Source organism: Haliotis asinina, chromosome 1, assembly GCF_037392515.1.
Source record: "Haliotis asinina isolate JCU_RB_2024 chromosome 1, JCU_Hal_asi_v2, whole genome shotgun sequence".
Lineage (NCBI taxonomy): Eukaryota > Metazoa > Mollusca > Gastropoda > Lepetellida > Haliotidae > Haliotis > Haliotis asinina.
In genome coordinates, this window is record NC_090280.1 from 66,025,291 (window position 1) to 66,138,731 (window position 113,441).

General features: G+C 40.5%; 5 protein-coding genes across 7 annotated transcripts; 3 read left to right on the forward strand and 2 right to left on the reverse strand.

Annotated features, from left to right (window-relative positions):
* The first annotated feature begins 2,836 nt into the window (after positions 1-2,836).
* LOC137296221 (coiled-coil-helix-coiled-coil-helix domain-containing protein 2-like) lies at positions 2,837-17,321 on the forward strand. The gene is made up of 4 exons (XM_067827963.1): positions 2,837-2,972; positions 8,588-8,738; positions 16,165-16,399; positions 16,744-17,321. Exons 1-4 carry the CDS (start codon positions 2,950-2,952, stop codon positions 16,752-16,754), a joined length of 420 nt encoding a protein of 139 aa, XP_067684064.1. The 5' UTR covers positions 2,837-2,949; the 3' UTR covers positions 16,755-17,321.
* A 3,468-nt stretch (positions 17,322-20,789) lies between these two features.
* On the reverse strand, positions 20,790-45,913 carry LOC137296170 (kinesin-like protein KIF22). Its single transcript, XM_067827880.1, has 16 exons — positions 45,772-45,913; positions 44,839-44,988; positions 43,871-43,998; positions 42,750-42,916; positions 38,136-38,281; positions 37,283-37,456; positions 35,624-35,699; positions 34,008-34,052; positions 33,044-33,194; positions 31,792-31,939; positions 30,120-30,397; positions 29,689-29,835; positions 29,213-29,308; positions 27,596-27,720; positions 22,807-22,866; positions 20,790-22,401 (listed from the first exon to the last, which is right to left on the reverse strand). The coding sequence occupies exons 2-16, from the start codon at positions 44,979-44,981 to the stop codon at positions 22,369-22,371; spliced, it is 1,917 nt and encodes a 638-aa protein (XP_067683981.1). The 5' UTR covers positions 44,982-44,988; positions 45,772-45,913; the 3' UTR covers positions 20,790-22,368.
* Positions 45,914-46,368: 455 nt separating this feature from the next.
* Positions 46,369-78,610, forward strand: LOC137296120 (ecdysteroid-phosphate phosphatase-like). 3 transcript variants are annotated; one of them, XM_067827816.1, is made up of 12 exons: positions 46,369-46,478; positions 49,309-49,362; positions 52,793-52,979; positions 53,649-53,841; positions 54,848-55,017; positions 62,180-62,388; positions 65,068-65,197; positions 66,504-66,639; positions 67,531-67,650; positions 67,786-67,878; positions 68,233-68,475; positions 69,384-78,610. In XM_067827816.1, the coding sequence occupies exons 1-12, from the start codon at positions 46,369-46,371 to the stop codon at positions 69,620-69,622; spliced, it is 1,884 nt and encodes a 627-aa protein (XP_067683917.1). In that variant the 3' UTR covers positions 69,623-78,610. The 3 variants fall into 3 exon arrangements, with proteins under 3 accessions (XP_067683917.1, XP_067683925.1, XP_067683933.1); XM_067827824.1 differs by lacking the exons at positions 46,369-46,478; positions 49,309-49,362; positions 52,793-52,979 and adding an exon at positions 53,090-53,294; XM_067827832.1 differs by lacking the exons at positions 46,369-46,478; positions 49,309-49,362; positions 52,793-52,979 and adding an exon at positions 53,090-53,249.
* Positions 78,611-88,536: 9,926 nt separating this feature from the next.
* Positions 88,537-90,549, reverse strand: LOC137282103 (ATP-sensitive inward rectifier potassium channel 11-like). Its single transcript, XM_067813836.1, has 2 exons — positions 89,214-90,549; positions 88,537-88,800 (listed from the first exon to the last, which is right to left on the reverse strand). The coding sequence occupies exons 1-2, from the start codon at positions 90,482-90,484 to the stop codon at positions 88,776-88,778; spliced, it is 1,296 nt and encodes a 431-aa protein (XP_067669937.1). The 5' UTR covers positions 90,485-90,549; the 3' UTR covers positions 88,537-88,775.
* Positions 90,550-96,099: 5,550 nt separating this feature from the next.
* Positions 96,100-98,581, forward strand: LOC137282112 (G protein-activated inward rectifier potassium channel 2-like). Its single transcript, XM_067813844.1, has 2 exons — positions 96,100-97,501; positions 98,247-98,581. The coding sequence occupies exon 1, from the start codon at positions 96,206-96,208 to the stop codon at positions 97,499-97,501; it is 1,296 nt and encodes a 431-aa protein (XP_067669945.1). The 5' UTR covers positions 96,100-96,205; the 3' UTR covers positions 98,247-98,581.
* Positions 98,582-113,441: the final 14,860 nt, after the last annotated feature.

Genomic DNA, 113,441 nt, shown 5'->3' on the forward strand with positions numbered 1-113,441 from the left:
AGCAACCCAGCTAGTTTAGGGTTGGCACACTCTGTGGTCCCAGTCTTTTCAGCATCCCCAGAAGACCCAATGCTTACTGCACTTGACTGGTAGATTTAGGTGGTAGTGTAGATAGGGCCCCCTTCGTGCATGCCCTGTACGATGCTATCTATAGATGGCGTAACTTAGTGTTAATCCACCATTCCATCCTTCAGTAGGTAGTTCGAGACAAAGCAAATCCCGGATGGTTACTTTGAGAGTCAATGTACTGGTCGACTGCGCGGCCACCTGCTGGTAAAGTATTTCAATACTTCTGTTTAATATTTAGATTAACGTTTGTTTTTCACGTCCCGACATATTTGTTTTGCATTTAAATCTATGGGGATCGTCGAATAACCGAATGGTTAAAGTGTTCGCTCATGACGCTCCAAAGAACCCTAATTCGATTTCCCATATCTGAAAGACGTGTGAAGCATATATTTGTTGTTTCTCACTGTGATATAGCTGGAATATTGCTGAAAGCGGTATAGAAACAACACTCATGCAGTCTTAATATGTGTGGGAAGTATAACTGATGTAGAATACTATTTATCTTTATTAGTAGACCCGTTGCACACGGAAGCAACTGTGTTTTTTTCAAACGATCTTTTAAAGAAAACATAAAATGGCTCCTTGTTTACAATGACATCTACTGCAGTCACAACTTGAGTTTCATGTTTTAGTTGATTTTGACAATGTGCCGGATTGGACAGATGCCGGTTTTGACAGCTTCCATTGTACATATATTCTTAAAGCAATGGATCGTCATGCTAAAGACCCGTGTACGATTTAAAGTACGAGTACAATGTGTGAAGCTCTTTTCTTGTGTCCCGTCGTCATATTGCTATTGCGGCGTAAAACCATTCTCATTCACTCTTTATAGGCTTGTACATTTCAAAAAGGGGGCGTGTTCGCTTGTGTGTGTGTTTTTTAATAATGACTTGATATTTTCATTGGTGAGTAATGTATTAACTGCGCCAGGTAGGTCGCAGCTAAATATATAATTTGATAAGGAACGTCACATACCGTGTATTCATGATGACAGAGACCATGTACCGGTCTCTGATAATGTATTTTCATGTATATTTCCTATGATCCAGGCCTACAGGTCTTTACTCTGGAAACCAGATTCTCCGATACCACATTCATTATATGAGTTATATCTGGGAGACTATATGCAGAGATGTTGTAGATTATCCCTGGCTGTATCAGGGAGACTATATATAGAGATGTTGTAGATTATCCCTGGCTTTATCAGGGAGACTATATATAGAGATGGTGTAGATTATCCCTGGCTATATCAGGGAGACTATATGCAGAGCTCTTGTAGATTATCCATGGCTATATCAGGGAGACTATATATAGAGATGTTGTAGATTATCCCTGGCTATATCAGGGAGACTATATGCAGAGATGTTGTACATTATCCCTGGCTATATCAGGGAGACTATATAGAGAGATGTTGTAGATTATCCTTGGCTATATCAGGAAGACTATATATAGAGATGTTGTAGATTATCCCTGGCTATATCTGGGAGACTATATGCAGAGATGTTGTAGATTATCCCTGGCTGTATCAGGGAGACTATATATAGAGATGGTGTAGATTATCCCTGGCTATATCAGGGAGACTATATGCAGAGATGTTGTAGATTATCCCTGGGTATATCAGGGAGACTATATGCAGAGCTCTTGTAGATTATCCCTGGCTATATCAGGGAGACTATATATAGAGATGTTGTAGATTATCCCTGGGTATATCAGGGAGACTATATATAGAGATGTTGTAGATTATCCCTGGCTATATCTGGGAGACTATATATAGAGATGGTGTAGATTATCCCTGGCTATATCAGGGAGACTATATATAGAGATGTTGTAGATTATCCCTGGCTATATCAGGGAGACTATATGCAGAGATGTTGTAGATTATCCCTGGGTATATCAGGGAGACTATATGCAGAGCTCTTGTAGATTATCCATGGCTCCATCAGGGAGACTATATGCAGAGCTCTTGTAGAATATCCCTGGTTATATCAGGGAGACTATATGCAGAGATGTTGTAGATTATCCTTGCATGGCTATATCAGGGAGACTATATGCAGAGCTCTTGTAGATTATCCATGGCTATATCAGGGAGACTATATGCAGAGATGTTGTAGATTATCCCTGGCTATATCTGGGAGACTATATGCAGAGATGTTGTAGATTATCCATGGCTATATCAGGGAGACTATATAGAGAGATGTTGTAGATTATCCCTGGTTATATCTGGGAGACTATATGCAGAGCTCTTGTAGATTATTCCTGGCTATATCAGGGAGACTATATATAGAAATGTTGTAGATTATCCCTGGCTATATCAGGGAGACTATATACAGAGATGTTGTAGATTATCCCTGGGTATATCAGGGAGACTATATGCTGAGCTCTTGTCGATTATCCCTGGCTATATAAGGGAGACTATATATACAGATGTTGTAGATTATCCCTGGCTATATCTGGGAGACTATATATACAGATGTTGTAGATTATCCCTGGTTATATCAGCCTTTCTATATTTTTCTGTTGAAACAATACGGTAAATCATCACTCAACCAGTTCATTGATGTTGAAGTTTTGAATGATGAAATGTCTTTATTGTAGACATTATGAGAAGCAACACTATGGTCAGGTTTGATGGGACTGTGTACTCGTCATGTTACATATTTACAGCACTGTTTCATAAGGTAGGCACGCTGCAGGTAATGTCAAGGTAAACGGCAATTGCGTTTTCACAGTACGAGTGCATGCGTACTTTGCGTAAGAGCACTCGACCAATCAGAAACTTGTAAAATCGTCAGCTCGGAGGTTTCGTTTATATAACGGAAGTACCGTGCGTTCTCGAGCCTGACCATTGCTTGACAGAGAGGTACAACTACAATCGCCAACATGCCACGCAGAGGACGAATGAGGTGAGTACGATTTGGAAGTGTATTTTGTGGTTGTTTTTTGTAATGCCAAACGACAAAGGTTCTATTGTAATTTGATAGTAAATTTCTCTTACAAGGTGACCTTTTCTTGAAGTTTCGTTATGAAACAGTTATCGGTCGTGTTGAGACGCAGATGTTTCATGTAACAGTGATTTTCGTTGATTTGCATCAAAATCGGCAGACTTGTGCCTAAAACTTAACCCTAACCCTAAACCTAAACCTAAACCTTACCCTTACCCTAACCAAACATAAACTTGCTTGCTTTCAAAGATGGCAGGTGTCCGGTATTCTGTAATCTCTCAATGCGTATGCAAGTCCACACCATTTTGAAATCAACGATTCAGATTTTTAAAACTATTTTTCCAGGGTTTGTTGATACATCAGCATTACAACAATCTTTACCTGACTAAATTCTCTCCATCTGTTCTTGATCAACAAGGTGATCAAGTCAACTACTGTCAACTCTGCAAAATGTCCACATTTCCATTTTTGTAAAAAAAACGTCACACATTTTTATTTCAAATACCAAACTATTTTAAGTAAATGTTGTTGAACCACAAATATATTAATAGTCTTTTCTATCAGCACAGTGCTTTACAGAGGTAAAATGTTTCATCTGGAATTATACATCTTCTTTGTACATCCTAGAACTTCGAATCAATGTATGTTTCAGGTCTGCAGACCTATAAGAAGAAAGAAACAGTTCATTAAACATCATGACTGATGTACAATGTGCAAAAAATACTTAATCTCTACTCAAATCTACATCATGTGTTTATGTAAGTGCTATGACATCCACAAATGAATAATGCTGAATTCTGCTTAAGTTAAAGATCAATAAAATATAGTCAGTTTTCAAATCTTAGCCACAATTTCGTGTACTATGGCTGTCACTTCTGGATACAGACAGAAAATACATGTAAATCTTGTTTATCATTGCTGAACTACCACAAAATGTTTTTACAGAAAATAACATACAAATTGCACAAGGTATTTGAAACATTAATAATGCTTTCCTACCTGTTTAATTATCAAAGTACACACATTTGAACACTTTAAAATATATTAAGCGTGTTAAATAAAATTACTCAATGAATGAGTTAATGACACGATCATTGTTAGCTGGATTCACACATGGAGTTGTCTGCCCCTGGCAATACACCCCTCCCTCACACAAATCTATCTGAAATGTGCATCCGTGGTTACATTAAGTTAAAATTTGTTTTATAATGGAGAGGACTGATGTGTGCTTTGGATAAAAATAATTTAAAGCGTGCCATCGATTGATAAAACAAATTTAATGTTCAGCAATACTTTAAAGGGTTGAAAAACTATGAAAGAACAAAGCAAACCAACCTTTTTCGCCAATGGCACCAACGCGGGAATAGCTTCTGAAGGAACCAGTCGTTGTTTTTCACTCAAATACATGGTGGAAAAAGCCAGAACACGTAAAACAAGGACCCCTCCTGTGACGAAAAATGGACCAGGTTTTCATGAGTACTACAGAGTTACGCCCCTTAGTAACTCACTTAGTGTGGACTTACTAATATTGTCAGTAAGTCCTTATTTACAGTGAAACCAAACACACTGAGGCTAGTGATCAGTGAAGTTAATGAGTTATCGTGAACACCTGGCTGTAGCACTTGCGCTGACAGCTTGGCTTGTAGTTCTGTCTTTGCAAGAAGGCGACTTTTTAGATTTAGTTATTTGCACGAAGGCGAAACACAGTACTCTTTAAGATTTAGTGTTGTTACAGTAATGTTATGTAAGGGCTTATAGGGATTCACAGGGGATGAACAGAAGGGTGGCAACTAAATTCATACATGAACAGTCAGGTCGTTAGGTCGTTCATGCTGACACCGATTTCATGAATAGTGTTTGCCAAACCTGTCCCTTACTCTGTGAAGGACAGAGGGAGACACTGATGGTGAACAACACTTGTAAACATGCAATGGCCCTGCTTCTGACGTGGGTGCTAAATCGTTTGCACTGTGGCATGTAGAAGAAATTGTGAGGCTTTAATACTGTCAGTAGACTTTTTTAAAGTACACGTTGACACAAGCTGCTTGTGAAGTCCGTCCTTCACATGCACCAGTCTCTTGTGTTTTGGCATTTGAATGTAAGATGCTGCTTGTGTGTTTCAGCACCCTTGTTTTTCACTGTTTTGACAAAGTTTCATTTCACTCAAACTCAACAAACATTGAATCAGTTGCTTCAATTAAAGCCCTAAGATGTTGATGAAAGTGGCCATTCAGCACACACAAAGTTGCATTCACCTTAGAAGTATAAATGACCAAACCAAGTCACCTTCCTGCGAGTGAACCGCTGTGGGAGTTAAGATCACAGTAAGTATTTTATATTGTAGATGTTACAAATATGAATTACCCTCCGAAGACTAAACCCAAACACGTCGCTGGATGTATGCAAGTGGGTTGACATGAAATTTCATCAATGATAAGAATGATGAAAATCATCCTGGCTGTGTTGTGAATCTATCACATTACAGCTCAGTCCATAAAAAGTGCAGGTTTTAATTTGTCTGAACATACCCTTAAAGATCACACATACTCTAGTAGGGTACAAATACAAAATCACTTGCTGACATCGCAATAAATGAAACCCTGCCATTAGAACTACTCATTTTGACCTTTAATTAACAAAAAATCGACCTTTTTGTCAACAGTGCACAATTCTCAGCTGAGAATTCTCAATCAGAGCAGCGCATCTCCGTGATGTAATTGTAGGTATAGAAATGAGGGTCTGTGCAGTATTCATCTACATTTCAGGGGGTAAATTATTTCGTTCGTTTGTACAAACCTGAAATCATGAAAGCTGTTGTGAAAAATGAAAGCTATATGTTCTCACAATCTATTATCATTTAGTTTTGTCTCCTGCTTTGCCTAGTTTTCGAGTTACAACCCTTGTTTTCATAGATCATTCTGTCAAAATCACTTGGTGTCGCTAGGTTGTAATCCATGTTAGGTGGTATAAACCTACACATTATTTGTCATCATTCACTTGATGCTCAGTTAATGAATTTGTAACAGGTACAGTTAGTGGTAACACCACTTAGATTACTCGACAAGGGTCCTCATTTGGCATTTCTTGTGTCTGGATCGATCAAAGGATTAAATGATAACATGTTGATTGATTAATTAGTTTTATGCAGATTTAAATTTGAGATTTGTCAAAAGGTAGTGTTTATGCATGTACATTTACTAATGTATACTGAATACACCCTGTTGTGTCTGTGTGAAAACAACACCCTTCTTTCAAAGGATTAACCGCCAATACATTGATTGATTGCTCATTATTGGCTAACTAAATAACTTTTTTAAAAGGATGACGCACATTATGCAATTAGTTGCCAGGTGTGCTATCTCGGGTGACCAGTGAAACTATACAGCAATGTGAAAAACCTGAAACGATATATCATGTTTTCGTATATTAGACTGTTAAAAGATACATCACTTGGGAAATCTGCAGATGAATAATATATCCCTCGTTTGTGGATATTGATGGATACATTCCTTGAACAAGGTAATAGCCTGATATTGCTCCTGTACCTTTAATTTTAATATTTGCATTTTTGTTTTTATTAAGTTGTCGTAGCTTTCAACAGAATCATTGTTTTTGTTGTGAAGTGTAATGATGTAGACGACATACACTATCCTGTGTGTGCGAATTATGATTCAATCATTCATATAGGCAAACTATAAAATGTCTACATACTACATTCCTGTTACACAATCGCAGATCGCTTCTTTTCATTAAGTTTCAAAATACATACAGGTATGATATTAAAGTAATTAGGATTACGAGACCAAGTATAAAGATGTATATTGACAAGTGTCTACATATTGGTGAGTGTACGTTACAATCCAAGTAAATTTAGCTAGTGAGGAAATTTATCACGCAGTATTTTCACTTCGACACCAACCTCGCTTAGGTTATGTTACAGGTTGTGTCATGCAAACTCCTTTTGGTCATGATTTAAGTACATATTTAACTACTAGTAGAAAGTGGTTTTGATTTTCTAACTTGATGAAAACAAACCATAATCTCATTAATTCAAATGGATTTGACTTTATGATTTTCAAAAATGGCAGCACCCTGTCTGACGATGAATGCTATTTAAGTTTGTTTTCACGGACTTACAAAATCAAAATTACTTTCCACTGGTAGTAAAATATTTATTTCATTGATGGACAATAGGATTTTGCATGACATTGCTTATAGCATTAAAAATTTCACTCTTGGAAGCGGTCAATATAAGGGGTCAATATATTACTTGCGATAATATTGTCACTTCGACCACAAGCTCGTTTCCGAGGAAGAAAGCGTTATATTCATCCAAAATCCTTTTGGTCAGCAGTGTGTAGTAAGCAGTCTTGATTTTATAAACTCGATGAAACTTGAACCCCATTTTCTATCCTGGAAGGGTGGTAGGGGGCGAACCATCTGATTTGATATATACCACAGGCTTCCACAATGCTCGCTTTGCACATACTAACAACCAATTTAAGCACAAACTATGGGGTCCGGTGGAAATCTAGGAATAGTGACATCATCACCCGACCCCAAGGAACAATTGACGGCAACACAACAATTCGGCATGTCTTTAGTGACGTCGAGAAATCAGCAAAATGACAGGCTTCCTACACATTTTCTATACAACTAACTGAAAATCGTTACTTCTGTGACGTCACTGTAGGGCTCTGGCAACAGAGTTACATAACCAGTCTGCGGCTTTGTTTGCGGGTGAGAGAGAAGCAGAAGACTAACCAGAAGTCTTTCATATGCAGTGATAAAAAGAGTACCAAAAAATTGAGTTTAGTGGTCCTTTAACAGCAACACTCAATGAGTCAATCACTCCACTCAACTTTGAGCTGCCCTAAAATTCCATCTCTGTTTTATGTACTCGACAAGTGCTATGCAGATGATACTGACAAAATCTAACTGTAAATTTTCACCTGTTACTTTACGTTTTTTCTTGAGAAAACAAGCATCACCAAAATCGCAAACAACTACTCAAAAAGTCAACATCGCTATATTCCTGCCAGCTTATAACAGCATCTATCAGCATTCACCATGAGAATGAGTTCTTTTTCGTTTTATTTCGCTATTTAAAACAATTCCAATTATGAAATATCTTCAACATATCAAGGTTTGAAGTGGCAAATTAATAGTGTTGTTACCAAATTTATGTCACCTTTGGTGAATAACATGAAAAATTAGCCAGTTACTTTTTGCTAAGATGAAGATGTGCTGGAGGAATGCACTTTTTTTGGGTATTGTGTCTTGTTTACAACTTGTGTGGCTATAGTTCCATAGCTTTGAACTGGTGCCAAAGAACATTTATTGATTTGGTAATGTAAGCATAGAATGCTGAAGTTTTAAATGTATGACTACTTACCATGCTTACAGTGTTTGTTTGTCAGAGGCTAAAATCACTTACGAATTGCTTCTGTGTCTGTCCGAGTGTCCCAAATGGAGTATTCATCTTGAATGATAGGATAGTTAAAATGAACTCAAGGAAATTGACTCAATGATAAACAGTGTCCAGCACTTCTTAATGTTTCCAGTATCTGTTGCAGCTCCCCAGCCCCACGGCGCCCAGTGTCGCAAGTTCCAGCTCAACACCATGCTCCCCCTCCACCTGCCCCACTCCAAGCTCAGCCCCGCCAGCCTGGTCTCATGGCACAGATGGCCTCCACTGCCGCTGGAGTTGCTGTTGGGTCTGCTGTGGTGAGATTCATTGTTAATCAGTTCTGTTTAGGATTCAGTTTTGATTTAATCAAACAGTTTTTGATTACCTGTGTTATATAAAGACAGAATGTACAGTTCACACACCTAGACTAGTGATGAGCACCTTGGACCTCTTACCTGTTATCATGGTCTAACATATAAAGACAGCATGTACAGTTCACACACCTAGACTAGTGATGAGCACCTTGGACCTCTTACCTGTTATCATGGTCTAACATATAAAGACAGCATGTACAGTTCACACACCTAGACTAGTGATGAGCACCTTGGACCTCTTACCTGTTATCATGGTCTAACATATAAAGACAGCATGTGCATACAAATCATGAACTAGGAAATATTAGTTGGTCTATTTCTTTGACTTTGAAGAAAGCGTTTCGAAACTTGAAATTATATACTAGAATCTCACAGGGGTCATAGACTCATACATACCACAACAAATCAAATGTGCATTCATTTACTGTCTGGTGACGAGTTATCGCCAACACCTGACTGTGGTACTTGTGTAGACAGTTTGACTTGTATTTCTGTTACATTTCACACATTGACACATCACAAAAGCGATAGACTATTGTCTAAAACAAAGTCACTGATATCATAATCATGAATATGAGAATTGTTAAAAACCAATGCATTAGGATGTTGAGAGTATTCTGTCCTCATGTCTCTTTTATGTAAGTACTAGTTTTGAATCTGATGTGTCACAGTACCTTTTTTGCTGGACATATCATTATGGAAGAAGCGACAAACCAAATGTCAGGCTGTGTGATGGCTGTGGGCAGATTGTGTTTCACAGTTCATCAGTATCAGTCACTGCATTATTTGGACTTAACCAATACTGTTAGTGTTACACAGAATCACACAGGAAAGCATGTATTTTTAACTTACCTTACCATAGGTCTTATGCATATTACCTCAAGCTTCGCTAGTAGAGATCAGACAGACGTTGATTCGCCATTCCCTGAATGGCTACCTCGTATAATCTACGGATGTAGTCACGGAAGTGACGTGATCTCCCTACTCGCGGGAAAGCGAGCCATCCCAAAATTCACTTTTACTTCTAGCGTTCGTCTGATCAGACGTGTTTGTTTCGCTCGGAGTTTTCTATTGTGTTGAATAAAGTTGTCGTTCAACAGGTAGGTATGTCTTGTTTCCCTAGGTGTGTGATTAGTTAAATTGAATTTAACTTCACTTACCTTGCTACCTCGTGTTGTAAATGTTTCTTTTTTTTTCTCACTTCGATGTGGGTTTTCCTGCGTCGTTTGTGAGGTGTCATGGCGGCCTTGGAGGTTCTTTATTCCGTCAGGAATACTTCCTCCATCTGTTCTGCTATTTTGTATGGTATTTCCTCCCGATTTTTGCCGTTTTTCATGTGTTTTTTGTCCCACGTGGCATGTTTCACAGGTAGCCATGTTGGTTGCTAGCCGTCGCTGTCGCGAGCTTACAGGCGTACCCACTTTAGGTTGGGGGTGCGCTTTTGCTGCATTTTTTATGTAGGGGTGTTTTTCGTTTCTACCTCTAGCGTTATTGTTTTATTTCACGCTTCGGGTATGTTTTTATCTGTTGCAGTTAACTGTGTATGACTCGGCAGTTTTGTACTGTCTGCAAGGGGCAGAAGTCAGCCAAGGATCCCCACCCCTGGTGTCCGGATTGTGCATCGCAGACCTGTTCCCTTGACAGCCGCTGTCAGCATTGTACTAGTCTTTCAGTGGCGGATTTCAAGACCTTTTTAGCTGTCCGTAGAAAGAGGTTTACTCAGCGGAAGAGGAGAATGTCTTCCCCAGCTTCTTCTTTAGGTTCTTTACAGGACGACCCGGAGCTGCCTACCTTTACAGCACCAAAGCCGACGTCTGGTTTGGAGCGCTCATCTACGACGCCGGTTCGATCGTCTCCGGAGCCACTTCGCTCGGACGCTTTTGTTGACTTATCCCGTCCGGACGCCTTAGCGCACCCAGAAGTTCAGAGGCTATTACGGTCTCTCCTGACGCCCAGCACTTCTACTAGAGAGCCAGCGCCGACCTCAGCTACTGTGCCAGCGCCCATGTCAGCGCCTGCCTTGATTCCCGAACTAATTTCAACGTCAATGCCTACGCCTATGCCAGCACCGACACCTACGTCAGCGCCTATGCCCACGTCAGCGTCTACAGCCTTGATGGGGACACCTTCACTGGTTCCAATACCAGCACCTATACCTACGCCAGCGCTTGTTCAGACGCCGGCTCCTGTGCCTCCGCCAGCGCCTTACCGGATCCCCAGGATTTCTCACACGCTATCTAGAGAAGAGGTGCTACAACGTCAGCTAGACGAGGAGCACGCTCGGCGCTTAGAAGCTGAGCGCTCGAGACGCAGATCATGGTCCAGATCTCCGAGGAATCGGCGCTCCCGTTCTCCTCACCGTAGTCGGCGCCGGCGCTCGCGCTCATGCTCACGCTCTCCTAGACGACGGCGCTTCCGTTCGCGATCCAGATCTCCTCGGCGCTCTTCCAGAACCCGGCGTTCACGTTCACCAGAGGCCTTGCGAGTTTCACTGAAGGATTCTTCTACTCGGACGCCTTCTACCTCTTCCACCCAGCGGCGGGAATCGACTTCAGTCTCTTGGGAAGATTTGGAGGAGCAACACTTCTGCCCTGACTATGAAGAAGAGGCAGGTGTAGGCGAGGATGATGGCACCTATCTACCACTATCGGCAGTGTTTGAGTGGATTGCTGACAGGCTACCTGACTGTCCTTCTCCGTCAGTCGATCCTAATAATCCGGCGTCCATCCGTTTGTCCCCGGAACTACTCATTCCACCTCATCCTATGGTGGCGGATGCAGTGTCTCTCCTGGACGAGGATTTTGCCAAGCTGTCTCTGAATCCTACGATCAAGGCGTCTAAGTCAAGGAAGTCTGATTACAAGATCCACAGCCTAGACTTCACAGATAATGGTGCAGCCCAGGACGACTCACTCAAGCGCTTGTCAAGTTCTTCACTCTCAGCTTATAAAGTGCAGGACTCCAAATTAGCAGCTATTGACACGGAACTCAAGCGTATGCTTAAACCCATTTCGGCGTTAGCCTCAGCTACTTCAGCGGCTGCAGCAGACCTATCAGAAGACAACGCCTCCAGGGTGGATCATCTCACGACGATCTTCCAGTGGCAGGGCAAAGTTCTTCATGACTTACTCGGTCACTTACGTGCAGCGTTGGCTATGACAACTTCGGTTCGCCGCTCCGGCTTCCTGGATACATGTAATTGGCAGGAGGAATTTAAGCGCCAATTACTTCGGGCTCCCTTCACTTCCAAGTTTCTGTTCGCCGACAAGATTCCAGATATTTACAAGTCGCACGCGGAATTAACGAACACTGAAGTCGCGCTGTCTACCTTTGAGGCGCTTGGTTCTGCCTTTCGTGGCAGAGCCAGAGGAAGTGGAAAGAAGCGCTATATTCCCAGGAGGGAATCCATCCGCTCCTCCTTTGGGAGGGGACGGGGCCGCACCAAGGATAATGACACTCAGCGGAAGCCCCAGGAGCGCAGCCGGGACACCCCCTCGACGCCAGGGCGAGGCTGAGGCAAGCGCCCCTACTCTGGTCGCTGAAGCCGTGGATGTCTCCGACTGGGACCTCCCACCCCCAGTCGTACCTGTCCATCCGACTCCAGTAGGTGGGAGACTAGGGATCTTCTGGCCCAACTGGTCATTCCTAGAGGATCCGTTTGTAAGCAAGATTCTGAAGTCCGGCTACAAACTACCATTGGTCGAGACTCCACCGCTGACATCTACTCCCCAGTCGCGGATATATCCTCAACACCAACTAGCTCTCCTAGAGTCCAATATCGACATTCTGTTATCCAAGAGAGCCATAGAGACAGTGCTGGAACCCCACCGCTCCCCGGGGTTCTACTCACCCATCTTCCTGGTGCCAAAGAAAGATTCCGACAAGATGCGCATGATTCACAACATGGCGGTCTTCAACAGACAGTATCTGGCCGACCCTCCTCATTTCCGAATGACGTCCCTAGAGCAGATTCGAGCCAAATTGTCTCCCGGGGCTTGGCTAGCCAGTCTGGACCTACAGGACGCTTACCTACATGTTCCCATACATCCGCGTCACAGGAAGTACCTGAGGTTCGTCTTCAACGGAATACATTACCAGTGGAGGGTGCTTCCGTTTGGCATTTCTACGGCCCCGTGGCTTTTCACACGCATCACGCTTCCGGTTACCAGGTTTCTTCATCTAAGGGGAGTGGACTTCGATCCATACATAGACGACTGCCTTCTCAACCACGGCAGTCCTCTACTGCTACACAAACAGTTGGACTTCTCCACCCGCCTGCTGCATCAACTGGGTTGGATGGTCAACACCAACAAGTCACATCTGGAACCAACTCAAGAACTGACCTTCATCGGGGGATTATTTTTAACAAAAGACAATCTTGTCAGGGTCCCTCCAGATCGATGGCTAAAGATTCTGGCGTTTGCGGATCGAGGTCTCTCTCAACCCATGACCCTCAGAGAGTGGCAGTCTCTGTTGGGTCTTTTGACATCGGCGCAGGATCTTACTCTCAGAGGGCGCCTTATGCTACGGCCCTTACAGAGGTTTCTGTCACCATTCATCCAGATGAATGACCTCAAGTCACGGGTTCTTCTACCTCCACATCTACATCAGTATCTCCGGTGGTGGATGGTAGAATCGAATGTCTGCGTCGGCGTCTGTTTGGAAGACTCCAGTCACGACCACGAGTTGTTCGTGGATGCGTCTCTACTAGGGTGGGGCGCCCATCTGGCGGGCCGAACGACCTCAGGGCTGTGGTCCGACGCCGAAAGGTTGTGGCACATCAACAACCTGGAATTGCAAGCCGTCATTCTAGCAGTTCGCCGCTGGCTACCGATTTTGTCCAACACCAAGCTCCTGGTGGCGTCGGACAACTCCACAGTCGTCTGGGTTATCCGGAATCAGGGCACGACCAGGTCCAAGCAACTTCTAGACCAGATGTTCGTGTTAGCAGATCTGCTAGACAGCAACGGGATCACAATCAGGGTTCGACACATACCCGGCTGCAAGAACATTCTGGCAGACGCGTTGTCGTGCCCAGGCAGACCTTCACCGACGGAATGGATACTTCATCCAGACGTGTTTCGTCAGATTTGCCTTCGCCACGGGAGACCCCTTGTGGACCTCTTCGCCACCAGCTTCAACCATCAGCTACCAGCTTACTTGTCTCCCGTACCGGATCCACAGGCTTGGGCAGTCGACGCTCTATCTCTGTCGTGGGAGGGTCTAGACGCGTACGCTTTTCCACCACCCGTTCTTCTCCCAGAAGTGATTGGCAAGATCAAGCAGACACAGAACCTGAGACTGCTTTTGGTCGCGCCCTGGTGGCCAGCCAGACCGTGGTTCCCCGATCTGCGACGCCTCGTCAGCGGAGATCCGGTTCAGCTTCCAGATTGGCCACACCTCCTTCGTCATCCGCACAGCCAACAACTCCATCCAGATCCGCTGAGATTCCATCTGCACGGCTGGACCATTTACAGAAGGCATTAAGGGCGAAAGGCTATTCCTTGCATGTGGCGAATGCCATAACCCGAGCTCATCGGACATCCACCAGATCCCTCTATGATGACAAGTGGCGCTCATTTGAAAGCTTTTGTGCTCAGAGATCACAGGATCCCATGACAGCTTCCCCACAGTTCGTGGCGAATTTTTTGATGTTTCTACGTAATTCCAAGCATCTCAAAGGGAGTACGTTGGGTACCTACTTGTCAGCGTTGAACTCCGTCTTGGCGGTCAAGACGGATCGTCAGATTTCTAAAGTTCCAGAACTGGTTGCCCTGCTGAAGGCGTTCAAGTTGGAGGACCAGAAGGTCAAGTTCCGCCCTCCAGCTTGGGATCTGAATGTTGTTTTGCAACACTTGAGAGGCTCCCCATATGAGCCCCTAGAGGATGCTTCCTTCGAGCTGTTGTCCAGGAAGACGGTCTTCTTACTTGCCCTAGCTACGGCAGCTAGAGTTAGTGAGATTCATGCCCTGGATGTCACACAAGTGCGTTTTGAACAAGCTAGGCATGGTCGAGTCCACTTGGGATTGCTGTGGGACTTCATTGCCAAGAATCAGCTTCCCGGGCAACCAGATAGACGATTCTCCATCCCGCCTTTATCGACCATCCTCGGACGACATGATACGGAGGAGGAGTTCCTGTGTCCAGTCAGGGCCCTTAGATATTACATCCAGAGGTCTGCCTTGAAGAGACATTCCCGAAAGAGACTGTTTATCCCTTTTTCTTCATCGTGCAAGGGGGAAGTTAATAGAAACACTATTGCTCTGTGGCTTCGTGCGACTATCCTGGCGGCGTACGATGCCAAGAAACTCCCCCATCCGACGGCGAACAACCCCCATGAAATTAGAGCCCTGGCGTCCACTATGGCCCTCCACAGGAACTGTACGGTGCCACAGATTATGGAGGGTTGTTTTTGGAAGTCGTCCACCGTTTTTGCCTCACACTACCTGAGGGACTTGGCTGTCGAGGACATGGAGGGGCTTCATTCTTTTGGCCCGTTGGTGGTTGCACAGCAACTCACCCAGCCTTCCGCCCATTAGGTAATTGTGTTGTTCTTACCTTTGGTCTTAAGATTAACCTCACCCTCTGGGTGCGTCAGTTTCTCTTTGGAGTTCCCTTGGGTTATCCTTTGTCCTGTTTCCAGGTTTGCCCTGTGACGTTGGCATTGGTCTCCCGGGTCTCCTGTGCATGTGCTTGGTCTGCTGAAGATGTGAAGGTCCTCCGGAGTCCACACCACCGTCCTCTCTGTCGAAGCCATATGCATAAGACCTATGGTAAGGTAAGTTAAAAATTTATTAAAATCTAAATATTTTAGATATTTAAATACTTACCTTACCATAGGGCGGTGACTCCCTCCCAACGCTGGATGCTCCTCCCCACTTTGGACTCATCGGACCTTTCTTTCCTGCTGCCAGTAAAAGTGAATTTTGGGATGGCTCGCTTTCCCGCGAGTAGGGAGATCACGTCACTTCCGTGACTACATCCGTAGATTATACGAGGTAGCCATTCAGGGAATGGCGAATCAACGTCTGTCTGATCTCTACTAGCGAAGCTTGAGGTAATATGCATAAGACCTATGGTAAGGTAAGTATTTAAATATCTAAAATATTTAGATTTTAATAATTTCCTGATCACTAATGAAAACTGATGTTGAATACTTATGGCAGTTGGTCTTAAGAACATTCTTATGGGCCAAATAAACTCTGTTAATTGTCTGTGTCCTAGAAATAGTAAATAGAAGTGATGATCATGTCAAGTGACAAGTGGTAATCTTAATCATGTACATCTTGTAATGTTGCGTCGATGTCATTCTTGAATACATGATACAGTGGTACTTAAGCCAGGATTTCTTCTGCTGTTTTGCTGAACAGGGTCACACAATTGGAGCCGCTATGACAGGAGGGATGGGAGGAGGCAGTGCCCCTGCCCCCCAGCAGGAGGCCCCTCAGCCTTTGTATCAGCAGCAGCAGCAGCAGCAGCAGCAGCAGCAGCCTGGACTGTGTCAGGTGGAACTCAAGCAGTTTCTGGACTGTGCCAATAACCAGTCTGACCTCTCTCTGTGTTTTGGATTCAATGAAGCACTAAAACAGTGCAAACTACAAAATGGTGAGATGAGAAATTTGTTTGCTATGATATTTAGGGTACATTTGTAGAAAAGTTGTGTTCAACAGTCACCATGACACATGTTACAGGGACTGGGTTTAGATAAACTTAATGTTTATTATGTTTACTGTCGAGGGGCAGCTTAAGCTGAGTTTAAAGGCATTTGTTTAGACATTAAAAGACTCAATATCCAAATAGTTTATGATTTAGGGCTCTCTGGATTCAAATACCAGACAAAAATCTCAAGAACTCACCATAATAAGTGAAACTTGTATGGGGGATTATAATCAGGTGTATGTGATAATGATGTACAACAGTTTTAGCCATGTTTCTTTTTTATCTTTCAGGAATGGCTTGATGTTGTGCATTTAGGGGATATGAAAGGTTTTACGTAGATGAATGGTTGTTACTGAATGGACTTGGAAGGACGGTTTCCTTTATTCAACCTTGTAATATAGAACCAATAACACACGCCTTATGGACCCAAGAATGTGCAGGTTGGCATCAGAACATCTAGTTGGATAATTTTTGTGCTTCTTCACTGCAAGTGGCAATCATCAATGAGATACTGATAGAACAGTAACCAGAGAAATTAATTTGTTTTTGTTTTCCTTTTACAATTTGAATGTGTTTTTATTAATATGGACAATGGGCATAACTATTCTGATGTGACAATATATAACCAACAGTGGATATTTCTGCAGCTTTGTGGTGTATCATGGACATGTAGCATGTCCTGCAGGGATGTGTGTCACACATGCATATTGATGCGCATAGCTGTAAATTACAAAACACTCTTTGAACTTGGTTTTGGACTTTCAAAATTCATTGTAAATTTCAGATAGCATATGTTAAGGAGGCAACCAAATTTAACTTGATAAAATAGTCTCTTTTGAAGGCAAGAATAAAACATGTTGGTGTAAAATAGTGTTCTGTTGTTAGTCATGACCTGAGGATTCAGGTTGAGAGGAGATGTCAGGTCCCCATTTAAAGGCACTATACTATTGACAAAAAATAGGGGAACTAAGAAATTGAATGCAGCAAACGTTGAGGTGAAATGGTGAGTAACTGTACCATGCACCTGCATTGCATTATCCAATGAAATTCCACGATGTATTATGAACGCGTGATGCATATGCACCAGAAGTTAATCTCAGTAAACATACATGAGAACTCACAATCATACTGTAAATGCCCCCACGGCAGTTTCTAAATGAACAAGCAATATGTAGAATTGTAGGGGTGATAGAGGGGAACATCATCAAGTTGCCTGAATGTTGGGTAAATCAAAGAGTGTAATTTCACGTCTGATGGACAAGTACTGTCAAACGTGGGGTTGCAGTGAGACCAGGGAGTGATAGACCAAAGTCAACGACAACACGATAGGGTCGTCTCATTACACTGATGGCCCTACACAAGAGGTTTGAATCAGCACTTGCCATCAATAGGGAGTTTCATACACTCAATTGGCTATGAATTTCACATTTTGACCATTAAAAAACGCTCTATCAAGCCATTCTGTTTTTGATATACGGAGCACCTGTGCTTTTTATTCGATATATGTGACAAGTATTCTTTGTTAAGATGCTGTTCACCTCAGAGTTTCCCTTATTGATTGAATGCAAGTCATTAGGGATAATAAGTCTTTCATTGCCTCAATCAAAAACTGAAATGAGTGCATGTGACCTAATACTTATACAGTACAGACCAAAAGATTTACAAATATGTGTTGTGCCTTAAGTCTTGCATAACTGTTAAGGCTGGTTTTCCCAAATAGGAAGAAAATATGCTTGTTCATCCTAATGTTCATAAAAAGGTTTTCTTACTGGTAAATTACAACTGATAATCACTTGTGAAATCCAATTAGGCAAACACCGACACCATTGCGTGCAAGTTTTTGTTATACGGAGCACCTGTTTTTTATTCTATATATATGACAAGTGTTCTTTGTTAAGACGCTGTTCACCTCAAAGTTTCCATTATTGATTTAATGCAAGTCTTTAGGGCTAGTAAGTCTTTTCTGACTACAAGTTGCAGGCTTTTAACCAGCTAAATGGCTCAGATCTGCTTCCGAAAGTCATCCCATTGTGTTGACATTTTGAACTTGATCATACAAGAGAAGAACCTGAATAGTTTGACTCAAGAATCCAGTTAACCCACACCCAATGCGACCTAAATACCACACTCCAGAAATGCCTTAGGTTGTATTATGATGCACTTGTAAACCTTATGCTGCAGTTCATGTGAAGGGGGTTTATGTCATGTTTCAGCCCATTTCAGTTATGTGTGTACCAGTTTCCCCTGATGCAGAAACCTGCGTATTTGACTCTCCAAACTTTTTATGCCAAGGGCAAACACAGATTAAAGTTGTCTCCCAAAAGCATTACTATGACTCCCACTCATGACACCTAGGAGTTATGATGACTGTTAAAACATTATGCTAAAGGGAAACACTGGTGTGTACTAGTTAAAACAAACCATCTTAACATTGTAAACCAAATGCTGCAGGTCATTTGAAAGGGTTTAATGAAAACAATACTGGAGTCACTGGAGGAACTGAGATTCAAATGCTGTAGTTGCAAGCTTTGCTGACAGAAACAATATATGGACATGGTGGAATAAAAAAACCCTCTCCGATTCCGTGCACTGTGAGAGGGCAAAACTTAAGCATCACCAATATGAAGACACATGTCAGATTCTAGCTTTCTGAGCAGTTGTTTGGATCCAATTTGAAGAAATTCTTTTTGTCTTCATTTAACATGAGAAAGTTAGATACCATCCACATTCTGATTTCCTGAATGCCCTGTTCCAGTTTTGAGATGTTGCATGAAAGTTCAGATGATTTGAAGCTGACAGAGTGGAGTGTCCTATGCATACAGGTGGTGAAGGAGTAAGCATTAACTCCGAAACGTTGTGTTCTCATATAAAGAAGTTGATATCCATAAAATCTTCATTCTTATGCATTTCACTTCTAAATGCCCTTCAAAGACTCAATTCAGTGCGGTCAGAGATCGGACTGAATCTACATGAGGGCAGTGCAAGTTATACCACTATGAGTCTCAAGTCTACGAAGAAGAGTTTTGTGGTCAATAGTGTCACTTGACGAATCCAGACTTTTTGTTGACCCATATATACCATAATGTCATTGTGAACTCTAACAATGGCTGTTTCTGTGCTATAGGATGTTTGTATGCTGCTTGGAAGGGCTCTCCTAACTGATTCATCTCCAAAAGGCGTTTGATCTGTGCAGGTACAACTTTCTCTAGACATTTAGAAACAAATGACAAGTTTGGCACAGGTCAAAAGATTGAAATTGGTTGGGATCAGATCCAATTTTCTTGAGTACAGGCATGACTATAGCATATGGGGAACATGACCAAGGGAGACTGTAACAACCTGGACTTTAACAACCAGGTGGGAACCAGGTGGGAACAGCATGAAGAGCCGATGATTTGGTACTGGCACTTTTTATGACTTTCAAAACGTCAAGGGGCATGGGACTGAATCCATGGATGGCTGTCCAGAGAAATTGTGGTCCTCAGCAACTAATTAACTGTGACAGGTGTGATTAACATGAAGGTTCTGTATCCTGTGTATCTGGTGGTTTAATGTCACGCTTCAGCCTATTTCACATACGTTGTACCATTGAAAGCAAATCCTCTTAACATTGTAAACCTGATGCTGCAGGTCATTTGAAGGGGTTTAATGTCACATTGTAAACCAAAAGTCACTGTGTTCTGTAATCTGATTGGTTGAAAAACATGATCAAATGGTATTAGATTCCCGGAAACTGGAAGACTATCCACTGCGTATTTACACGTAAACAATTGTTTTGTTGTGTCATCAACAGTGGTGACGTCATTCAAATCATATTGTGACATAAAGTTAGAATGACGTCACAAATGAGCAACTCCAGACGTTACCATGGGAACCAGCTGAAACGGCCAGCTGATGACACTTCACTGCTGTGTCCGTATTCGATGTAAACGAGTGCAGACACTAAAACCCCTTTGGTTTACTTTTGTGTTTACAATGTCGATAAACATTGACGCCGGAGGTTTCAAATGAAATATTCCCGTGCTTCAAATACTCAATAACACCCGGAAATTGGCCAACACATGATGTTTATCTCCTAATTTCAGTCTATTTCACTGATGTGTGTACCAGTCAAAGCTAGTCCTCTGCTTAACATGGATACGCTGTACTTCATGCTGACTAGTTCTTGTTTCATGACCGAAGTCTGAATGCAAGACAGGGTAACAAGTTTTATGGCATGACATGGTCAGGAATGGACATCACCAACTTTTCACTCTTTCCACATGGACGTTTTGTTTGATGAACTTGGCCTGGTATATAACATGCCCAGGAGGGAAAGAAATTTGAACACTTTAAGAAGATGAAATATGTTTATTTCATGAACTATTGCACCAGTGGAAGCAATGAATGATTTGATGTAACTGAGATACAAACTATCATGGAATGAACACTATATATAGAAGAACTATTTGCCATTTGTAGCTTTGGAAACATCAACCAGAGGTGCTGAAAATATGACATTTACTTGTCTATTATCATCCAATCTAAATATGTTGCTTTCTCATCAGTTGGATACAGGGGAATTTTGAATTTTATGTCTGAACAATCTACATGGGAGCCAATAACTGAAACATTTCATCAAATATTCTAAATGTGTTTTTACATTAACAAAAACATTTGAATGAATGAGCTGGCAGTAGCAACATTTTCATTTCAGAAACATCTTGCATGACAGCTATGGTTTTGACGTTTATTGTTCACTGTATGTTAGAACAATAAGTAGCTGCATCTGGTAATGTGTGCATTTCGTGTGCGTGTGTGCGTGCGGTTCAGTAAGCACATGGAATCATGGCACTGCAGAATGTTGACCACCATGTGAAGCTGAGATATCTTTGCTGGTCAGAAAAAACTATCAACAAGGAGTCCAGTGAGAAATAAGATTCCTCATGACTAATCAGCAGAAATACATACATTCCTCCACTATTAAGCAATTTTATGAACTATATATACAATTGTTCATTTTAAACAAATCCCCATTCATAGTTTGTGTAGTGTTTTTGTGGTTCACATACAAGATACTGTTGTACACTGCAACAGCCACTCGTATGACAAGTGCCATAATTAGACAAGGGCTGCCTAAAACAGACCAGTAGTACAAATCTACAGTCAAGTACAATCATAGTACATCAAGCAGTCTTATAGCACATTTTGAAAGTTATATATGAGGTAAATGAGATGGGTTTCATTATTTCATTTAAGGGAACACCTTGCCCTGACTCAGTTGTGATGTGACCTATATTTGAGGACCAGGGCCCACTTGCACAAAGCAATCTTAAGCTACAGTGATTGTAATTACCATTCTCTAATATAGGAGATAGTCGTAGCGCTAAGACTGCTTTGTGCAAGTAGGCCCAGGACATACTGGTGCATGAAGTTTTATGTATTTGGCACAATGTTACATACACATAGCAGTGTAAATGAACACCCCTGCATTGTAAGTACTGTACAGTTAACCAAGACACCGGTTATTTGCAGTTTCTTGATTTGTCAGCTTGGCAACAGTTTTGTTTGCAGTGTTCATCAGAATGTTTTGAATGAACTCTACAACATGCTAAAGTAAGATGTGTGATGCACTGCCTACAGCCACAGTGATCACAGCATATCAAGTATTTGTTGGTATGAGGTGAGCTGACAATTTCCTGGAGTTGTAGAAAGTCATTAACAGGTTGATGAATAGATCGTTGTGTATGCTACACATCACTTTGGCAACAATTGCAGGAACCAAGCATCACAAGATGTCACACAAACAGAGTCAGAAAGAGTCAGCATTCAAGATGTGAGCTAACACTGTTCAGTTGTGTCCATCCTGTTCCAGGTACAGCTGCTTCAACCAACAAACACGAGTAGACTGCTTTCACACACTTTCCTTGTGTGAATCACGTAAACACAGCCAGGTTCACCATGTTGCTCTGAAAAATGGGAATGCAAGTACATTAAAACACTAACACAAATTGACTGTAAAACAGGATTCAATTTAGTATTTAAGGTGCCCAGTTCTAATGATGCTATCAGTGACTTATTTTAAAACTAAGACACCCACTGGTGGTGACTAGTGCTATCATGCTCAGTTTTGACTGATATACAAATTTAGATAAGCAAACAAACTAACTGTGTTTTGCTAAATTACACATTGAGTTTTGTTTCCTTGTCTCCACTTCAACAACAATACCAGGGGAGGAAACTTTCAATGGAAGCACTCTCTATTCAAGTAGTTTCAGCATGTGAAGCAGTCGGACCAGGAAGAATCCTGCTACAACATGCTTGACCTGAAAACAGGAACTGAAACCAAAGTAAGATCTACTGTAAATACCTACATGCAACAGATTCTGCACATATTTCTCTGTGAAGCCAGGAATATTTCTTAAATCTTGAATCTGAAATGAAAGCAAGCTTAACAGTTGATTGAAAAGAATAATTTGTACTCTAAAAATACAATATTTCCTTGCCTAAATTGACATGAGCTAGAAGTGTTATCTCGTATTCTGTTATAACACCATTAGATACTTGATTCTAACTGGTTGGTCTATCATAATTAGGTGGATCTATACACGAACTTAGATAAGCAACCCCTTACATATCTCATGATTGAATGAGTTCTGATCATAACCATTTGGAGCATATTTGGGAGATGATTGGTTGTCTTGTCCACGAAAGTGAACCTACTCTTCACAACCTTGCCCAGTTGGAAGCTATTTTACATTAGGAATGGCGTAGACTGCCCTCTCTGAGGATCAGGAGGCTGACAGGGAATATGAGGAGCTGGCTGTCATACAGTTACATGGAGATTACACTCGTTATTGCCACTGAATTGTGTAAGACACGGAAAATGAATGTTCTTGAATGTTTACTTCCACCAACAAAATCATTTAAACAAACCTGTAGAGGTTATGAATTCTTTGAAGAATGTCCTCCTTGGGGTACATATATAGCATTAAAATGTCCCTTTTAAAATGCCTACGACAGTTGTAACAATATTTCAATAAATATTTTACAAAACAAAAACCTTGTTTTTGTCTTGTGAGACCACCCCTACAAGGCCCCTTCTTGCTCTCCCCTCTACCTTGTACCTCACTTTTCATGCTGAACTAGTCAGACAGAATGTGGGCAGGTGGGTGGCCGTACCCCATGGAGGACATTCTTCAAAGAATTCATAACCTCTACAGGTTTGTATAATTCTTTTTCAAAAGAAGTCCTCCTTGGGGTACATATATAGCATAAGACAGACTCCCAACGAGTCGGGAGAGGCATTCTGTCTGCTAACGTGCACCCTTCACACACTCTCATACACTGCCAGAAGCTGCCAGAGATAGAGAAATACACTTTCCCATTCACCGAGACCGCTGATGTGCATCAGGCGGGGGAGTGGCAAATGAGGGTAATAAGAGCCCACGCTCCATTCTCTACACTGAAAATTCACCAAACCAGTGAAACAGTGCCGGGAACAAAAAATAAATAATAGCATATATCGATGCTATAATGAAAACATTTTACCACCACCAGTAAATACCCATCACCAATAAGAATGATTCTGTGGAACCCACCACCAGGAAGAATTTATACAAGGTCATGAGATCGAAAGCTAATTCAGCTAGGGGGGAATGACGACCCTGCCCACTGGTGAGAACTGTTTGGCCAAACCGAGCACGCTCCTGTGAGTATTTGTCCAACTGGTAGTGTCGGATGAACGTGCTCGTCTGGCTCCAAACAGGAGCTGTGCAGATCTCCTCAATGGGCAGTGCTGTTGCATAAGCCTGTGATGTAGCCATTGCCCTAACTGAATGAGCTTTTAACCCATTAGGTATGGTTAACCCTTTATGAGTGTAAGCCATACAAATGAATGAGACAAGCCACCAAGAAATGGTTTGCTTGTTCGCCAGCAGACCAGCTCTCCCTCCGCCATAACAGCAGAACAACTGTTTATCCTTCTGGATATCATCAGTTCGTTTGATATAAGCTGTGACAGTTTTACGTGCATCTAAGATGTGAGCACGTCGAAGAGAGATACTGGACAGGGGCGGCTGTATGAGCGTAGGTAACTTGATAGGTGCTGTAACATGAAAAGTGCCTGCGAACTTAGGACGGTAAGAATCCGGCAGTCTAATACTGACCCTGTCTTTGTGAAAGACAGTCAGAGCAGGATGCGCTGACATTGCGTGAGTGTTGTCTACCCGCCTGCCAGATGTTACCGCCACAAGAAAGGCAGCCTTCCAAGTTAACAGCTGCAGAGAAAGAGACGACAGCTCGTGAAAAAGAGGACCGGACAGCCAGTCAAGAACGACTGACAAGCCCCACAGGGGACTAATCCAACAGACAGTCGGATGGATCCTATCCACACCTGCTCGAAAGTGCTGCACAAGAGGGTGCTGCCCCAAGAGAGCACAGTCGACAGGAATATGAAATGCTGAAATAGCTGTGGAATAGCCTTGGATAGTAGACGCGGTTGAACCAGTGTCTAACCAAGACTGTAAAAATTCCAAAACTTCAACTGAAGTTGAAGAAAAGAGATGAAGAATCCCCCTGTCGACACACCAGCACCAGCATAACAGACCCATCTATCCTCATACTGAATGTTTGTCAAATCCCTTTCCTTGGAAAAGGCTGCTGGGGCGCCGCAGCCTTGCCCTTGCCCCTACCTTTGCCTTTAAGTGCCTGCAATGGTTGCACCCATTTAGCAGCATCCTTGGCCAGAACCGAAGGGTATGAGCTGATGTTGCAATACCGAAGTATACGCCGCGTGGATTGTAACTTTTAAACATTGTGCAGCATTGTGGTATTGCTCTTCACGCTTGAAGTAAAGGGTGGCAACCTATGCCCTGTTTTGCCAAGGCCATGGAATTGCCTGAGGAACCCCCCAGGCCATGGAATTGCCTGAGGAACCCCCCAGGGCGACCGACGCATAAATGCAGTAGTCGACCACTCGGGGATTGTACAAGCTGAGGTCAGGTATCTCCAGTCCAGTTAGGGCAAATCGAAACGAGAAGGAGAACCGACAGAAGGGGATTAACCACTTCAGCGAGAATAGATGGAATGATATGGAGCCGGGTATCCACAACTTTCGCTAGAGCAAACTCCTTGCCTGGGAGCTGAAACTCAGTGGGGTCAGGCGCTGCCAAGGCAACGACAACCTGAGGCAGGACGGTAGCTATACGCTCCTATACCTGCCTCAGCGAAGCGCTGAGCGAGATGGAAAATTTGCTCGGCCCACCCCGACCATAGTTCCCTCGACACGATCCCCCAGCAGCGAAGTCTCTGAGTCAAACCCTTTTTCTTGCTTGAATCTTTTTTTGCTTTCTTAGATGGCGGCTCTTGAGCCCATATATCCTCCCCTTTTAGTTTTCAAGGCACAAGGCAAGAAAGCTTAGCATATGTTGCAACCTTGCTCATCGTGAGCTTCCTCTGCCAGGCATCTTAGGATAACAAATGCCTATCTTGTGGGGGCAGCACTTGTGGGGGCGCTACATGATGTGCATCCTTTGAACTGGAAAAAACAGAGCTGAGCTGGTAGCCAGGTCCGTTAATCCATAAAGTGCACATTAATATTCAACAGAAACAGTAGTACGCACAGATGCTATTTAACTGTTAAATAATTAAAGCTATTATACCTACAATTGATGAATAACCGACACATGTGCATAACTAGAGAAGCCACAAAGGATATGATATTTAAGTAACCAGCACATTACTCAACAACAATTGATAAACATCTCACTTTTTATATAATAAAGAGATAAACAGTAAGCATGTAACAGTGTTAAAATATAACCCCATAGTACTCTTTTCCCACACCTAAGGTCTTTGACAAGGCTGGAAAAAATAAAGAGGAACGTGCCTACAGCCTTCTTACCTGCCACATAGCTGGAAGCAACGGACACCATGCATTTCATGAATGAAAAAGAGTGATAGCGCAGGTAAATTCCTGACAGCGCCTGTGCATGAAAAAGGAACCATACATACAGATTTGGGGGCTTTCTCGCTCATTTTCAACTTGATTCGTAAGCTATGCTTCCTTTGTATAGAGCTTTGTGAATGGACGACTGTCCTCAACGACGACAGTATGAAAAGTGAGGTACGAGGTAGACAGCTAGAGTTACCTGCTCTTGGCTGTTGGGGGCCCAGGAAGGGGCTCTGTAGGGATGGTCTCACAAGACAAAAACAAGTTTTTTGTTGCGTCAAATATTTATTTAAATATTGTTACAACTGTCATAGGCATTTTTAATGCTATATATGTACCCCAAGGGGACTTCTTCTGAAAAAGAATAAACATTCCATGGCCATTCTTGTACACACACGGTTTTGTAAGAAAATTAGTTTTTGAGAAATTATCATAAAGTCTACATGGATTCCAAATCATACAGGTCTGGAAAAGTCATGTTTTCCATCATTGTCAGCAGGAAAAGTTTTATGTATGTGTTGAAAACCTATCATTGCAAAAGTACAGAGCATGCTCAACTAAGTTCTTTGTATATATTATTACTAAATATCTCTGATTAGCAGAGACCTAACTTGCCTGGTAAGAACATAATTTGTATTTAGTTTCAAACCTCAGATTTAAGTAAATCAATGTTGTGCATGAGTTAACTAATCAATTATGCAGTCTGCTTATCTTCAAACTGATTGTGCTGGCTACAGTTTGGGAGTGCATACCCTTCTGATTTTTACTAAGATGGTTCCATAACAAGGTTATTCTAATGGAGATGTAGTCAGTGACTGACACTGACAGCAAAACACTTCAAGAATCACTAAACAATCAGAAACAACACACCTGTATCTTTAATGCTTGGATAAAAAGACTGTTAGTGTGAAAGGTGTGAAAATCACATGAACATAAACATACATCAGTCATACATTAATGACAAGTATATGTCAAGTAGACGTGCTGTCATGTTAACTCCCCATTAGAATATTCATATGGCAAATATAAGCCCACAATCTAGAACCACAGCTATGCACAGTGAAGACTGGCACCAAAAATGACTGTCATCTTTGCTACCTTTCTTGAGTTGATAATCAAAACAATGGACATATAACTAAGCCTTTGCATAGGCAACACATGCACACAGGATCAGTCTCCTGTCTCAAAACCCTGGTCCTCTCATGCCTCACCTGGGAGAAGACACCATGCAACTCTCGCCATTCAAAGATGAGCCGTGCCCTCTTGTTGCCCACAGTGTGGAGTTGCTGGAGTTCCTTCACTGATGATGAGTTGAGAAGATGTAGGAAATCACCATCTGTAGAAACAAACATATAGTGGGGATACATACAGATATAGTACTACCAAGTAAAGGGGATACATTATAAGCTGTTCACTGGTCACGAGGGGGCCATGGGCTCATGTACCCTCAAGGTTTGTTTATGTTCCCCGAACCCTCCAGGGTACATGAGCCCATGGCACATGAGGGACAAGTGAACATCTGAATTTTAATTTTGAACTGTTTGAAACATTTCTGTTGAATTTTAGGTGATATAGAGTTATCTCCCTTTCATCGATTTTCAATAGCAAAACATCGGTAATTTCCGGCATTCGAGGCAAAGAAGTTCTACCATGAAGCACCAGAAGAGTTCGGAATTCCCAGCGATATACATTGAAAATAATACATCGTCTGTGAGCGGGGTACATTGAAAACTAAGAGAATAGCGCTTAGCCAATCAGAAAGTGACATTCATGTGTGAGATAAGATAATATAAGTTGTTCACTGGTCACAAGGGTGGTATGGGATGATGCACCCTTGATGTTTGTTTATGTTCCAGTCTAAGTAAACTTATCCTCAGTACTTTTCGTTACACTCCACTACTGAGTCTAACAAAACCATATGGGAGGTCGCGTCAGGTAACCTTTGAGATTGACCAACCAGAGCACAGCTTACCAAATTGTGAAAGTGCACATTCGCACATACCTTTGGCACGATTCCGAATGCTATTTAGCGTATGCTCCCTTCTGGGTGATGCACACGGCGTACATACAACCATGACAATGGCGAGTAAACAGTCGCTGAAAATAGTTTTTTTTGGCAATATTCAAGGATGTCATCTTGCAGAAATATTAGCTAATGGTAACCATGTCAACAGAATCCCCAAAGTGTATATACTGCAAGTCAAATAACTGTGTTATAGGCGGATTTTCGTTTGTGGAGAGATCTGTGTCAGTGACATGAATATTTTGAAAGTCCCTCCGATCCCTAAATAGTAGCCGTTGCCTGATTGGTTAAATCTATTTAACCGTCTCGCGTTTGATTGGACGGCCATTTGTTTCTCAAAGGTTACCTGACGCGACCTCCTACTAGGTTTTGTTAGACTCAGTGGTGGAGTGTAATGAAATACACTGAGACTAAGTTTACTTAGACTGATTTATGTTCCTTGAGCCCTTCAATTGTTTCATGTAGTGGGGGATACATAGAGATACAGTTATACCACAAAGTGATGGATAAGTACACACACAGATAGATGACATCTGCAGCGGACATATGAACCATGTAGACAGTAGACCAAAGAGTGACACAGACACAACAGACAAGAGAACCATGTGGTTATGTGTACACAAAAAAAGAATTACGCATGTTCACAACGAAAACCATTATTACAACACTACAAATTTGTAGTCGATGTCTCTCACGTCACAATGACAAACAATCAACCCTGTCATTCATTGCCACCACCTAATCCTCATTTTTTTTGTTCTTATAACAACGACTGGGTAACTAATATGGATAAAGATGTGCCTACTGTGTTTATGCTGTGCCTCAGAACTAAGTAGGTGTGCTGGCCCATTGTTTTCAGCCAGTCTCTCCAAAGCTTTTGCCTCAGCTTCATCATCCTCTTCTGAAAGAAACAATTAACAGCGAGGTCAAAATAACTTCCCTCATCCCCACTATACCCACTACAAACTAAAGTGAACAAACACCAACTTCAAAATGGAAAGTGAATAAAGGGGCAAATATTTAATGCTGACACAAATAAAGCACAGTATTCCTTGTGATACCTGCTGCAGTGGTGATGAGTAACCAAACTCAAGAAAACTTGAGGATCATCACTAGAATTAGGATAGAGCCTTTGTTAAGCACTGCACCATATTAGCACCTGTGTATTGTGAATTGTTATACATGATATGGATAACCTACACCGGAACAAGTCATCCTCAATCTCTGAGGTGAATATTGACCCTGCTCCCACTTTTCAGACAATCATCCATTGAAGCTTACCAAATATATTTCTCTTGGACCCAGTTGACTTGAAGCCTTTCTTGAAGAGCCTGGGTGGATCAATAAATAGAGGACTGCAGGTGATGTCATTGTCTTTTACAGACTTCTTCTTTCCCACTTTTGTCTTGTGTTGCTGGTTCGTTGTGTCTACAAGTCAGTATCAGGTCATCAGGGTTTTGGAAGAACAAAAGTTGTCATTTCAAGTCATTCAAATCATCTTGATCCCCATCCAACCATACAAGGACATGTAATAAAACCTTTTGTTCATTTGAACAGAACAATGAGAAACGAAAGAGAATTGTTTAGTTCATTTAAAAACATACAAACTTGACTTTAAGCAGAGCAAACAACCACTGACCTCAGTCAGTATGATTGAATGGAACAGTTTGGGTTAGGGATGTCAGTCATGTTTCAGAGCAAACTTCAACAACCTCTCATTGGTCTCCTTTCTGTTCCCTTTTTCCCTTTCTCATCATTTGATTTGCCGTCTGATGACTTGCTTGTCTTTGTTGACTGTCCCAACTGTTTGAGTTGATCTTGGAAGACTGAAAGTTGTTTGTGGATGGTTTCCATGGAGACAGGTTCCCCACGTGAGGTTTTGGCAGTTTGTGCTGCCACCTGATGGATGTGGTCCAGGATATTTTTCTCCATCTCCTGAAGCCGACTGTTGACCGTCTGTTCCAGGTTCTTCTGTCGCCTCATCAATGGACTGTTAGTTCAAAACATCACCAGTCTTACCATACATGACTGAGTTATGAAGTCAGAGAGTTTTTAAGTATCTCATGTTCTCAAAATAGTTCAAACTGTTAAACAAGCATATGACAATCTATGTTGAGGTATGGAAATTGTGAGTGCTGCAATTGGCTGTTTGAAACTAGACTAAAATCTAGTAAAGCACACATAGATTGCATGGTACAGGACACTTACAGAATGCATGGACTGTGTCCAGTGCACTACTGTGCTACCCGAACTGTATCTGGAACACTACTGCTACCTGGACTGTATCTGGAACACTACTGCTACCTGGACTGTATCTGGAACACTACTGCTACCTGGACTGTATCTGGAACACTACTGCTACCTGGACTGTATCTGGAACACTACTGCTACCCGAACTGTATCTGGAACACTACTGCTACCCGAACTGTATCTGGAACACTACTGCTACCCGGACTGTATCTGGAACACTACTGCTACCCGAACTGTATCTGGAACACTACTGCTACCTGGACTGTATCTGGAACACTACTGCTACCTGGACTGTATCTGGAACACTACTGCTACCTGGACTGTATCTGGAACACTACTGCTACCTGGACTGTATCTGGAACACTACTGCTACCTGGGCTGTATCTGGAACACTACTGCTACCTGGACTGTATCTGGAACACTACTGCTACCTGGACTGTATCTGGAACACTACTGCTACCTGGACTGTATCTGGAACACTACTGCTACCTGGGCTGTATCTGGAACACTACTGCTACCCGGACTGTATCTGGAACACTACTGCTACCCGGACTGTATCTGGAACACTACTGCTACCTGGACTGTATCTGGAACACTACTGCTACCTGGACTGTATCTGGAACACTACTGCTACCCGAACTGTATCTGGAACACTACTGCTACCTGGACTGTATCTGGAACACTACTGCTACCTGGACTGTATCTGGAACACTACTGCTACCTGGACTGTATCTGGAACACTACTGCTACCTGGACTGTATCTGGAACACTACTGCTACCCGAACTGTATCTGGAACACTACTGCTACCTGGACTGTATCTGGAACACTACTGCTACCTGGGCTGTATCTGGAACACTACTGCTACCTGGACTGTATCTGGAACACTACTGCTACCTGGACTGTATCTGGAACACTACTGCTACCTGGACTGTATCTGGAACACTACTGCTACCTGGACTGTATCTGGAACACTACTGCTACCTGGACTGTATCTGGAACACTACTGCTACCCGGACTGTATCTGGAACACTACTGCTACCTGGGCTGTATCTGGAACACTACTGCTACCTGGACTGTATCTGGAACACTACTGCTACCTGGAGTGCATTGACTGTGTCTGGGACACTACTGACCTGAGGAGGGGAGCAGGGTCACTGGAGAGTGGGGCCTCAGCACTGATAGGGGGAGATGATGGAGTTAGTTTGGCCTTTTTCCCAACCGTCTGTAGGGGTGCTGAGTTACTCCTCTTCAGTTTCGACTGATGACTTATGGCTGAGACAACTAGAATACACAGAAACATGAATATGAGCACCAAACAAATAATTTATGAAAGTGACACAGAAAACAGTATCACTTCTAATGAAAAAAGTGAATATTATTAATGACCGGCCATTTCTTTCAGTACTCCCAAGTTAGAGTTCCAGTCAATGTTTTCATTGCTGAATGTTGTACTTTATGGCACAATTGTTAAGGATGTTGCTGGCAAGAAAGTGCAAGTTGCCACAGGTACATATGGCAAATGAGAGTCAGAAATATCATCAATACTGAAACCAAGTTCAAATGAGCTGTAAGTGGTTAAACATCAAGAGATGAGCTCTTTATGAAGTCACCTAACAACGGACCTCATAATGGCCAGTTGTCAAGCAATTTGGGGACATTGTCAGTTCCACTGTCAAGTGATGTCATAGCAGTATAGTCATGTCCTGTCAATCTAATGACATCATGCTTCATAATGACATACTATATCTTGTTCCATGACCTAACAGTGTTGAGTCAAATTGTATGAAGTAAACTTACAATTAAATTTATGATATCGTGCGTCTTGTTTGTAAAACAAATTCCATCCATTTTATTTATAACAGGATTTCCAGCAGCCTTTTTATTGGACAGTTAATTGAAGACCTAAGGACTTTGCACATGATTATGCCCTGAAATGTTACCCCCATCAGTCAGTAGATTTACCATTGCGGACAAAAGACCAGGGAAATCAAGCACAAAATGCATCACACTGATCCCCAGTTGTGCTTAATCCTTGGAGAAGCATGAGGAGCTGGGGACATTTGCTGGAGAAGAATCCCAATAAGGTTTTGGAAACATGCATTTACAAAGGCAGGATAGTACTTTTGTGGACATTATTCCCACTTACCACGTCACAAGTAAGGGATCTGCAAGCAGTTTTATTAAGCTGTTTGCTGGTCACTTTTTTTAACAACCTGCACATAGTAGTCTGTTAATAAACTACCAGTGCATGATTGTCAACAGGAAATTGCACCCTCTGCTGTGATACTGGTTTTAGCAGTACACTTCCCATCGCAGGCTAAGAGGATAGCATACTTACCCTTGGAATGATCATGAAGAAAACTATAACAAAATAGGAGATCTCACCTGGAGTTTCCTTGATGCACACAGTGTTGGTGTTGACAATCTTCTTGCTCTTGCTGGCAAAGTTGAGAGTACAGTAAGTGTCGTAGTAGTAGTGCTCCTCAGGAGCAATGTTGGTGATCATGATGGAATGACAAGACCCTCCGATGGAATCCTACATACACAAGCACACTCATAACTGACAAGTCAGTAGGTTCACCCTATCAGCAGCTGAAGAATATTCATGTAATGATCCTGCTGGTTGAGCATGTGCATTGCTTCCAGTAGACTGATGTATGTAATTCTCTAAATAAAAATGTAATTTCTGAATAAAATTGATATTTAATGCTTATCCTGACTCATGCTTATTTGCTTGTCTCCCTCTTGTATCCGAAGTTTTAGTGGAAACTTGAAATCCCTTAAAGTTTCCTCTCACCCACGAGTACTCTCCCTTTCCTCCATATCTGGCGCCAATATTGGTCACATGACCAGCCATATTTGTAATTCTCTCCTTTGCCCATCAGGGAGGCTGTGTGGGAGGCTTGAGATCCCTATATGGCAAATTTCTCTTGTCTGTTTGGGTCTTTTATCCAAATTTTGCTGTATATGGTTTTTGCTTTGTATTTTTAACTGTGTGTTGTAAAAATGTTGTGTATAAATTCTGTATTTTATGTGTGTTGGCAACTTGTAATGATGGATCATACTTTGTTGACATGTTGATGAAAACATGTCTGCTTCAAAAGAAGGGAACTTCAAGGGATTTCTATCGCAAAGAAGGAGGACATAAGCATATAAGCAGGCAGGATAAGGAAAACTATGTAAGTTGGGACAGTTCAAGAAAGCTTGCTCCATGAAGCCATTAATTACTGGATAACATTTAGTCAACATATATGACACCATAAAAAATCATAAATTTGCATTATAATCAAAACATGTCAGTTTTGGTTTCCTAAAGTTGTGTGTAACTGTGGCATTTCATATAGCCTACCTGCAACAGTCGAGTCAGCTTGCTGTTTCTGTAGGGAATTCTTGGCTGGAAAACAAACAAATATTTGGAACTACATAAATATGATGATGAACTACACTTTATTGAAAGCTGGTAACTGAGAATCAAGGTTGGGGGTGCATTTGGGTGTTATCTTTTGCTGTTCGTGGGGTTTCAACTACCATTTGGAAATGAGTGAGTGAATTTAGTTTTATGTTGCACTCAACAATATTCAAGCTATATGATGGCAGTCTGTAAATAATCAAACATGGACCAGACAATCCAGTGATCAACAGCATCAGCATCGATCTACGCAAGTGGGATAACAATATACAGACCTTCATAGTTAAATTCTCAAACACAGATATAAAGTTAAGTCGACAGTACACATCACATCTTGTGTAAGTTCGATGACAAAGCACCCACACCTTTTTCTGTGTTTCAGAATTAAACATTCGCTGAAGGTTAATTCTCTCCTCTCATTCGTAACTTGGATGCAGACGAACAACTTCCAATTTCGTGCAAATAAAATATTCATATTTCTGACAAAATCTGAAATTTCTTTTTTCAAAATGATCGATTTTGAGAATGTGTCAAATGCATCTAGCATTATTGTAAAGATGCCTAATGCGTGCCGCTATTAATAAAGTGTCTTTAATCATGAATATTTTGAAACTGTTGTCACAATAAATATGTCAGTTTGTTTCATGTGTAACCGATCCTACTTTGACAATAACTCTACTTTTCACTTCGGCTGTCAGTCAGTTTGTACTCAGTTTTTAAAATAAGCAAATTCTGCGGCAGAAAAGTGGCCAGTTCTGCAAGGATTCTGCATGAAAATGTGTTTTCCGTAGACCAGACCTTTTTCTGTGTGGAAAGGTAAAATCCGTGATTTTCTCTGCAACCGCGTAATTCAGGAGTGACTGCTTTAGACCTTTTATCAGGTACTGACATATGTACTATTACTGGTTGAGATATTTGAGGCATTCAGTCCAAAAGAGAACACATAATGGATGACTATTGTTTGAAAATCTGGCCCCTAACCCGAAGCCATCCTTGATATCTTCAGGGTATACGTGAATCTCCACTATACCCTGGATGCATCTACGACTATTACGATAAATTTACTACCTCCTTTGGCTGTCTCTTTATCCAATCAAGTGTATACGCTGGAAGCTGAGCAAACCAATCACAACTGACTATCGCTTTCTAAATTATCTAACCTATTAAACTTAGTAAAATGAGCCATGCACTGGTTCTCTGAAAGAGGTAGAAGGAGTTCTTGCATGTATTTAATTTTTTTTTAACCTATCAGTGTGTCTGTATGATTTCCCAAAATCTGAGTTGCACTGCGAACAAACCATCTATGATGACACTAGCAAGTTCAGTTGTAACAGAGACGTAACTGATTGGCTACTGTCAGAATGTGGAACCAGCCAAGGGAGGTAATAAAATTTTCCATAGATGCATCCAGAGTATAGTGGGGATTGATTGGAACATATACCCTGGAGATATTGAAGATAGTTCTCAGTGTCACACGCTGTTCAGAAATCTGGCAATAGATGATTGTTGGCTATTAGACTGAATGCTGGCTACAGATTGCTATTATTCTGTCTTACCAGACCACAGTTGATGGCATCTACCACCTCTCCCAAGGAGAACAGAGACTTGTTGATGGCCCCACTCTCCTTCAGTCTGGAAGTGAAACAATGAACTGACTGGTAAGGGGATCAGCCTTTTATTTCCTTGAAAAGTTTCATAAATTATTCAATAATTCCCACTTATTTAAGATATTACCAGTGTATCAGTTAAATGAACATAAAAGTTATATATGTATACAAATGTGATATTACGCTTGGCGAAGCAGCCATCTGAGTTTGAAAGTAACCTTCATCCCAATTTAACAGAACTTCAGCCAGTTTATTGTATCAGTTGAAATTTTACAAAGAATGAATTATAGTAAGAATTAAGACCATAATTATGTGAATAAATGAAAGAAATAAAGAAAAAGAATAAAAGAAGTACATATGTTAAGGAATGAAAGAATAAATAATACACTGCAGCCTTGCCTCCCAAAACATGTTAAAGAACGCAAAAGTATCGTGAGAACATGTGTTAACATCAGCTGTCCTTTTAAAAAATCTACTTTGTTTACATTAATAATTAATATAGATATCATTGCATGCGGTGAATGGAATGGACATTAACAAAATGTTAACTGGCACTGTCACACTGCCCTCAAAAATAAAGTGTAAAACTGTCACAAAGCGTTCTTAAACACCTTTCCAGTTTTGTCAAATAAGATCATCAAGAAAGAAAGAAGTTAAGGAACTTAACCCTCTAGCATCAATGGCGAATCAGGTCAGATCGGCGATATATCATATTTTTCACACACCTAAAATACACCCTAACATTTTGTTTTAGATTATGAAACTATCACTATTACTTGCAAACACATTTCATCTGATAGTATATTCTCCTCGTAAGAATTAAAGTTGTGTGTGAAGATGTTTTTGAAGTAATAACTAGAAACACTCAAACAGCGGTGTGCAGTATTTCGATAGTGGATCAGAGCAGATCGGTGATATGTCACACTTTTCACACACCTCAAAATAAATACACCCTAACATTCCTTTTTAGGTCAAGAAACTATCACTATTACTTGCAAACACATTTCAGCTGATAGTATATTCCCCTAATATGAATTAAAGGTGTATGTGAAAGATGTTTTTGAGGAAGTAACTAGGAATACTCAAACAATGGCGTATAGCATTTTAATGGCAGATCAGAACAGATCTGCGAAATGTCATATTTTTCACACACCTCAATTACACCCGAACACTTTTTTAAGTCATAACACTATTACTTGCAAATACCTTTCAACTAAAGGTATGTTTTCCTTCTAAAAATTAAACGAACGTGTGAAAGAAGTTTTTATCAGCACAATTTAGTCTATCTAAACACTGGCTACACTCGTTACGTAACGACCCAAGACAAACATTCAGTGGCTTTTCGAGGACTTTCTTCTGCACTCCCTCTACATAGGTTTCCTGCTGATACTTGTGAAATTTGGTAATCAAGAATGCATGTTAGTTTTCAGAATTGATATTTTGATGGTCCAGCCACCCTATTAGCCAGGTTGCACTTGGTGGAAGAACTGACAAAAAAAATGAAATCGCACCCTGCATATATATGATGATATGTGATTTAAACTAGATGAGGCTTTGCCTTGGTTCTGATGACTACTATCAGGCTAAAGGTCCTACTGTAGAACTAACCTAATGCCTTTGTTGCCTGTCCTCCGATTGTCTTCTGACCCTGCAAGGTCAATGAGGTAAATCTTGCCCTGATATTCCTTGTAGGGGGCACACAACTGAGTTTTCCGAATCTTTAACATCAGAATACTGTGGCTTCGACTTGACCTGTCATTTAGTTTCGTGGCTGCAACAGTCCTGAAAAAGTGACAAAGACAAGTGATGGGTTAATTAAAACAAGATGATTTAGGCAATACAATATGAGGAAGGTGAAAGACAGAAAGGACCGAAGCTCACTAGCATAACAACTCTATCATGACAGCCTGCATCAACATATTTTACCAGATTGACCCTTCGACAGTAACCCTGAACATTCACAAGCTCATGTACCAATATTCATGCATGTTGTTACAAGTATGACATGCACAACTGTTTGTTTGTCTGTTTCAAAGAAAGCATGCCTCTATTTTTCACAGGAGGAAATGGAGCGTTTTGTGGCTCATGATCTGGGTCGCGAACGCTTTGGACTATCAAGGGCAGGGATTATTCCAAAAGAGAACAGAGGAATGCTGTGCTATGGCAATCAGCTTGTCATTAACTGTCGCCTCCTTCACATAGTATCACGCAGAAGATAACTGTTGCTAAGTCTGTTTTGATACCAAGAAAACAAAATACCACAACATATTATGGATCAAAACTGCTTTGGCAGACTGAATAGTGTGCAAACTGCGAACTGATTAGTTGATATTCGTTACAACCACCAAACATGTTGTACAAATGTATGGAAATTGGCAGGTTGTTATGGCGTGCTGACTTCTTTGTGCCATGATTAACAAGATACTGAAACACTCATAACATACTACACATGAAGATTTACCTGTTATTTGAAGCTGGACCAAACAGATTCTTGAATTCATCAAAATTCTTTATTGTCTTCTCAGCGAGGCCAGCAACAAAGATATTATGATTTCCATCCTCTCTTATTGGGAGGTCACAGTTTCTTGGCTCCAGCAGGTCTTGAACCTATGTCAATTATAACTGTTGTATTCATATTTTTGTTTAGCTTGGATTAATACATTTTCTAAATTTGATTACTTATTCTAATGGCCCAAGAAAGGATTGAAATAGGGTGGGGTATCGGCAGATTATTTGTGCTTCTTACAAATATGTCATTTTTAAAGTATAATTGAATTATCCTGACTCAAGCTTATTATGCTTATCTCGTTCTTCTATTTAAGTGATCATAGAACACTTGAATCCCTTGTAGTTCCCTGAAGAGGATGTAAAAGTTCATTCACCTATGAGTTGCCTCTACTGAACCCCTTCCCACCAAAACAGCCATGTGACTTGCCATGCTTGTCTCTCTCCTGAAAAAGCTCATTGGTGGGGCTCGACACCATGAGTCAGGATAAGTATAAAATATCACTTTCAATTAAAAATTACATATTTTTCCTTATTCTAACTCATGCTTATTATGCTTCCAGAATCCAGAAACAGTGGTGGGTCAGGCCACTTTGTGGATTCATCAGCCATCCTTGGATACGTTTTGCTTGCACCCCCATGGGAACTGCATAACGGCACTTTCTGGATCCTGTTCTTCCAACTTGTTTTCTCAACTTGGATGGGGGAACCACATATTGTCATATTTTCTCTAAGAGACATGAATATTGTAGATTCATATGGATTTTGGATATCCTAGTATCTATGATTCTTTGCAACAACGTCCCATCTAAGTCCTAGAAGTACAGCATCATGGTCACCTGAGTTGAATCTAGTTTGTTGTTTGTTTGTAGTTTTGTCAAAATTTTAATATTTGATGTAAGCTAAGTATAACAAAAAAAAAAACATACACAGCTAAATTTGGATACAGGGTCTAAATATACAAGGACATAGTGCTGACCCAACCATGCACATGGGCAATGGAGAGAGTGACAAGCATGGCAAGTCACATGATTGTAATGGCGGGAAGAGGTTCAAGAGAGGCAACTTGTGGGTGAATGAAATTTATGTCCTCTTCAAGGGGACTACAAAGGATAGAAGTGTTTTACTATCATTCACACAGGAGATAAGCATAATAGGAAAAACAAAAGTCTGTTTTATGCTGGAACCCAAACATGTCATCTTTTCTTGTTATTATACTGTTTCGTACTGTGTGTGTGTGTGTGTGTGTGTGAGAGAGAGAGAGAGAGTGTGTGTGTGTGTCTGTCTGTCTGTCTGTGTGTTGGAGCATTCTTTATATATGAGTTATTCTCAAAAGTTGCAGCTATTTGGTGTACAAAAGACGACATAATTCAAATACAAAATAATCAATCACTATTTTCACAAATGGCAAACTACATTGTTAAGGTTCACATATCAATAATATTTGAGGCTTAATTATGTTCAGTATTGTCATGAAGACTAATTAACATAATTAGGTCAAAGCCACATTGTCTTTCCTGTAACAATAGTAATAGTGACTATAGTAATACTTATACTTTCTTAAAAATACATTGGTACCTAAAGATATTGCATTGTAAATTCTACCTTACCTGTTATTTTGTTACACACACTTAAAAATTCAGGTCTATGATTGCATGTTTATGAAATAAACCTGATCTATGCTGTGTCAGATGAAAAAGTTAAATCTGCTGGTACTTTTCAATGTTCTTGATATCCCCTCAACTGTCTGTCATAAAAAATAAATTGCACTGAAGGTGATTTGAAGAGAATATTTTCATATTGATTTCTGACAATGTCTTACTGTTTAGTTCATAAAACATTTACTTTCAAGTCCTGTTATATGAAAGACAGTATTGTTATGCCAAAGACACTCTATGTTATTAGAAAGAAAATATGTGAAATAAATTTGAAAAACTATTTAATTGTAACAAAAATCTTTGACCTATCTGTAATGAAAGGAAAAGTTCTTTATGTGTTAACCTCAGAAGTATAGTAAGTGTTACATGTTATATCCATATCTCCAAATAAGGTGACTAACAATGACGCGTTTGTTACACTACAGAAGACAATTCGATTGTATATTTAGTTAGGATAAGAATACATCATTGGCATTGATGATAAGCTAGGTTCATATCAATCAGTTTCTAAAAGTATTGTTTTTACCATACTTGTAGACCAAAATATATAGTCTATATTTTAGAACTTTGCCTATTTGTTAGCCTAAAGGCATGTCAGTGTTACTGGAAAGACATTTCAGAACAAGTTAATGGACGACAAAGAAGAATTAAAAAACTATAGACTTCGTGCTTTAAAAAAACAACAATTAAAGTAGCAGTTACCATCTTGAAATTTGTTTCTTTTAGGAACTCAGAAAAAGACATTTAATGATAAGTGTGACAGTATTTGTCATGAATTTATGAAACTGTCAAACAGGTTTACAAGTAACAAATGTATCAAAGTTTGGATCACCATCCTCAAACTGTCAAACAGGCTTACAACTAACAAAAGAATCCAAGTTTTGATCATCTGCCTCAAACTATTAAACAGGCTTGCTACTAATAAAGTATCAAAGTTTTGATCGTCTGCCTCAAGCTGTCAAAGTAACAAAATAATCTCTGTATTTGTCACGCCCATTTTGCCAGTTGTGAAAAACATACAGAAATGAATGTTTCACTGATTTTTTGTTTTAGATTATCACCAATTAACTTATTTTAGGAAACTGGATGTTCAACGCTTTGACCGTTTTTGCATACTGATTATTAGTGTCATAATTAGTATGATCCGTCACACACTGTCTTTCAAATAACAGTCTTTAAAATAGATATAAGCATGCAAAGTTTCAAGAAAAGACTTCTGTGTTAAGCGTAAGGTAATTTTGTCTTATATCTTAATGCACAACTGAACAAATCAAGAAAGAAAAACAAAAATGAACGATCATTTATATTAAACTGTCTTTGTAGTAACAACATAAGTCCTTTAAATAACAGGTATTTTTGAAAGGTGTGAAACATACAAATTGTTGAGGAAAATATCAACTGTTATTTCAAATATAAACTTTATGGTCCTAATGTAAGGACATGGCAAATCTAGATGAACAAAGACCTTCTAGATATATTGCGTAATTTCAAATTGGTATTGAATTGTCTCTGCAGTTACATAACTTGTCTCTCCTGTAACAACCTTTTACAAAAATATGTATAGCTGCATTCAGAAGAGAAAGTGTAAGACATGTTTCAGTTTCTGCATATATACACCTTAGATTTTTATCACAATTAAGCTGTTAATGACATTGACATTAAAATAAAAAGAATATGTGACTAATCAAGATATTTTCCTTTGAAGTAACACTGATGGTCTTTCCAAAAACGAAACAGCGGTTACAGAAAAGACTGTTATTTGAGAGACAAATAGCAAAAGTAAATTCAGAAAAAAAATAATGACTATTCCCTTTCCCATTTCAGACAACCTCCTTGTGTTGTAATTATGGTTCCCAATGCAAAGAGAAACATATTTTTGGAAAATTTGTTTCTTTTGTTAATTGATGTTACTTAAAAGACACCCATACAAAATACTTGCAAATGTTTACCTTTTCTACTCAATTTTCTTTAAAAGTTTTGACATTGAACTTAACGCCACATTCTTATCACTCTCAACCAGAAGTTGTTAATGAGCATGATAGGGAGTTCCACTTTCACAAGATGAGAGATCACTGATTATTTCATACTTTTATGGAACTGTTACAGGAAAGACATGTTTCTTGTATGCAAGAGAAAAAGATTGTTTTTTACTTCATAATTTAGCTTGAAAATCACAAACATCTGCCAGGAAAGGGAAAAAGGTCTATTCTTTTCAACTACACCAGAAACAATATTTTCTTAAATGAAATTTCGTGCACAGCAGACACCTGATGTTAAGTTTCTGAACCCGGATACATGACATATGCATATCATTTGTTACAAAAAGGAATAAAATAAAAACTATTTGGTCATTTTGTTGGTCATAGAAAATTCAAAGATTGATTAGATCGGTAATGAAGGAGAAATCAGATTTTTAACCTATTGATAAAATTTGACGGTTATAATGAAGTTTGAATCCTGATACCTGAAAAAGCTGCATCTTTTGAGGATGACTCATATAAGTTCTTTTGAGCTTGTTGACCAATCCTGTTCATTCATGAAAATTCTGGTGTTGCTTTTTGTCATGAAATAAATATGTTTAAACTATATTATTCCATGATGAACTGTGACAGTTTGAAAGGCCAGTTTGTTCACCATTGCTTGTGACATAATGCTGATTTATGGCTGACCCTGGACAAATATTACTGCAATATTGTTAGTCCTTCAAACAGCCCACCTCTACTTCTCCTTTCCAAAAACCCTAGACATCGCAATCAAACAATACCATTACTTTATCATCATAAATTTCCAGATTTGAGAGGGCAACACAGCCAAGACATCACAATCAGACAATACCATTACCTTTTCATTATAAATCTCCAGATATGATAGGGCAAGACAGTCAAGACATCACAATCAGACAATACCATTACCTTTTCATTATAAATCTCCAGATATGAGAAGGCCACCTCAAACTTGTGTGAGTGGGCTTGTTCATTCATATTCATGGTCTTCCTGTCAATTGTCTGGAAGAGACCATTGATAACTCTTGGGATAACACCAGGATCTGCTGGTGACCCAAGCATTGTGTAGGTCTTTCCTGAAACATACAAACCCTCTCACCATTTACGTTTACAGGAAGCTCTGGATAGCGTAATATATACTAAGTATCAAGAACTCTCCCCAACATGACAGATATCTTAGTGTCCACTTCACACACATGTGAATGAACTGATTCCCATTTCAAAAGACGGTAGCATTGCGCATTAAAATATACAAGTCCTTGCCATAAGTTAAGATTAACACAAGTCCATCCCCAGCCTCCACCTATGCTGATCAAACCAACTGTTTGTAATTGTATAGCATCAATTAACCATCATTCATAACACCTTGACAATAACATTGCAGAAACACAGGGATGAGAATGGGTTTGAGTGAAATGAAAAGAGGAAAATGAGCTAGGGGCTTTTGAGGGCCGGAGGTTTTGATGATTTTACAAGGAAGATCCCAGCACGATCAAATCCACTGAAAATTCTCATCCCCAGGCACATTAAGATATGTTACCCACAGCATATCTCTTGGCATCCTATGAGTAAATTTAACACTCGACAAATACACAATATTAAGAAACACAATATGCAGTGTCAGGGCTCCAGATGATTTTTCAAAATGAGTATGTACCTTATTTTTTAAATATAAGAGTACTGGGAAAAGTTAGAGTACTGAATGGAATTTAATGGTGTTTAAGTAATTTTCTGTTTCGTTTCACATATGCACCACAACATTGCTACTCTTGTGTAAGCTGGTCAATAAACAATAAAGCAATACTTTTTCAGATAAATATGACCAAAAATGATTCTAAGATCTTACACCATTGCTGTGGTGCATATCTGTTACGTTTTCTGATTTTGTTTCCTACCGTATCGTACATATATTTTATTCGTACATACGCCAATGTGGCCCTTATCTGGAGCCCTGCAGTGTCATCAGTTTAGACTAGAGAAAGAGAGGCTAAAGACCACTGCAGCATGTCATACAGATCAAATTGAGTTACCTGCCCCTGTAGGACCATATGCAAATATGGAAACATTCTCCCCTTCTAAGCTGCGGTGGAGTAGATGTTTTATACACTCATTGTAAATAAGCTGTTGGGAGCTGGATGAATCGTAAACACTGGAAAAACTGGAAACAAAACCACAATAATCTGTGAGGTCAGATAATACAGGAAAGGACATTAATCATGTTAATAACAACATTCATAAATGAGAAACTGTACTGGAAAACCATCTTACACACAGAGCTGGAATATTTAATACCACCTAAAGTTTACTTAAACACTATTTCAATAACACATTATCATTGCTTTTGACAAGCCAGTATGAGGGGGAAGGAGGGGTTGATTTTAATGGAGAAGCATGTACAATGTGAATGACCCCCTACCTACACCACACACACACCCCCGGCTTAATACTTGAGTACAAAGTAAGTGTACACATCATGTACCAAATTAGTGACACTCCCTCAATTTTTTGTACAAATTACTGACCCCTATAATATATGTGTACAAAACTGATAATCCAGTACTTTCCTTGAACAAAATGGGTGACCACCCTTAGATAAACTATTCAAATGTTTTAATGTTATGACGTGTTATGAAAACTATCTTATAAATGTGTGAAAATGTGTAATGAAATTGCAATTTTGAATGGTGATTTCTGCCAATGTTTGCCAGCTTGACTATTCTGGACAAAATAAGTTAGGGATATTGGTAATTTTATGACTCATATTTTATCAGTGTGTCTGTGAATCAATAAAACATTATTATTCAAAATTTCTAGATTTGCATATATCTCTAACTTATATTCACCAGCATACAAAAAAGAGCAGTCATATGCCAATAAATGTTTCAATGTTCCCTTAATACATCTTCACAGATAAAGAACCACCCTAGTTATATCAGAGACCATATTATATGGTCTCTGGTTATATGAGCTGACAGAGAGTTGAGGGAGTAGAACTTACTCATATTTGATGTTCTCATTGATGTTTCTATGGTTGAATATTTCCACAGAGTCTGTACCTGCACTCACACAGATCTTAGCATCTTCTTTTAAAGATGGACGAACACGTATTACAACTTTCACTTTGGTCTGTTTCTTATCCATGATTACTCTGAAAAGTAAATTTACAATATTTTACTGATTATTTCAGTGATTTAAGCATAAATAATCAGTGGTCCCTATCAAGCCTATGAAAAAGACCACACATCACCAGACTTTTAATCCTCCTCCCCAATATATTATGAGCTAGATCAAGAAAAGCAGATGATAATTTTTAAAGCTATTGTTCTGAAGCAATTTATAGGTCAAAATCTAATAAACATGATCTGTTATAAGCTGATAATACCAAACACTGACAAATACTGCATGCAACAGCATTTATGTAGCATTCGGCAAATGTCATATTAAACATGTTAAAAGGTTAAGAACAAAGTGTTTGGTTAAGGTTTGGAACATATCCTAACAGTGAATTTCAAACACTGGTAACTGTTCCTCCCAAACAGGTTGATGTTGCCGGAAGGAATAATGACTGCAACAAAAATATGTATCAAACGTGTAATAAAAAGAATAGGGGACCAAATAGCAGGTAGAGGATGGTCATAAAAATGATCCATTTCGATTACAATCTTTTCATCCACACACAAAACAATTGCCATACATTCATCGGTCAGATGAACTGTTTAACACACAGTAATGCATAACATCAACATGGTAATCTAAAGTTCTAAACATACTCTGCCACTATAATACTGAATACTGACTAAAAGTAAAACGTGATCACATTCACAGCCCGGTACAATCAATGGCACAGAATATGCCTTTCCAATAGCTTCGATAATATTACGGTAATGTTGTAAAACGCGTTAGGTATATGCAACTCATAGTTCAAGCTCACCTATGTGCGTGCGCTGAACAAATACACAAGCAACAGATATGATATTGTAAAATGTTCCTTCGCGTTTTTGTTGATAAACAGTTTTGAAAATGGCTCCGTCTGTTGTTCCAACCAATCACAATGTCTTGTCAGAAAACCATCCGGCCCCACTCGCGTATTTCCGTAATACGAGCTACGACACTCGGCTTCTCCCGGAATGACACGGGTTTGTCCGAAGGGGACCGGTGTCGGAAACATCCCAGGTACAGCAGATTATCGTTCCTGCTAAAACTCCTAGCACCGATAAATAGGTCACTATCTTTATTCCCTAATGAAATATGGGAGTTGCACGCGCTGAGATAGAGCTTGCATGCTTCCTAGTATGTAGTGGTTCTAAAACAACTACTATTAGAAGTTGAAAGTTAATTGCATATGTATACCATGTAATCAAGTAAAAAGGTGAAGACTTTGTTACTTTTAATTTTTTATGCTAAATAATAATATATATTGGTTATTTTTTGATTTCTGAGCGTAACTATTAGGGCATTGTAAATCTTGATATGTACATTGTGACATAGTGGTAAGCTGGTTACAATCTATGTGTTTTTGTACGTCAAAATGGCTTCTGCTCTTCCTCCACGGATTTTGAGAAATGACCATCAAAAGACCCAGAAAGATCGCCCGTCTCTGGATACCCTGCAACAAATGGGTTTTACAAAACAAAGAGCGTAAGTGATGTTTTTTATTTTATGTTGTTAGTGAGTGACAGTTCTTTGGCAAGTTGTTATCGAGATTTTATCATGGAAATTTAGTGACTCACGAGATCGTGACAAATGTCAAACTATATTGAGTGTCGTTGCTTTCTTACTTCCGGGTTAATGAATGGGATACTTGCAGATGAGTGGGCACACTTTAGTCAAAAGCGCCGGGTTTAACGATTATACTTTTTGTCCCTTATATTGCCTAAAAATGGGCAAATGGAACAGTGAGATGCAGTCTAAGTAAACTTAGTCTCAGTGTATTTCGTTACACTCCACCACTGAGTCTAACAAAACCTAGTAGAAGGTCTCGTCAGGTAACCTTTGAGCGACCAAAGACCTTCCAATCAAACACGAGATGGTTAAATAGATTTAACCAATCAGACAACGGCTGCTATTTAGGGATCGGGGGGATTTTCAAAATATTCAGGTCACCGAACACAGTTCTCTCAACAAACAAAAATCCACATATAACACAGATATTTGACCTCCAGTATATACGCTTTTGGCTTTCTGTTGACATGGTTACCATTAGCTAATATTTCCGCAAGATAACATCCTTGAATATTGCCAAAAACACTACTCTCAGAGACTGTTTACTCGCTGTTGTCATGGTTGTACGTATGCCGTGTCCATCGGCCAGAAGCGAGCATATGCTAAATAGCATTCCGAATTGTTTGGGTACGAACCTTTTTGAGATAAAAAGTTCCAAAGGTATGTGCCAATGTCCACTTTCGCGATTTGGTAAGCTGTGTTCTGATTGGTCAATCCCAAAAGTTACCTGACACAACCTCCCATAAGGTTTCGTTAGACTCAGTAGTGGAGTGTAACGAGAAGTACTGAGGATAAGTTTACTTAGACTGCAGTGAGATGATGATGATTAACTTAACCGTATTGATACTTGACAACAACCATAGACAATTTCCCTGCCAATAACAGGACATTTGCGAAGGCTGCAACAAATCCACTATGAATTTCATACATAAATTCATACGATCAGTTAGAGTTTACAAAAATTGAGTAATGATCATACATTTACAGTTGATGCATTATTTCATTGTATCAAAATAAATTCTTCTTAAACTCATGTAATCGATATTCATGCACCTAACACATTTCAGCATGGTATGCGGTATTAACATGGCAAATGAAAATCAACAGTTGTACAAACCTTCATCAACAGAAAATGTTCATTAAAATATACATTTCCACATTTGACACATCGCTATCATAGCAGGAAGAAGCCATCATCCACCCGACAGTATCAAGGTCAATTGTGCGCAACGACATCAAAATTTGTGATAGCTGAAGTCTGGACAAACAGTATGGTGAACAGTTTATTCCAACACCTGATACTGATGTAATATTGAAGTTCATGTCTCACAATGCTGATAAGAAGGTTTTTGTCAAGAAATGTTCAGAATTTGTCTACTTTTGACATTTTTTCATCAAAAAGACACATTTAAACACAGTAAAATTTCCAGTAATCTTGAATGAGAATTTAAATAATATTCTACATCCCTTTGGAGACTTTTACTGAATAAACACAAGCATATGTTTGTAATTCATTAATTAAAACCGTTTGATTTGATCATAGAAAGTCATATTTCATTGCTTTTGCCAAGTAACTTTTCATGAAAATTTGTTGTAAAGTTATAAGGATCTTGTGTGAAATGGGCTTCCACAGTACGGCTTATCCCGTACAGCACCCCAACTTCTGGGGTCATGACCTTTTAGTTTTAGCATTACCATTTACCGATACTGGCAGATCGGTGATGTCATAAATGAAAACAATTTTTTAGGGTTTATATTCATCTTGAAAATTTTACATTAGTGCAGAGGAGTAAAAATATGTTTGCCAGAAAACTTTTTGTGATTTCCGAATTATAATAGCAGGAAAAAGAAGACGACTTCTTGTTTACAAACACGAAATCTTACGTCACACTTTTATGTGTAGCGACCGCATAAATCTGCATAAATCTGGAAGTGATAGCGTGAAAATAGATGTCCAAGAAATTACATTACTAAGTTTATATCTTTTGTGCATTTTGACAGCATTGAAATTATGATGATAATGACCCAGGGATTTACCTTGACGTACAAAAGTGGAGATCCAGAATACCCAATCAATATGTTTACAGGTTGTACCTGGTGATATGATGGTCCTATAAAGGGCAAATGGTGTATTGGTGTGTACGTTTAGATAATTACATTTGAATTTTGAAATCAGTGACCATGTGGACAGTGGTCAGGACTTACAGGTGGAACAACAGACAGGGATAACTACCATGAAGTTCTTTCCACAGTTATACTCTCGGCATTTGTTTTTGTATCTCCAGACACATTTTGAGTTTTAAATAATTGATTTCATGAATGGATGTGATTTGACTCTCCAAATACATAACTGAATAGTAACAGCTTTAATATTTACCCACATTCATCAGGAAATACACAATTTCCTTGTGTGTATTGTACTGCATATTTGTGTCCTGATCATATATGTATGTTTCGTGTGTTCAAGGAGAAGGTCCTTGTGTATTTGGTATGGCATATATTTGTCCTGATCCTGTACAAGTGTGTCTGTTTTCAGGGAGAAGGCCCTTGCTTATGCTGTACAGCATATGTATGACCTTATCCTTTTCATGTGGGTCTGTGTTCAACTTCAAGGAGAAGGTCCTTGTGTATGTTGTACAGCATATATGTGTCCTGATCCTGTACATGTGTGTGTGTTCAGGGAGAAGGCCCTTGTGTATGTTGTAGCATATGTATGTCCTGATCCTGCACGTGTGTTTGTGTTCAGGGAGAAGGCACTTGCAGCAACAGGTGACCGGGGAGTGCAGCTGGCATCAGACTGGTAAGTTCACTGTAAAGAAGTTAGAACAGGAGTTTCCTGGCTGGTATCTGAAAGTTACTAAAATAGATGCATGTTATCATTTGCATGTTTTTCCCGTAATACAGGACTCTCACATACCTTGTATGAGTATAAGGTCAGAGGTTTGGAACTGAATCATGTAACCACTGCTGTACCGGTTCTGACAAGTTTAACAAGTTTCTGTCCATAAATTAAATTGGGAAAGAAAGAAAAAGATTGTAAGCTGCCTGGTGCAAAACAACTACAAACAGTATAGTGAGACATGGTAATGACAAACTCAAAGAGATTTTGACAGTTCAGAAATACTTATAGTAATCATATGATTGACCTGGTGATAGCTAGTTTTAGTAGTTGGTATGTTGTCATAGTTACAGCCATGTTCATTTTAAGTGTATGTGATTGGAATAAACTGTTTCCCCATGCAGTATTTATCCCCCAGCATGTAATGCCAATGGATATAGGCTGCGCCTTGTCCATCTGTCCATCCATCCTTTCAGATTAGACATTTCCGGATCAGAGCTTTAGAACTTTCAATATATCTTCAGCAAACTTGGCACGTAGTTAGGTCTGGTTGTGAACTGCTGCCTTTTGGTAGTTTTAGATTTCTGATTCTGATATATTTTGTGTTTCCTTGGCAACAAGCTTGACTTTGAGTGTAATTGCTGTTGATGCCCTCTTTCCAGATCAGAACTTCAAAAACTTTCAGTACTCTTCTTCCACTGTGCAATTTAGTCACTGACTTGGTTGATACATATCATCGTATCCTAATTGTGTAGATCGATGCTCACACTGTTTATCACTGAATTATCTGGTTCAGATTCTATTATTTACAGACCACTGCCTTACAGCTCGAATGTTGCTGAGGGTGGCATGAAACTAAACTCACTCACTCATTGCTATATACATGCCAAAACATATGACATAGTCACAACTAACTGACATATTCATGAAGAGTATTTTGCCACAGCGGGTGATATAGATGACTTTGTTTTATTGTGTACATTCAGCTGCGACACATATCACTGAATTCCTCATGCATTTTGGAATCCAATAACAAATGGTCTCTGTCATCAGCAAACACCTAGTGTCTAATTGAACTCAAACGAAACATATTAGGTGTGCAAATGAATGCTGTGCTCTCAAGACAATGCTCATTTGAAATGTAAAAAAAAAGAAAACTTCAGTTGTTAGACTGAGTAGCATTTTTTTCAAAATTTCACACATTTAGCATGTAAATTAATTCATTATGTGTACTGGCTCAGTTCTTTTTATCTGAATGGCAAGTGTATCACAGTAAGAAATAGGGAAATAAAAATAGATACAATACAGTAAATTGAGATATTCATATATGAACTGTCAAAGTTTCACATTTGTGTGGAAAGGTTCCCTGAATCAAGGGAAGTGTCCTGGTAGAATTCTGTGTATGCTTGTCAGCAAAGCCACCATTTTATTATAAATCAGTTGTTGGTAGTAATGTAATATAGCAAGATAATTGTACATATTTGCAATTTCATTGAGGTGAAGGTCGTTTGAATATGGCAAAACGCAATCACCAAATCCAGCCCATTACACTGTCAGTATTATAATGAATATTTTGCATATAGTTCAGATTATTTTTGTGTGAAAGTAAGTTCCTCATATATACTTAGCCTTTTTCAATATCATATTATCTGTGGATTTAGGTCATAACTTTTTGTTTGTTTGAAAGGCATTTACCTAAGAAATTGACATGTCTAGGGTAGTGCGCTGTATTACATATCTTTACACTTGTGAAAAGTTGAAATGTAAGTACAGCTGTAACATGTACTTTAGTTCCTATGCTGTTCAATATTCAATATTGGGATCAATATTGCAGTTCCATATGAACAGGTTGATGAACAGTGACATTACTTGACCTTATAACTAACACAGGTAATATTACTGAAAATAATATATATTTTTGTATGAAATGTATATGCACACATTTCTAATGTTAATTGAATTTCTTTGTTTTGTTTTATTGACAAGACAGTGATGTATAATGATTGATCATGTTCATGTTTGTACAAACATTTTGTGATTCATGGTCAGAGTTTTCAATAATATAATTAATTTATTCTTGAACAAAATGTATTGTGATGACAGGATATCAAACAGTAACTATTTTTCCATGAAATTTGTAAAACAAATATAAACCAAATATAAACGTCATGTCTACTTTGGAAAAACCTTACATCATTATTCTGTTTGAAACAAAAAGGGTTATCTCATTGCTGGTGTCGTTCACAATAAGTGAGTGAGTGTGTTTAGTTTTACCCCGCACTCAACACTATTCGAGCTATATGGCGGCGGTCTGTAAATATTCGAGTCTGGACCAGACAATCCAGTGATCAACAGCAAGAGCATCAATCTGTGCAGGTGGGAACCCATAACATGTGTCAGTCTGACCACCTGATCCCATTAGACGCCTCTTATGACAAGTATAGTCACCTTTTATGGCAAGCATGAGTTGCTGAAGGCCTAATCTACCCCAGACCTTCACGGGTCTGTTCACAATATCAGGTTACCATCTACAGTCAAACCATCTACCGGTAATTGTTTATGTTGTCATTATTTAAATGGTAAAACTTGTTATTATATTTTCTGTCGAAAGAGTTTTAAATTTATTTCTTATGAAAGGAGAACACTTGTTGGTAGAACAGACAGTTGTGCAATTTGCATGCATGAATTTGAAATTTCACTACACCCTCTGGTATCCTCCCAAAACATAGACCTCCCAAAATGGAGACCCATTTAAACAACACTTGTAATGGTTGGTTGCATGCATGCTGTACTCTTCATTAAGGAAAATGGTATGACACATGTAAGGAGTTTTGACGTTGTAGCTTAAGATCCTTTATTTCATCAATATTTATTTAATCAATAATATCTAAAACTTTAAACATCTAGGCGATCTGATAAGAGTAATGTTTTACCAGAAACATTGTATACATATTTTAAAGATTTATTAAATCCTGCATTACGTGATTAAGGTGACCAGGATTGGGATGCTTATATTAGAAACTACATTATTTAACATTGTTATCAACATTATACTGATTTTGTAAATGATGAACTGTCTTATGACATAAAAATTGTAGAAATTATACCTGCAACGGACGATGCTAAACTGATTAAGTCACCAGGAGGTGACAGTATTCCAATTTTTACAGAAAATTATGGAGATATGTTATGATACATGAGGAGCATTGAGGATTGTTAACACTGAACACAATATTCAGACATCTTGTTAGTCAAACACTTTTCTGTGCAACAGACTATGTCAGATTAACGAGACTTGACTGTAAATGTGAAACAAGTAAGAGTCTTAGAAAGTTATATTTCTGTCCCAAGAGTAAACATGTCATCCTTAGATTTTGCACTTCTGATACAGGTTATTGTCTCATGTGAATGATGTCACTCTGGATCAGAATATTCCCAGGGAGTATGTCCTCTATCTGTGCCCAGTCGGTCTACTACAGCATGAGCTCTCCAACTTCTGGGAGAAGTCACTTTCTACAACAGGATGGAATGGAGCACATGCCTACTTCCCTCACATAACACTCACCAACATGTTCAAGGTATGTTATAACTTCCCTCCTATAACCCTCCCCAACATGTTCAAGGTATGTTATAACTTCCCTCACATAACCCTCCCCAACATGTTCAAGGTATGTTATAACTTCCCTCCTATAACCCTCCTCAACACGTTCAAGGTATGTTATAACTTCCCTCACATAACCCTCCCCAACATGTTCAAGGTATGTTATAACATCCCTCACATAACCCTCCCCAACATGTTCTAGGTATGTTATAACATCCCTCACATAACCCTCACCAACATGTTCAAGGTATGTTATAACTTCCCTCACATAACTCTCACCAACATGTTCAAGGTATGTTATAACATCCCTCACATAACCCTCCCCAACATGTTCAAGGTATGTTATAACTTCCCTCCTATAACCCTCCACAACATGTTCAAGGTATGTGTATTTAGAAGTCTTAGTACAGTGTACAAGTGATGATGACTGGCATGGTAACATGTGGTCGTTAAACGAGAAATTACATAGATTAGTTATATTTTTCAGTGGATTTTCTACATAAAGCACTTTCATTGTTAAACAACAAACAAAACAAATCTACAAGAACAAGTATGAAGAATTAAGAGTACATGGTATTTTGCCTATCACATTTATTGTTTGGCTATTTCTTTTCATGGTGTTTAATAGTGGTAAATGTTATGCCAGGCTGAAGACCACCAGGTATCCTATCTAACCAAATGTCTGTCAAAGCTGGAAGACAAGCTGAACAAAGCTCCAGGAAAACTCACCCTAGACTTCTTTGCACAGAAGAGTTTTATCGGTCTGTTTGTTAGTGGACCCTACTTCCAGTACCTTCAGGACATTGTCACACAGTTCTCTGAAGAAGTCAGCAAGGCTGGTAAGTCTTCCTTGTATTGTGCATCCTACACAGTCTAAGTAAACTTATCCTCAGTACTTTTCATTACACTCCACTACTGCGTCTAACAAAACCTTATGGGAGGTCGCGTCAGATAACCTTTGAGATTGACCAATCAGAACACGGCTTACCCAATTGCAAACATACCTTTTGAACTTTTTATCTCAAAAAGGTTTCATACCCCAACGATTCCAAATGCTATTTAGCGTATGCTCGCTTCCGGCTGATGCACACGGCATACATACAACCATGACAACAGTGAGTAAACAGTCTCTGAAAGTAGTGTTTTTGGCAATATTCAAGGATGTCATCTTGCGGAAATATTAGCTAATGGTAACCATGTTAACAGAAACCCAAAAGCGTATATACTGCAGGTCAAATATCTGTGTTATATGCAGATTTTTATTAGACATGTGTCAGTGACCTGAATATTTTGAAAGCCCCTCCTTAAATATTAGCCGTTGCCTGATTGGTTAAATCAATTTAACTGTCTCACATCGCTCAAAGGTTACCTGATGTGACCCTCTTGTAGGTTTTGTTAGACTCAGTGGTGGAGTGTAACGATATACACTGAGACTAAGTTTACTTAGACTGGCATCCTACAGAGATCTGGGACCATAGTTGGCTGTCTGCTCCACACCTGTTATAAGACTGAGTGTGTTGCATGATTCAGTATTTGTCATCTCACCCTGATGGTGTGTCTTAAGGGGTGTTTTATGTGCAGGGATCCTCCTATGACTACTATTATATGATCACATGCCTTGTATTTGACTAGTGAAACTGTTTCCAAAGTTTTATCAAACGTTTATTCTCTGAATGCCAAACTTAGCATAATGTAATGATGCATAACATTATCAAGTGCTAGCTTGGCTTGTAGACTCTCAGGAGAGCTGAGAATGGCGTATATACTGATAAACACACTGACTGAATGTGTAAGATTATGCTAGATCCTTGGTGTGCTGTAAGTGTCCTGTTATGGTGTGTGCAGGCATCATAGTTGGGGAGAACAAGAAGCAGTTGCATCTGTCTCTGTCATACCAGTACCAGGATGAGAACCATGAAGTCCTGCTGAAAAAGGCCAAGGAGATGAACTTGTCAGCGTCTGCACGCTGGGATGTCCGCTTGTACTCTCGAGACCATAGAGTTGGACAGAGTGAGGTGAGAAATTGTGTGTTTCTGTGCTCATAGACTGAGTGAGCCATAATGTAATTGGTTGAAAAATGGGATTCAAAACCTTGAAATAATACCCATTACACTTAGGTAATAATTTGAAAAAACATATATTTTTTACTTACCTTACCATAGGTCTATAAGTCTATAGCATATTACCCCAAGCTTCTCTTAGTAGGAGATCTGACAAAGTTGAATTGCTATTCAATCTTGAATGGCTACCTTGCAATCGACGCCTGTCATGATACGGAAGTATCTGGATCTCTCCACTGCGCATGCGCACAGACTCCACGAAAACTTCACTTTTACTTCAAGCATCGTCTTGTCAAGACGTGTTTGGGTTGCTATCTTTTTCTTTCTTTTTTTTCAGCTACTAAAGTTTGATTTCCTACGCTTTTACACTGATTCCTTTTGTAAGTTCTTGATATATGTTCTTGTATAAGTTCTTGGTAATATGTTTCAATCTTTGTGTCACGCTGACATGGTCGTGAGTCTCCTATTTTTGATGTTGCCTCCGTAATTTTACATGGTTTGGTTTTGTTTGTCAGCGGATTTGTTTCTGTTGATATTTCTTCCACCGTATCTAAGCTTTTGTGTTTCATTTTTTGTCACAAGTTGTTGTATCTAGTGTGTTTTTGCTGTTCCTATCGGAGGGGCAGTCATTTCACTTGTCATTTGCAAAGCAGCTGCTGTATGTGCAAGTGGAGCAGTCCATTACATGGTAAGGGGTGTTTTTCATTTATTCTTATTGTCACATTTATATTTAAGTTTTATTACAATACTGTATATGACACAACACTTGTGCGAGGTGTGTAAAGGCCTGAAGTCTGGCAGAGATCCTCACCCCTGGTGTCCAGATTGTGCTCCGGTGTCATGCACCCTTAAGCAGCGTTGTACAGCATGTACAAGTTTGACAAGTGCAGAGTTTGAAGTTTTCCTGGCTGTGGTTAGGAGGAGGAAACCTCAGAAGTTACGCAAGATGTCCCGTTTGCCTGTGTCCTCATCAGGATCCAGATTGTCAGTGCCATGTACTTTTGAGTTGCAGCTAGTGCTGGAGAAGCCAGGAGTGGCACCTGATGCTTCGTCGAGAGTGGAGCCGACGCTGATGCAGACACTGACGCCGTTGCCGTTGCCGTTGCCGTTGCCGTTGCCGATGCCGATGCCGATGCCGATGTCGATGGCAACACCGATACCGATTTTGTTGAGTCTGGGGTGGCATTAGATGAGGCCATTAGGAGAATATCATCCTACTCGCCATGTATAGTACATGATTCCAGAATACAAGTGATTGATACAGGGACTGTGGCGTATCCTGAAGCCGGTCTCGGCACTAACGTCAGTGGTGGCTGTTAATTTGACTGAAGTTAATGAGTCTCGGTTGGTGCATTTGACATCGTTATTCCTGTGGCAGGGCAAGGTACTTCATGACCTATTGGGGCATGTCCGTACAGCGTTAGCTATGACGACGATGGTGCGTAGGATGGGTTTTTTAGATGCATGTTCGTGAGTTCAAGCGGCATCACATAAGAACTCCCTTTTCCTTGGATGCCGTCTTCGGAAATGCTATCCCGGAGGTTTCTAAGCAACACGCGGAGCTAACTAACACCGAGGTATCGTCAGTATTCAAGGAGCTGTCTTCTGCCTTTTGTGACAGAGCTAGAACACGTGGCAGGGGGAAGAAACACTATGTCCTGAGGAGGGAATCTGTCAGATCCGCCTTTGCCAGAGGTCGTGGCCTACAGACTCAACCAGGGACACCCCCAGCAGAGGGAAGGGGAAGCGCCCCTATTCAAGATGTTGAGGGTGTTACCTGTCACGACTGGGACCTCCTGCCCACAGCTGTGCTGGTTTTTCCTATGCTGGTAGGCAGAAGACTAGGCATCTCGTGGAGGAACTGGTCCATCCTCGGAGATCCTTACATAACAATTTCTGTACATCAGCTTTAAGCGGCGAAAGTTTTTTTGCGTGCGCTCTACTCATCTAGTCATGAAGATTTTTTGAGTTGACTTCAACATACCACTGCAAACTACACCTCCGATCACAAGAGATGACGGTATTATCTTTGGGGAAAAAGTCCGACACATCTACGTGGAAGACAATTTGTCTACATCAGCTTCAAGTGGCGGAAGTTTTTTCATGCGCTTTACTCTTCTAGACACGTGTTCGCCAAGCAGCATGGTTATGGACAAGCCTAAATGCTAACAAGGGTATCACCGTGAAACAAGATTTCATGATGATCAGTTATCTGCTACACCATCACGTCTACAATCTGATTGGTCCTCAAGGGACAACGCCCTGCGTAGAGTGTGATATTATTTTTCCAGTGTGGAAGTTGCCTACATTTGACTTACAGTCATTTTTCGATGGAAAGATGTCGTTTGAAACTAGACTAGTAGTCCACAGCATCTTTTGATTCTTTAGATGGCATAGAGATCTTCTAACAGCAGACTCAACGCTGCCTATCAGGAGGCGTGCAGTTTCTGATCGGACAGATGGCCAGCTATAAGTAGACTTCCTTGGAATGTTAACACGGTTAGTCCCTCCCAATGCTGGAGGCTCCTCCCCACTACGGACTCTTCGGGCCTAGAAGTAAAAGTGAAGTTCTCGTGTAGTCTGTGCGCATGTGCAGTGGGGAGATCCAGATACTTCCGTATAATGACAGTCATCAATTGCAAGGTAGCCATTCAAGATTGAATTGCAATTCAACTTTGTCAGATCTCCTACTAAGCGAAGTTTGAGGTAATATGCCATAGACCTATAGACCTATGGTAAGGTAAGTATTTAAATATCTAAAATATCTAGATTTTAACAAAATTTAAAATCCTTATCCTGACTCATGCTTATCTGCTTATCTCCTCCCTCTATGCGAAGATAGTGGAACATTTGAAATCCTTTGACGGTCGCTTTTTTTGAAGCAGATGTACAATCACGCTCACCCTCAAGAAGCTTCCCCATGTCCCACCACATCGGTCACATGACCAGCCCCGTTTGTCATGCTCTCCCTATACAGGGTTAAATATCCTTTCATATTTCGGTTGTTTACACAAAATTTAGAGGTATATGGCTTTGGTCTGTAGTAATTATCATTACAAGATGAAATAGTGGACTAATTTATGTATTGTTTATGTTGTTGAACATGTATTTAATCATTTGAGAGTATGTTTTCACTGATGAAATAGTGCTCCTGGTGTAGGTTATGGGCAGTCTAAGTAAACTTATCCTCAGTACTTTTCGTTACACTCCACTACTAAGTCTAACAAAACCTTATGGGAGGTCGTGTCAGGTAACCTTTGAGATTGTCCAATCAGAACACAGCTTACCCAATCGCGAAAGTGCACATTCCTTTTGAACTTTTTATCTCGAAAAGGTTCGCACCCAAACAATTCGGAATGCTATTTAGCGTACGCTCGCTTTCAGGTAATGCACACAGCGTACGTACAGCCATGACAATGGTGAGCAAACAATCACTGAAAATAGTGGTTTTGGAAATATTCAAGGATGTTATCTTGCGGAAATATTAGCTAATGGTAACCATGTCAACAGAAAGCCAAAAGCGTATATACTGGAGGTCAAATATCTGTGTTATATGTGGATTTTTGTTTGTGGAGAGATCTGTGTTGGTGACCTGAATATTTTGAAAATCCCTCCGATCCCTTAATAGTAGCCGTTGTCTGATTGGTTAAATCTATTTAACCGTCTCGTGTTTGATTGGAAGGTCATTGGTCGCTCAAAGGTTACCTGACGAGACCTTCTACTAGGTTTTGTTAGACTCAGTGGTGGAGTGTAACGAAATACACTGAGACTAAGTTTACTTAGACTGAGGTTATGGGTGTCTGCAGTTGTTCTTTATCATTATGTCCTACTGGCATGGTTATTTGTTCTTCCAGTGTTCACTGTAAACTTGGTAAGAATTTTGTTTGTATTTGTTTACTATTCAAATACGTGGTGAAATTTTTTCATAGTCTCCCGTGAGTCATGTCTGGCAACTTGATTTATTGCGTCTGGTAGCCATGTGCTAACTACTGCTGATATTCAGGTTTATAGTGAATCGCCAGATGCACCTGGGTTGGCACCGTCTTGTCCTTCCATCCATTTATACTGATATCTACAGCACCTGACAACTTATCTACGATTTCCAATACTGTGATGAAGTGTCAGCATGAACACATTCTGTACTTCAATCCTTGGAGATATACTCTACAACTGACTTGACAACTGCACTTGAGCACCTTCAGCATTTCAGCAGTAGGGGTTCCAAGCATGCTTCGTCAGGCCACTACAGCTTGAGATACAGGTCGTCATCACCGTTAAACACAGATCTTCATCCTTCAAAGGAGCATGCAGGCATGCATGCAGGAACTCATTCAGGGAATGCAAACTATTCCACTAGACTGACGCATATGGAATCAGTATTCCAACATTCACCATTTAATGTCCGAAGTTTCCAACTTACCACATCTGTTTGCTTGGACAAGAGCTCTCAGCATCTCGTGGGAAGAAATGAATGCTTACGCATTCCCGCCTCCAGTCTTACTGCAGGAAGTCATCAACAAGATAAAATAGACCACGATGCTGCAGCTGACTTTCATCACGCCTTCCGGCCAGTGAGAGAAGGATTACCAGTACTCATCAAGGAACTAGGACAACCATCACTGAGACTCCCAGAATGGAAGAACCTACTCATCCATCCACACACCAAACAAGTGCTCAGACATCGTTCGAACTACACATAGGTGTTATATCAAAGCCTACTTGAAACATCAAGGATATTCTGCTAGAGCAGGGCAAGGCAGTCACCATAGCTCTCTATGTAGGTCTACTCGCTCCTTATATGACGATCAATTTGGGACATACACCAACGGAAGGGCTTCACACATCCTTAAAGAGCAGACTACTTATGTCACCTTTGGCATACTAGAGTACTTAAAGATTCTACACTATCAACCTACTTAGTGGCACTCAGTTCTGTCATCACCAGGAGATCTGGGGTCAAGCTGATGAAAGTGATGGTTTTACTCGTCTTCAAGCTGGAAGACCAACAACTCAGATTTAAGGCACCAGCTTGGGGCTTGAATGTCAAATTTCAACATCTCACCAGTGACACTTATGGACATCCTTTGAACTGTTGAAACAGATAACACTGTTTCTACTTGCCATGGCTACAGAAACACACGCTCTGGACTTAATTCGTACATGATTTGACACCGATCATCATGAGATTGCGCCCCAAGGATTTTGTCGCCAAAAATCAGCTTTCTGGACAGCTGGTATGACTGTTCCACATCCTGGCTTTATTGACATTCCTTGGGCTGCATGATGCACATGATTTATCATTACGCCCAGTCACAGCATTGAAAATACATCTTCACTGAACTGAAACAAGGAGACAAAAGTTCAAGTGCCTATTCATACCACTATCTACTCAGACATCTACGGAAGTAGATAACTAACTCAGTATGGATGAGAGCTTTTATACTGAGGGCCTACAAAGCAGCAGGACTTGAACCTCCATGAGCTTCCAATCCACATGAAATAAGAGTCTCAGCGCCGACACACGCTCTACATGCAAATAGCTCACTTGCAATGACAGTGGAGGGCTGCTTTTGGAGATCATCCACAGTGTTTCCGGACCACTACTTATGAGACATCACCACTGAGGACGTCACTGGTATTCACCAGTTTGGGCCACTTTTTGTACCACAACAACTAACGCTTCAATAAAGGTGCAGAGTTTCACTCACCCCTCAAACAGACTAGCATGAGTGATTGTGACCCGTTAATGAAGATACTTGTACATGTGAAGGGTAGTACCTTTTCTTGATAGGAATCTTGACATTAGACACTTGCAGGATCCTAGCTCTATATATCATCACGTTCCAGTCGGCAGTCACTTCACAAGAAGAGAAGTTAAACTGGATGTGATACACCTTTTGATGGATGAATATTGGAAGAACAGGATTGAATTACCACAGTTACAGTTCACAAAGGGGGTGTATTATTGGATGTACTTAAAATGGCACCCAAAAGAATCCATCGTGGTCTCACCCAGCGCTGATTCCGTCGGATTCTGTAATAAGGAAAATATGTAAGTTTTTTAATATGTTTGATATTTTGTATTTTTCCTGACTCTTGAGATCAAGCCCTCTCTAAAACCCTATGCAAACACGTTAGATTCTCTGCTATTCTCATGTGGGGCTTATGGAATTACAGAGAAAGTGACAAACAGGGCTGGCCATTTGACAGATGTGGCAGGAAACGGTGAGGCTTCTTGTGGATGAGTGAAGAGTTCTTTTATCATCGCAGAGAGAGAAGAGATAAACAAATAAGCATAAGTCAGGATAAGTATAAAACATCAATTTTAGTCAGAAAAATACGTTTCTGAGCTGCTGCTGGCTTTTCCTCTTTAGAATTGTAAGGTCCAGTGTGCCGTTGTATAAAATGATCTTAGCACTAAGACTACCTTAAGTCTATGTTGAGGTAGGGAAGTTACGTTGACCTTAGTGCTAAGGTTGCTTTGAACAATGGCACCCAGGGGCTCCTTTCACACAGCAACCTTTACTGAGGTTAACCTTAACTCCCACTCTTTAACATTGCTCTAGGGTTACCTATGTTCACAAAGCAACCTTTACTAAGGTTAGGCTTAACTCCCATTCTTTCACACTGCATGAAGGTTACCTTAGACCTTAACTCCAATTCTTTAACAGTGGACTAAAGTTACCTTAGACTTAAATAACCTAAGTGCAGTGTTAAAGAGTGGGAGTTAAGGTTTACCTTAGTAAAGGTTGCTTTTTGAAGAAACCCCAGGAAACTTACCCATCAGCAGCAGAAAGATGTAGAAAACTGTGACAGCTATAGACAGGAAGAAACAACCATGTGAGTATGGTGGGAAAGGGAATCCTTTTGAGTACATCCTGCAAGAGCAGTTTGTGTCTATATCTCTGTGAGTGCAGTGAATTTCTGTATCTGTGTGAGTGCAGTGAGTTTCTGTATCAGTGTGAGTACAGTGAGTTGCTGTATCTGTGTGAGAAGAATCAGTTTTTATTCCTGAGCCACTGCCATTAGTCTGTGCAAACGCAAATACTGACTGTGTGAGTGCAATCAGTTTCTATACAATCATCAGGTTCATGAGTACAGTTTATATGTTGTGCAGGTACGCAAGGTGTTGAAGGCATACTCTCCTCAGTTAACGGATGAACTGGAACTGATCGATCAGGACTTTGTGTTCATGGACCCAGAGGAAGTAAGTCGGAGCAAGGATGGTTGGTATAAGGGCACTTCCTGGCTGACAGGGAACACAGGAATGTTCCCAGGGGTGTTCACAGCACGCACAGCTGAAACGTGGACGTGGACTCTGCATCGGTGAGACATTTAAAGCTCTACTGTAGGATGGATGACTGTATACCAAGTCATGAGTAGCTAGCATGGGTGATCCTACCTGGGTAGCTAGCATGGATGATTCTATCTGACTGACATGCATGGGTGATCCTACCTCAGTAGCTGGCATAGGTAATCCTACATGGATAGCAGGCATGGGTGATCCTACCTTGGTAGCTGGCATGGGTGATCCTACCTTGGTAGCTGGCATGGATCATCCTACCTGTGTAGCTGGCATGGGTGATCCTACCTGGGTAGGTGGTATAGGTGATGCTGCCTGGAAAGCTGGCATAGGTGATCCTACCTGGGTAGCTGGCATGGGTGATCCTACCTGGGGAGCTGGCATGGGTCATGCTACCTGGGTAACTGGCATGGGTGATCCTACCTGGGGAGCTGGCATGGGTCATGCTACCTGGGTAACTGGCATGGGTGATCCTACCTGGGTAGCTGGGATGGGTAATCCTACCTGGGTAGCTGGTATAGCTGATCCTACCTGGAAAGCTGGCATAGGTGATCCTACCTGGGTAACTGGCATGGGTGATCCTACCTGGGTAGCTGGTATAGGTGATGCTGCCTGGAAAGCTGGCATAGGTGATCCTGCCTGGGTAGCTGGCATGGATCTTCCTACCTGGGTAGCTGGCATGGGTGATCCTACCTCAGTGGTGGGCATGGGTGATCCTACCTGGGTAGCTGGCATGGGTGATCCTACCTCAGTGGTTGGCATGGGTTATCCTACCTGGGTAGCTGGTATAACTGATCCTACCTGGATAGCAGGCATGGTGATCCTGCCTCTGTAGCTTGCATGGGTAATCCTACCTGGGTAGCTGGTATAGGTCATCCTACCTGGGTAGCTGGCATGGGTCATCCTACCTGAGTAACTGGCATGGGTGATCCTACCTGTGTAGCTGGCATGGATGATCCTACTTGGGTAGCTGGCATGGGTAATCCTACCTGGGTAGCTGGCATGGGTCATCCTACTTGGGGAGCTGGCATGGGTGATCCTACCTCGGTAGCTGGCATGGGTTATCTTACCTGGGGAGCTGGTATGGGTCTTCCTACCTGGGTAGCTGGTATGGGTGATCCTACCTGGGTAGCTGGTATGGGTCTTCCTACCTGGGTAGCTGGTATGGGTTATCCTACCTGGGTAGCTGGTATGGGTCATCCTACCTGGGTAGCTGGCATGGGTCATCCTACCTGGGTAACTGGCATGGGTGATCCTACCTGTGTAGCTGGCATGGATGATCCTACCTGGGTAGCTGGCATGGGTCTTCCTACCTGGGTAGCTGGCATGGGTCATCCTACTTGGGGAGCTGGTAAGGGTGATCCTACCTCGGTAGCTGGCATGGGTTATCCTACCTTGGTAGCTGGTATGGGTTTTCCTACCTGGGTAGATGAATACTCATGATGCATTGATACATCACATATCACGTTACCAAATTATGTATGTATTGAAACTATTCATTGACCAAGTTAGTTATCCGCTGTTTTGTTCACCTGAAGCAGTACAAATTAGTTGCTGATAGAAAACAAGCCTGTTGAGCTGTTTTGAATATTCAAATCATTGACAAGGCTTCTAGTTCTTGTATGCACAACAAATGTTCACAATATAATGTTCTAAGGTGCAGAAAGTTATGTGAGAATGAGAACCTGTTTATTGTTTCATATGGACCGTTTTTCAGAGGCTAAAGCAGTGATAGCTTAGAACTAGTTTTGTCTGTTAAGAAGGTCAGTGTGTTCAATACCAGTTATTAGTAAGATTATGTAAATCATGAAATTAATGCGAGCATTTTATTAATGCGAAAAATGCGTCTGTACATGTGTCACATTATTAGATTACTCATTTTAGTGTGGGAGTGTACTTTTGAACAAACATCAGAAAACGGAGATCTCTTCTTGTCTTTATTGTCTTCAATACAATCAATACAGAATAAAACAACAATTTAGACATCTTGTATAACATTAACTGACAACCGAGCACTCCTTTCATTGACACTACTTAATACCTATTGAAATTATTCATCAGCAAATTTTCTCACTAAGCAGAAATGTTGACACTACACACTACACCACTCAATACAGGTCTCGTCCTCATTATGGGTATCGCAAGTCAGTTATCAATGGTTACAATAATCACTGTCAGTTGTTCAAAGTCATTGAAGCACAGCCACGCAAGATTGTTTTGCGATCTTTGCTCACCTTTGCAATCGCGGGCCCCCATCCATTTGGCATGTAGAGGCTTCATCACACTTATTCGTAAATCCACAAATGTGTCCTTTTTGGAACCTGTCAAATTGTCTGACACTTTGTTGGCATACCAATTAATAAATTGGTTCTTCATGGCCACCTTGAATTCAGCATTAATTGTTGTCATAAGACAAGTAGTAGCAAGCAATCACGTGATCAAACATAGCAGCATAATCAAAACATCATCAGCTCCATTCCATTTAATGCTTGTAAAGTTCAATTAAGGTCACTAGTGTGTGGTGATAAGAAATGAAAAGAAACTGAACATCAAAGAATCAGGGTGTCGCATTTTCTGATCAACACAGCTTCCTGAGCTCGCATTAATTTCATGACACATTTTAGACAAGACCTTTGCACTCCCATTAAATTCATGACGAATTAATTTCATGATTTACAGTACTTCCTGTTGATTCTTTCAAGGTCATTGCCTTTGCGTGAACATCATCCCAAGGATGGCCAGACGGCATCGGCAGTGACAGCAAATGGTTCGGCTGAGGGTGACTATGACAATCTCTGGCAGGAAGAAAACACCGATGATATGTATGCAAAGGTGAGTGATGCCTCTTCACATCAGCCATGTGTTAGTTGCTATGTCATTTATAAACGAGAGATCTAAAAATAGATCAGTTACTGATATTGGGTTCTGTCAGTATTTTCAGTTGCTTGGTGAAACACTCTAGGCTCCAATTTCAGTGTCCTACATATTGGAAGGCTAAAGCCAATCTCATATGTCCCTTTGCCATTATGTGTCTGGTATAGTACTGAGAGTGGCCTAAACCTTTCTCACTCTCACCACTAAGGCTCACTGGTTCTCAGTCACAGTCTTGGGCTCAGAATGGACACTGATGAACTATTGAATGGTGTGGTGAGCCATGTGATATTTTTGTTAGTAAATCTGTTTCTAATTCTGCATGCTTTCCTCGTGACTTTTATATGCGTAAGTCTCCTGTCAACCAGTGTTGGCATAATCAACTAGTTTTACTCAGGTTTCTAAATCTGTATACCACGTGCAACCCCAAAATCAAACATTTGTTCATGATACATGAAATGCATTTGTGATTGTGAAAAACAAATCAACAAAATTATAAGCATATAATCGCAAATCAAAAGTGCAATATTTTGTACTTGGGCTTACCTCCTTGGAAACGAAGGATCTGCGATACCGAACCCAGTGAGGGCTGGTACGTATGCACTCATGTGTAACAACGCCTTTTCATTGGCCACTACTTCATTTGCTGATATGCTTAGCCAGCTCTTTGTTTATGGCATATGAGCCCGATAGGTGTTAATTTCAAACTGCATGTGGTCAGAGATTGAAGTTGTGCATCGCATATTATCATTACCAGGCAGGCAGGCAGACATACAGGTGTCAGTAAACCATACATTGAGTTTTCTCTGACAGAGTCTGCTTATCACAGTCAACATGTTTTTTCATGTAACAAGTAGGTTATTAACTTGTTTGTGTACACAACCAAGATTAGACTACTGCTCATGACCTCATACTCCGGGCAGGTATACTGTATCATGCTCTGCAAACTTATCCAGTGCGCATTTTTTATGAGCAGTGTGGAGCAAAGCTGGTGAAACAACTTTTTCCCCAGGGCTGGGGGAAAATTAATGAATCGTTTGAATGCCGATTTCACTGTCTTTTTTTCATCGCTTTATTTCAAGTTTTTAGGCAATTTTGGCCTTTTTGATGATTTGTTTTGGTAAGTGCACACCAAAAGGTATCAGAATCTGTAAAGTTGTGTTTTACGTTGCATGTGACCTTTAATAATGTGACACATGAAGACTGGAACTGACCTTGATATGATGATGCAGTTTATAAAGCAGTATGACTCCCTCCTTGTATGTAGGTTATCAAGAACAAGAAGCAGAGGGATGTTGCAGCCCATCACAAGAGTCCTCGCAAGCTGTTTATCATGCGGCACGGAGAGAGATGCGACTTTGTGTTTGGCAGAGACTGGTGTGACAAGTGCTACGATGAAGTGGGTAAGGATGTTGATGTGACGGTGTTTGGCAGAGACTGTTGTGACAAGTGCTACGATGAAGTGGGTAAGGATGTTGATGTGACTGTTTGGTGGAGACTGTTGTGACAAGTGCTACGATGAAGTGGGTAAGGATGTTGATGTGACTGTTTGGTAGAGACTGTTGTGACAAGTGCTACGATGAAGCGGGTAAGGATGTTGATGTGACTGTTTGGTAGAGACTGTTGTGACAGTTACTACAATGAAGTGGGTAAGGATGTTGATGTGACTGTTTGGTGGAGACTGTTGTGACAAGTGCTACGATGAAGCAGGTAAGGATGTTGATGTGACTGTTTGGTAGAGACTGTTGTGACAAGTGCTACGATGAAGCGGGTAAGGATGTTGATGTGACTGTTTGGTAGAGACTGTTGTGACAGTTACTACAATGAAGTGGGTAAGGATGTTGATGTGACTGTTTGGTGGAGACTGTTGTGACAAGTGCTACGATGAAGTGGGTAAGGATGTTGATGTGACTGTTTGGTAGAGACTGTTGTGACAAGTGCTACGATGAAGTGGGTAAGGATGTTGATGTGACTGTTTGGTAGAGACTGTTGTGACAAGTGCTAAGATGAAGCAGGTAAGGATGTAGATGTGAGTGTTTGGTAGAGACTGTTGTGACAAGTGCTACGATGAAGTGGGTAAGGATGTTGATGTGACTGTTTGGTAGAGACTGTTGTGACAAGTGCTACGATGAAGTGGGTAAGTTGATCTGAACTCTTGCCATTTTATGATCACAACCAATTGCTTGTTTGTTGTTTGAAAAAGTCAATGCGGTTCATCAGGCGTTTGTCTGATATCATACTTTGTTTTGTTCCCTTCACAACATCTGCAACGACTGGTATGCTTCAATGTACAGGTAACTACAAACGGGTTAACCTGAACCTCCCTAGGACAATGATGACCCGAAATACCTACCTGGAATACATCAAAGACTGCCCACTGACAGAGATTGGAAAGGTGCAAGCACATCTTACAGGTAAGTTGCCCCTTTTCACATGTAAGATTGTGTATGTGCATTCCAATCCATGAATGGTAAATCTTTTCAGAGGATGTATAAAATTCCGCCCCCCCCCCACCTTGCACTGACCTGTCTGGTATGTTCTTTTTCCAGGGGATGCACTGAAGGCAGCATCTGTACCTATCTCCTTTGTGTACACCTCGCCTGCGCTCAGATGTGTACAGACAGCCTCAGAAGTCGCTAAAGGTAAGTGGAGACCATTGATATGAATTGTATTACATTTAGACTCTTGTACTTATCATATGTGTCAGGTCCACTGTAAGGCAATGGGAGTTTGGAGAGCTTTCGCTCATCACTCGAAAGACCTGGGTTCAATTATGCACATGGGTACAATGTGTGAAGCCTATTTCTGGTGTCCTGTGCCATGATATTGCTGTAATACTACTAAAAGTGCCTCAAAATTAAACTCACTCATGGTAGAAGTCATGGTAGTTGGTAACAAAAACTTCACACACATGTAAAGATGTCAACTGCAAATTTGTAAAAGCAGCATACTTGTGATACCACTAAGTAATGTTGTCACCTTACACATGCTTTCAGCTCTTGGTGTGACTGGCAAGATCTGCATTGAGCCTGTGTTGTTTGAGTGGCTTGGATGGTACAATCCTGTTATACCCAAGTGGATGAGCCCTGCTGACCTGGCCAAGAATGGCTTTAACATCGACACTTCACATGTTCCATTCATGGACATCAAGAACCTGAACGTGGAGGAGAGTGTTGATGAGTTCTACACACGAAATGCCAACTTTGTCAAGTATATTCTCCGCAAGCATGAACCTGAAGGTAATTAAAACAAACATCTTAGACCCATGTTTCTATTGTGGGTTCGAATCTTCTCTTTTCTGTCAACTGTTACTAATAACTCTATTAGGAGGTAAAACGTTTGTTAGAATTTTTTGTTGTACCCTGTATTTGTGAAATCTTTCATTGGAGAATCCCACAGTCATGTTGTGAGAAGTATACCAGGCTGTTATGGTTTGGGGATTTTGTCTCATCAAACACTGAAGTCCATCAGTGGATCCACAACACTTTGTACATGGCCTATATTTGCAATTACATGACAGTACAACAATGGCCAGGCTGCATCACATCGTCAGCCCATTTGCCTAGCCATGTCAGCCCATGTGTGTGAGGGTAAATTCCTGTTACAAGAAGAATATGCAATGTATATATACAACTGACTGTCAGGCAGCCCTGTATCGCATTACAATACATGTATGGTCAACCTGCAGTATCTAGCACCTCATCCACCACGTAAAACTTCCATGGCTAACCAGCCCACTCAGTTAATTAAGGTTGATTAGACATAAGCAGCTAAACTGTACATGGCTGTTCTGATAGTCATGTTGATTTCATTTACACTGACAGCACTGTGATTTAGATTGAGATAACACAATTTTCACTTAACTCATGTCTTTAATCCCAGATAAAACCCATACCCTGTCAAAAGGCCTGCGATAGAAACCTGAATATTTCTTCCTCCAGTGGCATTTAGAAGTTGATTTGATGGTTCTATGGATATTTTCCTCTTGTGTATAGATGCTCTATCTGCAAGTGTACATCACTTGCTTGATAACAGTTATCATCTACACTAAAAAATATTGCATATATTGGACTAAATAAGTTGTGCATCCATAGCACTTTATTGATATAGATATTGATGACTGATGTGAGCATGTTGTTGTGTACAGGTGGGAATGTGCTGGTGGTCGGACATGCAGGATCCCTGGACGTGTGTTCCAGACAGCTGTGTGGGAAGCCTGTCCGGAAGGCCTCTGAGTTTCACCAGCTGTTGTCAGGTGTGGCGTATTGTGCAGTTGCTATGTGTGAAGAGAATCCCGTCAGCAAAGTGTGGGAGCTGAAGGAACCATCTGTTGTACCACTGTGTCATGGAACAAACAAACTGTACAGCTGGAAACTCATACAGTGATACACCCATACATAGGTTCAGACATACAGTGATACACAGATACATAGGTTCAGACATACTGTGATACACTGATACCTAGGTTCAGACATACAGTGATACACAGATACATAGGTTCAGACATACAGTGAAACACTGATACATAGGTTTAGACATGCAGTGATACACTGATACATAGGTTCAGACATGCAGTGATACACCATTTCATAGGTTTAGACATGCAGTGATACACAGATACATAGGTTCAGACATGCAGTGATACACCATTTCATAGGTTCAGACATACAGTGATACACAGATACATAGGTTCAGACATACAGTGATACACAGATACATAGGTTCAGACATGCAGTGATACACAGATACATAGGTTCAGACATGCAGTGATACACAGATACATAGGTTCAGACATGCAGTGATACACCATTTCATAGGTTTAGACATGCAGTGATACACAGATACATAGGTTTAGACATGCAGTCATACACAGATACATAGGTTCAGACATGCAGTGATACACAGATACATAGGTTCAGACATGCAGTGATACACCATTTCATAGGTTCAGACATACAGTGATACACAGATACATAGGTTTAGACATGCAGTGATACACAGATACATAGGTTCAGACATGCAGTGATACACAGATACATAGGTTCAGACATGCAGTGATACACCATTTCATAGGTTTAGACATGCAGTGATACACAGATACATAAATTCAGACATGCAGTGATACACCATTTCATAGGTTTAGACATGCAGTGATACATAGGTTCACACATACAGTGATACACCAATGTATAAGTTCACACATACAGTGATACACCAGTATATAGGTTCACACATACAGTGATACACTGATACATAGGTTCAGATATGCAGTGATACATAGGTTCACACATACAGTGATACACCAAGGTATAAGTACAGACATAAAGTGATACATGGATATGTAGGATCACATATACAGTGATACACCAATTTTTAAGTTCAGACATACAGTGATACACCAGTATATAGGTTCAGACATACAGTGATACACTGATACATAGGCTCAGACATGCAGTGATACAATGATACATAGGCTCAGACATGCAGTGATACACTGATACATAGGTTCAGACATACAGTGATACACCAATATATATACACCAAATTGTAGGTTCAGACATATGCAGACAGGACTGATGCAGAAAGGCAGATTTACTTGTTTATCAAATAGATGGGCCAAGAACAGGCAGCGTTGAAACAACCCTTTTTTCAGAATGTTTTTTGTGCGTTTTGTGTAACAACAAAATATTACATATTACAGACATATTTATTTAGTTTTTTGATACAATCTGAAAAATAGTACAAGATACCAGTGTGGTTGCAAACTTGCATTGTGCTGAGTCAGATACTCAAAGGATTTTGTCACAATATTTATGCTGTAAATTTTGATTGTCAGCTGCAACACTTACATTTATGTACAAGGCTACAACTCTGTATTTGCTGAATTTATAGCTACCTTTTCACTTCCAGAATAGTGATATTTTCGTTGGGTTTTTAAAAAGAGATGCCTAAAGATGTGGTCTTTTCTTTTTACTGTTTTTAAGAGGGGAAAAATCTCAAATCAGGAAAAAGCATGTAAGTTTCCATTTGTACAGTTTGCATCCTTCTTCATCCATTTGTAACACTGAGGGGATCTGCTTTAAAAAAATAGATTGATTTGGACTTACATGTCTTATGACACGAGTAAAATATCTCCTAATGAAACAAAAGTTACTCTCAGGCATATATCACTTAGTTAGGTCCGAGGGGTGACTTACGGAAAGTAGGTGTAGCTGAGCATGTCGTCCATAGAATACCATATGGGTGTGCTGGGCAAGTGTTGTCTACAGGAGACCATGTGGGTGTGTTGGACAAGTGTCATTCACAGAAGACCATATGGGTGTGTTGGACAAGTGTCATTCACAGAAGACCATATGGGTGTGTTGGACAAGTGTCATTCATAGAAGACCATATGGGTGTGTTGGACAAGTGTCATTCACAGAAGACCATATGGGTGTGTTGGACAAGTGTCATTCATAGAAGACCATGTGGGTGTGCTGGGCAAGTATCATCTGCAAAAGACCCTATGGGTGTGTTGGACAAGTGTCATCAACAGAAGACCATATGGATGTGTTGGGGAAGTGTGGAATAACAGAACGTTATGACACCATGACTCTACTGTTCCTGATTTGAACCTTCCAACATTACTTTCAAAATCAAATAATTTATGCTATGAATGAGAAAAAGGATTTATATGTGAATAAGTTATTTCATCTATCTTATACAGCGTCCCTCGCATGAAATCTGTATTGCATGAGTGTTTTAGTTGTTTGTTTAGTGATACTATGAGGCTTTAAATGTGTTGATTCTGTTGGTACAGTGTTCTTAAGACTCACCCTTTACGTTCCTGATAAGTCATGGTCTTGACTTCACAAAATATGTTCTACATTAGTTACCTGTTTTGTGTATTAGTTTGTCATATCCATTTCTGTTTGTACCAGGTCTTCTAACCTGCACGCACCTTATTGATCAGCAGTGTTCAGTCCACCATGTATTGTGGTAGTGTATTTCCTTCTTGGCATTTTAGGGGCAAATATCTTTCATTTGGAATTCCAGTTTAGTAACTAAAATACACAGATATCAAATAACCTGACTGTCTCATTGAATGGATGCTGTTCCAGTTACGTGTAGTTCAGTGTTAGTAATTCATGTTTCCATGAATTTTTCAGCTTTACTTCTGTCTAACAATTTCATAACCTGTGGGTAAACGTTGAGGACCTCTTGACTTATGTACATGTTCTGTTACACTGTCATAACATGTTGTCAGACATATTTTACTGGTTATTTGGAAAGTCTTTCACTTAAGTCAGATGCTGGTTATATTTTGGAATGATTGTACTTGAGCATAAATATGTATTTGTCCTCTTGGTCCAGACTTGTCCTGGGCCTGCTGGTCAGACTGTACTTGTCTCACCAGATCACAATCTGCTGGCAGACTGTACTTGTCTCACCGGGTCACAATCTGCTGGCAGACTGTACTTGTCACACCAGATCACAGTCTGCTGGCAGACTGTGCTTGTCTCACTGGGTCACAATCTGCTGGCAGACTGTACTTGTCTCAGCAGGTCACAATCTGCTGTTTAGACTGTACTTGTCTCACTGGGTCACCGAGTGCTGGGAGACTCTCAATGCCAGCAGTAACTCAATACCAGCAGTAGTCAGAGAAAGAAAGTGTGTTCCATGATAGTAGAGTTTTCAGGGAATGTCATCAGTGTCATATACAGCCATTGGGGTTTTATTGTACATTTAATGACTATACACGGAGAGTTGATCAATGGATGGAATGGTTAAAAAGGTAATATCATAACAAGTTTTAGCTGGTTAAGTCATGTTGCCCAGAGAGAGGACTGTTTGTCATGACATACTGCTACATATCCCATTCACCTTTGACCTTACAAGTGTTGTAAACAGTTCTTAGACTTACACCACAGGGGCACAATGTGTGAAACCCATTTCTGGTGATCCCAAATGTGATATTGCTTGAATAATGCTAAAACTGGCATAAAACTAAACTCACTTGCTAACTCCTTAGAACTATTGTTTGGCTCCAAGCCAATACCTTTAACTTCAACTACTTTGTTCTAGTATCTTAGAAAACAGTATATGAAACTCTCATTTCTGCTAGCAGTTGTATTTGTTTTGTTTATATTCAGTTACAAGTTTTCATATATGAACTGACATTCCTGTCTCTTTTAGGAGATCATATCAAATTCTATACTCGCTAAGAATACCATCTGAAGGAACAAATCAAACTCAGTATCACAAGTAGAAATGTATGGCTTTTTGCTTGAATCAAACAAATGGCTGCAAGATGAAGTATTTTCTTACACCATATATGAAACATGGTTATGTACAGTTGGGTCAAGGACTGAAATGCTTAGATTTTACCAGATTACTGAAATCAGCTGACTTCTCACAGTGAGTCTCTCAGGTTTGGTTGTGCGGAGCTCCTGTCGACCTTTCCCTGTTAAAATGTTACAGAATAATGGTGAAAGTAATGTAAGTAGCACTCACTCAGTAACTCAGTATTTGCAATGGGTTTCCACTCTCAGGGATTTTTCCAGTATTTATCAAGTAAACTTTTCTTATGTGATGAAATTAATAATTTTTTAGCAGTATTTTACAGTGTCATCCAGTCTGACAACCGAAAATTGCTTACAGCACGCTGTTGCTTGCACCCATGATTGTGCAGAGTTATTGAATTTGTTCTGGCTTAATATCTGCACAATCCTGTCTTTCATCAGTCCGAATGACTTAGCAAGCTGTTTTGATTTATGTTGTGGTTATAGTGAATTACACATTGAGTGTGTCCATGCCATAGTTTATAATCAGATTTTGTGAACTTTACGCGTCTTTTTTAAGGTATGTATTATCTTCTTCTTTGTACATGTTTCTAGCTTGCAGTATAGAGGCTAAATCAGAACCTTTCCTTTGTGCAGAAACTTGTATTATTTCATGATGTGACAGCTCTCCAAGGGATGCTGTTCAATGTTATACTGTTTGGTTGTTATGTACTGATGGAGGAATGTGTGTTAGAACCTAAGGCTCATGGTTTGGTCGAACCCAGACCAGCATGTTTTGTATCGGTATTGTGTGCATTCTTCAGTGTGTGTATATACTTGTGGCAGTATTTCACCCTGAACAGGATACTCATTTATTTGAACCTGAAATTGTCACATTCCCTCACCATCTTTCATTATGTTTAATCACTCAACATATTCATACATGTGACAAAACTGTTAGTATGTTGTCAGCTGGCAGCTGTCTGTTTCTTCAAGGCTTTCTTCACAAGAACACCTTGAGGGAAGGGTGATTTGGTGCAGTTCCAAGAGGGAGCCTGTTGTGTTGTGCTGCTTGTTTGTTACCATGTACATATAAATGTAGCAGTATAGCTCAAGAAGTTTTTGGTTCTGTTACAATGATGCATCATTTTAAAGATGAAGTTTACAAGTTTTCTGACTAAACATCTCAGTTGTTTGATTTCATATTTATGCCTATACATTACTATAAGAGAATTGATGCAGTGGAACCAAAATATATCAGGAGAAAGGTACGATCAATTGTTGAGACTTAAGTTTAAACACTTGTTACCTGTGCCACAACCCACTGTTGTAGAGTTTTTTCCAGTGTAACTTCATCATCGTCAGCAGACTGAGTTTCTAGTCAGTTTTCTCATATTTTCTATGTTTTTGTAGATGTGTTTAGTAGATGTCTGATCTTGTCTACTAGATGTCTGATCTTGATGTAACAATTCTGAAGTGTTGAAGACATATATTCCAATTAATGGCTATGCCTGGCTATATTTGTGTTGATGTTTGTTATCCTTGTCCCTTGTAACACTCTATGTTGATATGTTATATGAATCACTGGCTGCATAAACATACCTCTGTAAGGGTGTAGCCTCATCATTCCTTCACACCCAGGTAACTGAGACTATACAGCTTGTTCCCTGAAGTTGCATCAGTTGCTTGTGAAATTATTTACAGTTAGAGTTTCAAAAGTAAGTGTTGTTCAGTTACTTGCTGTTCTGCTTGACACTGGAGGATGTCACTGTGTGATATCTTATTATTTGCTAACAACATTGTATATCTAGTGTATGTTTGTTCTGTGCTACTCAGCTCTCTTCCCAGCAAATGTTGACAAATGTATGTATATTGTTTGATATAGTTTCATATATATATATTGTGAAGTTCAGCAGTGTATTATACATATAAATGGTACAGTCACACTGAAAATTGTTTTGTTGCGGACTCTCAAAAACAATGTTAGTGACTGGTAGCATAAAGACCTAAATCAGGAAAACTTCATCTGTGAAATACTTAGCACTATCACAAGGGGCTGCAGGGGTGGAGTAAATACAGCTTGTGTCCATGCAGGTAGCCAACGTACTGTAAGTCCCCTTGGACCCTAGTAGGGTGATCTATTTTCATTTGCTGGCAATCTATAGCCTGTTTTTGTATTGTATTGTCAAATTAGTGCTATTAGTTGTAACTTTCCAAACTAGTTTTATTTGTAATTGTGATACTCTTGTTGTTTTGGTGTCCTTTGACGAAAGGTTTTTATAATATACACATCTTTGGTTTCAATGTCAAATATGTTTTTGTGACGATATGGCTGAAATATTGCAGATGTGATGTTAAATATTAACTCACTAACTCACTTAACTCGGACCCCTACTACATATGTTCTATGATTCCAGTAAAGGTTTATTTTATTCTCAGGTTTGAATTTCGATACAAATCCTTGGTGACATGTATGGTCAGAAGATCCACACAGAGCATAGTTGTAGAACACTGCATGATTAACTTCCAAGTGATATTCAGACATTTTATCAAGGATGTTGTTTAGGTGTGTTTTCTGTGAAGTGTTTTAAATTTGAAAAGTATTTTTACTGTACAGTGTACAGCTGGATGACTGATTATCCCCCCTGATTGTTGAGGGTGTGCGTGACTCTGTGTCTGTATTTTACACTCTTGTTCAGTATATTTGGTATTACAATGCAAATATGTGAAATGCTGTTTTCAGATATGTTTGGTAACCAGTGGATCATGTATCATTATGTTTGTGTTCTAGATACCCAGTGTATCGTTACCAGTGACTTATAACGAACCTCATATTCCCTCACCTTCTATTGCCACATGTCTATGGGAGTGGCAGGACTCTTCCAGCCAATGATTCTCACAGGTGAATCTGGTGTGAAGCTTTGCAGGGGGATAACATAGAGTGGGAAAGCCACAGAACATGCATGTTACACTACAAAGTTGAACTCAAAGAAACTTAACATCAAAGACTAGTGCTCAGGGATTACGCAATTGTAGGTTGTGTATTTTCATTTTGACTGTAATTGCCATTTTGGAATTCGACTGTACAACCTGTTACACTGATTAAGTAACAGAAGTTTAGCTGTCCTAGATATCCCTGCAAACTAAGCATTGTGGCTAATACTGTGAACCGTTCAGGGCACTGGGCTTCCTAGGCTTCACAATGTCACACATTTGTCCCATGTTGTCAACCACTGACACACCATATATGTTCATGTTATCATCTGTTGGCTGTCCCAGTGTGTGGTCATGCTATCAACCCCAGGTTTGCTTACTGTGTTAAGGCTTCTAGCCTTTTACCATGAATGTTCTGGTCCTGTCAGCCATGAGGGGTACTATTTGTGTAGTAACACTATCAGCTGCTAGCTTGACTGGCCTTGTCATTGTAGATATACTTTATGTATAGGAGAAAACACACCTCCGAGGTTTTGGTAGACAGTGTAAAACCGCCACCTTCGTCAGCCCAGTGAATGTGTGGTGGAGTATCTGCCTATGAATCCGAGATTAGTTCCAATCTCACAAGGGAAAACAATTGTACTTTGAGCTTATTCTTGAATGATGTTTTTCAACCACTTGTATCATTTGGATGTTGATGTTCATATGAATTTAGAAAAAGTAAAACCTTCGAAGAGGTCTCACTAACAAAAAGTAAAGCCTGTCCCTCCAAAAGACAAACCTCAAATGCGGTTATTCTGGGAAAACAAGAGATGGTTTAATATATAGGGAATCTCACCAAATTGTCTACTGATATCAAATATATCAACACGAGTCGTTAAGGTAACAAATATCCGAGGCTTGCCGAGGATATTATTACCTGTATCAACAAGTGTTGATATAATTGCTATCAGTAGGAATGATGGTAAGATTCTGTTTATCATCCAAAGTCATTTTTCATTAGTTTTCAATGAAAAATGTACATCTCTGAACACAGCACTGGCATTACATGTGCAGTACAACGATGTCATAGCATTGTGACGTCATCAAGTTCATGATGTCATAGCATTGTCAGGGCATTGTGCAAAATCTATTGTCAAAGCGATATCTCCTAGGAGAACAGAGTTTTGGATGATAAATAGTGAGAAGCACACTACAGGACCCCGTTTCACAAAACTCTTGTAAGTCTGAGATTTCGTAACTTTCCTCGTAGCATTTGCACCTTCTATGTTACAGTATGCCAGGTAAAAATGATACGAGAAAAGTTACGAGATCTTAGGCTTACGAGACTTTTGTGAAACGGGCCCCAAGTTTGTATAAGTTGTTCACTGGTCACGGGCATCGGTTGATGTATCCTCAATGTTTGTGTATGTTCCCAGTCAATCAGAAAACAACATTTATGAGTGAGATAAGATAATGTGGAATGTATGTATTGACTTTGTTCCAGGTCAGTTTGTACTTCTGTTTGTTTTCTCAAGCTGTTACATAAGTCAGAACAATTCCGGTGCCACTTCTGTCCTCAGAGGAATGCTCAATGTTGATCTCTGAACTTCCTCAAAGGCAAAAACATTAAAGCTGGAATATCAGTTGTCAAGAGCCTTTGTTACAAATTTGCGTGTTTATAGCTGCTCAGGGGAGGTAACTGTAGATCTCAGTCATAGTTGTTAGTGTAGGATTAGATTGGGACTCTCAGTTTGATATTCTTGGAGGGATCGAGGAAAGGAGTGTTGAGGAAAAGGGAGACAGACGTGTGTATTAAAGCAGATATCACTAAACATATACTCCAAGAAAATTTCCACCAAACCACTCTGAACATTTGACAATGGTTGGTTCCACTGTGAAGCACGGAAAGACAGTCTATATTTGTATTTTCATGATAAGTAGCTTCCAAGGCACTCACTACCACATTCTTGTGACAAAGATATTTTTTCTACACCAGACGTGATGACATGACTGCTCACACTGCTATATGAATGACCTTTGCTAGAGTTATCTTCATATATTTATATTGTTTTGTTACATGTATATACTTACGTATACACACACATATATATTGGTGTACTGTTTGTATATAAAAAGACACCTTTATGCATGCTATAAGGTATGTTATCAAATTTATGAATACAATATTTCTCATAAACATGTTTTTGTTTTGTTTGGATAATACAATGACAATGTTCCACAAATAATGAATGGTTGCCCTTGGTATTGCCCGCCATTCCTCCTGAAGAGCTGCACCAAGCTGGGCCAGGTTGACGGGTGTGGGGTCCCTGGCACACCCACTTCCACCGAGGATGTCCCATAGATGTTCATTTGGGGACAGGTCTGGGGGCACAGAGGGGCAGTCCAATGTCTGTATGCCATCTCGTCGGAGATAAGCTGTGGCAATTCGGTCCCGATGTTGTCTGGCATTATCATTTTGAAATTCAACATTCCTGCCGATGATTCGAGCCAGTGTAGCCACAACAGGACGTAAAATTTCGTCAAAGTATCGCTTACCAGTCAAGGATTCATTACCGATGACCAGATCTGATTGCCAGTCATGTGTGACCTTCACCCCCACACCATGACACTACCACCCTCATATCGATCATAGTCAATAGTTGCCGCTCTGGCATACCGCTCACCGCTACGGCGCCAACGTTTTCTGCCATCAGTTAAGTAACGTTTCCTTTTGCACGATTTTCTTCCTTTTACGACAGATTTCGCTCACGTACAACGGCTTTTTCTATCGCTACATGTAGCGATCTAGGCTTGTGACAGAGCCTGTCGTACGGGTTTCAAGGGGCAGCTCTGCAAAAGATAATCCGGGAAATTCCAATTTTCAGTTTTGATCATGTGCTTCGAACTCTGTTATGGCGAATGTAGAAAAAATCATTGAAATAGTGAGGGTCAGGACGTCATTGTATGATGTTTTCCTGTCCCAAATATAGGGATGCCCAGTATGTCAGGTCTTCATGTTATTCTTCAATGCAGAGAACCCTACATATACACCACTACCCATCCCAACACTACCAAACATTTACACATCCTCTCTCACACAGACTTACTCCCCACTCAGACACCCGATCTCACACAGACTTACATCCCCACTGATCAAACACCGTATGCCAGCCACACACAGCAATGAAAGTGGCAGAAAACATGGAATAAGTTAATTGTTGCCAGTACTATGTTTTTCTTATGAAAATATTTTTGCCAAGTGGAGAACTGTGTCAAAAAGGGATTCATTTGTGTATTATTTTTTCTAACTGCAAAGAGGTTTTGTTTCATTTCTAATTACATATTTCAATAAGAAAGACTTTAAACAATAAAAACTGTATCTGTTGTCATTTTAAATAAAAAACAATTACCTCAAACAAATTGACAGTCGTTCTCCTGGGCATAGAACCTCTCTAACTTTCGAGTACATCTGAATGCCATCCTCAGTTCGAGCCCAAATATAGTTGTACTGGTTCTGTGTAACGCGAAAATGTTCCTGAAGTTTCATGTTATCAAGCCTCAGCTCCTCTACCAGATTGTGATACGCCCCCTGCTCTTTTCTTCTCATGAAAATTTGGTGAACCCCCAAACGGTGCGTTCTTTTCGAATACTTCTTTCTTCTTTTTGATCATGAGATACAATCCAAGAACTGCAATCAATTTCTGCTCGTACATCAAAGAGTGACGTCTTGAGACGGGTGTCATTGCTATGTCAGATCCGGCGAATCGGACAGCTCAGCCGATATGGTCGGATGGCAAAATGAACAAATCGTGTATCGTCCGAGACGTCGCACGACGTCGTACGAAAAATCGTGTAAAAGGAAACGTCGCTTTAATCTGAGGCAAAGCCTTGACTCATCTGAGACCACGGTGTGATGCCAATGGCTGCCTAGCCCATGCCAATCATTGGCGCCCATGGTGAGCTGTAAGGTAACACCCTTGAAAGGGCGCCTTGCTTTCAGACGGGGTTGACTGAGCCAGTGTTGAACGGTTGGGCTGAGTGTGAAATTCGCGTACGGAATTCCCTACAGATGCCAGGTGATCATTTGAACCTATTGCGTATTGGTGTCGTTGATTTTTGTCTACCACGCAATGTAACCCCACCTGTTTGACGGTACTTGTCCCACACGTATGAAATTACACTTTTTGATTAACCCAACATTCGGGCAAAATTCATTCAATTTCTTAGTTCCCTTATTTTTTCGTCCATAGTATATTTGTAAAAGTTGAACTTGTTCTACTGCTGATCCTATGATTACATGCATTAAAATTTTAGCTTCACAAAGGAATATTTTCACAACTTGAGGATCGTCTTTTCCAAATTATGCAGTACACTTGCATGACCGCCATTGGACTTCGATCGTCACCTTTTCACATATGGTTCAATCTCTAGTCTCGGAAGCTGAGATATGGAATTTTACATGATTCAAGGAACGTTGAATCCAGACGGATGGGCGCATGTCATTCAAGAAGCTCACCATATTAGCTGAAAGCTTATCTGGTTTGTGAAGCGAGCAGAAGAGGCAGGGGGACACAAATCTCACCTTCCTCAAATGTGTCAACAATGGATCTGTAATAACATTACCCGTGGTGACGCAGATTCTTCTCCATTTAAGTTGACATCGGGCCATTGAACGATACGGTTCTGGATTTACATTATGTATTCAATATGACGGGCTCAAACTGGAGATCACCCGGTTCTCTATCACTTAATTTTCCAGTGGCTTCGGTGCGTTACAGACAACAGAAGAACACTCCCTTTCACCATGGCTGTAGCAGCAAGCGTATCAAACGTGCATGCTCTTGATCACACGCACGCACACACACACGCACACACTTGAGCTTCATCTCTACCTGTCCAGCATATCACCAGAGAGAGGTAAGAAAGGGTCAGATTCAGACCAGGGTCTGGCACCGTCTGAACCGTTCTGATACCTTCGCCTCCTTCGGGTTTATTTAACAGCATATTAAACCAAAACCGACGCCTAGAAGACATTCATACCGAAACATAAGTCTCATTAACCTATTCAGACACTGACCTACTTTTCAGCCGATCCGAATTTCCTCGTGTGAAAGTGTAAATTGACGCCTCAAACAATGCCAATTCCAATTCCTTGTTACATAAGAAAATGATATTTATAAATGAATTGTAATTATAAACTTTAATGACACCGTCTTTCTATACTTCATGTCGAGGTTGAGGCAGCATACCTTAGCTATGGAATCGCAGACTGTCCCTGTTTGATGAGGTCGAAAAATGAGTCACAATGCATCTGGCTCACTGGTTAAACCTGTTATGTGTTTTTTGTGCTTATTCAGGGTAGTTCTGTAACGCACAATGAGGTTGATGTAATATCAGTTCCGTCAGAGACCGTCAAATATTTCTAGCGGCAGAGCCTCGTTTTGAGATTTCCACGATTTTCAGGTTTCCGTTTGTCAGAATTCGTTGTACGAACTTACGCCTTACGATGTGTTTGCCGGGATTAGATGGAGTTTAGTGTTGCATTATTCAAGTGCATAGACTTATCAAGTCATACTGATTAATATACTGACGAGACTGTTCTCTAATCAATGTTTTGACATGTATATGCATAATATCATGCAAGCCGTCATTGTATAAGGATATGTCGAAATCAACCGTAGCAGGTTAACTTGAGGCTTACTTACGTGTTCATGCGTGTGCATGCAACGAGGTTTTATAAGCGACAGTTAGGCATCCCTAGGAATGTATATTTATAGGATGTCTATCGCCTTCACTTCTATTAACTGCAGAAGAATTCTGATGAAGATTCTGACATTTGTTTGATGGCATTGCATTATGTTATAAACACAGATATAGTGCTACTTCACAATAGCTCTTCTGGATATGACGTGGTCGACAACGTAAAATGTCAGCGATGACAGAACAAAACTGCGAACACTGATGTTCCAAAAGATGAGTATAGACAATGCTAACTAAATGTTTTCGTCTGTGAGCAAATGATGTTTTGAGCATCAGCAGTTTTGGATTATTCACTAAAATCTGATGATATAACGAAACACGTGCCATAGTTCAACTTGACCAGTTTTACTGTATCAGCATAGTCGAGGCAAAAACTGTACGTAGGCAAATATGCACTTTAAAATATGTATTAACCCAGGTTCAAGTTATATATTAAGAAGTATACTGTTTTATAACAATGATATGTGTAGACCTCACGAAGTTGTATATATATAACCAAGTAATGGCTGTTGTCTCAGTACAGCATACTGAAATCGGCTTCGAATCTCTTCAAAACCTTGGGGTAATAATGGAAATAACAGATTTTTCAGTGTGGTCATTGTGGCGGACCTCTCGTCCATTAGGTTTTTAAGACGAAAACCGTTATAAGCCATTTTGAGCGGGACACATACACACAAATGGCCATCAAGCCAAAATGTAATGTCTGCTGTCGCCGATCCCGAGGACGACATGCTGTCACACAAACTCAGATGACCTTCCCGGCAAACTGAACTCGGAATGTGGATGTCAATTCCTAGAGTCTTAGGTAGTAGCAAAACTATATACATATACATGCATTCCGACTTCAATTGGTTGTTCAAGAACACAAGAGAAGGACAAATATAACAGGGACTTCTCCATTGTTCTCAGACAGTCAAGGGTACTGTGTGAATACCCACCATGGCCACAGGGTAGGGACATCATATTTTACTGAAGAGACCGTCCATAAGTGGGATGGCCATGTCATGCCATGTACAAAATCTTTGCCTTTCCCTCAAATAATTTTATAGCGTAATTTTATATTTTCACGCACAAAATTACTGACACACACACCCACTTCCCCTGAACAAATTGAATGAAACCTTCCTCGTAAAATCATCATCAACGCCCCCAACCTGCCCCATCCATAAATTATGAACAGTCCCTAATTAGGAATATGTTTTTACAAAGACTAAAGTTTGTTGAAGATGGGTACCTGTCTTACGAACCAAGCAGCATACTAACGTCTTAACATCAGAAGTCAAAGCTAATGAAGTGCTTTGTGGCTTCATCGCTTTTCATGGTTATATACCATAGTCTAGCCAGGTTCCACGGTCACATTCCGAGGCCTGTCTACACGAAACACATGCTCACTGACAGCTTGAAGTCTGGTCTCACTCAGAATCTAATACAAGAGGGTAGTAGCGTAAACACACATGTATCCTCTTCTTATTAACAACATGACGCCTGTATGTGGAGCTATTGGGCACGTGCTCTCTGTCAAGTGTTTCTGTATCAACGGCACATTTGTAATGCGGAGTGTCCCAGAGGTCAGACTGTAATCCGACACGTTGATCTTAATAGGGCTGATACGAACACAATGGATGGGAGAACACCACCAACGGATCCTATTGCTGTGTATCTAGAACTTTTAATGGATGAGACATATGATGTAGCCGGCAAAGCCAGGTCGAGGTAGATGGTACCGGGCGTTACCTCGGAGATAGATCACGTCAACTATGCCTCCATCCACCCCACTGAGAAACATCCTGTCGCCATATAACAACTGCATCGACTTCGGTGTGACTGACAGCTCATCAATTAATACCGACGTGTCACTGGATGGGTAATACTTCATTACCTTATTGCTGTGGCTGAAATACAGGACGTTATATTCTGGATGAAACGCCAAAGCAGACATGTGTGTTGCTTTGAAAATAACGCGAAAGTTTTGCCCAATGTATGTTAAAGAATAAAGATTCTCGTGGTCACATACATATATCAGCATGTTTACTTCATCCACCGTGATACCATTCAAAGGTCCACCACTGTTGTATATGGTTAACAGCTGGGTGTAATCGTCGCCAGATGTGGGTATAATATTGACAGACTTCGTGCGCCAGTTTGTGTGAATCACGAGTTCCCTCCCTTCGTCTATGGCCATCCCACTGCTCGCCACACCATTCTTTAGGATTGACTTCAGGCTGCTGTCCAAAGGGTACGACAGAATCATATCCGGTTCGTATGTTGATAGCAGCAATGTCCGGCGAGAGACTACGTACGCCGCCGACAATACGTGTGTAGTGTTTATTGGATATGGATCGTACTTTTCGCTCCAATGGTATCCAACTTTCAGTGTCTGAAGTTGTTTATAATAGCTGGAAGCAAAAGGCACGATAAGCAAACGGCGGGTCACCTGACCTATTTCAGATGACATCGCAGGAGGTGAAGCTGGTGTAACTGTAGTAGATTCTTGACTGTCTTTGATGGTTTCCTTGGTGATATGTGCTGTTACTGTACTAGATTTTTGACTGGTTCCCATGGTGGTGTGTGTTGTCAACTTTGTGGGAACTGTTACAGATCGGGTGTCGTCTTCTAGGATATTGTCAGGTGTAACACACTGCTTCGGTTGGCTGACAAACTGACGTTTCATCTTTTGAAGTTCTTCTTTCAGAACGTTGTTCTGTTCCACCATTTTGCCGAAACCCGTCCTTAAGATGCTGACTTCATGTTTCAAGATGTGCATCTGTTGCCTGAGATGTTGATTTTCCTTACCGTTCGCTCTAGAGGAAGTGACCGTCTTTTCTTTCTGAAGCTCTTTCACCACTTTAGACACGAGTTCGGGCAATATTAATGGGACTATCTCATTCTTTAAACTGTGCTTCCACTCACTCTTGACATTCCGTATTTGTCTTTTTAGATTTCGATCCGTTTGAGTGCTTATCCGCTTAATGTCATCCTGGACAACGGAAACGTCGTCCTCTACCCTATCCAGGCCGTCGTTCATGTCCTCCTCGACTTCTTCAATGCGTCGAAGAAGAGTCTGAATGTAGTCGTAGTTGTCAGCGTGAGATGTAGCCTTGTGCAGATAAAGCAGTATTAGCAGAACCGCGGCACACACTTGTCCAGCCATGGCGCACCAGCAGAACCTAACGGACTGACCTCTTTGGCGCAGCGTGGGGCAGTGCAATGTACCGTACATCCTTGAAAATGGGTCGAGCGACAGCTTTTCACACATGTGTGACACTGATATCCCGGGCTCCTTGGCGGTTGCAGTCTATGTTAAGGAACTGTGAACAATGTTTGTCCAAATACACTACATGGTTGTTAAGAGGTTGTTCGGTTAAGATTGTTTTCTTGTAGTTATCTCATTTGTCTCGTTTTTTTCCTCCTACAGAACTGTGATGTCCGTTACTATGGCAATTTGACAATACGCATATTTCATTTTCAAACTGATGTTACACCATTACTTTTTCTGACTCAAGTCAGGACGTTGATTAGGGTGTCCGTAGGTAATTGTGTGTTTCACATTGCCTTATACTGTCCCATTAATAGCGCTGGCGGGCGGACGGAGGAAGATAAAAAAAGGCAAAGAAAAAACAACAAATAAAATAATGATGATGATAAATGCCATCCAATATTCAAATATGAATGTATACTCACCAAATGCAGGAACAAAGACAATATAGTTTTCCTCTAAATTCCACATCAACGTATGTGTATGTTCACTGGTCTGTCCATTCGCAGACTAGGCTGTAAGAGGCTGGAGTCTTTGTGATTTTTGCCACAGAAAATTTATGATTTCTGACAGAGTCTTTGCAATGATATGTGTTATGATATGACAAAATGGTAATTATAGCTTTATTCTGTGGTATCAAAGAGAGCAATATTTCGATATCATCTTGCAGGTATAAAATCTACGTATATAGCAATAGCATAGACATACATTTTATCATAATTTGCAATGAATGTCGCAAAAATCACAAGGATTCCACTCTCACTGTAACCAAGGTCCCAACCAGTGATACACGATATCGTTTAGTTGACCAGCATGTATGCGCGTGAAAGTGCGAACTCCTAACATTGTCGGATCGTAAATAATAGTGGATGGCCATCTTAAGTCGTGACAGGGAGTAAAGATGCAAGTGTTGCTTCAGGCCGAACTTGAGGCTGAAGGTTCGTTTTTCGTCTTCGTTTTTCAATGAAATTTAATACATTTTAAGCTCATTTATACATTTTTTTTATTGTGATGAGGCATTTTTTCAATAGGCGTTTTTCAACCTGTGGAACACCCGCGTAACACTAACAACCCTGTGGAATATCCGTGCAGCACTAACATCCTGTGGAACACCCGTGTAACACTAACGTACACTTGGAACACCCGTGTAACACTAACATCCCTGTAAAGCACCCGTGCAACACTAATATGCTTGTGGAGCTCCCGTATAGCATTAACGTCATTAAGCAGCTCCTGTGTAACACTAACATCCCTGTGCAGCACCCGTGTAACACTAACATACCTGTGGAACATCCTTCTAACACTAACATCCCTGTGGAACACCCGTGTAACACTAACGTCCCTGTGGAGCAACCGTGTAACACTAACATATCTGTGGAACACCCGTGTAACACTAACATCCCTGTGGAACACCCGTGTAACACTAACGTCCCTGTGGAGCAACCGTGTATCACTAACGTCCCTGTGGAGCAACCGTGTATCACTAACATCACTATGGAACACCCGTGTAACACTAATATCCCTGTGGGACTCTAATGTAACACAACCATTGTCATTGGTCAAATCCAAATTTTCACATTTGTGGCTTGTGATTTTGCCCAGCAATTTGCGATAGACCTTAGCGTGCTTAACAGAGTGAAGTGTTCTTTTCAACAGTTATAAAAACACATTTCTCAACACCCTTGATCAGAACAATATGACATACTCCAGCGGCATCGCAGACTTATGTCGGTTAAATTGTGACCGTATACCATTGCTGGTATTGGCAGAGCACAGTCAAAGCTCCGTGCCGTACACCATCCAATAAAGATTATGAATACACAAGTTAGAATGTGGTCAAATGCATCACGTTAAATATGGGATTACACTTTCTGAGTATAGTACGTACTGTAGTATTTTTGTTCCGGGATTCGAACCCACATCCTCAGAGTCAGGCACCTAATCGCCAGCACACAAAGTCAGCCGCCTAGCCCACTTAGCCACTGCGGCTTCACACTGAAGTTGGAAAACTGATAGTCCAGACCATGGACTCCCTCTGTGTCCACTGTGATTAGTGTGAATTAGCTTTCGGCCATGGGTGTTGTGTCAATCGGGCCCCCAAAGTGCTAAAATCTGTGCTTAACTTATGTAACATCTGACCACTTTTTGAAGTGCAGAGCTTTCGCAGACAAGATCCGTGCCAATTTACACTTATCAGAGGTATATAAAGTACGTAATCCATTGTGTCACGTTTTGTGGAAATGTAGTGGCAGCGTGGGTTAGACGGCTGACATTGTGAGGTTGCTATTATGAATAGATCCCTGACTGTGAGGGTGTGGGTTCGAATCCCCGATGGGACCCAAGTACATGTACTTCTGTACTTTATTGAGAAAATGCAATGTAATATGTCTTAAATCCCCAATTCCTGGACAATGTGGGAGGATCAGCTACGATATATCATTATATCATAGTGACATCATAAGATTCCGTGTCCATGGTGAACTTGTTCGATAATTACTATCGGGGGCCAAGGCGGCCAACTCGTGTGAAGCGCCATGAATTACTGTGCAGAGTTGATGATAATAAGAGTAATGGATTCATATATCCACCAACAGGTGCTCACTGGCGCTTTGACAAAATCAGAAAAATTCAAGGACATAGTTGGCAGTTGTTTTAGGTTTCCATGAAGGCGTTAGTACGTAGGCAGTTACGTTCATTACTTAATCATCGTAAGTAATGTAGTGGCTAAAGCAGTCGTTTGCAAGGCCAGGTTTAAATTACACAAAAAGATATATGAAGCCCATTTATGGCGTTCCCTTCGGTTTATGCAAATTCGCTAATAGTTGCGTAAAATCGCTGTAACCTATTGGTCCTGTATTAGGTGAAAACAGCCTACACTTCCGCTTTCCTACAATAGCCCCTATATTACCGTCTACATTATCAATAACTCTAGTCAAGTGCACACCACCTATGAGAGTTATGTTACTTTTGCTGTTCCTCATATAATTCTGGTCAGATAGAGATGAAGTGACGTCACCTCACTCATCTTGAATCCCTTCCCTAACTTCCAGTATACACGCAACAGTCAGGATGCAGCTCACACATGAATTTATTCAATAACGGTAGATATGTATGAACACCATCTGAGACATAAACAAAGGCATACGATATATGTATACATACAATGGGTGCTAAGTATATTTACAATAAATATATTGATTGAACGACCTCATCTTCTCAACATAGAATGCCAAGTTCCGTGGTCCTGGAAACTATGTACGCATTGATTTAACGTTTACAGTGTATGAAATGTACTTTGAATAAAACGAACACTGTGCGAAATAGCGGATTTCTCTAGTATTGCCCTCTATAAGCTCGCTGTTGACTGGCGTCTGAAATAAGACAAAAACATATGAAGGACACGCATACTTGTTAGTGTAAAAGATATAACACAGTCTTACTGAAGGAGGTATCCTTACTCCCATTGTCCTCGCACGGCACCGTTACAGCGTGATTCTATATATGTACTTACTGATGTTAAGACAAACATGTTATTTACCGTCGATTATTGTAGATCAGTTGTTGGAATTCGTTTTAAAAATACAACTGGGCCCCCATTACACAGCTGATTCCCCCATCTGTACTGACCACCTACCAAACTGTTCCGCAAACAAATGATATGAAGACAGCGAGGCATTGCTTAAAATGAATACATACTACTTGAACGTACGTCAGTTAAAGATTGGTTTGTTAAAATGTGCATGACACACCACTTAAAGATTTGATGAAGAAGATGTGCAGGTACCTGGTTTTGTCGCAGTCGTTGTCGTCGCTATGAGACTCTGACGCCGTGCCATAGGAGTCGATGGACGCTACAGATATCGAGTCGATGTCGTCAGTCTCGCTTTGGGCTCGTCTTTTTCCGCTGTCCCCTTTCTCGAGATTCTTGAAAATGCCTGTACCTTTGTACAAAAGTTTAGCTTCTTTGGCACTACACTTCGGAGTCTTACTTGGGACCACGTTGTCGAAGCGGACAAAGTCAATGCACCATGAGTTGCTTCGTTCATCGTATTCTTCAATCTTGGCAAACCTGTGACCCCAGAGAATCTCAGAAGCTGAGTACGAGGTCCGTGACTGTACCAGCTCTCCTGTTGTCTCGATAGTCCCTTCCAGGAAGAAGACAATTTCGAACTTGTCCAGAAACAAGTCCTCGGGTCTGACACTCCACAACGGGCTGTCTTCAGTGATCCTGTGAGACAGCACCATGGGCCAAATGAGGAAGATTTTGTCTTTAATGCCGTGCGATTTAAGCTCGATATTGTGCTGGAACAAAGGATACACGTACTTCTCTTTGCATATGTGCTTCTGGACAACCATTCCATACACACTAGCGTCGATGAGATGGGTCTTACTTCTGATATCGCCCACACGCACCTGGAGACACATCACCCCGTCTTCCTGACAGACGCATACGCTTCTGCTGAACATGATTGTCTGGCATCTGTTCTTCGGCCGGGCAATCTTCACAAACACCATGCCGAGTATGACGGCCTCCAGGAGGACGCCAAGGGTCATTTGCAAGAACACGAGGGGAATGTTGGCGACCCCACACTCTGGGGACGGGTACAGCGTTCCATACCCAACTGTCGACTGGGTTTCGATTGAAAATAAGAGACTGTCCCAGAAAGACGTGACTTTCATAAAACATGGCACCCACTGTGGGTTGTGGAGGTTATGGAAATCACCGTGCACGTACCCTAACAGCCAGTATAGAATGGCAAACGTTAGATATGACGCTAGGAAACCGCCAAACAGAACTAAGAATGCATACCGCCATTTTAGATCAAGTAAGCTATTGTATAAGTCTTTCACATAATGTAGTCCCTTATTTTTGATGCCTCTGTAAGCAACGTTGCTCTTCCCTTCCTTCCGCACCAACGACCGTCGTGGTTGGTACCTCCTCTTCACCCTCTTTCCTGGCGAAGACGACGACGTAGACGGGCGCAGTTTTTCAAACTTGTACTCTTCCCATCGCGGGTGGTCTTGAAACATATGAAGATTGTCGTTGGTTGCCATTACGGGTGTGGATGACTAAATCTCGGCTATTAGGCTGCCTTCTCTCGTGCGATCACCACCTCGATATGATGTCTGAGCAGGCAGACGCTCCCTAAAGTGTCAGCCCCGATCGCCAGAAGCAGACGATCGCGAGAAGCGGTGTGATTGGCTGAAAGGGCTCGTCCATACATATGGGTTAATTATGAGGGAGATACGTAACAATAGGAACTTCTCCCTGTCATATGGTGTCCTCGCATGACACGGGGCGATTGATCATCCAGATGACAGCCTTCTTAAAGAGTCGCAAATGCCCCCGGCAGTTGCCTGGTAAAATACAAAGAATATGCCAAAAACATGCATGACACATCAACTGCCACATAACCTCAGATGTTACTATACCGCAATAAAAAGTCTTGTTTTTGATATTTCAACCTTTTTAGTGACATTTTTCCCACTACGTTTCAACTTGATGTGCGAGTTTTGTGTCAGAATATCCTTTGAGGGAGCTATTCCTCATTGTATTCTCTATATCTAGTATTTGATACACGTGGTATATTCATAGAGATACCGTTAACTAATATAAAGATCGGGCAGTCTATTTATTGTCAGTACTTTACTTTGATATTACGTATATAATAACTACTTTTCATAACGTGTACATTTAATTTCGTAAAGTATCCGTTTGACAATTGACAATAATGGACATTATTATGTTGCAGTAATATTTTGAATAAAGTTTAATTATGTGGATGTATACGCGATCCAAGTCTATAAGTCTGGACAAAATATCATACGATGTGTCATGACAAAAGGTGTATATGATTACAGCAAACGCATAACTGATGCTATTAGTAACTCATTCCAGACATGTAGAACTTACAGTGCATCAGGCATGATGTTATGTCCAAAAGTGCCATGGCAACCTCGCAACTCCCAGTGCTACTTGTGAGGTCTAGTAAAATATGGCACAGTAGCTGAACTGAGTGAATACAGTCAGGATATGTCACACGAGGTGAACTGATTGATTACAATTAGAACAGGTCACACGAGTTGAACTGACTGATTACAGTTAGAACAGCTCACACGAGGTGAACTAACTGATTACAATGAGAATAGGTCACATAAAGTGAACTGACTGATTACAATGAGAATAGGTCACACAAGCTGAAGTGACTGATTACAATGAGAATAGGCCACATGAGGTGAATTGGCCAATGATCGTATCGAATGTGACATGTACTTGTTGCGTGCTGCCAGCCAGGTTACTGCCGTTTAAGAGTCCCCTTTCGCAGGCCGATTTGATTTTACTTGAAGACTGAATACTGTGGAGAAAAAAACACCATTGCCCACAAAATTGGCTGTTCAAACCACTCTGTTACTTTGTCATTTGTCCTATTTTGACAGGACTTGACAGATGGGTTCTATTTTTAAGCTAATTCGTGTGATACACCCCTTGTCATACCTCCCGGGTTCAGTGTGTTGAAGATGATATAGGTACCCCGTCACACTGGCTCGGTAAAACGCATCCTCACAGAGCCACACTTGGGCTATTGAATATCATGAAAATGTAATGAAACATCTTAAGATCATAACAACTTTAACAAAGTGTTAAAATCTTAAACTGAATGGGTAATATGAGACATAATACTAAATAGTTCATTTCGGGGACATACACTTTGCAGAACATTTTGGGTCAGTAAGGAACGATGTGTTAGATAAAATGTCCAGATAAAATATAGTGATTGCTAACCAACATTTGTCACACAGTACATCTATGGTTTTAGCACTTCGGGATGCTAAGGTAATGGAGTAGTGTCTTAGTGCACGTGTTATGTGTGCATGATAAGAGGGTACGGATACAGCAGACGGGTACGGAGTGGTGCTTCTAAGTGATTATTAATTTGTATACCTATATACGTTTTCGCAATAACCTTCTGCTAATATTAGGATGTATGACACGTTGTAAAACACGTTATACCAAGTCGTATAAAGTATAGTTTAAGTAAGGGAATATCCCCATAACATAAGTCTGAATATAATTTTTTTTCTTTTTTCCTTTTATTAATTATCGCTCGTGACTCAAGCAAGTATGTAATTATGTAGTGAGTGAGTGTTGTTTTACACCTCTTTTAGAAATATTCCAGAAATATCTAGCAAAAGTTTATTCCACCGCTGCTGTAATTGTATAGCAGTTTTCATGTTATCACATGCTAATATAAACAGTGTATATTTGTGCTACAAAATGTAAAGTAGCATGGTTTGTTGGTAATGGGTTAGTTACTCATGTTGGATCGTATACACATCCTATGACGACAAATTCCTCACGTTCAACCAGCCTGATGGCGAGGCTCCCCTTAAGTCGTCAGTACCGCTGTCAAAGGTTAACATGGGTTGAGACAGTTAATACAGACGATCGATGTCGACCCTTACTGCACTCATAATGTACTTTAGCTGTGACTATGTACTGATCCACCATACTGTCCCACATCTGATGACCTCTAATACAGCCGTTGTTCAAGTCGTCATAACCGTCTACTGAAGTGCCATGATGATTTGGCCTCCACGGAATACAGAATATCACAGATCATTTACTATCGAATACTACCAAATCTGTATTTTGTAAATGTAGCTACGTAAGTCAAAGAGGTCGAAATTAAGAATGAGTCAACTTCAGTGCCTTGACAGATAATAATATTTACTTCTATGGTTACGAGTTCCTAACTGTCAGTCTGATCGTTTGTTGTACTCAAGGATATATTATTTGTAATCAAGGTGGTGTTAACAGTTTTTCCATGTATTCCTTATGAACAGTCTGTCAGCTGCTACCACATAGCAGTCGATGTAACTTTTGAGTACATGAACTGGAGAGGTATATGTACATGAATTGGTGAAGTCGTATTGTAGAATCTGATTTCACGGGGACGAAGTTAGGTGACAGAGTAGGATTTTGATTTGCAAGGTGCCTTGTAGGGGCTAATCTGAAAACCGCCAGCAAATATGATCCACATATCTTATTTGTTCCCTTTTGCATATACAGGCATCAATATTCATTAGTGAGTAAACATATTCCAGCAATATCACGACGGGAACACCAGAAATGGGCTTCGCACATGGTACCCATGTGCGGAATAGAACCTGGGTCTTCAGCGTGACGAGCGAACGCTTTAACCACTAGGCTACTCCACCGCCCCCAATATCTGTTATCAGTTGCCTTGACCATATATCATTTATATTTATCTTCGGGGGTGCAGATCTTTATACTGATCAGCGTGGGACGAATGTGCATGTATTTGTTTACTTTAGACGACTTGAATGTTTAAAAGAGTATGGATTCAAATGTCTCCAACATAGATTTTTTTATTTAATGAACACGTAACTTATAATCTAGTTTGATAAGTGAATGGAAGGTTTGAAACTCCTCTCTAGTACTTTGACACGACAGCAAGGCAGTGTTCAGTGGAACGTTGGGCGAGCACCCATCCCACTGACCCAGTATGTGCTTTCCTTATCAGACAACAATGTGCTGTATTTCTTCCAAACATAAAATATATCGATAATTATGATACAAGCTTCCGAAAATAACAGAACACTGAATATTATTTGAACTGTGAATCATCAGTGCCTTTTGTCTTAAAGATACCGTTAGATAAAGAAAGTAATTACATTAAGATTATATAAAACTGCCATTAATTACAAGCCTGTCCAGAACAATGGTGTGTTAGCCGATGACAGTGTAATCCATCATCCTATCAACGTATTGTTTTTTTCTGTGGCCCCGGGGTCCCCCTCGCCCTTGGTGCGTCCGTCTGACGTCATCAAAGAATTGATGGCTTAAGACAGTGTGAGGTATGACAGTCGAAGCATCATTGTTGTTTATTCGGGTATTGTTCGTGAGACGTTCGTCGTACAGGCAGACAGTGTCAGATTTATTATCTATAACAAGGCGATGTGACGTGTGACTGACTTTGTCCGTGGAACTGTTTCACCCTTGGGAAAAAACCTGAGTTACTTTAAGACGTTTGAAAAATATCGCGTTGTAAAACAGAAGGAACTGAAATGTTTTGAAATATCTCAGACGACTCTCTGACTGAACATGGGAATATATTGATGCAAGGCATATTTAATGTCATGTATCAACGGTACTTGGACACGTCACAAAACGTCCATGTGATTTCAATAATAATATAAATGTGCACATTTATAATTCGCAAAATCCACGCCCATGATCAGCCCACTACATTATCATTTGTGACAATGGATCAGTTGACACTCGATTTTCATGTTCAACTCCCTGGGGAATATAACTAAATTATACATTATAACGAAATGATATACTACAGAATAGGATTTACCATATGGCATACTGTGATATATATGATATGTTACCACCGTTAGTGTCGCTATAAGACATGTAACCAGTTTGCCACTAATGTAAGATTTACAGTCGCTAAATGTAATATTAGTTATGGATACACATACATTGTTATTAACACTGCTGTTAGGGGAGCTGCAGTCACTGCCTGGTATATCTACAAGTAAATGAGAGAGGCGGGGAGAGACAGAGATTTGGTTTATTAATGTCATAGTGATAAAAGTACATGCGATAATTAATTAATCGATGAACAACTGCTGCTGGGAATATTAATACAACAGGTTATCACAACATCGTCAGGCAACCGCTCATTATGTACAAAACCTTGCCCCCATGGTACGCTTGCTTTCATCTTCTTTTGAGATAAAGATTGTGGGTTTTAGTACTTCTGTAACAATACTGGGCTAGACAAGTTGAAAAAACCATTCAGATGATCTACAATTATTTAAAACCGGCTCATATGTCTTGGAATATGGAAACCATATATGCTTCGGTAAAATATATGCGACGGAGTTAAGGAAACAATTGCATTGGGGCGAAGGCCACTCATTTGCCCTCAAGAAAATATGACACTGGGAACTAACAGTTGTTATGTTTCATCAGACATGGTGCGATTCACTAAACTAAGAACGTACAATCACACAAAGACGATTACACAACCCTTAGAATCGGTTTAAGTTGAAAGCTGATGAAATGAACAATAATAAATCTTTGTTTATTAAGGAAGGGTCTCTGGATATTTATTTCACCATGCCTGGGCAGCGAATTGCAACATTTATATACGTATGGTATCTATAGGAAGTTCCTTTTGGGTGAGAAGAGTGAACGTCCCGAACAACAAAGACTTATTGGCTCTGAAGGGATCTAGTTCAGATGGGGGCTACACTTCAAACCCCATAACCGATATTTGGATTCCCATGAAACTTTCTCATTACAAAGGAAGGCCAGAACATTCTGTCACGTTATGTTTTATGTTCTCAATCTATCACAATTCGTGTCGGAATCGGCTAAGTATAAGACATAGGTATGGCAGCAGACGACAGTCAGTGAAGCTTGAAGTGCTATAACCCCTACCCGAGGCTATCACTGACAGGGAGTTCATCAGTCATAGGCGTCATTGTTCTTCCCTATGAATGATACGTTCAGTGTATTGGTGACGAGCTGGACAAGCCCCGCCCCCTTTTGTCACGAGAAGGGTCTATAGGGTCGCGTCCTCAATTCACCCAGCATATCTTCCAGCGTGCTTCAACCTTCAGCCACGAGATCTGGACATTGTGGCGGTGTCCATCTGAGGTGTGACAGTAGTTAGAACCGGTGAACCCTAGACAGTAAGCAGACATTCTTGCTGTGACATATTATCATTGGCTAACATGAATTCGGAGGAATCGGCAGCAAGTATTTTCATGTTTACTGAACGAAAGCCGGCACCACCGCCTCGAAGTGCCTTCGTGGAATTCTTCAGGAGCAAAATTCTATGCCGGAAGGATGACCCTGAAGAAGAGCGTAAAGCCTTACTGAAGAAAGAAGGAGGGTATAGGATCACGTACACGGGACTAAGCGAACATCGGAGGAAATATGTGGCTGATATTTACATCACGCTCATCGACCTGGAATGGAGGTATGCTATTGCGGTACTGTTCAACGTCTTCCTGGTGACGTACTTGGTGTTTGCGTTCTTCTGGTGGCTCATGGCCTACAACAATGACGACTTTGCTAACCTGGACAATCCGGATCACGTGCCATGTCTGCTCGGCGTCAAGTCGTTTGCTGGCGCGGTTCTGTTCTCCATTGAAACGCAGACGACAATTGGATACGGGTATGCCTACCCGAACGCACACTGTGCCGGAACATTACCCTTGATCTATCTGCAAGTCACACTGGGTTTTTTTTTAGAGACAGTGCTCCTTGGCTTCATCTTTGTGAAAATAGCCCGCCCTAAATATCGTGCCAATACCATAATTTTTAGCAAAAACGCTGTAGTGTGCCAGGAAAACGGTCAGCTCTGTTTGCAGATCAGAGTGGGAGATTTAAGGAAAACACATCTTGTGGACGCTCACCTTACTGCCATCATGGTTCGCAAGAAAACGACAGAAGAAGGCGCTGTGTACCCACTGTTTCAGTACGAGGTCGAGATGGAGGCGAATGGAATGGGCGACAGAATCTTCCTCCTCTGGCCCCTCATCATCACCCATAAGATCGACGAGAACAGTCCCTTTTGGGACATCAAGCCAGCCGATCTGTGTTCGGAGAAGTACGAGCTACTGATCTTCCTGGAGGGAACCGTGGAAGCTACCGGGGAGGTATGTCAAGCCAGGACCTCATATGGGCCTAAGGAAATCCTTTGGGGACACAGATTCGAGAGAGTGGAAGAATACGATCTGGGTATGAAAAGATGGCATATTGACTTCAGTGGCTTTGACGACGTTGTTTATTGTCAGAACCTACGTCACAGCGCAAAGGAACTCTCTCAGTACGCCGGCAGCACCCAGAAACTTGATACAACAGGGATCTCCAAACGTAAGTCCACAGAACGACCTGTCCCCAGCCCTCTCTCCCTCAACACCGGCGTCCGGTACGACATGACCAATCTGAATGGTGCCCAGAATATGGTAGAAAGCAGCAGTGGAGCAGCCCTTCTCACCAACGAAGATGAGACATCAACTTAGGTGAATATTTCTATATTACTGCCTGGTGAGTGAGTGAGTGAGTGGGTGAGTAGGGTTTTACGCCACTTTTAGCAATATTCCAGCGACATCACGTCGAAGAACACTAGAAGAAATCGGCTTCACACACTGAACCCATGTGGGGAATCGACCCCCCAGGGCTTCGGTTATTACTATTTAGAGTAAGTGGGTGGGTGGGTGGGTGGGTGGATGAAGTGATCTATAAGTAAGCAGTATACCATACGGTCGGCGAAGTGATCGAGTCTGGAATCTAAAATATAGACGTCACCATGGCATGAGCAGTCTATGTTTGGTAGACATGGAGCTCACGTGGGTAGAGTACCGATTTGTGTTTGGTAGACATGGAGTCCACGTGGGTAGAGTACCGGTTTGTGTTTGGTAGATATGGAGTCCACGTGGGTAGGATACTGATCTATATGGCTATCACGACAGTGGTGTCATTATACCTCCTTGGGAGAATTTGATGCGAACATTTCATCTTGGTGTATGCTACAAACAATAATGCCGAATGTAAAGGAAGCATATGTCACTAAATTACCATGATGTTTCTTATCATCTGTATTATGCTACTACGTGTGAATGTACATACATATATCAGTGATGATTAATGAACGCATTGCATCATTAAATCTAATAACGAATTTGAAAATGCTTTTATGTCTAATTAATGTCTTGCACAGTGTCATACACTCTATTAAGGTGTCATAATTTCTTCTTCACCTTCCAGAATTGCTTCAGTAGCTGCTCGTATGGACTTGTGACTTGATGTCAGGCAGCGGACTAATTTCCTGTAGCCACGGGCACTTCGTCACTGACAAGGTCGGATGACATAAGGGAGATCTTAAAACAATGATCTGCACGCCATGAAATGACACATGAAGCTCCTTATGTCATATGATAGGCACCGATTCAAACGGCACAAACTAGAGCATTGATTGATCTGTTTTTTATTTATATTTTCCATGATGTAAATATTTTGAATGTACATTTTTTAATCATGTGATGAGAGAAATGTCTCACTGCCTTTGTAATTCACAACCCACATTTGTAAATAGACTTATAATAATGTGTCATCATCTTTTCATTGTTTAAATAAATATCATGATCTTGATAACGTTTCTGTGTTTTATTAACATATCTGAATGGTAACTGAGAGTGAGTGAGTGAGTGAGTGAGTGAGTGAGTGAGTGAGTGAGTGAGTTTCTTATGCCGCTTTTAGCAACATTTATGCAACATGAGGGCGGGGTCACTAGAAATGGGCTTCACACATTGTGTCCATGTGGTGACTCGAACCCGAAATGGTAACACGTCTTTACGCAACCACACACTCACGTGTATACAAAAGAGACGTCACTAAGTCACTGACGTGAATTATTTGCTTTAGCGCTAATTTACATATAATACATGGTGCTTTCCTTGTTCATGAAAATAGGCGAAAAGCTTTGCTAGTTATGAAAGAAGATGAAAATCAGACGCTCATCTCAATACTGCAGTTCGAACAGTACTATTATCAATGAGCGAACGTGTGGTCAAAACATGGAGTATTGCCTAGGGTTATTTCCTAAACCGCAATTTGACATTTCCACTGGGCGAGAAGTGTCTCTGAAGCAACTAGTCAGTGTTCCGTCTGATCAACTGAATTACATAGTTAGACCATAACACACGCAACAGTCTAGGTATACTTTCTGTGAGACGAGTTGAGATGAGACGTTAGACTAGCAACTTGTTGTACATTATATACAGCAAAACACTTTGACACTCTGCGTTTGATTATTGTTACAGACGAGTAGCACGCTATTTTCCCCGTGTAAGCCTGCTAGGTTGCAAACCTTTATATTTAGATGGTACTGAGGTTTTGCCAAACCTTTTTAGCAACAATCATGTGTAACCCTGGACTTCTCCTGATAGTGGTGGCTACGACCTTGTGTTAAAATTCTTTTTTCATAGTTTTTACACATTTATTGCATACAACAAGAAACAACATGAACACCGTCCTTCCATAATTTAGATATCCTGAACCGCAGTGTAACGGACATAATAGAGTTTTCCATGTACATATAATACCACACCAAAAGACATAGAATAAGTGAATTTAAGGATATTACTTATAAGACACAGAAGAACCTACCGTCTCGGATTCGCGGAAGCATGACTTCATGTTTTTGTTCACAAAAAGTTTCCAATTAAAGGGAGCAATGGGGTAGCTAAGTAGATATATGTTCAAATAGTTGAAATTGCATTTTGTGACAAACACCTTTGGGTCACTTTGCCGTTGATTCTTATGCGAAGTTTTAGTAAAAAAATCGAGAAAACCATTGTAAAATACCTTTGAAATCTATTGTTTTTAGTCTTGGAATAAACTGGAAAGACACAGTATCGACCATCATGCCGTCACGCTTCTAACGCGAAGGGTGTTTATAGTTATCAAATCCCCTGAACAACAAACTAATTAGAACACTAAATAGACATGTGTAACCTAAACCTTTTCTAACATTGTACTTACTGCCATCCTACTTGTACTAACTGACCGAATATTCAGAAATACAAAACACTGTCAACTGCCATGAAGTGTTTCATGTTCCAACAGACCCGTGAAGATCCACTTTAGAATTGATCTTCAAGCAACCCATGCTTGTCGTAACAGGCGACTAACGGGATCAAGTGGTCAGGCTAGCTGACTTGGCTGACACATGTCATCGTTCCCCAGTTGCGTAGATCGAAGCTGAAGCTGTTGGTCACTGGATTGTCTGAATTCAGACTCGATTATGTACAGACCGTCGCTTATATTATAACAGGGATATTGCTGAGTGTGGCGTAAAACTAAACTCACCCATGTTTCACCATGTACTGTTTTCACCTGCATGGTGTCAATTGCAGTGAAAATTGCTGGAACATCGATCACCCTACTTTGAGGAAGATGATGTTAACAGTCTCAATAGTGGCCCCAGCGCTTCATTTTCTTCTTGTTACACGAATGTACAGAACTAGCTCTGTGACCTGCATAATGCGAACAAACAAGAAATTGCTGAACAAAGAAAGTGTGTGAATATCCAATGCCGTTTCTTCGTAAGTGGTCAGATGTGACATATGTTGGGATTACACTTTCTCAGGACCCGTGAAGATCCAGGTTTAAATGGGGCTTCAGCAACCCACGCTTGCTACAAAATGCGGGTATGCTTGTGGTAAGAGGCGACTAACGGGATCGGGTGGTCATGCTCTCTGATTTGGTAGACACATGTCTTGGGTTCCCAATAGCGCAGATCGATGCTCCTGTTTTTGTACACTTGATTGTCTAGTCCAGACTCGATTATTTACAGACCTCGACCATATAACTGGATTATTATTCCCCTTTTCGTGATGCCATCCACTATTATCTCAGACCAAGCTAAAGTGCTTAAAATTGCCTTTCAAAATAGGCTTCATCGTAAATGTTGCCATTTTTCACACTATACAAAATCGCGATTCAAAGCGTTATTTGCTGTATGTTTTGAAATGTGAAAATCGGACAATTGCTGGGAGTATTGAATTTCAAAAATACTATAGTAATGATCACTGATATCAGGTTTTCATGTAACCAGTAATGATAATTCTGAAACGTCGCCGATGAACCCAGAATCGGTTGGGATGTTTACGAAAATACACTTACACGAACGCCGAAGTGAACTTTGCGCCATATTGAATTGTGTTTACAAAATCACGTTTCGATAAGGCCGATATTGAAACGCCAATTACACCACGTATGTTTCATATTCGGCTGTGACAAATGCATCATTGCATTCCCCCCACAAATTAGAATCAAATTACAAATGGTCTTTGTCACCAATACCAACTGTCTTGATAAAACGAAAGATACATAGTATGAAAACGAACGCTGTGCTCGAAACACAGCGCTTGTTTCAAATGTAAACAAAGAAAAAATCCGATTTTACACTGCGTTGCATTTTAGGAAAATTTCCAACATCCAGCCGTGTAATGTTTGTTTACAATGGCTCAATACGCTTAGAATACTCAGGGGAACAGCATCGTAGTAAGAAATAGCAAATTAAATAGAGGTACGATGCAATCATTTTATAATTCATAAGAAACTGTCAAACTTTTAGTGCATCGTGACTCCATGACTGACGCAAAATCACGCAGAACGACAACGGTACTTATCGGCATTTCTGGCTTCTTCCGTCATTTACTATGTAAACGATAAAAACATATAACAATATACAGATAGTCAGAATAATTCTGATTACTTACATCTCACATTTATGTACAAAACATCCCTGAATGAAGGAAAAAGTCCTCGCAAAATCCCGTGTACCCTTGTCAGCGAAGCCGCCATTTTGAAAGAAATCGGTCATCGGTAGTGATGTCACACGTCAACATTGTTACACATATTAGGCAATTTCTTTGGGGTGAAGGTCGGTTGAACAAGAGTAAACACAATGCCCATACCATTCCGATTTTTTTTATTGTCATGTATATTTTGCGTATCGTTCAGATATTTTTTCATGAAACTGATTTCAGTATCTACATATATCCATGTTCAACACAATATCACATGTGGATATAAGGTATGCCTTTTTATTCTTTGAAAGCCTCTGATCGTTTGAATAATATTTACATGGGAAATTGACTTAGTAAGTGTACTATACCACATTTCAAGCCTCTACACAAGTGTTGGAAGATCACACGTAGCCATTACTGCAACATGTACTTGATGTACCGGTGATATACAATATTCAATACGTTGGGACAAATATTGCAGTTTCATATGAACAGGTTAATAATCATAATAATAATCTAACTCAAACAATATTTATACGCAAATTGTTAAAAATGTATAAACCAGGTCGTGTCTTAATTTGGACAAGCCTTACGTCCATATTCTAATACTTCTGTACTGAAAAAGCGATCTCTTCGTACCTTTCTTTGCATACTTATGAAGTGAAATAATTTCATAATTATAAGAAGAAAAGCATATTTTCCAAATGAACATTCAGTGAATATTCAGGTGTTGTGGAATTTTCATTTACGCTAAATTGATGCTAGACAGGTGCGCGTGTTGCTCACAATAAGATGTGTAGTAAAACCGTGTAATTGTTGATATATTCAGGACACTATTTCAGTGGTAAAACCACTCATTTTATATTTTTTTCGCTAAAAGGTGTTGAATTCTGACACAGAAACCGAGATCTTTTACACATTGAGTGGAAATTAGGTTTGATATATATACTAATCAGCAACCAGAGTCGTCTTTTTCCGACGTCACAAAGTGCACAAAACATGCCGTGACGTCAACTAAAATGTCGCATTATTTTCGGTTATTTCATTACATTTGAAAATGTGGCTGTTAGTCCGTTAATAATGATGCAAAATTAATAAAAATACATCCACACAAACAGAAGAATATGGGAATCTAAGAACTAAATTCTGTATTGGATAGGTCCATCCAAATCGCTATTACCTGCTTTTTGATGTAGTACATTGGCATCTTTTATTACAAATTTTGAAATTACCAAAAGGTATCTTCTTACATTTGGGAACTTTGTATTGGAATCGTTTGGTTCAATGTGAACAAAACATCACGAAAATATACTGTCCGTATCCACGGCAAATTCTCTCCATGTGATCTGAGTATTTACCTAATCTAAACCATAGCATAACCCTGCTCAACGTCCTGAAAGTGCACTACTGCCATCGAACGTGAACTGAGTCACCCGTGCAAGTTGTTGAAATAGGGTTTGAAACGTGTCTTAGCAATACCCCCAGCTGCATGACAACACTTCTGTAACTGTGTTTACAAGGAGACGTAATCGAAATTAATGTGATAATGGTGACCATTTGGCCATCAACTCACAAAATGAGTTGTGTCACTGTGATAGGATATCTTACTGTCATCTGAACTTTCCCATCAATCATCAACGTGGATATTTCTGAAGCAGTTTAATTTTTTCCGGGTCTCGTCATTAGATTCGAACTTCAGACATTCTGATATTAGGTCGGACACTCCAGACTCAGTATGTTGACTACACAAGTAGCACAAACCATCTGGAGCACTAGAAGACGTTATGTGCAATGCATGCCAGTTAAACCCTCTTCCATGACGTGTATGTAGTAACTAGGCTGTATTCAATGCCCATGACGTGTATGTAGTAACTAGGCTGTATTCAATGCCCATGACGTGTATGTAGTAACTAGGCTGTATTCAATGCCCATGACGTGTATGTAGTAACTAGGCTGTATTCAATGCCCATGACGTGTATGTAGTAACTAGGCTGTATTCAATGCCCATGACGTGCATGTAGTAACTAGGCTCTGTTCAATGCCCATGACGTGTATGTAGTAACTAGGCTGTATTCAATGCCCATGACGTGTATGTAGTAACTAGGCTGTATTCAATGCCCATGACGTGTATGTAGTAACTAGGCTGTATTCAATGCCCATGACGTGTATGTAGTAACTAGGCTGTATTCAATGCCCATGACGTGTATGTAGTAACTAGGCTGTATTCAATGCCCATGACGTGTAAGTAGTAACTAGGCTGTGTTCAATGCCCATGACGTGTATGTAGTAACTAGGCTGTATTCAATGCCCATGACGTGTATGTAGTAACTAGGCTCTGTTCAATGCCCATGACGTGCATGTAGTAACTAGGCTGTATTCAATGCCCATGACGTGTATGTAGTAACTAGGCTGTATTCAATGCCCATGACGTGTATGTAGTAACTAGGCTGTATTCAATGCCCATGACGTGTATGTAGTAACTAGGCTGTATTCAATGCCCATGACGTGTAAGTAGTAACTAGGCTGTGTTCAATGCCCATGACGTGTATGTAGTAACTAGGCTGTATTCAATGCCCATGACGTGTATGTAGTGACTAGGCTGTATTCAATGCCCATGACGTGTATGTAGTAACTAGGCTGTATTCAATGCCCATGACGTGTATGTAGTGACTAGGCTGTATGTAACTAGGCTGTATTCAATGCCCATGACGTGTATGTAGTAACTAGGCTGTGTTCAATGCCCATGACGTGTATGTAGTAACTAGGCTGTATTCAATGCCCATGACGTGTATGTAGTAACTAGGCTGTATTCAATGCCCATGACGTGTATGTAGTGACTAGGCTGTATGTAACTAGGCTGTATTCAATGCACATGACGTGTATGTAGTAACTAGGCTGTGTTCAATGCCCATGACGTGTATGTAGTAACTAGGCTGTATTCAATGCCCATGACGTGTATGTAGTAACTAGGCTGTATTCAATGCCCATGACGTGTATGTAGTGACTAGGCTGTATTCAATGCCCATGACGTGTATGTAGTAACTAGGCTGTATTCAATGCCCATGACGTGTATGTAGTAACTAGGCTGTATTCAATGCCCATGACGTGTATGTAGTAACTAGGCTGTATTCAATGCCCATGACGTGTATGTAGTGACTAGGCTGTATTCAATGCCCATGACGTGTATGTAGTAACTAGGCTGTATTCAATGCCCATGACGTGCATGTAGTAACTAGGTTGTATTCAATGCCCATGACGTGTATGTAGTAACTAGGCTGTATTCAATGCCCATGACGTGCATGTAGTGACTAGGCTGTATTCAATGCCCATGACGTGTATGTAGTAACTAGGCTGTATTCAATGCCCATGACGTGTATGTAGTGACTAGGCTGTATTCAATGCCCATGACGTGCATGTAGTGACTAGGCTGTATTCAATGCCCATGACGTGTATGTAGTAACTAGGCTGTATGTAACTAGGCTGTATTCAATGCCCATGACCAACATGCAAGTAATGTTCAACTGACACTAAAACAGTTTCTAGTGTTTGTAGGTGCTGCGAGCTCAGACCTCGTAGTCAACATATGGTACTCATTTAATTTGGAAACATATCACAGCAAATAAATGAGTCTGAATCTCTCTGGGATCTTCAAGGGAGGTTCCCAGGTAGCTCAAACTTGAAATTCATTGGAATTAAGGGGATTATGGCTGTTGGCTTATAGACTCAATATACAATTAATTTCGTTCGCTTTGTGTTTTTAAACTGTTTCAACACTATCCTTTAATGAACTGTGTTCACATTCTTTCATTGTGAGGATATAAATCAGCATTGTGTGGGCCATCATTTACCATAGCTTATGCTAACGATTTGGTCACTTTTGTACCTCATCATAAAGGTGGACTGCTACTCCATGCTGGGTTGTGAGTACATAAAAACAGTTACAAGGAGACTATATACTACAGATGTAGGAAACATACCTGCGTCCTGATACTTTGAACACTAAGAATGATATCCTTGTAAAGTTCCATAGCCACCAGCCAAACTACCTGACTCCAGATAGTCACTAATTGCTACATTGGAAGAAGAAAGACCGAGAAGTCACATCCATTCCTACCATCTATACTGAAGAATTACAGGTGATGTATGAACAGTTGCAAAAAATAGTTCCGTGTTCCACAAACACATTATTTTCAGCACGGTCAGTGCTGGTGAAGGAAGGTCCGAGCAGTTGGCTTACAGACGACGTCCCAGCATTACGCCGATGTCCATAGGTTCGTCAAGAGAGCTGACCTCTTTAGTTGAGGACGTGTGGTTTGAATCCCTAAACGACGCTCCAACACAAATTGTCTCTGTCAGAAGGTTTGCTAAATTGGTACCTGAGCTGTGGCTGGAGAATCAGTTATTGAGGAAGGTGTAGAACTATTTCGAGACTGGGGGTCCACAAATCACAAACCACACTGAAGGGTGGTGACACCGTAGGATGAATAAGATCGGTGGCCATGTTCTTGTCGATTTTGCAACGAGGACAGTTCTATGTAGAGGCAAAATTATTCAGCTGAACGTAAATGGTGTTATGGTAGTCCTAGGGGAGAATCTCAAAAGGGGCCTAGAAATAGGATTTCGTAGCCTCCCCAGTACTGATTTGGTTTGACACTATTTTCATTTAGTATAATGTCTTGGGCTCACTAAAAGGCCTTTAATACTTTCAGATTGTGGATTTTTTTTCACAGACTATTTTAGGTGGCGGGGGTCTGTGAGCATTTTCATGACATTTGGTTTGCTGCCCGACAACATCTCAAAGTTAATCATGAATAGTTTTACTACTATCAATCTGATCACTTTCATTTTGACTTTTGTATATTGCTAAAGGATGTAGAAGTTGTTTGACATATTTATGCTTTTGAAAATGGTCAAAATGGCCGCCATTTTGGCCGCCATCTTGAATATTCATGTGTTGCCTTCTCGACAGTTAAATTAACATAAAAATTACCACCGAATGTGTCCATTTACATCCACTGTTGATACTTTTGACACTTGTCTCTTCTAGAGTGGTGACAAAACAAGTAATTGTGTATGGTCATGTCGTGGTAGTATAATGTTTTACAGCTTATTCTTTGAGACAGGGGATTTTAGCGATTCTCCGACTTTTCATGGAAATGTGTTGTGGTGATTTATTTATTGAAACTTTACATTATTCTTGTGACTAGAATCAGCTGTTTTTGTTTCCTGTTAACTTCTAGAGAAGCAGGATGTTATCTGAAATTATTTCATATTACCCAGAATTCAAAATTGCTGCCAAGATGGCCGCCATTGCAGTTTTACTACTTATACATAGCAGAGGACTGAGTTTGTAAACAAGTAAGTATGTGAACAAACAATTTATTTGATGTCAAATGTTTTATACAGTATCGGAAAAGAACTAAATTTCAATAGTATGGTTTATGAAAGCGTCATTTGCCTAAAATAGTTGATGAAATAACATCATCCAAAGTGTTAGAAAACTATGCTTCACGGCCGATAACTGCGTCCAAGCTCTGGCTGAACAGGGTCGGGGAAGCAGGGGTACAGCTGCCCCCTATAATTTTTTTTACAGGTTACTTTTTATGCATAAACGTATTGATCTAACATTCGTTTAATGTTGATAGTGCTCCCTTAAATGAGAAATGATAAATTCGGTCCTGTTGTAGCCATTCAAAGGGGTCGGTCAGATAACTCTTAATCACTTTTGATACATTCAGAAGTTTACAACTCTCCTCTTCACTTTCCTTCATATCAAATGTTACATCGTGTCACAACTGGAGTCATCTACAAGCCAAAGCTGTTCGGGCAACAATCACCTGTCATACAAAAAGACACGTCTCTGTGCACACTAAATCAGTTCATCTGCATTGACATAGATCTCTCTGCTGGCAGTTCAACCAATCCACGGGAATCTCTTGACATCAGAATACCAGAAAAGGGATAAGCTGACCATCATAAATGACCATGGCCAATTGGTGAAGGAATCTTCATGACTTGTTGTATCCACACATGCACATGGTAGTTAACTCGCTCAATAAGACGTTTTAGACTGTTGGATGTTGGTGGGAGTTTTTGTCAATACTTTATCTACAAGCTTCACTAGATTATGTGTTAGATACATAGCATTAGAAACCTGTCCATATGATGTAAAGACTGTTTCGTGAACATTAAAATTGTGACCCATTTGTCGTTTTGAGCTTCTCAACCCTGGGCTTTACAGACTTTTGGGGAATCAATGTAGAAGAGGAGATTTTCAGTTTCAGGTTCAATCGATGTAAAGGTGGCTGAAAGTTTGTCTTGGAAGAGTTCAGCTGACTACATATGATATTAACCCTTTTGCTCTGTTCAACATGCAAGAAGCTGTGAATTATATCCCTTGGGACAACGACTCCTCTTGCAATGTTCATACAGACATGGCACATCATTAATTTGGAAGCTGAATAGATTTTCCATCAATCCTGATTAGCACATTGACATTTCTGGTGTTCCTTTCACAATGGCTCATTCAGATGGAACATCAAGAAAAAACATCAAAACATCAAATGCGGTTTTTAAGAGGAACTTTAAATGGGAGTGTATGGTCCTTCATTGCATGCTGGCAGAGGAGAGAATGCGTGTTGGCTCCTCATATAGTTAAATGGAATGGCAAAATTGCATATGTGCAGAAAGGGAACTGCTTCAAAATTTGGAGACTTGGCTGATATGCATTGAGGTAAATTCGGAATCGAACTGACTGCATTAAAGTTGATGCTGTTTGGGACAGGTATGCCAGGCAAGAGTCGTTCAAAGTAGGGGAGCGAATCAAAGATGATCGTCAATGGCACAAGAAGTCAGAATTGTTGATAACAACACATGACTACTACCAAGACATTGGGACAAATCAGCGGTCCTCTCAACAAGTCTAGTCTTGTCGCACATACGAACGAACGATGAAGTTCTGTTGGTCCGGCCATACTACCTGTTGGTAGGCCCGAGGCACACCAAAGCACATTTGTAGTTCCTAGGACGCACTGTGATTGTACATACCTAATTCCATTTATGTGCTTGTATATACATCTTACCTCTCTGGCTTCATGTATACCTATATATATTCTGCAATGTTACCTATGCTCATTATCCACCTGACGAAGGGGCAAGAATTAGCCTTGAAACGTCGTGTTAAAAAGAATTAAAGAAATTGTCATCCATAATAGTGTCTTGTTTTACCTCACCAACTTCTAAATGCCTTTGAAGAATTTCGCACTGACCTGTCTTAACAATAACTGTAAAATGAGATTGAACGGGACAGAAGGTGTAATAATTATATAAATTACGATGGTCGTTTGATGATAAATATTTGTCAGTATGTCTACCTCATCTGTGCACAATCCCCTGACAGTTGGTATAACCAGGGCTGGGAAGAAATGCACCTTCACCCCAGTTCAAACCTTTCTGTAGTCAGTTTATATCTGTACTGAATTAGACCTACCACGATCTTAACATGCACATGTCCTGGTTTGATTTCTGTAAGTGCCCAGTCCATCCTTATTTCCGTTGTCAGTTTCTAGATGGAAACATCGACATCACCATGCCTCCATAGAAAAATGAGGGTGGACCAAGAAAGAAATCTTATTTAATGAAGGGGTGATGCATTCACGAATTTCATCAAACGTGGGTGGGGTGATTCTCAAGAAATTGTAGGACTCATGATCATCAAAACTGAGACAAGTGTCTCAGTTGATGAAATGTTCCACAGCTGTTGGTCTCTCAGGTTCAAGCCAGTTTCTCACCCAACAACTTCTTGTTCGTTTCTCCTTTCTTGCTCTACCAACCCATTGTACTCTTCTTCTACCTCCAATAAAAAATGCAGGAAATAAGCATTCAGCATGCCAACAGCTGCAAATTTGTTCATGTTTCACAGGCAGAAATATTTATCCCAAATGGAGAACATGTTAACAACGCATGCCTGCATACCCTACCATGTCATATCGTAATGAGACCTGTGAAAGTCCCGGCGTGGAATTGGCCTTCAGCAACCCATGCTTGCCATAAAAGGCGACTATGCTTGTCATACGAGGCGACTAACGGGATCGGGTGATCAGGCTCGCTGACTTAGTTGACACATGTCATCGGTTCCCAACTGTGCAGATCGATGCTCCTGTCGTTGATCACTGGATTGTCTGGTCCAGACTCGATTATTTACAGACCGTCACCATATAGCTTGAATATTGCTGAGCTCGGCGTAAAACTAAACTCACTCACTCCTATCGTAATGCACATAGTGTTGACATAGTAACACCTGTGTGAGACCTACATAAACGCACAACGAATAGAACTTGATTAGAATCCAATGCGTTCTTGCAGAACCGAGTAGAAATGTACTACAAACTTCTTAAGAACAATTCATTTGGTTTTGAGAATATTTGCACGGAATACCAAAGTAACTAAGAACATAATGCCGTCGAGTTTCGTCTGGTTGCAAACGGGGCTGACCTGGTGGAAAGTGTGTACAAATGTATTGCATCTGATGTCCAACTATATTATGTCTGCACACATCCCCATTAAGTTTGAAGTACGGCGATTCCGTTCGTCATATGGTAATCTGTGTTATCACTCTGTCCCATTTTAGAATGTCCCATGTAGGACATTAGACAATGGGAATTGTCTTACTAAAGTCATCTGAAACTCACCAACGACATTCACACAATTAGGTGGCAATCAGGATTTGTCGGTCATTATATCTTGTAGACAGTTTGAATATAAAACCATCCCATATCAAATCTTCATTACACCTGGCAGCGTGTCAAACAGGTCAAAATGCTTCAGTGTAATATCAATCAGAGAATGTCAGAGAATGTTCCAGATTATATACGCATACAACGTGGCCATCAAATCAAACGTCCAGAATAGCTGAGAGAGTGAGTGAGTGAGTGAAGCGTTTTGACAATTAGTGAAGGTTGGATCCCCCAAAATCTTAGTTTTAAAGCCATTCTTAACGATTCTCACGTTCAGTGAAGTCCTATATTATTATGTCCTCATTTTGTGCAGTTGATGCAGTCTACCGAATATGCCCTTCCCTGAAACAACACACAAGAAAGGTCATTAAAACATTGGAATTTCACAAGAATATCTTTAAATTTTAAGGGAATAAATCGGATTTGATTCAATTATATAAAACATGTATTAATTCATATGTTCTATTGTCTGCAACCAGATCTTAATACACGCATAGGCAATGTACGATTATTCAAAACCAGATTTAATCCATAAATGTACAATCTACGATCATTTAGATTATAATCTGAATAAACAGATTACAATCTCCGATTATATAAAACCAGATCTAATGTTTAAACTACAATGTACGATGACTGGAAGATGAATCCACACCATGATTTGTATCTACGTGACAGCTGATTCAGCAAATGTACATGTACCTGAAACCATAGCCAAGAGGTATTCTAAACACTGACTAGTAAATATAACATCTTATCATCTGGAAAAAATAGCTGACTAGGAGCAAGAATTAGCTCTGAAACGTGGTATAAAGAATAAAAAAGAAGTACTGTTATCAATAAAAGGTGTCATGCGTTTAAAGTTACATTGTTGTTTTTTTTTTCAGAATATCGCAAAACTGGGAGTATATCATTTGTACTTTGTAATCACCTAGGTGTCAATATTGTGGTTTCAAATGCATATTCCTCTAACGTCAAATTCATCCATATCGAAAGATTTAATTCATTCAAAAGGCATGATCCTACTTTGTCTTTCTAGGATACATGTCGCATCACAATACATCTTTAGAACTAGTTTGCACGAGGAAAGGATGAACAAACCCACCACTGAACATGATGGGCTAAAACACTTCAGTGTCCACCATAGCACCATATCTTGATGATGACATGCATACAGCGATAGATGTGGTTTGGGTGTTCCAGTGGTGTAGTGGTGGATGTAGTTGTGTCGTAATTAGTGGTGGCTGTGTTGCGTCCCATGTTGTATCGGTGGCTGTGATGTCCATATGTAGTGGTGCATGTGGTGGTGCCCATGCATTGGTGGATGTTGTGGTGTACCCATGTAATGCCAGTGGTGGTGCGCCATGTACTGGTGAATGTGATGGTGGTGTCTCATGTTGAATTGATTTCTCACTTTAAACAAAAAGTAAACCAGAAATAGTGAAATTAATATTTCGAATCCACGTAATTTTATCCTGACAATTGAAAATTTAAGTCTTAGAATTTTATTCAACTTAGGTTAAAAGTTGTTTAACAAACGATCATAGATTCAAATCGTTATTACTGGCGTGTATTGCCAGGGGGTATGCACGGCAGTTAGAACAGCGAAACAAGAGCACGTGCGGTACGTGATGAGTGTTAACTTAGACCAACCCAACTTCTTCTTCTCGGCGTTTAATTTAATGTGCATACCCCCTTGTAATACAAACAAAGAAAGTGATTTGAAAGTATGATCGTTTGTTAAACCACTTTCATCCTAAGTTCAATAAAATACTGTAAATTAAATGTTGAATTGGCACGGTAAAATTATATGAATTTGCAATCTTAAGTTCACTTTTGCGACTTACTTTTTTGTGTAAAGAGACATTCATCTGTACGTTTTCAAGGCAAACAGACTGTAATCGACACGAATGCGATGAGCAGTGATAAGCACATCACAATTTACAACATTCCCACCCACGAACGACTGTTTGTTTTAATTCATTTGTATTGAATGATCTATGTCACCTATGTTGCTTTGGGTTTAACTTGTAATTTCAAATATACAATGCGTCATACCTGTATTGTATTAGCCGTTGATCATGTTTTAATCATATTGCCTTACATAAATAAATCTGCAATTAATGAAAGAAATTTTTGTTTCGTTTTGTTTCAATAAAGCATAATACCAGGTCTTACTTGGCTCACGCTAAATCAGAAAACATGTCTCTGTGCAAACACTTGTGATTGAGGTGTTTTCAATAGATTTAACCCTTTGTTTCGGGTTCGGCGGCTGGGATTTGGTTGCGTAAGGTGGCTGGTTTGCCCTTTGTCGTTTCCAGCTGCACACTTTAAGCAAGCGACTGAAGTCCGCTTGCAGTCTGAGCACCGACTCACAATGATGTGAAATATACGTCGTGGGGACAGAAAGTCTTGAAATCCTGTAGAGGTATGACGACTTCAAGGATTCTTCGGAAGGGCGACAGAGGACCAGTCAGGCAGGTGTTTCCAACTCTATTTGGAAGAAAATATTCGTCCTCATGAATGTTTGTTTAATATACAATGCACACTCATTGCCTCATAGTATACAACCATTTAGGTATAGATAGGAAAGGTTGATACTGGTTTCTGCATGTAAACGGAGTGGTAGCTTAGCCTAGTTGTTCAAGTGTTGGTACGCCATGTTCAGTGCCAGTGCTTGAGTCACCACTTAAATACTATGCCTCACGCCCACCTATGCCGTCGTCCTGGGGGCGGAAATGGACCCTGAAGTGCCCCAGAGGCAGGACGACTGCCAAGAAGACATTCCATGGACAGAAGATTCTTCTGGAACGGGATGTGGATGTTTTACTGTTCGTACATTTTGTGACAATGAACTATGCGTGTCTACTACTGTAAACCCTCCAGTAGAATAGGTAGCGTTACATACGTTG

Bases quoted from the DNA above. Each gene is read 5' to 3' on its own strand.
- LOC137282103 (XM_067813836.1), bottom strand. From the start codon at position 90,484: ATGGCAACCAACGACAATCTTCATATGTTTCAAGACCACCCGCGATGG. The intron at 88,801-89,213 runs GTACCTGCACAT...GTCTTATTTCAG, and splicing joins AACGACTGCGACAAAACCAG to ACGCCAGTCAACAGCGAGCT.
- LOC137296170 (XM_067827880.1), bottom strand. From the start codon at position 44,981: ATGGATAAGAAACAGACCAAAGTGAAAGTTGTAATACGTGTTCGTCCA. The intron at 42,917-43,870 runs GTAACTCAATTT...TGTATGTTTCAG, and splicing joins ATATGGTCCTACAGGGGCAG to GAAAGACCTACACAATGCTT. The intron at 38,282-42,749 runs GTAATGGTATTG...TAATTGACATAG, and splicing joins TGGAGATTTATAATGAAAAG to GTTCAAGACCTGCTGGAGCC.
- LOC137296120 (XM_067827816.1), top strand. From the start codon at position 46,369: ATGGCTTCTGCTCTTCCTCCACGGATTTTGAGAAATGACCATCAAAAG. The intron at 49,363-52,792 runs GTAAGTTCACTG...CTTCTGATACAG, and splicing joins GTGCAGCTGGCATCAGACTG to GTTATTGTCTCATGTGAATG. The intron at 67,651-67,785 runs GTAAGTTGCCCC...TTCTTTTTCCAG, and splicing joins GGTGCAAGCACATCTTACAG to GGGATGCACTGAAGGCAGCA.
- LOC137296221 (XM_067827963.1), top strand. From the start codon at position 2,950: ATGCCACGCAGAGGACGAATGAG. The intron at 2,973-8,587 runs GTGAGTACGATT...TATCTGTTGCAG, and splicing joins CCACGCAGAGGACGAATGAG to CTCCCCAGCCCCACGGCGCC. The intron at 8,739-16,164 runs GTGAGATTCATT...TTTGCTGAACAG, and splicing joins TTGCTGTTGGGTCTGCTGTG to GGTCACACAATTGGAGCCGC.
- LOC137282112 (XM_067813844.1), top strand. From the start codon at position 96,206: ATGAATTCGGAGGAATCGGCAGCAAGTATTTTCATGTTTACTGAACGA.